General features: G+C 31.7%; 1 protein-coding gene across 1 annotated transcript; it reads right to left on the reverse strand.

Moving 5' to 3' along the window:
* Positions 1 to 18,748: 18,748 nt before the first annotated feature.
* On the reverse strand, positions 18,749 to 63,496 carry LOC145308561 (potassium voltage-gated channel protein Shaw-like). Its single transcript, XM_080150277.1, has 11 exons — positions 63,358 to 63,496; positions 55,549 to 55,956; positions 45,262 to 45,347; positions 38,280 to 38,326; positions 37,203 to 37,315; positions 36,662 to 36,747; positions 34,580 to 34,670; positions 32,369 to 32,503; positions 31,393 to 32,030; positions 30,208 to 30,648; positions 18,749 to 20,260 (listed from the first exon to the last, which is right to left on the reverse strand). The coding sequence occupies exons 2-10, from the start codon at positions 55,749 to 55,751 to the stop codon at positions 30,215 to 30,217; spliced, it is 1,833 nt and encodes a 610-aa protein (XP_080006403.1). The 5' UTR covers positions 55,752 to 55,956; positions 63,358 to 63,496; the 3' UTR covers positions 18,749 to 20,260; positions 30,208 to 30,214.
* Between the last annotated feature and the right edge of the window lie 80,683 nt (positions 63,497 to 144,179).

The following is a 144,179-nucleotide window of genomic DNA, read 5'->3' on the forward strand; positions in this document are numbered from 1 at the left end:
CCCTACTTGTTTTAACACAATAAACAAAGTAATATTCCATGCAGATTCATAGGGTGGTTTAAGGAATGGGTTCAATCCGGGAATGGGTTCGATCCGGGAATGGGTTCGATCCCCACTTGTTTTAACACAATAATGGTTAAGGGAATGGGTTCGATCCCCACTTGTTTTAACACAACAATGGTCTAAAAATGTTCAGGGGGGGGATGTTTGGTTAGGTCATCCCCCCCCAAAACATTTTTAAGAAAAATCAACAATATTTGGTTAGGTCACCCCCATACCCCTGAACATTTTTTTAAAAATCAAATTTTTTGAAACTTTAAACGAGTGTAGCGCGCGAACCCTTTTAGCTAGAGTCCAGCAATTAATTTCATTCAAAAGCTCTCAAAACGTACATGCAATTTGCCGTCTTTAAAAGCCAAATCGTTCCAGGAATCGCCCTGTACGATTAAAGATCTGATTTTGCTTAAAATCGCCCTAGTCTAACCTAAAATTTCAAATTTTGCACTTTTTTTTACATGCGCTGATAAATATTAACTGCCCCGTGCCTATGATGAAAACTAGAACCCTCTAGGTTGAGTGAATCACGCAACCTTTCCAAAAATAGAAAAAACCTAACCTAATTTTCAAATCGTTATTTCTCGGTAACCACTGAACCGATTTGGACAAGACCAACGTGGTTGAACGCGTCTTGACAAGACAATTATTTTGAGTACTTACACGTCATTGTAGCTCAAAAATTGACTGTTTGACAGATGTATTTTTAACATTTTTTAAAAAAAGTTCGATCCCCACTTGTTTTAACACAACAATGGTCTAAAAATGTTCAGGGGGGGGATGTTTGGTTAGGTCATCCCCCCCCAAAACATTTTTAAGAAAAATCAACAATATTTGGTTAGGTCACCCCCAACCCCCTGAACATTTTTTTAAAAATCAAATTTTTTGAAACTTTAAACGAGTGTAGCGCGCGAACCCCTTTAGCTAGAGTCCAGCAATTAATTTCATTCAAAAGCTCTTAAAACGTACATGCAATTTGCCGTCTTTAAAAGCCAAATCGTTCCAGGAATCGCCCTGTACGATTAAAAATCTGATTTTCCTTAAACTCGCACTAGTCTAACCTAAAGTTTCAAATTTTGCACCTTTTTTTACATGCGCTGATAAATATTAACTGCCCCGTGCCTATGATGAAAACTAGAACCCTCTAGGTTGAGTGAATCACGCAACCTTCACAAAAATAGAAAAAACCTAACCTAATTTTCAAATCGTTATTACTCGGTAACCACTGAACCGAATTGGACAAGACCAACGTGGTTGAACGCGTCTTGACAAGACAATTATTTTGAGTACTTACACGTCATTGTAGCTCAAAAATTGACTGTTTGACAGATGTATTTTTAACATTTTTTTTAAAAAATGTCAAATGATTTTTTGAAACTTTAAATGAATGTAGCGGACGAACCACTGGACCAATCGGTCTAAAATTAAAACCATTCAAAATTTCTCAAAATGTACATGCGATTTGCCGTCTTTAAAAGCCAAATCGTTCCAGGAATCGCCCTGTACGATTAAAAATCTGATTTTGCTTAAAATCGCCCTAGTCTAACCTAAATTTTCGAATTTTGCACTTTTTTTTACATGCGCTGATAAATATTAACTGCCCCGTGCCTATGATGAAAACTAGAACCCTCTAGGTTGAGTGAATCACGCAACCTTCACAAAAATAGGAAAAACCTAACCTAATTTTTAAACCGTTATTACTCGGTAACCACTGAACCGATTTGGACAAGACCAACGTGGTTAAACGTGTCTAGATCAGACAATTATTTTGAGTACTTACACGTTTCTGTACCTCAAACCTAACTGATTTGAGATTCAAAAAACTAAAAAGACGTTTTTTGATCTCATTTCGGTTAGGTTAGACCTAGGAAGCTCGTTAAGTACTCTAAAGACGCGTCTCAATGAGACAAACAACTTCTCTTTCCATGGTCTGGAGCTGAGACTAATTTTAAGACACGTTTTACAAGGTAAAGCGATGAGGCCAAAAAATACGTTTCATAGGTTAAGTTAGGTTACGGTGAACCACTGGACCGATTTGGACATGACCAACGTGGTTGAATTCGTCTTGAAAAGACGAATTTTTAGAGTACTTACACGTCAATATAGCTCAAAAATTGACTGATTGACGTCAATTTTAGAAAATTTTAGGATTTTGAAGAAAAAAATTACAAGTGTCTTTTTTAGTTTTTCGAGGCTGGAGGCCGCCAGAGGCCTCTGGCGAGGTCGATTACATCGGACACTTTTGAAGAGCTCGTCGCGCTGATATCCGTAGACACTTAAAATGTTAGATTCGGTCAACTAGAACCGAAGTTACGAATTTTCTTAATCTAGACAATAATAGGGATATATATGTAAGTTTCAAAATATGGTCTATTTTCTGGGGTATAGGTTAAAAATCGAACCTAACCAAAGAGGAGTCGATTTTTTCAAAATTTTTTTTTATAGGCATCAAGAACATGCCCATGAAAGCTTAAGTTATAAAAAGCTAGGATTTTTGTTGAAAAATAAGCGCGCTACAGGCCTCGCACACTTTTTTGGCTTTTCGCACAGTTTGCAAGTGTGCGGCACAGAGCTAGGTTTGAGGCCTAACCTAAGCTACTTTTAAGCTACTTTTTAGGTTAGCATTTTTTAGGGAAGCCCTTACTAGTCCCAAACTACCTATTAACAAATTTGCTAACCTAAAAATGTTAATATTTAATAGCTAGGTTTACTGCCTTAACCTAGTTTCTGCACAAAAGGGTGGCCAAGCATAACCTGCCAAAAAAATAACGATATCTCGACTTTAACAAATCCTTTGATAGATTACTACTGCTTATACAATTATTACAGGATTAGAGCAAAACACTAAAGGGGGATATGGTTAAATAACTGTATGTCTCCATACCAATGACTTTGTGCCGACTCTCAATTGGGTCTTTGAAAACAAACCAATAGTGTCGGAAATATTGACAGCCAAGTAGCAGAAAACAATTTGCAAGCAGGCAAAAAAAAAGTCCATGGAAAAGGGAAGCAGGTAGTAATCTACTATAGTGATATTATTACAGGGACTATAAAAAAAGTTTACCGTATCTTTACGTTGTATTATGCACAAAAAAAACTACCAGCACTTCATTTTATTCAATATGTAATATTCCAAAAAATAATTCTACAAACTGACATCGAAAATCGAATATCATTTTCCTTTGTGTATTATTTTCAATGTATTGACAAATGGAAAACACATAACTTTTATTTGTCGTGTAGATATAGAATATTCTAGTGGGATTACATATTTTATAAATTTCATGTCAAGAGAGATGTAGACATAAACATTATACAAAGATGATAACATCCATAGAAGCACATCTATACAATAAAACAACCGAAAATTAACAAAATAAATGAACAATTTAAAAAAAACTTGTTTTAAATTAAACAACCGATATTTAGGGAACTAATTAAGAGTTGCTATCATCATCTATAATACAAAGTAACTTGATGTCTGTCTGTCCGTTAAGATCTTGGTAACCACTGAACCGATCGGATTCTACTCTTCAGGGTATATACCTACTGGTCCTGTGGTGGTTTTAGACTATTTTCTTGGAGGGTGGGACACCCCCAACCACCCCAAAAAACAAAATATCTAACTCAAATTTTTGATCAGTTTGAAATTAGTGGTTGCATCTCAATTTTTGTTTACCTCTTTGGGCAAAGCCCCTAGAGGCTAGTGGCGAAGCTGCAACTATTGTACAAAGTAGTGAGATTTTTTTTGTCTGAAACATAGGCTTTTTCTATACCTACTAAACTGATTCAGTACACTTTTTTAGAGAAACTTCAAATAGGTTCTGGGATACCTTAAGGCATATTTTATCTTTAGATTTAGGGCCCTCCTAATGCAGCGCCTCTAGAAGTCAGGGCAAAAAGTGACAAATTCTAACTAATGATAGAATCTATCTGGCGGACGGACAATCCTAAATGAAGAAAAGATTCGCATTTAAACACAATACATTTATATGTATATTATATACGTCCTGTTTTTATTCATATTGAGTTCTAAATGTGAATACAGATAACAAATAAACTATTTTGAAATAATATTTCGAAAAAAAATCTTTTTTTTCAACAACATGTTTTGATTTCTAAAGAAAACATTAAGAATTGACTTCTAAATTGTGATTTTAAAAGTATTAAAATTAATAATTACTTTATTGATATTATTGACTGTGGAATTTGCAGAGATTAACCGATTTTTAAGGTGTGTGTTTTTTTAAGAAGGGGGTGGGGGTTTGGGGTTATTGATTTAGTTATGACTTTAAAGATACAGAAATAGTGGTCTTATTATTATAAAATTTATTGAAAAAATTTCGTTTTCACTCCCATACATACAAATTATAATTGTATCGTCACTTTGAGATATTTTTTTGTAGTTAAGCCATTCTATAACTTGGAAAATCTGACCAAACAATCATCTTAAACAATATTTCTTTATTGTTATTCATTAATTGCATAAACACAAACGGTAGATCCTAAAACGCAAACATTACTAGTAAAAAAGAAATAGGAAGAAGGCTGACCCCTTCTCCCCATTTTTATTTTAATTTTAAAAAAATTGGGGGTTGGCGGATTTTTTCTAGGGGTGTTTTATCTTGTGAGGTTGGTGGTACTCTCTCCTAAAATATTTAAAAACCTTCTCAGGACCCATGAAAAGTTACCCTGAAAAAAGAACCATATTGGTTCAGCGGTTAGCGATATCCTTCGGTACCCACAGACAGACAAACAGACAAACTTTACTATAAGGATATAATGTTGTACAAAAACACTAGACTTCTAAAAAATATAGATTTTTTCTGATGCTGCTCTATTTAAAACATATCTGTCATTGTTTAAATTGAAAGAAAAAATTGTAAACAAACTTCTAAGGTAAATATGCAAACATATCTTTCTCTAACAGAAAAAATATGTGGTTTTAAAAGTTGGATAAATGAAAAATATTTTGTTTTTTCAAATTTATTAAACTTGGGTTAAAATAGGATTTGAAAATTTGTTCCAGTGGCGCGCACAGTGATTTACAATTTCAAATTTTAGGGGGGCGTTGATACCCCCTTACACCCAACTACGACACTTTTCAGATGTGCAATCTATTGTCAATTTACTTTTTATTAGTAGGTACGCTCCTAGAGGCCACCTAGGACCTATGAGAAGCTATATTGTAGAGGAGAATTGGGGTTGGTCTGCCATAAGTCCAAAAAAGTAAATTAACTAACTTAAATTTTCTTACAATAAAAAAAACTTTAGAAAAAGGATGGGCTTTCTCGGCATTTCGATTATAGGTTTGGTATCATTCGTAAGAAAACACAAATTTTAGGAAACAGTTTTCTGCTAAATTTAGGGTCAATGAAGAATAAGGCAGTATTTGTTTGGAGTAAACATCTATACGTCAATTTACTAGTACAATGTAATCATGTTATATATTAAAAAGAAAATATTTTCGCCTCCCAACTGTTCAAGACGAATAAATTCACGAAGAAGAAAGTAAACAAACAAACAGAATAGAAATTCATTTTATTTGTATACATGATACATACATAATACAAATTTAACTTATTTTTATTTTTAAATAACGCAGATTTTTTTTCAAAAGTAAGGTTAATCTATATGGTATCAACAGGCGCAACTCATTGTCATTTCACAGCTAGGACTTCTCAGACTAAGGTCGTACAATCAAACAGTTGGTTGTCTGATGGGTGTTACTTAACCTAATACCCCGGGTGTTTAGACAGAAAGGGATACATTTGGCTCTCCTTAGTTATCATGGGTTGTTGTACCTTGCGTTTTAGTGTCATGGACAGCATTCCTGCCCGTATGAGGCAATTGAATGTTTTGCGTTATATATTACTATCGGCTTCGCCTCTAGCCCCTAGGAGCTTTGTTCCAAAAATGTAATTTAAAAAAAGTACCTTTGGTGCATTTTAAATTAACTGCCTAAAAACCCCCCAAGAAAATAGCTTGAAACCACCACAGGACCAGTACATATCTTCCCTGAAGAGTAGAATTCAATCGGTTCAGTGGTTACCGAGATCTTAAGGGACAGACGGACGGACAGAAAGACGGACAGACGGACAAACAGACGGACGGACAGACGGACCGACGGACGGACGGACAGACAGACATCAAGCTACTTTGTATTATGGATGTCTCCCGCGTTTTTTTGTGATAGACATAATACTTAATTTTAAAAATCTTATTTTTGTAAAAAAAAAACTTATGTATAGCCTAATGTATATGTTTACCAAGATAAATATTAACCACATTTGATATAGATCCTGTGTATTCTAATACTCACAAAACTTTTATACCAAGTTTTTTTTTCCTTTCTATTTGTTTGGCAACTATTTCCATATTTTCCAGGAGTCTCTACCTGTCATTTATAATGCGGTTTGACCACTGATTGTTAAGGACAGAGATCACAGCGATCTTTTTACAGATGTCATAGCGAGCTAATGTTGAAAGCTGCTTACCTAATAACGATCTTTATATCAAAATGGACGTGTTTAGCCGAGAAACGCTCCACCGGCTCAGTAGCAGTTGTCATTTTTATCTAAAAATCTATGTTTAATTGGCAGCACTGGCAGTGGGAGGGGGCAGCACTAATCGATTTAAAGATACAGCTCAGAACTTTTAGGTCAATTCTGCAGATTTTTGAAAATTGACATTGCTCCAAATGAAAACTGATAGCAGCAAAATGTACAGTAATTCAACGACTGCGGTTTTTAGGTGCAACTTTGCTGTAGTGTTTAAAATTTGTGGCTGCAACAAAACTTCTAAAGTCGGCTTTGATTGCAGCTGTGTTTTATATAAAATAAATAGTAGTTGCGCCCCTAGCATATAGGGAGCTCTGTATTTGAAGAAAAGGTCATAAAACAAAGCCAATCCTAAGAATAAATCTAAAAATAAAACAGCCTAAAACCAACTTGAGGCCTATATAAAGCTACCCTAAACAACAGAACTAGATCAATTCAGAAGTTATCAAAATCTTAATCTACAGACAAGAAAACATTAAATAAACAAGGATGACAACATCCATAAAAGCGAAGCACTGAAACGGTAGGTCAAACTGACATTAACACTTGTATAGTATCTGAACTGAATAATCAGAATTGAAAAGTATAAGAGTCGAAGCAAAATTGTAAGTAAATATGTTGAAAAACTGCTTGAAGCAGGATAATGTTTATGGACATACTTACATTTTTGGACTTGATTATAGAGTTGCTTCGCTAATAATATTGTTCTTTGTTGTCCCAGGAATCAATATACCAAAAATCAGATCAAACGGATAATTAGAACACTTGAAAATTTGATGTTAAAAAAGTAGAAAAATTAACATGTTTAAAATGGACGTACGGACATTCTGGTAATGATTATAGAGTTGCTACTAAATCGTACCCAACTACTACAGGAATCATCATACAAAGTTTGAAATCGATAGGGCAATTCTAACATGCCTAAATTAACGAATAAAAGCTATCTATCTCGGACGGACGGACGTACGGACGGACGGACCTAACCTAATTATAGAAAAGCTTCGCCTTTAAAAAATGACATTTGAATGCGTCATACCAATGCATGCAGCTGCCAATACTTGTAGATATATGTGGAGACTTATTCTTATTACTAAGTTATGGACTAGAAAGTTGTACAAGATAAATGTGCACAAACAATTTATTGTGTTTGCTTGTAATGTATGTGTAGGTAGAGATCTAGAGGGATAAAACAATTGCCGATAAATGATCATACACAAAATTACCCTTTTTGTGGATTAAAGTAGTGGTTGAAACGATGGAACACTCAACTTAATAAAATAACCAATTAAGATCTACTAAAGTCCCCAAAATTATTAAATGAAAACGAATACTAACAAATTTGACAATGGAGCGAAAAAAATTACTCTTTAGAGTAGTAGCTGAAAATATACTAACAGCTTCGCCCCTAGCCTTTAGCTTTACTGTACTTTAAAATGAATAACTAAATTGGTTCAGAAGTTATTGAAATCTTAAGCTTCAGACAAAAAACGTTATTACTTAATACAATAGGATTACTGAACAAACAACAAATTGTTTAAAAGTTTAAATAAAAATCCGCTCTTTTAAAATTGCCTAAATGCAAGAAACTTGATAACCTAACACGTACATAATTATCTATGACAACGTAGTTAAAGAAATGCCTTATTCAAAAATTTAACATTTAGATAATTATGTTGTATATGTTAAAATCTTGTAAAAAACAAAGGAACAAAACAATTTATTTCTTTTCTTTGTATATCATTTTATATCTATAATACAAAGTAGAATGATATTTGTCCGTCCGTCCGTCTGAAGCTTAAAATCTCGGTAACCACTGAACCAATTGGATTCTACTCTTCAGGGTATATACCTACTGGTCCTGTGGTGGTTTTAGGATATTTTTTGGGGGTTGGGACACCCCCAACCCCCCAAAAAACAAAAAAATCCCCCCACGATTTTTTGTTTTTTGGGGTTTTTTTGTATGAAATATCCTTGGTCCATTTTTTTTGTTAAAGATTTCCTTGGTCCTTCTTATTTTTTTTACGAATTTCATCTTAACTTTTTTTTACCATCTCTTGGGGCAAAGCCCCTAGAGGCTAGGGGCGAAGCCGCTAGTAATAAATATAAAGTGATGGTTGACAGAAATTGATAAGCAGCATAAATGCATAATTTATCAGATTAATACACATATGATGATTTATTATTGGAATACATTAAGTGATCAGAAATGGATTCATGACAGCTATGGTAAACCTGAAATCTCATCTGATTTTAATACATTTATTAGCCATCACATAATATACATATAAATGCAGGGAACTAAAGGCCGATAAATTGATGTACATCCCCAATTAAAGTTACTTCTGTAGATTAAAATTAGTGGTTGAAACGTATGTACACTCATCTTAATAAACCAATCAATTGAAATTCACTAAAGTCCCCAAAGATGTTAGGCCAACGAATAAGAAAAACTAATTATAAAACTTTGTGGACTAGTGTAATAAACAGCTTATTGACCCCTCTCTCTCTGATATAAATGAGTGTGATTACAAAATATAATTAATTAAATGCATCTGGACTGTGAGCCTTAGAATTTTTTGTTTTGGCTATTTTTAAAAGCAAAAATTTTCTATTAGTAAAGTCAATTCAACAGTTCGTCAGAGACAGCTTTTTGAATATTGGACAAAACTGTTTAGTGTTTATAAGGCAACACACAAAATCAGGGTCGGTCGGACGGGTCGGTCCGTCCGTACGTCCGTAACGGTTGGCTCTTTTCGTTAATTTAAACAGGTTCGAATATCCCAATCGATTTCAAACATTGCTTGCTGATTCCTATGACAGGTAGGTTTGACTTAGAAAGCGTTACTAATCGTTACCAGAAAGTCCGTACGTCCATTTTAAACAAGCAGATATTTTAACTTTTTTGACAACAGATTTTTGTATCCTATTCGTCTAATTTTTTATTACTGATTCCCATCACAACAAGGTACAATGTTATAGGCGAATTATCTCTATAATCAAGTCCTAAAAACGTCAGGATGTCTTTAAACAGTATTGTGTATTTAATTAGTTTGCAACAAATTTACTTACAATTTTGTATAGACTTAATTTTATGTTTATTGAGTTCTGACACTCTAAAAGTGTTAATGTTCGTTTGTCCTTCCATTTCAGAGCTTCGCTTTTATGGATTTTGTCATCCTTGTTAAATATAAATACTTATATAATATTTTTGCTATCATATTTTGCTAGCTTATAGATTAGTAAGCGTTTTGTTGCCTGTAGCGAAGGTTCTCGCTAACCGCTGAACCGAACAAAATCTTCATTTCTGGATAGCTTTACATTGATCCCTGTAAAGTTTTTTTTATTTTTAGATTCGAGTCCTAGGATGGTTTTAGGCTATTTTTCTTCTCTTCTCTGCCTCTTCCATACATTACAGAGCCCCTAAATGCTAGTAAGTGAATAATATACATCACATTTTCTTAAGGATCGAATAATTTTGGTATATTCTCTTATATTTTTATTGAAAACATTTTCATTGAATTTTTCAGACTGTGAAGACAATGTCTTTTTTATGGAATGAGGGCAATTTAAGCTATTGACCGAGAAATTAAAATAATCAAATTCAGAAAAATAGGGTAATCTGGCGCTCATCTTAAAAAACTTTCAGTACAAAAATAAAAAGTCATAAATTATTCTACGCTTTTTTGTATGTTCGATAGACAAATTAAGTAATATACTATTATCCTCTTCGAAAAGGGGTATTTTTTAAAAAAAAGCACAACTAAACTTAAATAGCAGCCAAAAAATCACATTCTCCCAGAGCATTAAGGAATATAAAAAAGTGAACTGTAGAGAAGCTTTGCTTTGTATTTATTTTTGTTAATTTCAGGGCTCGGCATCCTCGTGTAAGAAATCAATTTCAGAAGCAAAATAAACTGTACTTAATGTATCAGAAAGAAATTTTCTCAAATTTTCAAAATTGAAAAAAAATTCTAAGAGGATAATACCCAATAATAATTACAGTCTTCTGCCTCCTCAATTTCCCTCCAGCTTAAGGGTAACTTTTGTTGGCAATTATAATAATCAAATTCACAACAACAACAACAAAAACAACAGTTTTTGCGATTGCGGTTGCCGATCCCTGGACCCTACTTTGATGCTTGTTTGGCTGTGTATTGACATGGTTATTCTTGGCACCAGGCTCCAAATATTCACTTGGAGTTGGTCATTATACTCTCAGACAAACATTACAATTTCCCAGGGAGGGAGGGGACATTGGGCTGTTCATCACATCAGTCCTCAAAGTTTTTAATAACGTTTTCTTATTCTTTAGCTTAACAACGTTGGGGACTTTCATTGACTTTGATTGGTGTGTCCAAACTTTTAAACCAATAATTGTAATCTGCAGAAGGGGTAATGTTAATTTTGCGTATCATGATTGGCGATGTATTGTACATTAATGTATAGACCATTGTCTTATCTCTTTACCTTACCTTACCTCGTGAGGTTGGGATTCTCCTTCGATTCTTAAATGATTATCTAGCGAATACAGAGAAAGCTTGTCTTATCCCTTCAGATCCCTGACAATTTACCCACACCCTGCCAATGCAATGTATCCCATCTCTTTTTTTCTGGTATAATTAAACACATTTCCGTCCATTTCCGTCAGCACAATATTTTGGACGTAAATAAATGCTACACCTATAAACACTTTATATTTGTTGTTAAGTACTAGAAAATGTGCTTTTTTTTGTTTGTTTGAAAATGCATCTTCCAAAAAAATATTACAAAAAAAAGTAAGGACGATCAATTTTATAGGTATACGTTTTTATTAATATAAATTATGAAAATTCAATTTTTAACAGTATTTTTCCTCTCCCACTTTTTTGAAAAGATGCGATGCATCTCTACAATCGGAAAACAAAAAAAGATACATATAAAAGTGTTTTTTTTTTCTTTACAGGACGATTGAGAATGAAAACCTTAGTTTTTTTGGATATATATCTGGCCTGTACAAAGATGTTAGTTTGATAAAGTAGCCTTGGGTTGAGATAAATCAGTCTTTTGTTATATACAATACATATATTAATAATGAATGAACAAATTATTTTGTTCTGTTTTATACTAATTTGACGATTAAATATCAAATATCAAACTTTTAACAAACACAAAAAACGAAGAATAAAATTTTTGAATTGCAACCCTATTATACCTATGGCATTAAATGATAATAGATTTCTATTTTGATTTATGCGTTTTTAAAAGTATTTCATTGAATAAAAGAGAGAAAGAGAGAGAGGATAAAGAGAGATAGAGAAAGAAAGAGAGAGAGAGAGTGAGAGAGAGAGAGAGAGAGAGAGAGAGAGAGAGAGAGAAAGAGAGAGGGAGAGAAAGAGAGAGAGAGAGAGAGAGAGAGAGAGAGAGAGAGAGAGAGAGAGATAGATAGATAGATAGATAGATAGATAGATAGAGAGAAAGAGAGAGATAGAGAGTATTAGGATATTAGTATGATAGATGGAAATGAGAGAAAGATTAAAAAGTAATGCAGAATGCACTTGTTTCCCTCTTATTTCTCCCCTCTACACTAAATAGACCCAACATATACAGGAATCTAAAGGGATAAGACAATGGCCGTTAGATATAATTACATTGTACATCCCCAATGATACAAAAAATTACCCCGTCTGTAACGTAAAATTAGTGGTTGAAACGTTTGAATATTAACTTAATCAAAAAGTCCCCTAAGTTGTTAAGGCAACGAATAAGAAAACGTTATTATAAAACTTTGGGGACTAGGGTACAAAACAGCCAATTGTCATAATTAAGAATAGTTTGACTTAATAAGCGCATTTGACTAAACTGTAACACACAACTTTGCAGAAAATACGCGAAAATATGACCTCCTTTGTCATGAAGCAAAACTTATCCAAAGTGAATATGCAACAATATATATTTTTGCATATCCCTTTTGCCCTGACTGTTGTGTAAGTATGGAGAAAATATATGACATTTCTGCGAATTGATCTTTTAAGTCCACAAATAAAGGTAAAGAATAGAGGAACAAAGATTGCTTCCACTATCCGATTTAAGAATGAGAGAGGGGACAATAGGCTGTTTATTACACTAGTCCCCAAAGTTTTATTATAACATTTTTTATTTAGTAGCTTAACAACTTTGGAGACTTCATTTAATTTTGATTGGTTGTTTCATTAAGTTGAGTGTTCAAACGTTTCAACCACTAATTTTAATAACTAGAAGGGGTAATTTTTGTATCATTATTGGGGATGTTCAATTGTTCATCAATTTATCGGCCATTTATTTATTAAAAACAATAGGGTACATTGGGTTTTGCAAGAAAAGTGCGCGAAGCTTACATGATCATAATTTTGACACATCCCTTAAATCAAAATCGAAAGGGTTGTATAGGGTGTGAGATTTATCTGGGATTAAATTACAGACATCAAGATAGGTGTTTTAATGTCCACCCTTTCCTATAAAATCAACATAATCAAAATTCAAACAAGCGTCCCTTGACTGCTTAACTTTAAAGAGGGTGTGCCTTTTTAGAAGCGAATCTTTTCTATAATTAGGGTTGGTCCGTCCGTCCGTATGTCTGTCCTTCCAAGATAGATAGCTTTTTTTCGTTAATTTAGGCATTTTAGAATTGTCCTATCGATTTCAAACTTTGCATGGTAAATTCCTGTAGTAGTTAGGTACGATTTAGAAAGTGTAGCATCTCTATAATCCTTACCAGAATGTCCGTACGTCCATTTTAAACATGTTGATTTTTCTACTTTTTTAACAACTAATTTGTATGTTATCCGATTGTTCTGATTTTTGGTATACTGATTCCTAGAACAACAAAGTACATTATTATAAGCAAAGCAACTCTATAATCAAATCCTAAAAATATAAGAATGTCCATAAATATTATCCTGTACTAAGAAGTTTTTCAAAAAATTTACTAATAATTATGCTTTGACTCTTATTCATTTATATTCAGATTTTTCAGTTCTGACACTATACAAGTGTTAATGTCCGTTTGTCCTACCGTTTCAGAGCTTCGCTTTTATGGATGTTGTCATCCTTGTTTTAACTGACACTACCCTTGGCTTTTTAGGGGGATATAAACCATTGTCAATGATAATGTAAGAGGGTTGGATTAAAGCCATATTTCTGCTTCTGATATAGAAATATCTGCTAACACTATAAAACATTGTCCATGTCTTTGAAAAGTTATACAACAATCTAAATTAAACTATAATTGTAAATATTAGGCTAAGATAAAGTTGGTAGTTGTTTATGAACAATGGATATTAGGCTGGGATAAGACAATTGCCGAAAAATTGATAAATATTTCCAATGGCGATCCAAAAAATTACCCCTCCTGTACATTGTATTACATTAGTGGTTGAAACATTTTGACACTCAACCTAATAAACTATCCAATCTAAATTCTGTTTAAGTCCCCAAAGTTATTAAACCAACGAATAAGAAAACGTTATCATAAAACTTTGGAGACTATTGTAAAAACACAGCTCATTGTCTCCTTCATTCCTGCCTAATAATAGTTATGCTATCCGAAGGGTAATTGCACTTTTGGCAACTCTAGTTATCATAGTGTACATTTATTCTATATAGATCTATTATTCCCCAAAGTAAAGTTAAGGTTAAGTGGAAGGCCGTGGCAGAATGCATTTCACTTAGCAAAAGAAAGTAAAGAATTGTTTTTTAAATTATTAAATGTCATACTTAGATGATATATTAAAAGTTTTGATTGTTTGAAAACTATTGAATTGAATGAGAAGTGAAAAGTACAGAGGAACTTAATGTCAATTTCAATTGCAAGTGAACAAGGATGAAAACATACATGAAAGGAAAGAGAATGAGTGATAATAAGTAAGGGATCTAAAGGGATAAATTGATGTACATCCCCAATGATGATACACAAAATTACCCATTCTGTAAATTAAAATTAGTAGTTAAAACATGTAAACATTCAACTTTATGAAACAACCAATCAAAATTCAAAAGTCCTCAAAGTTGTTAGGCTAACCAAAAGAAAACATTATTATAAAACTTTGTGGACTAGAGCAATAAACAGCTCATTTTACCTCATTCTCTGAGGATAAGTACAGTAACAAACATAATTTATACAAAAAAGAATCAAGTAGAATTATGATGCTGGTGTAGATTCACAAAATTTGGCGGCAAAATCATCTTTTATTCATATTTTTTTTCAATTTTACAAATCACAGATATTATTTACAAAATTGGCACTTTAGCATGCATTATTTTTGGCGCGACTAATTATCAGGATGGGTCAAATTTTGGCACACTTTTTCGTTTTGCATGGTGATTCCTGTATTAGTACGATTTAGAAAGAGTAGCAACCAGATTTTTGGAATACTGATTCCTAGGACAACAAAGTACATTGTTACAAGCGAAGCATTTCTATAATCAAGTCCTTTAAATGTAAGTATTTCTATAAACATTTTCCTGTATTTGAGCAGTTTTAAAAAAAAATTACTTACAATCTTGTTTAGACTTTTATACATTTATTTTATGATTCAGATTATTCAGTTCTGACAGTCTACAAGTGTTAATGTTCTTGTGTCCTACCGTTTTGAAGCTTCACTTTTATGGATATTGTCATGCTTGTTTAAGTTAATTTTCCTTATAATCCACATTATAATAGTCACTCTAAATGTACTAATTTCCTCTAATTACAAAACTAAACTAAATTCTACAGTTGGGAGTAATTAGAATCGTATAAATTAAGCATTATCTACTACCTGGTATATTTGAATGGGATAGTTAACTTGTTTTATGTTAATTGCTTTGGATTTTAAGCAGATGTTCATAAAGAGGAAAATGGCTTATGTTTTGCTATTTGACAGAGCTTATTTCTTTTTTAATTGTATGATTTAGTTGGTTAAGGTTAAGGTTTAAGGTTTTTCATTTAAAGAAAGAGAAAAAATCAAAAAAGTCTAAAACTAGTTCAGGAACTTTTCTTAAATGAATAACTTAATTAAAACTTAACAGACAAAAGTTACTCCATTATATACTAGGTATTATAATTACGATTGTAAATCTTAACGGCCATCTGCTTGGTTAATTTACGTATAGAACACATCAAAGTGGGACACCTGCCATGAAAAGTGCTGAAAACAGCTACGGTTATATTTAACTATCCAATTAATATCATCTTGTATAAAATATTTCTTAATTCCAGTGGTTGGTTCTCACTAGAAAGAGTTAAAAAATATCTTAGCCACAAAAGTATGCTGCGCTTTTTTATATTATGTGAAATGTTCCTTGTTTGTATATAAAAGTGCATATATAGAGTTGCAAACTGAAATAGGTACAGATATTCAACAAATCTTATCAAATTAAATCTGAGTATATTTTGGAATGTTGATAAATTTCTGGTATACTATGGGTAGTGAACTGGATATTTGATCAATATTTAGAATACTGACTCTATACCTGAATATTCTGGGTGCTGGTATACCTTGAAGAGGTGTGGATAGTATATATTATCAATTTTTAGAATACCTGACTCTATACCTGGATACACTGGGTGCTGGTGTACCTTGGATAGGTGTGGATAGGATATACAATCAATATTTAGAATACCTGACTCTATACCTGGATACACTGGGTGCTGGTGTACCTTGGGTAGGTGTGGACAGGATATACAATCAATATTTAGAATACCTGACTCTATACCTGGATACACTGGGTGCTGGTGTACCTTGGATAGGTGTGGACAGGATATACAATCAATATTTAGAATACCTGACTCTATACCTGGATACACTGGGTGCTGGTGTACCTGGATAGGTGTGGACAGGATATACAATCAATATTTAGAATACCTGATTCTATACCTGGATATTCTGGGTGCTGGTATACCTTGAAGAGGTGTGGATAGGATATACAATCAATATATAGAATACCTGACTCTATACCTTGATACAATGGGTGCTGGTGTACCTTGGATAGGTGTGGATAGGATAAACAACCAACATTTAGATATACCAAAACAATCACAAATGTTAGGGATCAACCGTCTCATATCTGTTCTTTTTTTACTAATATTTAGTTTGACTTAAACCTCTATCCACCAGATTTCTATATTCTTGTATGTATGAAGATTAATTTCATCTTTATATCATGTAATCCAACTTTGTGTATCTGTGTAAAAAGCATAAATTGTTCCTTTCCTGAATATATTTATCTTTTAAAAAAAAAAATTTCAACTTTCTGATGTGTCTTTTTTAAATGTTTCATAATGTTTCTAAATGTTCTTATGATCCGTGATTTAATATAGTGCATCACAGCTTAGCCAACAGTAACAATATATATCAATATTTACACACACACACTCACACTCACACTCACACACACAGAGACACACACACACACATACACACATTCACTGATAAACAAGGACAATTATATCCATCATATTACAGCTTAGCTACTAATAATAGTTACACAGGGATCTAAAGGGATAAGCCAATGGCCAATACATTGATGATTTACATTCCCAGTGTTGATAAACTAAATTACAAAATTATGTAGATTAAAATTAGTGGTTGAAACGTTTGGACACTTAATTAAATGAACCAACCAATTAAACTTTATTAAAAGTCCCCAACAGTGTTAAGCAACGAATAAGAAAACGTTATTATAAGACTATGGGGACTAAAAAAAGACCAATGTTCCATTCCTCTCTGGCATTTACATCAAACACAATACTGTAGAAATCATTTTAAAACAAACCTTAAGGAACATTCAGTAAACGTATTATAGATTCAATGTCAGTCAAGCTAGAAACAAAAAGAACAATGATAAAAAAAAGGTAAAGGCATTTTGTGAGCTTACCTAGACGTTAGGACTAAAACTATAGAGTAATAACTATGAATAAAACACCAAAAATTATATATATAATAATATATTGTATATAATAATCATGAAGACAGATTAATCATATAATAATCATAATAATAATAACATTGTTTACTTTATAATTTTTAAATATAATACTTTTTGGTTTTGTGTTTGTGTTGACTGTAAAAATTGTTTGTTGCCGTGATCTCTGTTTGGGAAACAAGTTTGTTTGTTCAGTGAGGCCACACAATATTATACAGTGTGTCTCAAAATATATTTTGTTGAGGCCACACAATATTATACAGTGTGTCTTAAAATATATTTTGTTGAGGCTCCAGAATATTATACAGTGAATCTCAAAATATATTTTGTTCAGGCTCCACAATATTATACAGTGAATCTCAAAATATATTTTGTTCAGGCTCCACAACATTATACAGTGAATCTCAAAATATATTTTGTTGGGGCTACACAATATTATACAGTGTGTCTAAAAATATATTTTGTTGAGGCTCCACAATATTATACAGTGTGTCTTAAATATATTTTGTTGAGGCTTCACAATATTATACAGTGTGTCTCAAAATATATTTTGTTGAGGCTCCACAATATTATACAGTGTGTCTCAAAATATATTTTGTTGAGGCTCCACAATATTATACAGTGTGTCTCAAAATATATTTTGTTGAGGCTCCAGAGTATTATACAGTGTGTCTCAAAATATATTTTGTTGAGGCTTCACAATGTTATACAGTGTACTCAAAATATATTTTGTTGAGGCTTCACAATAATATACAGTGTGTCTCAAAATATATTTTATTGAGTCTCCAGAATATTATACAGTGTGTCTCAAAATATATTTTGTTGAGGCTCCACAATATTATACTGTGTGTCTCAAAATATATTTTGTTGAGGCTACACAAAATTATGCAGTGTGTCTCAAAATATATTTTGTTGAGGCATTACAATGTTATACAGTGTGTCTCAAAATATATTTTGTTGAGGCTCCACAATATTATACAGTGTGTCTCTAAATATATTTTGTTGAGGCTTCACAATATTATACAGTGTGTCTCAAAATATACTTGGTTGAGGCTACATAATATTATACAGTGTGTCTCAAAATATATTTTGTTGAGGCTTCACAATGTTATACAGTGTGTCTCAAAATATATTGTGTTAAGGCTCCACAATTTTATACAGTGTGTCTCAAAATATATTTTGTTAAGGCTCCACAATATTATACAGTGTGTCACAAATTATTTTTTTTGATTAATCACCATATTTTTTTTATCAAATTCTACTCCTGAAACAGTTCTAGAATTTCATCCTTGTTTTTATCCTATATTGACACAACCAATTATAAGATTTTCTGTCTTTGTTTTATTAGGCAATTTTTTTATAAGCAAACTTTACTGTAATAACACTCTGAAAACCACAAAGTAAAAAAATAGGTAATTGACATATTTTGTCACCTAATTTTGCTATGATAAAACTAATTAAACTTCAAATTTTGAGACATCAACCACTTGTAAGCTTCGCTTTAATGAATATTCTCATCCTTATAATTTTTTGCCAAACACAAAACAAACTTTGTTTCCCGTACAGTATCATTCTACATTTCATATTTACAACATTTGGTCATTAATTTTTCATCAAGCCAGATACAAAGAAAGACATTTTTCAATAATTATAAATGCGCGCGTTTTCTCTGGTCGCGCGCTTTCTATTCATATGTATTTTTGCAAATACGCTTGCACAAAATATTTTTCTTTTGTTTATCCGACTAGATCTGTTTATTTTTGTCACAACCGCAGACAGGATTTTTCCCGTATCACTTCGAAACCGATTAATATCCGGTGGATTAGAACCGGTCCTCAGCCCTACTGAAAAATTATGTCTAGCATCGTTTTATATCCAGTTTTCTACGGATATAAAATACACAATCATAAGATTTAAAACCAGATTTTTTTAGCCAGTGCCTACTGCATCTCGGGGCGAAAAAAGAACTGGTTATAATCTTATTGTTCATTTTATATCCGCGGAAAGCTGTTTATAATATGATGCGAGAAATAACTATTAATAATAATAATGCATAATTTTCATAATAATAATTAATCAATCATTAATTGCCATAGTTTATAAATCACATGAAAGGTCAGATTTTCTTTTTCATAATCAAATTAATTCTGAGGTACAATTTTCACTTGTTCTTCACTAACATTTATTTTTTAATCAAAAATAAAGTTTTTCTTCTGCTATTTACATTATACATCTAAATATCTCAGATCTTTGATTATTTAATGTTAGGTTAATATAACCTTTTATAGTTCACAAAACATATCGGTTGATTTTTATTGTTTTTTTTTATACTAAAATATAACTAAGTCCATCGCCCGAAATGTATTTTAACATAAGATTTGTAGAGAATAAAATTATTAAGTTAGCACCCACTTGTTTTATAGGTTTTTCTTTGAGGAGGTTAATAAAATTGATTTGAAGCATGCAATTTTTGTTACAGAGGTTTTCACCCCAACATATGCACGCCACTAATGTGAACATTTATACTTGTTCTATAACTTGATCCTCCTGGTAAAGTTGATCCACGCCCCCGCCGTCGAGATCACACACATCAAGATCCGGATCAATTTCAGGGTCTTGAAGGTCCAGATCCGGCTCCAGGTCGACCGGCAGGATCGGCGGGGGCGGCGGTTGGCCGGGCTTCTTTTTCTTTGTGTTAAGTTTGAACCGGGCGACTGCCCGGCTCCCTGAAAATAAGATGACTGTTAGTTTAGTTTATTTCAACTGGTTTTTTTTTATTTTCATGCATTGCCATCTTTTCTAGAAGATACGGAAAGTGTCATGTGTGGCGTCATAAAAATACTTCTAAAATAAAATAAGTGAGGATAATTGGTAACGGAAACCCCTAAAAAAGAAAAGGATTTAGAAGTATTTCTATGCCGTCACACATGGCACTTTCTGTATCTCCTATCCTAAACACAGTTATTTGGAAATGAAAGTAGCGTTACAAAATTTTAAGCTAGCACTTTTACAAAAGTATTTAATGTAAATCTCCATTTTTTATTCTAATAGTCATTTTAGAAAGTATACATCTTTGTATGTCTAACATATATCCTATTTCCATTTAAAAATAACCGTAATGAGCATTTAGATTTTAAGTATTTTCTTTTCTTTAGATTTAATTTAGTTTCGCTATATCAATCAAGCATTTTTGATCTAATATAAATTAATTTCAATAAGTTGCATGTTATGATAGTTAGTTATCGCATTGTATTTTAGACAGATTTCCGTGGATATCAAAATGAAAAATTATATGATTAAAACCAGTTTTGTTAGACCTTAGGAGCTGAAAGCTTAGACTAACAAAACTTTTTATCTTTATATTAATATTCGTAGAGTCTGGCTATTATACAATACGATACATGATTTTGCTTTGAACCAGTTTTAATCCAGCGGATATTGATCGGTTGCGAAGCTATACTGAAAAAAAAATTTCTTTTATATTAAAGCTAAAGATTATTTTCTATCTGATTTATCTACTTTCTTCATGCAATATTGTAGCAATAATTTATTACCCGCGGGTTTTGGTGGTACGAGTAAGGATATTAAATTTCATAAAAAAATATTTGTCGAAATCAAAAATTTACTACATGTTGGGTCTGTTCATTCGTATCCAAACTTATTTTTATGAATAAAATTAGCATATGATCCTTTTGCTTTGCACTATGAGATATATCTAAAAAGCGTATCAACTCTTTTGTTATTACCTGACTATCTGTTCCTATATTTTTGTTATTAAGACACTCAATAACATAATTGTATATTATATGTTATCGACTATTGTCAATATGTAGTTTTAAAATGTCCTTTTAGATTTAAAAAAAATACGCTTTTATTGAAGTTGAAATTCTAGTTTTATTACGTACATTTTTAGATTATATAAACATGCATTTTTAATTGCCAAGATGCCACTAAAAAATATATTATTTTTCTTTTTAATCTAAAAAAAATATTTAGCGCAAGCTGATTAAAATTACAGCTTTCTTGGGGGAGCATTGTCATTTAATTAGTTGTTGTTCTCTACCTGGATTTAAATAGTTCCTCTATGTTCCTCCAACATAGAAACCACTTGAGATAATACAAAATATAAGTTATTGAAATATTAGAGTAAATTAATATAGGACAAAAGGGATAAATAATTGTATGTCCCATAACCGAGAACCAAATGCCGACTTTCAATTGGGTCTTAAAAATTTTTTAAGATTAACCAATAGCGTCGGGAATATTAACATCACAAAGTCACAGAAAGTAACAAAAGATTTTTATAAGACAGAAAAACTGTAATATTATTGAATTTGAATAGGGTTTTCTAAAGGCTTTAATTATATTTCAAAGAGACTTTTTTTAGAGCTATCAGAGCGGTATATTAATGGGATGAGATAATGACTGATAAATTGATGTACATCCTCATTTGTGATACACAAAATAACTTCTGTAGATTTAAATTAGTGGTTGAAATGTTTAGAACACTCGACCTTTTTAACCAACCAATCTAAATTTACTCTAAAGTCCCCAAATTTGTCAGGCCAATGAATAAGAAAACGTAATACTAAGACTTTTGGGTTTAGTATAATGAACAGCCCATTGTCCCCTCTCTCTCTGAGATTACCAGTGAACATAATTTGTTTAATTATTGTCAGTTCGACTATAACGTAGCATTTAACAGAATATCGCAGAGCAGTTAATTTATTAATTGAGAGATGTAATTTGTACTTCCTTTCCCTAACAATTTTATTAATCTGACTACAGTGGTCCATGGTCGAACAAAATTTAGTTGTAGAGTAGAAGCGCTGGTATTACAATAATAAAGTATGATAGTTTATAACAATATAAGAAAGTATGATATCCACCCATCCAATTTGTTGTCTGGTCCCAGAGGATTTCAACAGGGCCCGACACACCAATTTTCTTATTTGCTCAACAAATTAGTGGGCTAGTAAACGGGACAAGCATTGAAGTTCGTATTTTCAAAGATGTATAGAGACATTCAGCGGTGAAATTAATCATATTTTCCAAAAGAATGTGTCCTAACTTTTGTGAGTTTTTTAAATAGCTAGTCGGTGCTTTTAGTAAGTAGTAGATGTAAAATGATCCAATGAATTTAGATTTGCAACCGGATTTTTTGTAGACCTCTTATTTTGAAGTAATTTAAGTTTTCTTTTAAATTAAGTTCGTTTTAAGGTACTAAAACGAAACAAAAAAAAAGAAAAAAATTGTCATTATGAACAAAAATAGTAATATCTTAAATTTGACACATTACTTTGAAAAAAACTTTTTTGTTGAACCCTGTTGAATCAAAACTTTGAACTATGGGAGCTCGTCACGAATGGGTTAAAATAAAATTTAAAAAGTTAGGACACGTTCTTTTAATAATAAGAAATATTGCTTTTGAGTGTATTTTGATACCTTTTTTAGCTTCCGAAACACAAGAGGAAAAAGAGAGGCGTTGAACGGAATTTGGATTTCAGGGGATGGTTAAAGAAGGTTCACTTACAAGCCTTGAAAAGCCTTTTTGATCCAACACGGCACTCTTAAAACAAACCTAAACTTACAGCACCAAAAGAATCTTAGAAGTAAAGAAACCCTCTTAAAACAGGCATAAATAAAGGTCGATGTGATCAATAAAATTGATTTGTCTATTTACTGGAAATCTAACAAAAACCTAGCTGGGATTTCAATATAAAAAAGGACTACCTAATATCAAAAATAAATCAACACAACTTTTAAAGAATCTGCATACCAATCCGTGGCTGCAATGGGCTACTTTAAATTTGTTGTTTGTTTGATCCTTACACAAGTTATTGCCAGCCAGCAACCTCAGCACATTTCATCACTGGGTTAATAACACAAATTAAAGGAAACTTGAGAAAATTTATTATTTGTCGCTCTTAGCGACTAATTTAAAGACAATAAAGGTGTATCGATATTAAAAACTTTAGAGTAAAAAACTTTCGAGTGGGGAAGGGTTTAATAAGTGTATGTCCCCACCCCGTAAACCTTGCGTCGACTTTCAATTGGGTCTTTGAATATCAGCTAATAGCGACGGAAATATTAACACAGCAAAGTCGCTACAAAAGAGCATAAAGCAATTAGCTAGCAGACGAAAAATGTCCCAACACTGTACCCAGGTAGTTAACTAGATTATATGTCTATAACTATTCTTTAATTACCAGTATACTTGTATAAATATTTTTTGGCTATAAGTTCCTTATATGATCCTGCATTTATGCAGTTTTAAGATAAACTTACTTACAATTTTGTTTCGACTCATCCATTTATATTCTACTTATTCAGTTTTGACACTTTACAAGTGTTAATGTTTGTTAGTCCCGCCGTTTCAGAGGTTCACTATTTTTATGTTGTCATCCTTGTTACGTTTATAAGTAATCTAAAAAATAGAATTCATATGAAATGAAAAGAGACTACATTAGTACATATGTATATTTGTATATGGCGACAGTATGAGTGCTTATTAGTGATCTAAGAGCACTTCAACCAGATATTTTTCCTCTTTTCTAGCCCTTTTGGTGTTCCATAACTTTCACTTATCATCAAATTGTCATGATATAATCGCCAAAAAAGATTGACAAATGTAGTTTCTGCCAATAAGACAATTTTTAACGAAATTTTGCAGTAGTTACTAATAACTCAAAGACTGCAGTAAAAATGGATATATAGAATATACGTGGATATTTTGACAGAGGACAAATTTTCGTCAATTTAGGTTGCTGACATTAATATCACGTATTGGTAAGTTAGTTCATCCAGTAAAGGGGGTGGATGGGGGGAATCGTTATTTTATCAAGCTGCAAGTATCAATTAATTATAGCTCATGATATCTGGTGTAAAATTACATCCATTACAGTAAAATACCAATATTATGTGAGTCTTTTAGTGGAATTTATTGCATCCTAACCCTATATATTAGACATACATATTACAATCTCACATGCTTCTCTTTCTGCCCACGCCATTTCTAAGGAAAATCAGGAAAGTTTTTCATTCAGACCAAACAAGAAAATAAATACTGATTTAATTTAAGTTTTTATGATTGTATTTGTTTCCAATAAAATCAAAAGTTTCTTATGAAGATAATATCAGAAAAATTTGAGTTAAAACTGGACTTCCTTCCAATTATCACATAATGCCCAAGATTTCACCAAAAAGAATCAATACAAGTTTCAAATGGACAAAATATTTTTGATTTGATTGTTGCTTATTTATTGTCTAAATAACTTAATCTCATTTTGTTATATTACCAAATGTCTTAATTTGAAGAAGATATGATGTGTATTATGAAAAGAAACACTTGTGGAACAGTTGAGATCTTATTTAAGTACCTTTCTGGGTTACAAAGATCGGGTATAGTCCCTTTCGTGACAACGCCTCTTAAGGGCCGTTTAGTCTTATTTTCACAGTAGCTGTAGATAGGTTATTTTAGGTTACGTTAGGTTAGGTGATCGCCCCTTAGTGTTAAGCAATTGGCACCGCAGGGTTAGTGCCCCCGCAGAGGCTAGAAATAGGAAAAATCCCTTTCGTAACATCGCACCTTATGGGGCGATTCTTCGTATTTTTCACTGTAGCTTTTCTCCTATTTCTAGCCCCTGCGCGGGGCTCTAACCCTGCGGGGCTAATTATCTAACCCTGTGGGGCAATCACCTAACCCAATATAACCTAACCTAACCTAAAATAATCTATAAAAAGCCATTTTAAAAAAATGACGAATCGCCCTTTATGGGGCGATGCTACGTAATGGACTATTCAAAATAATCTACTGTAAGACGAAACGCCCCTTAAGAGGCGTTGTCACGAAAGGGACTATACCCCAAAGTTCTTCTATATCAATTCTTTCTACTGAACAATTAAAAATAATATTGGTTGTATTTACTAGCGGCTACTTGAAGGGGGGGGGGGGAAGGGGGAGTCGACTTGGTGTCGAATTATCTTAGGAAGTTGGGGGTAACTTCCCCAAAATTAGGTCTAAACCTTCTCTGGTGCTATAAGATAAATACAAATCATGTTACTTTTATATAAGGACTAACATATGTGCCCATAGTTTCTAGAGGATGTGTAATTAAATGAAAAAAGGAGTGGGCTAAAAATAGCCTAAAACCCTACCAAGACTTGAATTTAAAAGTTACACTTACACCAAAAAGTTTTTAAAAGGTTAATATTTTCTTTAGATATAAAGTTTAAACAAAAAATGGTAGTTTGACCTTTAGAGAAATTTTTGCCGTGAAATTTACGATTCTTAATGGAATGTTGTAATTTTAAAGTTTCCCTATGTATAAATTCAAAAAAAAAACATCTCTATTTTAAACAACGCAAGAATATTAGGACATTTCCTAGATTTGACTCAGGAATTTGGCACAGAAAAATGAATCTAAAATAATACTTGGACGCAGATAAAGAAATCTTAAAATAAGCTGAAATTACTAAATAGTTTTTCGAATTAATATTCAGTTGTTGGATTTTTCATTACTCTTAAATGTCCCAGATTTATATAAACAATTAAAATATAATCTTTACAGTCTTCATACAGCTTTCTTTGTACCAAAAACGAGTTTAATATTATTATTGTGATTTTAATTTATTGAACCATATAATGTTTGATTGAAACTAAAACTTATAAAACGTGTTTTGGGAAATAGATTATCAAAAACCTTAATTAACAAGGATGACAACATCCATAAAAGCGAAGCTCTGAAACGGTAGGACAAACGGACATTAACACTTGAATAATGTCAGAACTGAATAATCAGAATGCGAATGTATAAGAGTCAAAGCAAAATTATAAGTAAATTTGTTGAAAAACTGCTTGTTACAGGATAATGATTATGGACATACTTAAATTTTTAGGACTTGATTATAGAGTTGCTTCGCTTATAATAGCTTATAATATTGTACTTTGTTGTCCCAGGAATCAGTATACCAAAAATCAGACCAATCGGATAATTAGGTCACATACAAATTTGTTGTTAAAAATGTAAAAAAAATCAACATGTTTAAAATGGACGTACAGACATTCTGGAAATGATTATAGAGTTGCTACGCTTTCTAACTCGTACCTAACTATTACAGGAATCACTATGCAAAATTTGAAATCGATAGGACAATTCTAACATGCCTAAATTAACGAAAAAGGCTATTTAAAAAAGTAAAAAAATCAACATGTTTGAAATGGACGTACGGACATTTTGGTAATGATTATAGAGTTGCTACGCGTTCTAAATCGTACATAACTACTAAAGGAATCACCATGCAAAATTTGAAATCGATAGGACAATTCTAACATGTCTAAAATAACGAAAAAAGCTATCCGTGACGGACGGACGGACGTACGGACGGACCGACCCTAATTATAGAAAAGCTTTGCTTTTAAAAAGACTAGCAAACAGATCTAAAGTATAGATGTTTATTCAGATAACTACCTCCCTCCCTTTTTCGTCTGCTACCAAATTGTTTTCTGCTACTTAGCTGTTTTGATATAACCGACATTATTGGTTGATTTTCAATGATCCAATTGAGAGTCGGCACAAGGACACTGCGATGGGGAGATACAGTTATTAAATTCCTTCCCCCTCTAGTGTTTTACTGTAATGACAATTGACTAGCCTTATTTCTGCTCAGTTTATTCCTGTATAAAATCAGAAATAGTTATATTGTAGACACAAAATATATAAATATAAATATTTCTGTCAAAATATTCCCGGATTTATTTGGAAAATGTTATATCAGAAACTATACTACTTTTATTCTGCCAATACACGCTTCAATTGTTTTCAAAGATTGGTTTTAATACAAACAAAAATATATTTTAGTCTAAAAAAGTAGTGCTTATAAAGAAAATGACGTCATACAATGCATATGACCAATGATATGCCACTCCAATCACTAAATCACTAATGGCAGGCCAGTATACATTTGACCAGTGGTAGGCTAGTGTGACGTCATTTTTTAGACACTATAAAAGTTTCAATATTTATCAACCAACCAATTGATGAAATATTGTTATTAATTTATTAGCTGCGCTATTTTGGTTACTTTAGATCTTTGTTTAATATGAAATTCCGTTGGCAAGCGTTGTATCAGAAGAGTAATCTATTGGATTATTTAGATTTCTAGTTGGGTATCTATTACATAAATAGGAGTGTGTGTGTGTGTGGGTGTGTGTGTGTGTGTGGGTGTGTGTGTGTGTGTGGGTGTGTATTGCACTAGAGGACCTTGGGATTAGGTCATGTTCAAGTATAGAAACTACTGCATAATCCTATCATATAAACTTTTTTTGTTGTCTGAAACTTAAGATCTCTTACTAAACCGATTAGGTTCCCTATTTTAGGTAAACTACACATAGGTCCTGTAATTGTTTTAGGCTATTTAAATTTTCAGATGATTTTTTATAGCCCCTTCTCTGTCCCTTCGAATACAGAGCCCCTAGATGATGGGGGCGTAACCGCTAGTATACAAATATCATAAGGAAAAAGGATAAGAGGATGAATACTCACCCCTTTTTCATGGTAAAATACTACTTCCCCATCCCTAAATTTAGACGCAGACGAAAATCAAAAACCGCCCAGGGCTTTTTGTAAGTCAATCATAAATAATAATGTGAATAAAAAGAAAAGCGATATTTAGCAAACAGCCGTGGGCGGTCAGAATCAGCTGAATGTTCATTATGAAAAAAATTTCCCCCTTTTTAGAAATAGAAGGATTCATCTTTCATGAACAAATTTTTTTAAATAAAAATAAAATTCTATGTAATTTTTAATTAAAACATTAAAACGAAAATATCTAATCTAATATTCTTGCCCTAAATATGGAAATAGTAAAAATTAAAAAAATATTTTTTAAAATAATTTTTAATCCTCCCATTTGAAAAGTAGTGGAATAGCAATAAATTTTAGCGCGGCAACAGCGCTAAGTAGGCCTCTAGGCCCACTGCCTATTTTCGTCTTCTAGTTGCTTCGATTCCTCTCTTTTATTTTTTTCTCTATGACAAATATAAAGATAATAATCAATAATCCTCCCAAAAAATTTTGTATTTTGCCGTACAGTTTATGAGATATTGTATTAAATACAAAAGTCTTCTTCGAATTATGCATTCTTTATGCACTTGGTTAAAAATCTGACCGAATATTAAGGTACATCATTGTATACTGTATATGTATTATAATACTTTTATGTAATTTAATATATGTTGTACTTTTATATCATATAATTTTTACAGTATACTATACTGTATTTTGTATGTATGTCTGTTCACAATTTTAAAGATAAAACAGCAACATATAACTTTTTCTTTCATGTAAATTTACATTATTAGGTTGTGTCCAAAGCAAATTATTTTGTTTTTACACTGATGCAAATATAAATTTTTTCATCCTATTTTAAATTTAGTTTCATTTCAAATTTGAATACATTTTTAGCAATATTAAAAAAAATACTTTTCATAAATTGTTTGTAAAAAAGAATTTGTTTTAAGATTATTGTGAGTTATGTTTTTATTCGTTGTTCAATGGAGGGGAAAAATATGATCAAATTTTCCAGCTTCAATACCAAGACTTTAACAGTTTACAAATAAAACAAGGATAATAACATCTATACCTGTACAAGAAAAATAAATGAGCAAAATATTTATGCTTTAAAATGTACTAGCGACTACGCCCCTAGAGGCCTCTAGGTTATAGGTAGTGGAAGTCCACCCTTCACTTTCAATTTTATTTTTCAAAGGAAAAAAGGTTTTTTTTTAAGAGGGGAGGGGGAGATATAATTATTTTCTATTGGCAATTTCTCTTAGGAGCATTAGGATACCCTCTCTCAAAATAGTGATAAACCATCCTTGAACCTATATGAAGCTGCATAGGAAAGGAGAACCCTAACAGTTCGGCGATTAGCGAGATCTTTCGTTACAGACAAAAAAAGGATAAAATTAACTGTCCCTGATTAACATTATTATGTACAGAGCTGGATCTTTAAATCATTTCAATGGTGCGCCAAATCAGGGTGCGTCGAATTTCAGCCAATCACAGTGCGGCATTTAACAGTTTAAAAACGAATAATCTTTGCATTCATATAAAGAAAAAAGAAAAATAATCTACACATCTTTTTATAACAATTTTAAAAATAGAAGAATCGGAAATCTATAAAAGATGAAATAACTTTTTCTGTAAAAGATAACAAAGCAAATTCATTTTCACCCACATTTATAATATATATAAAATAAACAGGTGGTTTAGTCCGTAGCCTCAAGAAGCTACCAGTTAGATATTGGAGTTACAAACAATAATATCGTTGTTTTCCCTTTATATGCCTACTGAGCACTTAAAATCACCCATCTCAGTTTTAAATAGATTCCTATGCATAATCTCAGGTAGAGGGGGGGGGGAAGCATAACCATGATGAGCCTCTATCTGTGGTGCTTTAACCCGGCAGCGCTACCCTGTGCCCTAATCTAAACTAACCTTGTATAAAGAAACAACCAAAATCCTTCTTATTTTCAATTATTTCAAACTAATGGTCCGGTCGAATGATTTCTGTACTCCACCTGTATCTGTGAGTGAAACCGCGTCTACTGTAAAATACTCAAGTTATTTAGAAGAATAGCCTAATAAAACAAAAATTTAGAAATACTCACTTAAAAATCAGGTGGACACCCCATGCGTGGACACATTTGGTGTGGTTTGAACAAATGTGGGCCGACTGTAGCCCTCCTCATTAACACTACTTGACCGCACTCCCCCAAATATGCTCGCCTTTGAGCCCCGCTTTCCGCCGCCGCCAGCAACAGTAACTCCAGCACACAATGTTGTGGCGGGAGCGCCGGCTCTGCTCGACAAACCTGGCACTCCCGGCCCGCAAGCAGACCCGTCCAGCAGCATCGTTTTAGAGTCCATTAAATGTTTTGGTGGATTTCCCATGGCGGCGGCTGCAGCGGCTGGACAGCTGCCAACCGTCTGTTGTTGTAATAGCTGTTGTTGGGCCATGCCGTTGTGGCTCTCCATAATCATCTGTTGTTTGTGGTTGTTGTTGTGATTGTTGTGGGTGAACTTTACTGCGTTCAGACGTCGTTGAAAGCCTAAAATATTATCAAATTATGCAATTATGTTTAGAAGAATACATACTTTATAGTTAGACCTATCTAGTAGGTTCAAATAACTGACATTTATTTTCTGTGGAGGTGGGACACCTGCTTCTTCATTCCCCCCTTCCTCTCTCTTGAAAACAAACTTAAAATCTAATGATATTTTTTAAACAAAAATAAATGTGGGAGATTTGCCAATTGCATCTTGCGGCGAAGCCTCTAGTAGTAAAAGCTTTTTTATGTTTGTTTTGTCCTTAAATTTCTGATTTAAATAAAATTTACCTTTAAGATTCATTTTATTGAATTTCAAAAGATTAAGTTAAGCATGATAAAAACAACGTGTAATTACATTCAAAACAAAAATTTATCTAACTTAACACAATCAAATGCAAACAAAAGTTTGAAATGAAAACAAAAAGTTTTAATTCTGTAAAAAGATTCCTTTGCAAAGTTTTTGTAAAAAGTTTCAGTAATGATTGTTTTAATGCATAGTTATGTAAAAAAAAGTGTTTTAAAGTAAAAGAATACAATGTAAATACTTGGTAAGACATTGTTTAACTCATTTTGCATTTCAGATTTCGTTTGATTATTAGTTAAATACAAAAATATGAGTTTGGAATTGTATTTAGAATTAAAATATGACGAAAATAGAAAATATTTTGATATTTAGTTACAGAAAAGGAGTCATGTTCAAACATGTGGGTTATACTATTACTGAGATATTATTAAACTGTATACCTGAGTGGTCCACAGGTTCCTGCCTCCGCTGGTTGTGCTGGAACCTCGGCTGTCTGCGGGGCTGCTGGACAGCCACCACACGACGTCTCTTCTTCGGCAGCTTCATCCTGGCTTGCGTGTGGCTGTAGAACATGGAGAAGTTGGACACAATGACGGGCACGGGCAGCGCAATCACTAAAACTCCAGCTAATGAACACAAACTGCCGACCAGCAGACCTGCCCAGGTTTTGGGCACCATGTCGCCGTACCCAACAGTTGTCATTGTGACTACAGCCCACCACAGCCCCTCCGGAATGCTTTTGAAATCGTTGCCAGGATTTATGTCCAGCCGTTCCGCGTAGTAGACCAAACTGGCAAATATTACCATGCCAAGTATCAGGAAAAACACGAGCAACGTCAACTCTTTTGAACTAGCTTTGAATGTATGAATCAGGATCTTGAGGCCGGGCGAGTGACGGGTCAGCTTAAACAGCCGCAGGATACGGATGATGGAGAAAAACTCGAGAATGTCGGCGTTCTCGATGTCGCTGAAGTGGTACTGCAACAGCATGTCTGAGTGGAAGCTGAGGGTGGCCACAAAGTCGATCCAGTTGAGTGGGGACTCCAGGAACTGACGCACTGTCGGCGTCACAATAAACCTAAAACAAAGACAATGTTTTTAGGCTATTTTTCTGCTCATTTCTATCCTGTTAAATAAAGAGCCCCTGGAGGCTAAGGGCCCATCTGCTGGTTATAAAATGAAATGTTAATATCTGATAATTATCGTATGAAGAATGACAGGTGTCATACATTAAATTAAAAGACAGTTTCAATAAAAATCAAACATTTGGAGTTAATTTGCCTAAAAAAACATAAAATTTAAAATTTGTACAATAATTTTTATCACACCTAAATTTTCAAGCTTATATTATTGTGATTATGAGCATATCCTAATAATAATAAGATAAAGGTTTAAACATAATAAGACTATTCTAACCTGATGATGAGCTCGAAGGTGAACCAGATATTGCAGACAAGCTCAACATAGAAGAAAGCTTCGTGTGGGTATGTCTGGGCCTTGTCTAGGGTCCAGTACGTGAAGTTGCTACGGAAATCTTTTACTGTTATGTTTCTGTACACATTTGCATTATTATCATTTAGCATTTTTTTGTTTTCAATGGAAATTACCACTCATTATAAGTTCAGTCACCCGGCTAAAATTGATCAACCTGCAGCTTAAAAACTAAACAGTTGCCGCCAGGTAATCTACAATTAACAGCTGAAAGCCGCTTTTATCTTTTGCAGCCAAAAAAATATCTATTAGTCACACTTTTAATAAAATCTGGCGCTAAAAATGGATGGCTTACGGTGCCACAATGTTTTAATATTTTCAGTACTTTTTTATAAATAAAATGTACAGTTTTAAGTATGGTATAGTGATTTTTTAATGAGCTTATCTTTGCCGTAATCCAACTATAATTTTGTGTTCTTTGCTTTACATTACATAGTTGTTAGGTTGCAAATATTAACCTTTTCTTAAAGATAACATGTTAAAGAGTGTGCAAAAATAATTGCACCCTATTTAAAAATTAATATTGTGCGGCTTGTGTAAACAGAAGAAAAAATACATATTTTGTTAGCACCTTTTATGTTTTGGAATAGTTATTTATCACATCGTATATAGACAGCTTTCCGCGGATATTAAAATGAAAACTTATAAGATTAAAACAAGTTTAGTAAGCCATGAGAGGCCGAAGGCTCGGGCTAACAAGATAGAAAATTATCTATAATACAATGCTATACATGATTTTTCAGTATGAGAAATACTTTTATCATCCCAACTGGCACAAGGTATCATATTAGCTTAAAAGTAAAGGTAAACAATGCATTATTAGAAGCGCAGCTGCTCTATAATAAGTTCATCATTTGTCCGTCTAAATGTTTCTTTGTTACGTACCAGTTGCTTATGTTCTATACTCAAGTGGCAATACTTAGAAGTTGTGCCTATTCCAGAGAGAGGGGACAATGGGGTTTGTCTTATCCCTTTAGATCAATGGTTTATTCTCTATTAAACAATATTACTAAACTATTATTGATGCGCTAGTTATGCAAAAAGTTGTTCTTGTTATCATATATTATCTACTAATGGGAAAGGTATTAGGTATCATAGCAGTTTACTAATCAATTACGTCATAACCTTTACAAGGATGACGTCATATACATATATTTACTAATTAGGTAGATATTATAATTAGGGTTGGGCCAGGTACATATTTGGTCGGATACTAGATACTGGATATCCGGCTGATACGTCCTTCAATCCGTTATTTTAATGAAGTGTTACTTACTTAATGCTATATAATACCAAGAAATTAAGAAAGAATACATGTGACTGTTTGATAACAGATATTTTTGTTTCATATAAAAAAAAATATGTTGCCAGATATCCGGCCAGATAGTTTCTATGTTGAAAATGACCGAATATCCGGCCAAACTTTAATTATAAACGTTTACCAACCAGTTGCATCATACATTTACAAGGACGACAAGCAAGCAGTAAAACATTTTTTAATTCTCAGGGAAACATTCATTATAAATTCAAAAGTAGCGAATATAATAAAATTTCCTAAATAAAAGTAAATTTTCTACCTTAGAATTATGGATAGTAATACTGACAAATAATATGAGTTATAGAGTAGACGTTTATTGGTCAGAGGAAACTTTCTAAGAGTGTAAACTTCATTATTTATCTATGTCAAAAACAACATTAATTAATAAACCAACCTTTCCGTAACACCATGGGAGAAATCTGAGGTGAGTTTTTTAAAAACTTTTTTGGCTCACTGCCCCACTAAAACAGTGAGACAAAATTATCCTCTATAAATATTTAGTGAGGCCCACTAATTTTAGTAAGGCAAAGAATTTTTAATGAGGCAAAAGTTTTTTAAGAATCCACCTCTAATTTTCACGACTGAATTCTTTATTTTTTGATAAGATTAATGAGCTTCCAGAGTTGAATTTAATTGGTCTGCCTGATAGTCATTTTTAAAAAATGTAAATATAACATTAGTAAAAGATTTTGTGATTTTTCATTCTTAATTTATGAGCATTGGATGTACTTCCATCTATAATTTATGTGCCTCTGTACTTATGGATATTGTCATCTTTGTATTACCTTTGGAGCGAGGCAATTCTAGAATTATAAAACTTTTCTGATAATAATTTCCTAATGACAGGTACTCTGTAGTTTGGATGCGTCTTCAAACAAAACGATAAGATCGATACAACGATGAAAAATACTGAAATAAAAAAAAAGATTAGTATAAAGAAGCTGAAAAAAGGCCAAGATACATGTAAATGAGTTGAATACTCGTACTCGTAAATAGGCATTCAATTACTGCATATACCGACTATAAATTATTTCTTTGGCTTTTAACCAAAAAGAAATAAAAAATATGGTAAAGGAGCAATTACTTTGTACGAGTGAGGCTTTAACGTCAAGTCCAACAACTCTAGATAACAAAGGGGAGTCAAATCATTGACAACCAACTCTTTGATTGTACGACCTTTAGCTGGAAGTCCTAGCTCTGTAAGATAATGAGTCTCGCCGGTTTTAGGCCAAGGCGTTCCCCCTACTCTATTAATTATTTAAATCTGCAGTAGGAACATTTTTTAACGTCTTCGGTAATGACGCGGTGTTAAGCCGAGTTTGAACCTATTACATCCCCTACGACGAGCGGATGCGTTATTTGTTGAGTTCGGTCGCTTGTGTGGAAAAGGAAAAATGGAGTATTTTTTTTCAAATAAAAAAAAACTATTATTTTATCTTCCATTAAACTATCACTATATCTCCTATATTACCTAACGCAGAAAAAGGATAAAGTTTATTAAGATGAATTACCTAACAACTACCCAATAAGAATCTAAATTAACTAAAACCAGTAATTTAATTAATTTAGCTTGTGCATTGACAGATAAATGAGTAAAGGGAAGGGTTAGTTTTTCAGAATTTCAATTAATCAGAATATGAAATTAAACTGAGCTTGGCAAGAGCAAAAACAGTTTATATCTAAGAAAAGTTTAAAGAAAATTGATTTTAAACTAGGATTCATAAAAGTCTTTGAGAATTATAATTCTAAAAGGTATCAGGCAATGGCCTATAAATTGATGTACATTCCCAACGATGATACACAAAAATACCCTTTCTATAGATAAAAATTAATGGTTAATACTTTTCGACACTCAACTAATAAACCAACCAATCAAAATTCAATTAAAGTTCCCAAAGTTGTTGATCCAAAGAATAAGAAAACATCATTATAAAACTTTGGGGACTATTTTATTAAAAAGTCTTATGTCCCCTCCCTCCCTGATGACAATGTATGTTTAAAATAACAAGGATGACAACATCCATAAAAGCGAAGCACTGAAACAGTAGGACAAACGGACATTAACACTTGTATAGTGTTAGAACTTAATTATCATAATATAAATGTATAAGAGTCAAAGCAAAATTGCAAGTAAATTTGTTGAAAAACTGCTTGATACAGGATAATTTTTATGGACATACTTACATTTTTAGGACTTGATTATAGAGTTGCTTCGCATATTACATTATATTTTGTTTTCCCAGGAATCAATATACCAAAAATCAGATCAATCCGATGATTAGATCACATAAAAATTTGTTGTTAAAAAAGTAAAAAAATCAACATGTTTAAAATGGACATACGGACATTCTTGTAATGATTATAGAGTTGCTACGCTTTCTAAATGGTACCTAACTACTAAAGGAATCGCCATGCAAAATTTGAAATCGATAGGACAATTCTAACGGAAAAAGTTATCCCTTACGGACGTACGGACGGACCGACCCTAATTATAGAAAAGCTTCGCTTTTAAAAAGAAAAGATTCATACAAAATTAAAGTTAAGAATGCAAAAACTAAAACTAATTGAACTTACTTAGAAAATAACACGTAGACATTTTATGTAAGTAAACAAAAAATCGTTTGGCAACACATTATTTTTATGCTAACATCAAGGAAAGGAGACTGTAAAATATATATAGTACCCAAAGTTTAGTAGCCACGTTCGTTCATTTGTTGGCTTAAAAATATTGGGGACTTTCTTTAATCTAGTACAAATTGAAGTTTACTAACTTTACTTCCAATATTTTTGATTTACAAAAGAGATAATTTTGTCTCTCATAATTGGGAGTGTACATCAATTATCCATTGTCTTATCCCTAGAGATCCCTGATCCATGGTTGAATATTGAGAAATATTAACCTGAAGTCAGAGATACAATTTTGGCCCAGTGGGAAGAGTGAGGTTCGTCGAAAAGGGACCAAATTTTCGGCTTTGTTTTCTGCCATCTAAAATATAAAAAAATTTCAGGCAACTTAGGAATGTAAATATCTGTACATAAAACAATATGTAATGTTAAAAAATAATATTTAAATACTTGTGAGTTGGTATTAAAATAGTGGTATAGATATTTGATAAAAAATTATGCTAATGGTGAGACACTTTTCTACATTTTAGAATGTTTATTTTTACGTCTGCCTCTCAAAAAACTATCAAATGATTTTAGTGGATAGTCTTATCCTCAGCTGAACTTTGCTCGTCTGTATGTGGAAAATTGTTTTCTCGGCTAATATGTCAGATAAGGGTGTGGACTTTCTTTGGAAGACTCCCATAACAAATGCTCATCTTATCTAACCCTCACATTTTCCCACCTTTGCTAAATGTGGTTCTTAGGGTTAATAAATTTACTCCATAGGCCTCTGGAATGCGAATCTACTTATCACTACATAAACCTTTTTCATACCTTGACATTTCACCATTGTGGTAACTCTCCTCAAAGCCAAACTTTTTAGCTATCTCCTCTTCTGTTGGTTTGTCTGTCTCGATGTCTAGTTTATCCAAGATAGCAAGAGTTGCCTAGATAGAAAATAATATTGACTATCTTCTTTTCTGTTGGTTTGTCTGTCTCGATGTCTAGTTTATCCAAGATAGCAAGTGTTGCCTAGATAGAAAATAATATTAGCTATGTCCTCTTCAGTTGGTTTGTCTGTCTCGATGTCTAGTTTATCCAAGATAGCAAGTGTTGCCTAGATAGAAAATAATATTGACTATCTTCTTTTCTGTTGGTTTGTCTGTCTCGATGTCTAGTTTATCCAAGATAGCAAGAGTTGCCTAGATAGAAAATAATATTAGTAATGTCATCTTCAGCTGGCTTGTCTGTCTCAATGTCTAGTTTATCCAGGATAACAAGTGTTGCCTGGATAGAAAATGATATTATCTATCTACTCTTCTAGGTAAGCTTTCTGCCTCGATGTATAGTTTCTCCAAGATAGATAATATTTCTGTTTTTATAAAACTGGTTACAACCTCCTTACTGTATGAGGGGTTAAATAGTAATAACACTTTCATAAAATAAATTCTACTGCTCCACAACTATAAACATTAGTTTCATTTAGGAGTACAGATATAGGTCAGTTACAGAGAATTTTTTTTATAAATAATAAAAGTACATTTCAATTGATATAATTTTAACATAAATAGTAAAAACCTAGGGAAGAATAGTTTGCCATCAATTATCTTTCCCTGTGTGTTCATGGTATAATAAAAGCAAGCTCCCATCCGCAAATTTATTTTATTGGTTGTAGACCATTCAGCTCAATCGGAGAAAAAAACTATCTTTTTCATTAATAGCATGAAATCTCAACCAGATAAATAATGTTTATTTATATATAAGATTGAAACACGTTTTTAACCCATACCTTCGGCTTCTTAGGTCTAAAAAAACTTGTTTTAATTTTATAATTATACTTTTTATACCCGCGAAAAGTTGTTTATAATATGATGCGCTAATAACTATAACTAATAAAATAGTTTTACTTACTTGAGTGTCTCGATGTGTAGTGTAAGTCATCCAACAGCAGGGCTCCACCTAACCCACGAAATTGTCAATATAAATAGGTCCGGTTCGTTTCGTTTCGATTTCAAATTTTGCATGATGATTATATTACAGTTAGGTACGATTTAGAATGTCCGTATTTCCATTCAAACCATATTGATTTTTAACATCAATTTTTCATATGAATAGTGTCATCTTAAGTTTAATTCTTAGGTTTGTTGTCAAGTATTTTTAATACAGAAACTCTTCCATAAGACATAAGAAGATTTAAAAACTTAGATTTTTCAGATATGTGTATAATATTGTTTTCTTCATACATATTTCCACCTTAATTAGATATTCTCTATCTCCACTGTATAATTGTATAATAACAGTCGTGTGTTTTTTCATTAAACTCGATTAAAAACCATTAAAAACACGATTATTTTACAATTTTACGTTTGTATTCCTTAAACAATTTTGTATTTTTGTATCACCATAAATTGTCACCTATTTCCGTCGCAATTATTGGATGCAAATATACTTGTCTTTGCAAAATTCAGGGATCTAAGGGGATAAGACAATGGACGATAAATGGAAGTACATTCCAATGATGATACACAAAATAATCCCTTCTGTAGATTAAAATTAGTTATTAAAATGCTTGGACACACAACTTAATGAACCGACCAATTGAAATTTAATAAAAGTCCCAAAAGGTTTTAAGCCAACGAATAAGAAAACGTTATTAATAACTTGGGGCACCAGTGTAATAAACAGCCAGGTATCCCCTCCTTCCCTGGGGATAATACTTATTTCTTAGAATTTTTGCATTCTTTTCTAAAATTAAATTAAACAAGTTGTTGATGTTAAAAAAAAGAAAATGAAAAAGTAAAAGTTTTGAAGATTTAATTAGTTTTAACAAAAACTATATCTTAGTTTCTTCATTGCATATTCTCAGGGGTCTACAATTTTTTTAATGAAATGAAGCTATACTATAGTTAGGATTTGTACTTGCGTCTTTTCAGAATATATAGTTTGGATGAAGAACTGGAAAGAGTCAAGTGTAACGTTATAAAAATAATTCTAAATCCGTCTCTTTTTAGGGGTTTCCTTTCCCACTTCTTCTCCCATACTTCCTTTTTAGATGTATTTTTATGACGTCACACATGACACTTTCCAGCGCTTCAGCTTGGATCTTCATTTTAGAATGTTAGAATAATCCTATTGAGTTTAAACCTTGCATCAGGAATCCGATATGATATGGGATAATCTCAAAATCCACAAGTAAATTAAACAAATTTCGATTTTAAACTAAATATTCATCAATTACATATAAACTTCTTTTTTTGAAATGTTGATTCCTTAGATAATAAGGCACAGTATATAATGAAACAATTTATAAAAGATTTTGATCAAACTTCTATTAATTACCGATAAATTGATGTACATTCCCAATGATGATACACAAAATGATCCTTTCGGTAGATTATAAGTAGTGGTTTAACCGTTTGGACACTCACCTTAATGAACCAACCAATCAAAATTCACTAAAGTCCCCAATGTTATTAAGCTAATAATTAAGATACGTTATTATAAAACTTTGGGGACTAGTGTAATAACAGCCCATTTTCTCCTATCTCTGCTTTTATCCAAACCTCTATTGCTGCAATAATTATGGATTCATTCAATATTTTTTAACTTCAAAACACAAAAATATTTCAAAAGTAAAAAGGAATGGATTAGAGCGGACACTTTATACTTTTGAAACTGAGTGTTTGACTTTGTTCAACTTCACTTTTGTTAGAAAAAGAATGAATTGTTAACCCCAGAGAATTAGCTATTGTGAAATAAAATAAGGTTTAGGATGTCTAAACATGCTTTAAACAAGGAGTTATGTTTACAGAAGTTCTGCTATTGCAAAATATATAACTATACATTTAGTAAAAATCAAGTACAACTTGACCTAAGAGGGCATTTGACCGGAAGCTTGCACCAAATTTTACGGAATAATGCGAAAACATCCTTAAATTCAATAGGATGTTTAAATAGTAAAAATATCCTTTTGGGGTGCAATTAATTCCGCATTGAAGCTCTTTTTAGTGCCTATGGAAAATGGCTTCATACAATGCAAATGACCAATGATGGCCATTACATAGTCTAAAACACATCAGTATAAACTTATATATACATCTTTATTGATTAATATTCAACTTTTAAACATTATTTGATGGTTTACCCTGATGATTAAAATTAAAGAGAGAGAGAGAGGGGGGGGGGGAAAAACAAAGGGCTGTTTATTAAACTAGTCCCCAAAATTTTATAATAATGTTTTTTTTACTCGTTGCCTTAACAACTTTGGGGACTTTTATTGAATTTTGATTGGCTGGTTTAAAAAGTTAAGTGTCCAAACATTTCAACTAATTATTGTATTTTACAGAAAGGGTAATTCAGTGCATAGTCATTGGGGATGTACATCAATTTATAGCCAATTATCTTATCCCTTTAGATTCATGGGTTATACAAAACACTAAGCGGATGTAATAATTAGTGGAAGTGTAAACACACCTTTTCTAGTTTCCAGGAAAACTAATCTCTAAATTGGTTCCATGTTATCATGTGTATCCGCAATTAAATGAGAAAATAGAAAAATACTACATACATAGTATATATTGGCATTTATGGGGATGGATATTCGGCGATTTTATTTAATGAAATTTCGAAGATTTTTTTATTTTTTGGGGGGGGGGGCAAAATCAACTCAAAATTGTAATTTGGAAGGACAACCTTTTCACTTTTTTAACCCCCTTTAGAAATACAACCCCTATAGCCAAAATCAGAGTAAAACACTAAAGGGAGAAAGGGTTAAATAACTGTATCTCCCAATCGCAACCGCCTTGTGCAACCTCTCTATTGAGTCATTGAAAAACAACCAATAGTGTCGCTTATATTAACACAGCTAAGTAGCAGAAAATAATTTGGAAGCATATGGAAAGGTCTTTATATAATGTAGGTAAAAAGATATTTTATTCATGTTTTACTTGTTATTTCGGGGGCTATACGTCCTTTTTAAATGGAGATTTGGATATTTATATGACTTAAATTACACTATTTGATCTAATAAAAATTTCATAATGTCGATCACTGTTTCTGCTTGTGTAATGGTTGATTTCATATAAACCTATTTTTAACTATTTTCTACTAAACAGTTGGGGTTTTATGCTCTCTAGTTTAATAGTAATTCTAATTATAAAATTCTATAAAAAGTTTTCTAAACGAGTAAAATATATTTGTGGTATTTTATCTGTCATATTGATTCTGTCTAAAGTAGATCGTCATTAAAAAACTACTCATAAAAAGATTTTTTGTGCAAATTGTTCATTCTTTTAGATTCTTTCAAATATCTAAATTTTTTGACCATTTTAAATATTTTATAAATATTGGTATGCTCTACTAAATATAATTTAAAGCCATACAGGGTAAAAAGAGAAAATATCATAAAAAAAAGTCTGCCATGTAAATGAGTAAACTACTAAACATAGTAGTAGTTAAGTTATGTAAGACTCTAAGTTTACCCTCAATTTTTGTGCCAAGTTTTAAAGTAATTAGAACAAGACTACACTGTACAATTAATATGGAAATTTTTAATAATAATATGCTGGTTGTTTTCAGCCAGTGAGCTAAAGAGATAAGACAATGGCCGATAAACTGATGTACTTCTCCAAAAATGATAGACAAAATAACCCATCAGTAGATTACAATTTGTGGTTGAAACGTTTTGGCACTTAACATAATGAACCAACCAATCTCAATTCAATGTAAGTCCCCAAATTATTAAGCAAACAGAAAAATAAGTATTTTTAAAACTTTGGGGACTTCTGATGTCCCCTTCTTCCCTGGTTTTCAGCAGAGCAGATACTGTTTTAAGTTTTCATATTTCATTGCTATCTACTTTAAAAGGATTGTTATAACAAATATTGCTGGATATTTCTTTTTTATTTCATTTGCTACAAAATTTGTCTGTATTAAACTTCTATTAAAATTACACTGTATTATCTCATTCTAACTCAAATACTTACTTGAAGACACACTTAAAGCACACATATACACAGCTAAAGCAGACGCATATACAAAACCATAAGACAAATATACCCATACTATAAATGTACAAGAGAGAACCACACGATTAGGTCTTGTTCGAGTACAAATTCCAGTGATAAAAAAGTGTTTTGTGAGGGGCATATCATTTTTAAAATTTAGCTCTTAGACCTTTGTGCTTTCCCTCAGAGTATTTAGAGGGCACAAAACTACTCCGCTTTAATTCAGATTTATTTCAAGGGGAGGTTAGGGTTTTCACTTTAGAGAGAAGCCCCCAAACTATTGGTAGATTATTCTTTAAATTTAATGCTTGCATATAAAGGTATCTAAAGGGTTAAGACAATGGCCGATAAATTGATATACATCCCCAATTATGATACACAAAATTATCCCTTATGTAGATTACCATAAGTGGTTGAAATGTGTGTACAATCAACTTAAAAAAGCAAGCAATCAAAATTCTGTAAAAGTCCCTAAAGTTGGAAAGCCTACGAATATAAAAACGTTATTATAAAACTTATAAAAAAAAGGACTAGGGTAATAAACAGCCCATTGTCCCCTCTATTGCATGACCCAACTCTGAGGTACTCTAATGTACAATTTGATTGTGATTACGTAAGCTACTACACATTAGAAAAGATTCTAGAGGAGGCGGAAATAGAATGGATATATATATTATGTCTTATCTAAATCTTTACATTTTCATTTCTACTTCTTTTTTAATTTTTTAGCTTCTTAGATGTGTAGCATCTCTGTATGGTTGTATACTAGGGTGGGTCGATTTTGGAATTTCATATTACTATCCATTGGAGGGCACATTTTATACCCCCCACAAGGTTTAATATTGGCACAGTAACCCTTGCCAATGTGTAGTAATGTGAAAATCCCAAAAAGCTTGCAAATCGACCCACCCTATTGTATACTCGGTCTTATATCCAAAAGGTAATTTTAAAAAACCGCTTCACTTTTCTCAATATAAACCCTACAGTTTTGGTAAAAAAAAATAATAAAAATTATGAGGTTAATCTAAAAGATTTCAAACTTTAGACAGTTAATTCATTTTCAAAAAAAAAACACTTTTCTTAATTTCTATGTAATAAGCACTCTCCCAGTAGAGAAAATTTCTCCGTCTCGAGCTGTAGTACTCTGGAGAGGTGAGTAGATTTAAAATTCAATTCTGTTTTTTTTTATTGTCATTGCTTGAGCATGAATTAGGTTTTTTTTGTTAGTTGTAAGCAAAACTGCAGGGTTTATGTTGAAAAAAGTGAATAGATTCGTTTTTTAAACACCCTTTTTATTTATACTAAAGAAGGCGTCTTAACTTTTTTGCCTTTTATTTCGAATAGCTAGCCGGTGCTTTTTATTGTCCTTGTTACATTATAAAGTACATCTATGTATCTAAGATTTATTGCTGAGGGGAAGGATTATAAAAGGCTTTGTAACAGTATAATTTATATAAGTTCTGTATATTTAGTTTGTTTCATTGCTTCATTTTTCACTAGCGGCTTCGCCCCTAGCCCTAATTAAAAACAATTAAGTACCTCTGGTGCTGCGACCAATACTTTTAAATTAACTGCCTAAAAAATAAAAAAAATGGGGGCGGATTTTTTTCATTTGTGGGTGTCCCCCCCCCCCCAAGAAAACAGCCTAAAATCACCACACGACCAGTAGGTATATTCCCTGAAGAGTAGAGCCCAATCGGTACAGTGGTCACTGAGATCTTAAGCTTCAGACAGTAGGCAGACATCATTCTACTTTGTATGATAGAAAAAGTTTTGTCCTTATTTTTGCACTATTTAAAAGATAATCTTATTCAACTTTAACAGTGGGGGGTTAAATCCATTTTTATAGAAGCAGAAATATAATCTATGATTACGGTTTTGACCCTCTAAAAAACGTAATCTACCATTCCACTTTTCCCTCTCTTGGTGATGATATCATCAACGCCGATATGATTTTTGTAATCTACCATTCCAATTTTGCCTCTCTTGGTGATGATATCATCAATGCCAATATGATTTTTGAAATGTACCATTCCACTTTCAAGAGAGGCGAAACTGGAATGGTGGTTTACACTGTTAACATCGACATAATTGAAATCATACATACTATTTTTAAATTATGTTAATCGTAGGAATGTATAAAATACTATTTATAATTAAAAAAAAATTTATGTAAAATAGAAATAACTAGAATATACCAATACTATTATGTTCATTTAAATCAGGAAATCAATGTTTATGAATATGCTGATATGTAAACACAAATGTACCATTCCAGTTGCGCCTTTATTGAAAGTGGATCGGAATTAGTTTGGTTACTATTAAAAAGTAGCCTTGCTACCAAAATTCTAATTGAAAAGAAATATGTTTTCAGCATGCATCATCATAGAGTGGGTTCTATTCAGAGATACGAGGATAAGGCAATGACAGAAAAAAACCTTCATATTAATATAATTTAATATTATAATAAGTCTCAAAAATTATGCTATAAGTTTAAGATTTTCCATTAATTGCAAATTTTTTTTTAAATTTTCAAATATAAAAGTTCCGTTTATCCTAGACTTTATAGAACAGTGAAAAATGGAAAGTTGGTTGAAAAAATGCATAAAAATTTAATTTAAAGGTTTGAAATAAAAGTTTTTGTGTGGATGCAAAACCAAAATTTTGTGATGATATCTTGGTTAATTTTCATATCTCATCATATTTTTGTCTAGAATTTTTGAAATTTATTTTAGGTTAGGTAAATATTAATGATTTTATTCCGCAAAGTTAGTAAATTGGCCCCGCGAGGTTAGAGCCCCCCGCAGGGGCTAGAAACAAGAGAGAAGCTACTGTTAAAATACTTTGTTTTATTTCCACGATTCAAAAATATGAATATTGACAATGTTCCTGATTTGAATCAAGACCCCAGAACTCGAGTTCCTCTTCATACAGGGGACCACAGACGTCCGTAGGATAGTGGAGTTTACCAGTCCTGAAAAAAAATGTATTTTTGTTCAGCTAATCTTAATGAGGTTCATCTATCTATATACTACTATCTATATACTAAAGTAACGGGATGTTTGTAGGTCTGTCTGTTTGTACCGCTAGACCGATTTGGTTCGCATTTACAATATAGCTTTCCATGTAGGTCCTGGAAAGGTTTAAGAATATTTTAGGGTAGGGTACTGCAACCCTCCCAAGAGATATCGCCCCGGGAAAACGATGTTCCCCCATTTTTTACCTTTTCTTTTTTAATTTAAAATTGAAAAAAATCTACCCTCAAGTGCCTATAGAGGCCTCTAGGGGGCATAACCGCTAGTATTTAATTTGGTTTAACCTGATCACCTTAATTAAAACAATATATCAAAAGCAATATACAAAAAGAATTATTTTATGTAGTTAAATAATTTCCCGTTAGACGTCTCAAATTAAAATCACAAAACCTGTAAAAAACATTAATTGCTACAGATAGGCAATTTTTAGAATAAAAATTTACAAAATTTACAAACAAAGTGGTTTTTTTTTGACATTTATTGTCTTTCAATGTTAAATTTTTTAACAGTTAAACTATTTAGTAATTTACTATCTAATTGTAAATAAAACAAGACGGACACTCATTACACAATATCAATTTATCGACCATTGTCGCCTGTGGAGTTAAATTAACCCCACAGGCATTAAATAATGATTTTGTCTAGGGACATACTTGTATGTCCGTTAATCATATTATAATAGTAGTGTCATGTCCGTCTGTCCATGTGTACTAATGGATCTCGTCAACCACTGAATCGTTATGGTTCTCTTTTACTGAGTAACTTCTCAGTAGGCACTGGGAAGGGACAAAAATGAAAGGAAACTAAAAATCATTGGATTGGGTCTTTGTTTTGTTAGCCTAGAGTGGCAGAAAGCTCTAGCCAAAAAAATAAGGACTACTTCGATGATTTATATTTCCTCTTTCATTTGTAATCGTGCTATATGATACACGTTTTATTTTATAAATATAACAAAAATAATATATAGAACATTTACGCATATGCAATAAATAAATACACATCACATCCCATAAAAACAAAAGAGAGAGGGGACAATAGGCTTTTTTTTACACTAGTCCCAAAAGTTTTATAATAACATTTTATTATTCGTTGGCTTATCAACTTGATTGGTTGGTTTATTAAGTTAAGTGTCCAAACGTTTAAACAACTAATTGTAACCTACAGATGGGTAATTTTGTGTATCATCATTTGGGATGTACATTATTTATCGGTCATTGTCTTACCCCTTTTAGATCCCAGATAAAAACGAGGACAAGCGTGAAAAAAGCATTTATTTGTGTATGTTATCTGAAGGTGATAATGTGTAATGGACCCTGGGTAATCAGAATAAACACAATCAAGCAAGTAGTGGTCGCGCGACTAAGCTCCACAAAACAATATCGAATAGAATTCAAATCAAGCAAGTAGTGGTTGTTGGGCGAAGCACCATAGAACAATATCGAATAGAATTCAAATCAAGCAAGTAGTGGTCGTTGGTCGAAGCTCCATAGAACAATTTTGTATAGAATTCTCCCTTAATCATTTATTGGATAAAAATCTATGTAATATTTATATAGCAATAAAAGACAATTGTAAAAAAAGAAAAGAATGTTTCAATAACCTCGAAGCTTTTTTTTTGAAGAGGGGGGAAGAATAAAAATTGAAGAAAATAATATATTTTTTTTTTTTGGGGGGGGTTAATCACCTCTTTACCCCCACAACTTGGACGTCCATGGAATCTATTGAAGCAAAAGGAATAAGAGGATTCCTGTGAAATATATTTAGAATGATATTCTATAATATTTTTCTATAACCATAGTTGTATTATGTTTATCTTTTATGCTTAAATCAATAAATAACAAGTAAGTCTTTATTCATTAGAGAAATATATTTAGAGTGGTATTCTATATTATTTTTCTATGATCAATGATCATAGTTGTATTATGTTTATCATTTATGCTTAGATTAATAAACATTAAGTAAGTCTTTATTCATTAGATAAATAAATTTAGAGTGGTGTTCTATATTATTTTTCTATGGCTATAGTTGTATTTTGTTTATCATTTATGTTTAGATCAATAAACAACAAGTAAGTCTTTATACATTAGAGATATATATTTAGAGTAATAGTCTATATTATTTTTCTATGACCATAGTTGTATTATGTTTATCATTTATGCTTAGATCAATAAACAACAAGTAAGTCTTTATACATTAGATAAATATATTTAGAGTGATATTCTATATTTTTTTTCTATGATCATAGTTGTATTATGTTTATCATTTATGCTTAGATCAATAAACAACAAGTAAGTCTTTATACATTAGATAAATATATTTAGAGTGATATTCTATATTTTTTTTCTATGATCATAGTTGTATTATGTTTATCATTTATTTTTAGATCAATAAACAACAAGTAAGTCTTTATTATTAGAGAAATATATTTAGAGTGATATTCTATATTTTTTTTCTATGATCATAGTTGTATTATGTTTATCATTTATTTTTAGATCAATAAACAACAAGTAAGTCTTTATTATTAGAGAAATATATTTAGAGTAATATTCTATATTATTTTTCTATGATCATAGTTGTATTATGTTTATCATTTATGCTTAGATCAATAAACAACAAGTAAGTCTTTATACATTAGAGATATATATATAGAGTGATATTCTATATTATTTTTCTATGATCATAGTTGTATTATGTTTATCATTTATTTTTAGATCAATAAACAACAAGTAAGTCTTTATTATTAGAGAAATATATTTAGAGTGATATTCTATATTATTTTTCTATGATCATAGTTGTATTATGTTTATCATTTATTTTTAGATCAATAAACAACAAGTAAGTCTTTATACATTAGAGAAATTCATTTAGAGTGATATTCTATATAATTTTTCTATGGCTATAGTTGTATTATGTTTATCATTTATGTTTAGATCAATAAACAACAAGTAAGTCTTTATACATTAGAGAAATATATTTAGGGTGATATTCTTTATTATTTTTCTATGACCATAGTTGTATTATGTTTATCATTTTTGCTTAGATTAATAAATGACAAGTAAATCTTTATACATTAGAGAAATATATTTAGAGTGATATTCTACATTATTTTTCTATGATCATAGTTGTATTATGTTTATCTTTTATTACTAGTTCAATAGACAAGTAAGTCTTTATTCATTCATTAGAGAAATATATTTAGAGTGATATTCTACATTATTTTTCTATGACCATAGTTGTATTATATTTATCTTTTATTACTAGTTCAATAGACAAGTAAGTCTTTATTCATTCATTAGAGAAATATATTTAGAGTGAAATTCTATATTATTTTTCTATGACCATAGTTGTATTATGTTTATCATTTATGCTTAAATCAATAAATAACAAGTAAGTCTTTATACATTGCATTGGAGCAATACTTTAATAATCATAAGCTTCTGCTATTTTTAATTTTGCCCGACTTTTCAGGGACTAAGATACATCAAATTACGGTGAATTTTATTTACGGAAATCATATCATGCCTGTAGTTTTTGATTATAATTGTCAAAAATATCCATCCAGAGGTTTTAAATCTATTGGTGAAATATAATTTTATTCCGGATGCCTAGAAAGGTGATATTTCTTACCAAATTTATTTCTTTCTCTGAAATTGTCATTCAATTTCGGAGTGACATCTCTTCTGCAGAAAAATCAATTTTTATAGAATCGCTAAATTTATAAGCGAACGGTTTTCTTTTTTCGTTGATTTAGGCATGTTAGATTAGTCCTAAGGATTTCAAACTTTGCATGAAGATTCCTAAAACAGTTTTGTACGATTTAGGAGTCGTAGCAACTATTTGATCGTTATCATAATGTCCGCAAGTTCATTTAAAACATGTTAATCTTTTTACTTTTTGACAACAAATTTCTATATTCTGATATTTGGAATACTGATTCTTATTACCACTCGGTACAATGTTATAAGCGAAGCATCTCTATAATCAAGTCCTAAAAATATAAGTATATCCTAACACATTATTCTACATTTAAGCAGTTTTTCAACTAATTTATTTACAATATTGATACTTTTTTAAATTTTTATTCTGATATTAAAGTTCTGACTTGTTTCAGATTGATCATTAAGATAGAATTCAAAAGTAGGTATAACCAACAAGCATAATAAATAGTAGTAAAAGTTTCTTAATTGCATCGGTTTTTTATTAAGTAGAAAGATCTTACTTATCAATGGACAATTTGAGTTCTCCATTTTCATGAAGCTTTGTGTAATTACCAGGTAGGGTTTTACATACTTTGTTAATAAATTAGAAATGTCCCTAGTTGCTAGAGACACAGCCGCTAGTTGATATGATATACTTGCACGTTTTGACCCCAACAAGTATTTTAATGATGCGTCATATAGTAATTATCACTTTTGAATTTAGCGGAAATTGAGGCCCACCTTGAATTTGACAATCTACACAGAATTGAATGCTGGGTGGGTTTAAGCAGAATAAAATATACTAGGGAGGTAAAGGACAATGGACTGTTTATTATACTAGTCCCCAAAGTTTTATAATAATGTTATCTTATTCTTTGGTTCAGCAACTTTTGGTACTATTGTTGAATTTTGATTGGTTGGTTCATTAAGTTAAGTGTCCAAATTTTTAAACCACTAATTTTAATCTGCAGCAGGGGTAATTTTTTATATTCTAGGGATTTACGCAAGTTTATCTGCCATTGTCTTATCCCTTTAGATCCCTGGAAATATACATATCCTGGAAAGACAGTTTTAAGAAGTTATGCACAGAACTAAAGATTGCATAATAATTTAGGATTTACACATTCTCGCATTCGTTGTCTTCAAAACTTGGTGAAATTCGCCAAATATTGATGGAATGGTTCAAACTACCAATGTCCAAATTTTACACGTAATTTTTAGTTTTAATCTAAGGGGGATTTGTGAAATCATCAGAGAGAGGGTTTATTACACTAGTCCCCAAACTTTAACAACTTTGGGGACTTAACAAGTGAATTTTTATTGTTTGGTTAAATAAGATGGTTGTCCAAACATTTCAATAACTAATTCAAATCTACAGAAGGAGTAACTTTGTGTATCATCATTGGGTATGTACTTCAATTTATCGGCCATTGTCTTATCCCTATCTGCACATAAAGTATAAGTGTATAAAATCATTGTTGATGTACCTTAATTTATCGGCCATTGTCTTATCTCTATCTACATATAAAGTATAACTGTATAAAATATTGGATAACAATTACAATAATCTATAAGGGATAATTTTACATGCAAGGTTATATATCTTTGCATCAGTGCTTTACAGGGAAGGAGGGGACAATGGGCTGTGCATTATCCTAGTCCTCAAAGTTTTAAAAAACGTTTTTAAATTCGTTGAGTCATCAACTTTTATTGATTTTGATTGGTTGGTTTAATAAGTTGTGTTCAAACGTTTCAATCCCTAATTGTAATCTACAGTAGGGGTAATTTTGGTTTACATCATTGGGGATATACATTAATTTATCAGCCATTGTCTAATTCCTTTACATTCCCTGATATAATCCTTTTTTCTGCAGTAAATAGTGTGTATTTGTGTATATATGTCCAGTAAGATCCCGTAAACGGTTTATAGAAAAGCTCCACTTACATGTTAAACCTTTCAACTCGTTTGTAATTACGTAAAAATGCGAGTTACAAAAATACATATAGCTTTTTAGAAGTACTGTGCATGTCTAAAAGAGGGGTCGGCAAGAAAAACTTTTTTATTAGAATATGATTTATTCATATAGTAATGAATTAAGTATATGTAATAATTTCTTTTAGTAAATATTTTCATATAAGAAGTTTTACTTCCATGAAGCTATCTTATATACTATACTTTTATTAAATATGTTACTTCTCTATAATTAGGTTTGTGACAAAATAACATATTTAAAATATATTGTATTATACCCATTTTCATTAGAACGTTTATAAATGTTTTTTTACAATTAATGTGGAACTATTCTGGTTTAACGTCTTTAGTATGACACTATTTCAATTCAAACTCTAACCTAACACCTTACAAAATTAGCAGATGCGGCTTACTTTGCGCTAGGACTGCAGATATTAAACAAGATTATTATATCTGCTATGATTTATATTAGTGCAAATGCAACGTTGCTATAACTCATTATATATTCATCTATCTATTAGAGTAAAACACTAGAGGGGAAAGGGGTTAAATAACTGTATTTTCCCTTCCCATAGACCCTATGCCGACTTTTAAGTCGGTCTTTGAAAATCAACGAATAGCATCGGAAATATTAACACAGCCAAGTCGCAAGAAGCAGAAAGCAATTTGCTAGAAGATGAAAAAGGTCCTTTACAAGGGGATCCAGGTAGTTGTCTGGATAAACATCTATACTATAGATTTGTTGTCTATCTCTAATAATATGTGGGGAATGTTTCCATTTATGACAATTATGGTGAAGATTTATTTGACCAATGAGCTTCTACCCTATAACTATTTAGTACCGTTGAACGTTTATAAGGAGGATTTCTACGACCAATTCATTACTAATTTAGGGAAAGGGTCTTTTCACTTGTTCGGAAGATAATAAATCAATCCCAGGGATAATCAATCCCATCTTCTTCGCTTCTTTTTGATGTTGTCATCCTTGTTGATATTATAAATGAATAAGTAGAAAGTATATATAATATGTTGGGATGAGAATACCATGGGATTGTCAGCACTAATCGGTTGTTTGTCTGCGTTAATCTGTAAAGGGTAGACTGGTGGAAATTATTCTTTTCTTGGGGGTTAATAAGTTTTTCGTTGTATCAAGATTATAAAAGTTGTTATTTAAATGATATATCATTACAGTTTTAAGTAGATATTAAAATAACAAAAAATTTATAAAGAAACAAATGACAAAACAAAACATATTTTTTTTTCTTCGTTATTTTAAGTTTTTTACTTTTTTTTTATTTTATTATTCTTTTTTTACATGATAACCCCAAACTATCCTGTATTGGATATACCGGCTCTTATATGGTAAAATAATTTATTTTCTACTGTAAATGACATACAGCATAAGATTATCCTACGTACATATAGACAGAGATATGTAGTAGGAAAAGTATAAAGATATTACAGACATAAATTAAGAAATTGCCATCATTATAGTACAAATCATGGAAGACTAACAGACAAGCAGATAAATGGAGAAGATATTTAGTGATCATAAAAAAGAGCGAGAATATGTGATTATTTAACAGTATATATTATTAGGAAACATTTTCAAACATAAAGAGACCTTTTTTAGCCTGATCAAGAGACTGACGAGAAAAGTAATTTATTTATTGCATGCTCTTTTGTAAGGGTTATCCTCACAAAATAATAAACATTCTATATTAAATAGCAGCTGAGAGAACTTAGAAGAAGTCCATAAAAAAATCCGAAAAATAATTTAGTACCTATTTATTTGATTTATTTTGCTCTGACTTAAATATATAAATGTCTATCAGACTATCTCGCTCTTTATGAAGCAATTATTCTATTTAGATAGTAGGGAAGAAAAATCCATAAGCACAGAAGTATAAACATGCATAGATGAGACAATGGCCGAAAAATTGATGTATCTCCAATTATAAAACACAAATTTACCCTTATTTAGATTAAAATTAGTGATTGCACCGTTTAGACACTTAATAAAATTTCTCAAAGTTGTTAAGCTAACGAATAAGAAAAACGTTGTTATAAAACTTTGGTGACTTGTGTAATAAATAGCCCATTGTCCCCTCCCTCACTCCATAATATAAGTATAATCATGGCTCAATAGATACAAATATTCCATCTTTATACAGTTGAGTAGATGGATATATTCATGCCTTCTTTAATGTTTTATATAAAATGATTAAAATTGTTTCATATTTTGTTGCATAGAATATTTTTATTAACCCTTAACGGTCGGGGGGGGGGAGGGCGTTAAACGCCCCCCCATCCCCCCCATCCGTTTTTTTCTATCTCATTTTCTGTGTGTGAAAGATAAAGAGCCCAAACTGCTTGACTTTTTAAGTATGGGTATGACACATAACTTAGAATTATAAAATATTGGAAATTCATTATCAAACAGGAGACTTGCACAAAAAAATTTAGCCCTCTAGCTCAAATAAGAACTGAGATAATAAGGGGGGGCGTTGAACGCCCCTTTCCCCCCCCCCCCCCCCCCCCGACCGATTATGGTGCGGCAAGGGGCCCGACTGTAAAGGGTTAAGGTTGTCGTATAATCCCATTATCCTTGACCAAATATGCACTTTCTAAAAATAATACTTTTGATAATACTTCAGCAGAAATTGAATTAGCGTAAAAATTTCCACATAATGGATGTGTTTATGTCAAAAATAATTTTCTTTTTCCATCAATATGTGTTCAAATTTAAGAAGTATTATTTTGATTCAATCCTTAAAGATTTGGTTTTTAAGAGAATAAATATATTACAAGCTGCCCTATTACCATATCTCTATAAAATTATTACTTTTCTTCCTAGATTGCTCTTTATTTATTTATTATAGTAGAATGAGCAATAGATGATAACGTTATCTATAAGTGTTAAGAGCCAGAGAGAGAGGGAACAATGAGCAGTTTATTATACTAGCTCATTATTCATTGGCCAAACAACTTTGGGAACTTGAGTGATTCTTAATTGGTTTCATTAAGTTGAGTGTTAAAACGTTGCAACAACTATTTTTAATGTACATACAGGGTAATTTTGTGTATCTTCATTTGAGATGTACATCAATATATCGGCCATTGTCTTATCCCTTTAAATCCCTGGTTAAGAGCAAATCTACACTATAATGTAGGTTTTTGCCGTTTACAATTCTTCTTTTAAATATCAATCCTTATCAATATAGCTTGATAATTTTATCTTTTTATAGTTCCTGTAAAAAATAGCGCAATAATTGCCTATCATTGGTCAGTTAAAATGTATACTGGACTGTCATTGGTATTTTAGTCTGTGTATAGGAATATCATGGGTCATTTGTATTTATTAAGCCAAAAGGAACTATAAAGAGCTTCTTACTGATATCTCAGTTACTGGGAATAACTTAAAATTAAAGTGAACATACCTTCTTTATTAATTTATTTTACATGATCTTAATGCAAGATTTTGTGCAAACTTAAATAATAAATGATAAAAAAATGAGCGATTATATTAATTTTTGAAAGATGAAAACCTAATTTAAGAAAAAAAATTCTTTTTTTTTACTAAGTTGAAAACGTTATCAAAAAACTTTAGAGAATATTGTAATAACTTGCCCACTGTCCCCTCTCTCTCTCTCTATGTCTAAATCTGGTATCATATGGTTTGATAAATATTGTAAAATTGGTCCAAACATTAAATTAATTGGTCTGTTTAAGTTTAATAGGGCATATATTTTATCCTGCCCTAATTAGATTAAAATAATAAGAAGCAAAGAATGAATAAATGCTTTTAAACTTTATCATAATTAGGTTAAATTATGCTAATAATGTACCGACTTCTAAAAATCCTAAATGAATAGGTTAGGTTTTACCCTAGATGGGTCATATCACACGCAATACTATATCTGTATAAACCCCTACTTGACCTAACCAAAACAAGCACGAAAAAAAAATAAAAAGTTTATTTTCTCGTATTCATTCGAATCCGGTGGATATATTTCTTCGGCACCTCGGGGCTAAAAAACTGGTTTTAATCTTATAATTGTACATTCTATATCCGCGGAAAGCTGTTTATAATACGATGCGAGAAATAACTATTATTACACTACAATTGTCCCACTACATACAAGTATGTTAAACCTTTTACCCGATTTATGATTATTACCTTTCGAAGTATGCATCTTTTAAGAAATAACATCTTTAGTATGAATAGACTTCCAACCAACCGCTTTATAAATGAACTTTGCGGTTGCGCCCCTAGCATCTATGAGCTCTAAATATGAAGGGATATGGAAGGACAGAAAAATAGCGTAAAACCATATTCAGACTTTTTTTTATAAAAATAGAATAGCCTAAAAACATCGCCGGACCTATAAGAAGCTTCACCGAACGGAGAATCACATCGGTTCAGAGACAAAAAAGCTTACTACTTTTTATAATTTAGTATAGTCTTACCTGTAATAATTTAAAATCTGAGCAAAGACGCCGGGATGACGGTCGAAAAAATATTCATTTAGAATTGGATCATAGTTGGCCAGCGCCTCTGTCAGCCGGGACAGCCGGGTTGCCGGAATCTTTTTCAGCGTCTGCTTGTAGGTCTCGAACCGGACACCGCCGACGTTCAGCGTTATCCGGTTCTCGCCGTCCATGAGCGCCATGGAGCCTGACGAGGTGTTGTGCTTTCCGCTTAACGACACCAGGGTTGATGGTTAGGTGATAACTAGTCGTAGACACAAATATGATTTTTGCTGTAACTATTTATCACTATTCTATTTATTTATTTGTCACAGTTTGTCACTAGTTTTGGATTGTTACGTCCCTGTAACTGTTTTCAAAGTATCAATTTTCATCATGGCAGAACACCTAAACAGAAAAAGAAATTTAGAAGTTTTAAAAAATAGCGTAAAACCATCACAGGACTAGTATTTCCTGAAGAGTGAAGCCCAATCGGATCCGTGGTTACTGATATCTTAGGTTTCAGACAGACAGACGAACAGACATTGTTCTACTTTGTATTATAATCACAATTACCAGTTATTTGCGTTTTTTCTTAATTGTATTTCTTAATAAGTAATTATCAATTTTTCATTTTTGCAAAAAGCCGCAAAAAGTGCAATTTTTTGAAGAAAAAAGATGCATGTTTGGGCCATATTGGTATGCTACACCTTTTTTCCCTCATTTTCCTAACAATTCTAAAGATTTTTTTTACATAACAACTTTTTTGTGGCGAAGCTTCGCTATAGTTCACTTTGTCTGTCCGTCAGTCCGTCCAAAATAGGATTTTCTTAGCTTCTTTTTTAGAGGGCTGAAATTATCGGTAAAGAGTTCCTATTCCAATGAGCATCAATTCTACAATTCACTTGATGCGTCGGTTTGGCATTCATGCTGTAAAAGACATAAATACTTATTTTTTATAATTCGTGATTTTTCCAATTTTATTCTTTTTTTTGTGTAAACTGAATTAAATCTGTTTTCATATTTATATTTATGTGTTTAGATTATTAAAGTGTTTGATGGTTTTGTGTGTGTTTGTGAGTGTGTGTGTGTGTGTGTGTGTGTGTGTGTGTTTTCATGTAAATAAAAAGTCCAATATTCCAATACTGGGGACCTGGTACACAAAAGAGCCAATAATTTCAATCTCGTTTTAAGTCTCATATTGTGTGTGCGAGAGTGGATAAAATACAAATATTGTGGTTAAAAAAACTCAAATAAGGGATAAAAAAAATTGATGTTTTTCGCCGACAATGATAAACAAAATTATCCTTTCTATGTATGAGAGAATATTATAAAACTTTTAGTTCTAGTATAATTTAAATTCCAATATTTCTATCCCCCCACTCTCTGAGTAATATCAAAATTTTGAATAATATAGGCAATGACGTCCAAGGGGGGGGGGGTAAAGGGGTGATTACCCCCTTCCAAAGTGAATTTGGGGGTTACGTAGGCACCCCCAAAATTTTGGAGTGTCAAATTTTTACCCCCCCCCCCCCAAATGAAAAAGCTTGGACGCCACTGAATATAGGTAAAGAAATAAACCATTCCAGTAAGGTTTACACGGTGAAATCCGTAAAAAGGCACTTAATGTTCACTAATTATGTAAATCAACAAAACTGTTTCATTTTAATTCATGGATTCTTTTGGACATTTATAAAAAAACACAAAGTACACTTTTTATACCGATTAAAATCGCTGAATGCTTTTCTCTTTCATTCTTAACCTAGCACTGATGATCGGAGAGAGATGGGACAATGAAATGTTTATCACACTAGTTACCAAAGTTTTATAATAGCGTTTTCTTATTCGTTGGCTTAACAACTCTGGGGACTTTAATACATTTTGATTGGTTAAAACGTTTCAACCACTAATTTTAATCTACAAAAGGGAAATTTTCTGTATTGTCATTGTGTCATTGGGGATGTACATAAATGTATTGGCCATAGTCTTATCCCTTCAGATCTCAAAGTGATGATAAACCTTCAGGATTTAGTTTGTAATACCCTGTCTATATAACTGTATATTCATCATATTGAGATCCTATAATTAACCTACATACGCGAGGGTGATTATAAATACATAAATGATTTTGTATGTTTAATCTTTTTTTTTTTAAATCTGTTACCCCTTAATAGCTAAAAACCACCAAAGGTTCATTAGTTGTATTCTCTAATCAGTTTAGCAGTTAGAAAGATCTTAATGTTCAGCAGACGGACAGACATCGTTCTACTTTGTGTTACAGCGCTTAAATCAAGAGTTTCAGAAAGACAGACAGGTGGTATATCAAGTCATACAGTTGTTAATCTGATTAAATAATAAAAAGAAGGAATAAGTTAACAGGCTACAAAATTTTTGGTAGCATCCATCAAAGCAAACAGTAAAGAAGATACCCCCCCCCCCCCCTCAACTCATCAAAAATAATTACATGTGAAATAGCTAAGTGTAAAGGAATTGTGGTATCCTTACAAAAAAGTAACATAAATTGAACCGATATGATTCTTAAGTGTCTACTTCCCTCCCTCTTCCCATCTTTCACTCAAGTGGTAGCGCTGGAAAGTATCATTTGTGATGTCATAAAAAACGTCTAAACCCATCTTTTTTAGAGGTTTTCTTTCACACTTTTCCTCTTCACTTCTTTTTAGACGTATTTGTATGACGTCACACAAGACACTTTCCAGCGCTTCACTCAAGTGCCCCTTGAGGTATCTAGGGGCGTAGCCGCTAGTTGATTATTTATTAACAGTAATTCTCAAACCTGGGATAAATGCGTATATGATCCAAATACATGTACAGAGAAAGGTCCAAATTTAGTTGTTACGCAAGAGTCTTAAACTTAATCTTTCCTCAGTTTATATAACAATTTGTTAATTTTACAAACTTTCATAAAATAATTGAGTTACCAAACTTACTTCAATGCTTCTATGTCTCTAAAATGTTTAATAAATGAATTCTCCAGTAAAAAACTTTAACATAGTCCCTTTCAAGATAGCGCCCCTTAAGAGGCGTTTCGATGAATTAGCTTTTCTCCTATTGGTAGCCCCTCTAGGGGGATCTAACCCTGTAGGGCCAATTGCATGATGATCATCTAGCATAACATAACCTTACCAACCTAAAATAACCTATCAAAAGCTACTATGAAAATACATGAAAGGGAATATACCCATCCAATAAATCTATTTAAGAAAAGCTTATAGTTTCCAACCCTCTGTCTGTCAAAAAAAATAGTTTCTTTGAATTAAGTTATTTTTGACAAATTCAGTATACAGTTCTGCACTTACTTCTCAAAGTCAAAATGTTTAGCCTCAATAAAATGGTAATTTTTCTTCAAAGAAATATTCCGTTAAGCCTTAATCTTAAAGCATTTTGATTTTGGATAAAATTTACCTAGCAAGTAGCAATTTGAAACAATATTAGTTTGTAACATACTAAATGATTATGAACATTTACTTTTATTGCTGTTATTTTTATTTGTGTTTATCTCCATTATATATTTAACCAAATAACCCTGCTAACCATTTAAGAAACAATAAAGAAAATTGATGGACAATTAAAGTTAAGTAAATTGTCTTAGATTGCCATTACTATCTCAAAGTAGTATGTCACATCATTTTAATTGAAAATTATCATTGCAGCACAAACTGCCATCCCCCAAATTCTTCATTCCTTTAAATTGTTTGCAACTGTTCAATTTTGCATATATTAAAGTATTTTGCATATATGACAATAATGAAGCTAATGAAAAAATGAGGCATTTAAGACAAATGACCAATGAGAGGCCAATACACAGACTAAATTACCAATGGCAGGCCAGTATGACGTCATTTTTATAGGCAATATACAAAGGTATGACAATAAGCGGATGTGATTGCACTCTTAATGTCTTCAATGTTTATGGATCTTTCAAGCAACACAAGTTTTATAATAAGATTATCTTCATTCGGTTTGTGTCATTGAATTTTTTTAGTGTTTTATGCTACTAGGTAACTACTCTAAAAATTAGATTCCTGTATAGCCTATAATATAAAGTACGAAAGCTTAAGATTTCAATAACTACTGAAATTATAGAGTTCTCCTTTTAAGGGTACTTCACATATGTCCTAGGATGGTTTTAGGCTATTTTCTGTCCCCTTTCTTACCCCTTTTAATGCAGCACCTAGATGCTTGTTGCAGAGCTACTAGGTTCATGAAAAACTAAAATACATAAGGTTATTATCAAACATATATCAAATTATAAAGCCATAACAAGTATTTTTTCTCCGAAAATTAATCAATTAATAGATAATAATAATTTGGTTAAACAATACATAACTATCTATATTGTGCATTACCTTATTCGCAAATTGAATTAAGACAACAAAAAAGATCTATATTTATCTTTAAATGTAAAACTAAGTATGATAAAAACAGAAAGAAGGGAAATTGTTTCTTACACTAGTCTCCAAACTTCAAAGTTTATAATACAGTTTTCTTATTGGTTGGCTTAACATCTTTGGGGACTTTAATGAACTTTGATTGGTTGTTTCATTAAATTAAGTGTTCAGATGTTTCAAAAACACTAATTTAAATCTACAGAAGGGAAATTTTGTATATCATCATTGGGAATCTTCAGCAATTTATGGGCCATTGTCTTATCCCTGATAAAAAAAAGTAAATATATAAGTGTGTGTTAATTAGAACCCTTGGGAATTGCTCTTGCTTATTCGTATTAGTAGTACCACATACAAACTAATACCTACCTTATTGAATGCCTTCACAAACATGATAAAAATTATAATATTTAGACATATGCAGGATAAGATCTTTAAAAAGCATGTATGAAATGTTTAAACGTTTGAAATTTTGTTGAGTTTGTGCAGCCACCCCCCTCCCTCCTCCATATTTTGACATAATACGGAGAGGTTCTCTTTGAATATCCCCTGCGTGGAGCTATGGTGTTCTAACCCTACAGGGCTACCTAATACCCATTATAACCTAACCTATCCTTATCTAAAGTAATAAACTGTGTTCAAAAAGACATTTTAAGGTAAAATACCTTTTTCCTATTATTTATATAATTTAGATTTGTTCTGCTATAACGATTTAGTTGTGAAACTGTATTCCCTGAAGCTACACAACTACATTCAATGGCAGATGCCTAATTGGAAAAGATGAGAAATAGTCGTAAGGATGGAATAATTTCTACTCTCTTAGAAATATATTATAAGGTTCTACTCTTGCTAGATATGCCATAATAAGACATTTCAGTAGCGAAATTACTTTATAATAATGGAGTTAATATTACTTGGATTTTTTACAAGATTATATGAAATCTAATAAAGTGAAACTTGAAGCTGGCTAAAATACCCCCCCCCCCAGTACACTCATTACTCAATCAAATATCCTCCTACTGGATGAACAAACGGACCAATAAGTGGTGTGCAGGTTATCACCTTAAATTGACGGCATTATCCCCCTTTCATAGTATTCAAGTTAATTCTATAACAATTTCTATAATTCACTTTGTTTGTCGGTCCGCCTGTCAGTCTGTAACGCTGTTTTGTCATCTTTATTGAGTTATTATTAAGCATGATAGTCAATACTAAATAGGAAAAACTATATTATAACTTTAAGAGAAGAGACATGTTATCTACTTTCCTCTTATATTTGGGAAAAGGAACATTTTCTAGTTAATTAGAAAAAAAAGAAATAGGAACACACAACAAATATTACATCAAGTGGTGTTACTAATATATTTAGTATTAGCGGCTTCGCCCCCTAGAGGCCTCCAGGGGCACTTGGGGGGGAGAGGGGTTAATTATGACTACCCATTTTTATTTTAGATTTTTTTGAGTAAAAAAATTTGGGTGGGAGAATTTTTTGGGGGGAGCGTAGTCGACCACACTCCATTTTTAATTTTAATCTATCCCCTAAAACAGTTATAAACCTTTCCTATGACCTATAGGGGACCTATTAGAAGCTACCCAGTAAAGGAGAATCATATCGATTCAGTGGTTAGCAAGATCCTTCGGTACAAACAGACAAACATCATGTTACTTTATTATAAGGATTTACCTCAAACATTTAAAGTAACATAGAATAGTTAAATTAAAATAAAATATTTCTATCCATGATCTTTTTGTGCCTCCAATAAAAGTAAGATTGAAAAGATACAAACCATTCCATATTGCAATATATTTATTTTTTTCAATTTATTCAACTTTGATCTTTTTGGAATACTGTTACTTGAATTCATATCATTTTTCCATTTTTTAAAGCGTAGCAATCTCTTAATTGTCACAATCTTTAAAAAGTCCTAAACAATTTGATTAAGTAATTGTCATTTTAGTGAATTTAGGGCAACTATCTTTAATCGAAGCCAAAAAAAATTAATTGACTTGACAAAGGGGACATATAGACTGGCGGACGAACAGACCTTAGTTATATTGAAGCTTTGCTACTGGCAGAGATTATATAGCGTATATGTAAGGTTGAGTGCAGATCAAAGGCATGGAGAAAAGGTTACTAAAATCAAATCAAATATTTCAATATTCAAGTCTATGGAGTTTGTGAAACACAGGGACAAAGATTCAGTAATATTAATTCTGTTATGTTATTTCTTTAATTTAATTCTTAAGATGAAAATAGTCCAAAGAATACAATAAAAAGGATTAATGAAACGCGCGTAAATGAATTTTAAAAGGCTTAAAAAGCTATAAATAATTAGCTGGCCATCATATGCATTAATTGGAAACCAAAAAGAGAAAAGGACTTAAAGTTGAAAAATATTTTTCTCGTATTCATTCGAATCCGGTGGATAGGAACCGGTTCTCATCCATACGAAAAAAACTATGTCTAGCATCGTATTATATCCAGCTTTCTACGAATATAAAAATGTACAATTATAATAATTGTACATTCTATATCCGCGGAAAGCCGTTTATAAAACGATCCGAGAAATAACTATTAGTTTTTAAAGCTCAAAAAATTGACAAAAATAATTTATTACTGCATATGTTATAAATGATTAAAACAACAACAAAAACAGAATTCTATCTTTTATAGCATTTAAGAAAATCTCAAATTTTTTAATGGACAGACGACAGGACAGTCACAGTAATAGATCAGTTGCTCTCAGATCAGGGATCTAAAGAGATAAGACAATGGCCGATAAATTGATTTACATCCCCATTGATGATACACAAAATTAGCCCTTCTGTAGATTATAATTAGTGGTTGAAACTTTTGGACACTCAACTTAATAAATCAAAAGTTTCCGAAATTGGTAAGCCAACGAATAAGAAAACGTTATATTACAAGTTTGAGGACTGGTGTAATAAACTAAAGTTGCTCTACTAAAAAGAAAAATTGCAGCTGGATAACTAGATAATTGAGTTTATACTGAAATATAAAACTTTTGTACAGTATGTTCTTAATGTTGTGCAATTTTTGATAACTAATTATATTAAGAAGTGATTATAGAATATATCCTTGATTTATATATTTATTTATATACTTAAGGTAGAATATAATTAAACATTTATCGTATACTTTATAAATTAAAGATAATTATTCGGGAAAAGAGAAAAAAAGTCATTCTTTTTCTTGATCACGAGAGGCCAAAGGACTAGGTCAACACTATTGAGAGTTATCATCTAGTAATCATTTCGTTTTTTTTTTTTCATTTATTTTTTTTTGCTGTCACAAACTATTTAAAATCAGCTTGAAGACTCACAGAATCAACTAAATATAAGCTAAATAGAAAACCACCTGCAAGAAACAAAAAATCTTTACCTTCAAAACACAGTTACTGTAGATGAGCGATGTAGTAAATAATGTAGATTAAATATTCATCTGTGCACCCAGGGGGAGGAAGGGGGGCAAATTCAGGACAGATATGTTTCCAAGATGTCGGGGTGCTGCTTCCAGCCTGATAGTTCCAGGTTCATATATAATCAAGATAGGAGGAGGGGGGGGGGGGGCACAGTCGGGTTGGATTAATGAGACAGCTAATAGAGATTTATTATGTCAGACTTTGTATGCTAGTTTCTTTTTTTACAGAGTATGGAGACAAGGATCTAAAGGAATAAGACAATGGAGGATAAATTAATATACATCCCTAATGTTAATAATCAAAATTACCCCCTCTGTAAATTACCCTTAGTGGTTGAAAGGTTTGGACACTCGACTTAATAAACCAACCAATCAAAATCTATTAAGAGTCCCCAAAGTTGTTAAGAAAATGTTATAATAAAACGTTGGGGACTAGTGTAATAAACAGATCATTTTTCCATATCTCTTTGCAAGGTATGAGAGGGGGAGATACTTTTATTAAGATGGATTAGGTGTACAGATAAACAATCTTCTATCAGTACAATTTTGTATTAGAAGTAGCGAAGCTACTATACAGAATTTGAAATATCTTATAAAACTGTACGGGGAAAACGTGAATTTTAAGATGAACCTTACATTTTTAAAAAGTAATAAGCTTCATATGCTACTTGCTTTTATTCCTAAGAAATTTTATAAAACATGTACATAAAGATATCAAATGTAAATATTATATAAATAACTGCATCAAATAAATGGGTCCCTATCCAGATAGAGGGGGGACAATAGACTGTTTATTACACTAGTCCCCAAAGTTTTATAATAACGTGTTCTTATTCGTTGGTTAAACAACTTTTATTTGTTGATCATTAAGTTCAGTGTTCAAACGTTTCTATCACGAATTGTAATCTACAGAAGGGGTAATTTTGTGTATCATCATTAGGGATGTACATCACTTTTATAGGCCATTGTTTATCCCTTTGGATTCCTGTTCCCTATTCCTGTACCTTTCGGTATAAACAGAGAGAAATGGTCCTAGGACAAACGCAGGAGTCCCAAACGTCGGAGTGGACAAACGCAGGGGTGGACACTTAACCTAACCTAACCTATTAAATACCTAACCCCTGCGGGGGGCTTATTTTTACATTCATATCCTAACCTAACCTAACCTGTATAGAAATACTTACTTAAATTAGTATTTTAACACTCCTGCGTTTGTCCACTCCAACGTTTGGGACTCTTGCGTTTGTTGTGGAACCAGATAAGTATATATTTTTCAATATATTGGCAAAAATTGTGAAAATACAGAGAGAGAAAAATGTGAAAAATGATGATATAATGAACTTTCCTGGGATATGCGATAATCAATCAATTCGCAACTCGTCTCTGGGATTCAAATATTTCTGAAAATAAATATATTTTATTGATACATTTTATTTGAGGGCTAATTTTTGAAGCAAAGCAACTTAAATTATTGATTAATAGATATAACTTTTCAGCTTAGAACAGTTTATTTAAGTTCAATTACAATTTTACCCTTTTGAACACAAATCTTATATTCAGATTATTTTTTCCCAATCTCAATTTTATAAGCTTAGATGATATTGGAAAAAATTATCCTTGTAAGTAAAGTAGGTTTATTAGATTTGGAAAGTAGTAGAAAATGAATCTTGGCATTTTAGATATGTCTTCATGTTGATAGTGCTAAAACTTATAATGAAAGTTATAGTAAAAAAATACTACATACACTTTGGTAGGTTTCAAAACAGCCTCTCGCTTTTAAGTCCTTGGATACTTGTATTATACTGTATTAAACTTACAATATTCATTTTTTACAAGGAATAGTTTATTGATAATTTTTTGTATTTTCTTAATGAAATTTAAATATAATTTATAAATGTTAAGAAACAGCGTATAGTGTCAAATAAAAAATAAAAATGACCAATGATAGACCAGTATACAATTTACTATGGGTCATTTACAATGTACACTGACCTATCATTGGCCATTAGTATTGTATGACGTCATTTTTTATTGGACACTTAGACTGTTTCTAATGTTGATATTAAATGTATATATTGTTTTGTCTCAATAAATATTTGAATTTGAATTTGAAACCTTTCACATAAAGAAACTAAGCTTACATGGTTAAATATATTCAAAGACAAGAGTTACGGCTTGCACACAGACATACATACAGTGCAGTGGAAGGAAAGTTATTACATACACTAATCTATTGTATACTGTTTGTTTATAACAATTAAGAAGAATCAATAAGGAAAAACAGATCATCTTGTTTTATTAATGATCATCATTGACTGGCACTGATATAGTCATTCTAATCATTTTCAGAAGCGAAGCTACTCTATAACAAGTTGTTGTCCTTACCTCATAAATATTTCACACAAATTTTACCTAAACAATGTGGATCATTGAAAAAAAATGAAGTAGCGGTTTTCGTCGTATTTTTCACAGTAGCTATTCTCCTATTTCTAGCCCCTGTGAAGAGCTCTAACCCTGCGGGGCAATAATTAACAATTACCTAACCTAACCTATAATAACCTATCAGTAGCTACTGTGAACATACAACGAAACCGCTTCTTCGTTTTCTCTCCATGACTCCCAAATGTTTCCTACATACAGATAGACGAAAAGACAGAACTGAGGTGAATTCTTAAAAAAAACTTTTGCCTCACTAAGATCATTTTCCCTTACTAAAATTTTAGTGAGGCAAAATTATCCCCTCTAAATTATAAGTGAGCCTCGCTTTTTTTAGTGGGGCAAATTGATTTTAGTGAGGCAAATTTTTTTTGAAGAATTCAACTCTGGTTTATAGAATAACCGTGCTTAAAAAAAGATGAATAAACATAATAAAGAAAAAACATGTCTATATAACTCTGTGATAATGTCTAGAACTAGAGAGATTATGTAACTTAGCAAAAGCAGGGAGGAAAGGGACATTGTGCTGTTTGTTACACTAGTCCCAAAAATTATACTTTTGAAATTCGTTTGCTTTACTTGGGGACTTTTAATGAATTTTAATTGGTTGGCATATTAAGCTGAGTGTTCAAAGTTTCAACTAATAATTATAATCTACAGAAGGAGTAGTTTTGTTTATCATCATTATGTACATCAATTTATCAGCCATTGTCTTATCCCTTTAGATCCCTGATGTAAAAGTCATTATAAGACAAGGAAACAAAAACCTTATTGTTTAATATGCTTAGTTGTAGAGAAGATACTCAATAAGTTATAAGTGTTGGTCTGTTTGTTTGTGATGACTTGATTATGCATGTTTTAGTCAAGCTTCTTTACAATTCCTCGGTCCATATTTTCTTAAGCTAAGGCAATGAGGAATTGTGAATTAAATACACAGGTTCATTTTTAACGCGTAATTCCGTAAAGTTGGGTGTTGGGTTGTAGGCAAATGCTCTTATTAAGTCAAACTGTTCTTAATACAGACCATTTCATATATATATATATACACCTGGAATAAAATGACCCCTATGTAAAGTTTAGCAACATTTTTTTATACAAATTGGTCTAGTCCAACTTTCCATCCAAAAAGCTGTAACGGCAATGATTTCTCGGCTAGAAACCGACATTTTTCTCTGCCCTTTCCGGACTGGCTAATAGTTCACTATTTTTTTTTCAAAAGCTACATTACCAATCAAAATGATTTGTCCTTGTTATAACTCTGAAGTAATAATCTGGGGCCAGAATGTATTTTTCTTGCTCTCTGTAAAATTGTTAGTAAATGTAAACTTTTTTTGTGAAGCCATCAGTTCCACATAAACAACAAAGTAATAAAACGCAATTTTATAAAACATATTTCTCGCATTTAATGGAAACCGATTATTTTCCATTGGATCGCATTCATATGGAAAAATATGTTATGCATCGTATTGTATCCAGCTATCCAGATTTTTAACCCGTGCCTTCAGCATCTCTATGCTAAAAAAACGTGTTTTAATATTATAATTGTAAATTTCATATCCGCGGAAACCTGTTTATAATACGATGCGAGAAATAAATATTATCTATCAATTTCAAAATATTACTAATGCTTTTACTTTTTATTCTAACTTTGGTAATTCTTTTTTTTTAAATTGTCCAGCTGAAGTGATGGAACGCAAAACTTTTTTTTGCTTTGCATTGACAAACAATAAACACTTTCTTTGTTACCATATAGCATAACATTGTTTTTCTAACCCTTTATGTAAAGTTGTTTTTCCTTACTTTCATACAGGGATGCAGGGGAAATTATCAGGGATCTAAAGGGATAAGACAATAGCAAATAAATGGATGTACATATCCAATGATGATACACAAAATTATCTTTTCTGCAGATTAAAATTAGTGGTTGATTAGCTTAATCAATTTGCCAATCAGAATTTACTAAACCCTCAAAGTTTTTAAGCCAACGAATATGAAAACGTAATTATAGGACTTTGGGGACTTGTGTATTGTGTAATAAACATCCCATTATCCCCTCTCTCTCTCTCTGTATTGGTAGTCAATGTTTTTTGAAACATGTTCTGTCATTCGTTCTCTTATCAAACCTTAAGATCCCAGCTTTTATTTTAGAAGACAAAAATACAAAATAGACCAGAAATGAAGGGGCTATTGTTCTGTTTATTACAGTAGTCCCCAAAGTTTTATAATAAAATTTTCTTATTCGTTGTCTCAACAGCTTTGGGGACTTTTATTAAATTTTAATTGGTTGTTTCAAACATTTCAACCACAAATTGAAATATACAGAAAGGGTATTTTTGGGTATCATCATTGGAGATGTAAGCAAATAGGCCATTGTCTTATCCCTTAAGATCCCAGAAATTAACGATTTTGCGAATAATGTAGTAAAGTTTTAAGTAACCAAGCAATAACTATTTTTTATTATTTTGTTACTGTAATTTGTACTTTTATATTTGCGTATCTTGACCCAGAAAATGTATGTTTGGTTTATAATAACACAAGATTATTTATGTTTATTTATCCTTTTCCTTTGTTAAGAAATTGGCGATATAATATGTAGAACAAGCTTTTCTTTTCTTTAAAAAAACATCTATCAATTGACCAATGGTGCATACAGTATATTGTATTTTAAAGATCCAAAACAATTGAAAATCTTGCATATTTTATTTTAATATGATAGCTTAATGGATTTATCATTACTTGGATCATACACCAGATGATCATGTACTCTGATAAAGTGATACTTGTAGCTTGCTAAAATAACAACCACTCCTACTTCTTTTATCCCATCCCCTCCTCTCTTACTGGATGAACTAACTGACCAATAATTGATGTCCATGTTGGCAACATGAATTGACGAGAATTTTTTCTCTATCATAATATCCACGTATATTCTATATCCTTGTATAGCTTTAACAAGAAAAATCTCAAAAGGCCCTATGCATTTTTCCTGACTAAATAGCAAGGTTTATGTGTTTTGTAATTTGAAAATAAAAATGAATTATTTCTAGCGTCCAAATGTTATTGTGAAACTTGTAAACATCATAACATTGAAATAAATATATATTGTGTAGTTGATTTGAGCTCAGTATTCTCAAGTACACACTCAAACACACATTTTTCCAGGGATCTAAAGAGATAGGACAATAGCTGGTAAATTGATGTACGTCCCCAATAATGATACACAAAAATACCCCTTCTGTAGATTATTATAAGTAGTAGAAAACTTTGGAAACTGAATATAATGAACCAACCAATCAAAATTCAATCAGAAAACCTAAAGTTGTTAAGGCAACGAATTAAAAAAAAACGTTATTTTAAAACTTTGGGGACTAGTGTAATAAACAGCACAATGTCCCCTCCCTCCCTGCATTTTTCTAACAGCAAACACATTATACACACATTTCGCCCAAACCTTCTCTCTTCTAGGAAACATTTAGTATATTTAAAGTGGTTCTAGCTGCATTTGCTCTACCTATTGATTTACTTTTTACGGTCTTTTCTGTAACCCTATTACAGGGCTGAGGGTCACACAGATTTTTTCCTGTTGATTTAGTTGTGTGTAAAGTGCAGTTTCAAAATTTTCTTGCTTTTCAATTTCTCAACTTTGCTTTTTTATCTTTTGTGATTTCCGAGATATCAAGAATAACCCCCTCCCCCCTGCACCGGAATAAAGACTAGAAATATCCCTAGTTAAGTAAAGGTAATTTTTTCTCTACAACCAAATCATCTTTTTTCCCATTACCCTTACAAATCCGACCTTTTATTTTTTTTATTTTAAGAGCTTACCACCCATTCAAAATATGCTAATTACATTTTGCAAGCTAAATGATTTTATAATGTATTTAATTTTCAGAAATCCACTCACTTCCTAGAACTGTATAGAATAGGAATTGATTTATTATTACTTGGATATTACACAAGATTATCATGTACTCTTATAGCGGGCTAAAATAACGATCCCCATCACTTCTCCACCTAATGAATGAACTAACTGACCAATAAATAAGAGGGAAAATAGCAACCTAATTAGACGACAATATTTTCCTTACATAATAGCATTAACCACGTTTATTTTTCATCCATTTTTATAGGTCAGTCTGTGAGATATAGGAAAATGTAACAATAATTTTAACATGTAATTTAAGGTGTACTATAAATTTCTTCTTTTAATGAAAAAAAAACCTGGGACAAAATAAAAGGTATAAGTATTAAAGGAATAGTCGTTAAATTGATGTACATCCCTAATCATGATCAAAAAAATTAGCCCTTCGGTAGATTAAAATTAGTGGTTGAAACGTTTAAACACTCAAGGTAATGAATCAACTTATCAAAATTCACTAAAGTCTCTAAAGTATTTCAGCCAACAAATAAGAAAACGATTTTATAAAACTTTGGGGACAAATGTAATAAACAGCCTAATATCCCCTCTCTCTCTGGGTATATACATTTAAAATAATGAATTGAAATTGAAATTATATAAATGTGAATATAAGTAAACCTTTTTTCAACTTCTTCATTTAAATAAAATGTTTTACAGAAAATTAGTCACCTTCCGTGTAGAAACCTACTTCCTAGACACTATATTTGATTCCAGAGTAATTTTGTAAATGTGGAGCAGTAAGAGTAATTCTCATATTTGAAAGAAAAAACATTTCAGTAAAAGAAATAGTAATCCTAAAGAGGGTTCTTAAATATGATAGAAATAGAGGATGTAAGGGAAAAAACAAGGATGACTTTTAAAAATTTAATTTGAGATTTTAACTTTTAATTCTAGTCTTATTTAAATAATTTTTTTTTGTGATTAAACACTCAACTTAATGAATCATCCCCATAGTTGTTAAGCCAACAAATAAAAATACGTTACTATAAAACTTTGGGGACTAGTGTGATGAATATCCCATTGTCCCCTTTCTTTCTCTGCGTTTTAAGTTATTTCACAATCCAATATCTAGACAGTAAGAATAATAGAAAAGGTTTGCTACAATAATTCTAGTATGTGGGTGAGACTAGATGTGTGTGTCTGTGTGCGTGTGTGTGTGTGTGTCTGTGTGCGTGTGTGTGTGTCTGTGTGTGTGTGTGTTTGCTGTCACTCTGAACTTCATCTATCAAATTGATGGTTCTTTCCTCCCACCCTGTCAACGTAACATATTCCTACACAACTATCAACCCTGTTGGAAAGCTAACCCTATTTGATATTTTTAGTATTGCAATGAATTTCTTGCTCGTTGGGTCAGGTTTTAGGCTAAACTAGAGCACTCTCAAGGGAATGAAAAATCGTACTAATTAGCCATAAGTGCTAGACCCCCAACTAATCAAGTTGGTTGAGCTCTCTGGTCGAAAATTCATTCCTTACTCGTCATGGGGTAATGGCGCAATGGGTAGGGCGTTGGCCTGGTAATCTAAGGGTTCCCGGTTCAAGCCCCGCCACGTGCAAAATTAACTCTGATGAATTGAGCTATACTTAAAAGCCCTAAAAGGGCGAAACGCTGTGTCTATGTATACATTTATATAATAGGATAAGATACCACTGCAAACTTGACCTATTTGGCTAAGATAAAACGAGATTAAGTTTTCTTACTTTACAGTAATTTTAAAGCGCAAAAAACACATTTTAAAAACAATGATTTTAAATTTTCGTTTTAAATTTGAACTGCAGCCTTGAAATCAATATTTACTACTTATTATCTTAACTTTAACATTAAACATATTCTATTTATATTGTATAGATTTTGCCTAATCTATTATATGTTGTTGTTATATTAATGTAAAACAAACAAATCTATATTCCATATTATCATTTATATGTATTATATCACTGTATAATAGTTTCTTATTTATAAATGTTACTTCTAAAACAGGACTTTTGCCCCTCAAGTTAGTCTTAAATAATTAGTTTTTACTATTATTTGATCTATAAAGAAAAGAAAGAGACTTTTTTTACGCAAGACATACCAAAAAATGACTGCTCTAATTTAAATTTTAGTTTTCAAAAGAAAAAGTAAAAACATAAAAAGACCACGAGAAGCTACACTCTAAATGAGAATTATATTGGTTCGGCGGTTAGCAAGGTCTATTGGTACAGACATAAAGAAAGACATCCTGTTACTCTTATTTAAATATTCTTTTATGATCTAATTTTTTGTCTAAATTAAATGCAACTCACTAACTAATTAAAAGGAGGTTCAAAATAAGTTTGATGGATGTTATGAAACAATCTCTGATATTTGCATAAACCAAGTGATAAGTCTAAAACAAATGTATGGATTTCCTCAACAATCTTACATACATAATGTATTAATAATACAAGAACGATAATGTTCAAATGCAATACATCTAGGTGAGTGAAAATAGATAAAAAGTAAAAGCATATATTGTTTAATAAAAAATTACGTCATACAATACAAATGACCAATTATAAGCCAGTATACATTGTAATAGACCAATGGTAAATTATATTCTGGACTATCTTTGGTCATTTTATTGTCAGCCATCATTTGTTTCAATAATAAGGATCCTAAGCAGTGGTGTAGACAAGAAAAATGAATTTTGCTTGACAATACTATGTTTTGGGTATTTAATGACAAAAATAAATAATAATTGCTTAATATTAGTGGACATCATTATATGAATTCTTAAGATTTAATGGGATAACAAGATGTATTAATAATCGATAATGATAGAAATTTATGAAGGTATAGTCTAAAGTCATGGTATATGAATTATAAGGGAAGCAGAACAAATGAATACATTCTAATAACAAAGATGCCAACATCCAAATGTGGACTAAAGCACATCAATATTTAATAATTTACAGCTAAGCAGATCAAACGGACAAAGAGAGCTATACAGTTTATTCTCGTGGTTTATAGAAATCATGAAACTACATTCCAAGAAGTTTTAGTAATTTATCTTTAATTTAATCAACGGACAAATGACAAATTTAGTTATATATTAGTGAGCAGGAAACTCATATTCCATTCTTCGATAGTATACGTTTCTATTTAATATTTTCCTGTTAATATAATTAGTTCTAGATAATTTTTATAATTAAATTACAACGCACTAATACATTTCCAATCATTTCCGAGAATGTAATCTTATATTTATCATATCTTGTACTTTTTGGCTGAGAAGATACTCTATAATTTCAAATTGTCCTTACTTCTTCCTTAAAAACATTATTACTATCGAGTGTTTATCTTTATCAGGGGGGGGGGGGAAGGACAGACATTGGACTGTTTATATTATAAATATAATCTTAATATAATGTTTTCTTATTCGATGGCCTTACAACCTTAAGGATTTTTATTGAATTTTAAATGAATGGTTCATTTAGTTTAGTGTCCAAACGTTTAAACCACTAATTGTAATCTACAGAAGTGGTAATTTTGTGTATCATCATTAGAGATAAACATAAATTTATCGGCCATGTCTTATCCATTTAGACCCCTGATCTTAAAGCTCAATTAATAGTTATTTCTCGCATCGTATTATGCACGGCTTAGCCCGTTTTTTTAGCCCGTGCCTTCGGCACCTCGGGGCTAAAAAGCTGGTTTTAATCTTATGATTGTACATTTTATATTCGTAGAAAGCTGGATATAATACGATGCTGGACATAAATTTTCGTATGGATGAGAACCGGTTCCTATCCACCGGATTCGAATGAATACGATAAATTGTCTTCCTGTTTTATAATTTTCACAATTATTTCTTTTGATTAATTATATGGATGTTATCACACTAGTTTCCAGAATATATATAACTCAAAATCTAGAATTTTGAAGTAAAAACTTTCGCAAAGAAATAGAATAAATAAACAAAATTTTAAATATACTTAACATTTAGAAATTTTGAAATCAGAGAATTATTTTATGCGATAAAATTGTAAATTTATTTGAAATATAAGGCAGCTATAGAGATGATTATGAAAAAGGTTTAAGCGTAGCATCTCTAAAACAACGTCTATAAGGTAAAAAAAATAACATCTATTATCATATTTATAGTTGTTTAAGAATATTTTAAGAATTGAATCTCTAGACCGATGGATGTAGAATATACGTGGAAATTTTGACACAGGAAAAATTGTCGTAAATTTAGCTTGCTCACATAGAACTCATTTATTTTTCATTTCGTAAAGGGAAAAAGGGGTTTGAAGAAGGGAATCATTATTTTAGTCCGCTGCATGTTTCACTTTATGAGAGAACATGAAAATCTGCTGTAAGATCCAAGTAATAATATATCCATTTCTAGATCAGATTTTTGTTTAATTATGACAGTTAGACTTTGACAAAGCGTTTGATTGTTGGTTAATTTTCAACTGTTAGAATAATGTAAAAGATAACTTTTGTAAAAAATATATAATTGGATAAGAACCGATTCTCAGCCACACTGAAAACTCATGTATATTATAGTATTACAAACACTATGCTACGAATATTAAAATTAAATTCATAACATTAAAAACAGTTTTGTTAGACCGTGTCTTCGGCATCTCGTGGCTAACAAAATTATTTTTGATTTCATAATTGTTAACTTTTATATCCGCGGAAAGCTGTTTATAATACGATGCGATAAATTACTAAAGTATGTCAAACCCATGCACACTCACGCGCAAACACAACAACTACAAACAAATATAGAATTTATTTGTAAGATGATAAGATGTAGTTAAAGTTTTAGCATCAATCAAGTTCTATATTATCCATATCTTCACGCATCACTCTGTCCTCGTGGATCAAATAAGTTAGTTGCTACACTAATAGAAATCGATTAACTAGAGTAAATATCCCTAGTATTTTTAAAAGCGAGGCTTTTCTATAATTAGGGTCGGTCCGTCCGTCCGTCCGTCAAAGAGAGTTAGCTCTTTTCGTTAATCTAAACAGGTTAGAATTGTCCTATCGATTCCAAACTTTGCATGATGATTCCTATAGTAGTTAGGTACAATTTAGAAAGCGTAGCAACTCTATAAACAATACCAGAATGAATTTAAACATGTCGATTTTTAATTTTTTTGACAACAATTTTTTGTGTGTTAAAATTATCCGATTCTTCTGATTTTTTGAAAACTGATTCCTATTACAACAAGGTACAATGTTAGAAGCGAAGAATCTCTATAAACAAGTCTCAAAAATGTAAGTATGTCCTTAAAAAGTATCATCTATTTATGCAGTTTTGCAGCAAATTTTCTTAAAATATTGTTTGTACTGATGCATTAATATTCTGCTAATTTAGTTCTGACAATCTACAAGTGTTAAAGTTCGTTTGTCCTACCATTTCAGAGCTTCGCTTTTATGGATGTTGTCATCCTTGTTTTTTTTTTAATTTGCTAAACTCCAGAAAAACACATAAGGTACAATATAAAATGTTAAATTAAAAGTCGCATTGGTCCCCAAAGTTTTGTACAATAGTTTCTTATTCGTTCTCTTAACCCTTACAGATCGGGGGGGGGGGGGCTCCAAGAGCCCCCCCCCTCTAGTTTTTTCAATCTCATTTTTTTTGTAGGTAAGATGGAGTGCTGTGACTTCATGACTTTTTAAGTTTAGTAATTATACGTCGGCAAGAGTTGATTTTATTAGGATATCTGGTCTGTGTCGGTCGTGGTGTCCGGTCAAAGTCGGTTGGGTAGCACCAAAATTAGAAAAAAAATCTTAATTTCTACATTATGACTTTTGTGTATAAGGAGAAACCTAATTTTTTTTGGTGAATACTTAGATATCAATGACCTTCTGAGAAAAAATGTGTTATGACCGTTTGACCGCTCCCTGACCGACTTTAAGACCGATTTTTGTCCGGCTTTTACTACAGACATATATCATGAATATTGTGGCTTCTATTACAGCTAGAGTCCTATAAATTTTTTTGGTAAATCCTTGAGCAACATCAAACAGATAAAAATATTAATCGGCGCCGCCAACCGTCGTTTTACCGCCGTAACCGCCGAAAATGGCGGTTTCCGTTATTTGCCGTTTTTTGGCGATGATCAGAAAAAGTAATTTTTTTGTTATGAAAAATAAAAGTTCGTCCTAAAATTTGGTCATCCTAGCTGCAAAATTGGCCGCTCTACAGCTGTTTTAATATTTAGCGGCTGGCCGCTAAAAAGCGGCTAAGGAGCGGCCTGGCTGCTATGACTAGAAAAAGTAATTTTCTCTAAAAATACACATGAACCACCAGAAAAAAATTTTACGTCTTTATCTGTAACAGGAGCCGAGATAGAGGGGGGGGCTCTTGGAGCCCCCCCCCCCCCCCCCCGATCTATTAAGGTGGGAATTGGGGCCCGAGCTGTAAGGGTTAAAAACGTAAGGGACTTTATTAGATTTTTATTGGTCTCTTTACAAAGTTGAGTGTTTAAACGTTTCAATCCCTTATTGTGATCTATACAAGGGGTAATTTTGTGTATTATCATTGGGAAATTACATGAATTTATCGGACATTGTCTTTTCCCTTTAGATCTCTGAAAAACATTATTTTTTTAAAGCTTTAAAGTGAAATTATGTTGCTGAAAAAAATAATCAAGTCTGCTTCTTCTTGCAAGAAACTATTCCACAAAACATAAACTGAATTGTTTTGATTTTCGTATTAAATTCCTATTCATTTTTTAAAAGATTTATAAAATTATATTCATTAAATCAATGAAATAATGGATAATATATATTCATTCTAAAGAGGAATTTAACAAAAAAAAAATTTGATTTTTTGATATGTAGATTACGAGAAAAAAAAGACAATGCCCAAATTGTGTTATGATCCATGTGACGCCATAAAAATGAGGGAAATGAGAGGAGAAGTGGAAAAGAAAACCCCAAAAAAATTAATTAATATTTATGTTATCAATAAAGAGAAGAAAGCATTCAACTTTGTTGATAAAGTAACACAGTGTGTGATGTCAGAACCACTACAAAACTTTACAATTTATACTTGGGACCATGCATTCAACAACATACCGAGGAAAGGTAAATAATCTTTAAAAAGTACAACCTAACGGTGCAGTATTATATAGTATAATGCTTTTTCATTTCTTATAATTCCTATAAATACACTTTACAATAAATACACAATACACATCCTATACTTTTTAAGATTAGGTTAGACAGGTTGGCATAGACGTCCAAGGGGGGGGGGTAATGGGGCGATTACCCCCCCCCCCCATTTAAAATTTACCCTTACCTTTGGGGTGCCGTAGGCACCCCCAACCTTTTAGGAGGGGGTATTTACCTCCCCCAAAACAATTTTTGGAGGGTAAATACCCCCCCCAAAATAAAAAATCTCTAATAAAAAATTTTTTTGCGCGCTTCGCTTATTTTTAATACTAAATATTTTATAAAATTTAAATTACCCCCCCCAAAAATTTTACCCCGGGGGTAAATTTTGGGAGGGGGTAAACTAAATTTACCCCCCCCCCCCCAACAGACTTCAGGGGAGGTAATTACCCCCCCCAATCAAATTTTACCCCTGGGGTAAAAATTTTGGGGGGGTACAAAAAATTTCAGAGCGCTTCGCGCGCCATTTTACCCTCCCCCAAATTTGAATTACCCCCCCCCCCTTAAAATTTTTTACCCCCCCCCCCCAGAAAAAAAAACCTTGGACGTCTATGCAGGTTGGGTACAGATCCTCGTTTGGTTCCCTGCAGTGGTTACTTGCTGGTATTCAAATGAGAGAAAAAAATGATAAAAAATGTTATTATATGAAAAATAAATTATTGGAAAGGTAATTATATAAAATATGATTATAAAACAAAATATAGATTAGCTGAAATTGTTTCTTATTTAGTTAAAAGTAGAAAATATTAGGAAAATGAAAATACTCGATTTCTGACTGTAAATATAAGTAAATAAGTCAAGCAGTTTATTTTGTGTAAGACCAAAATTTTACCATTTTACCACATAGAATAGGTTCAGCTTTGTTTTATATTTTTGTTCTTATTAATATAGTTTAATCTTTAAGACGTTTTATCTTTACCAAAAGCTTCATAAAATATTGTATACTATTCATGGAGCATTTGTGTATCACTTTACCCCCTGAAACTCACACATTCATTACAACTTGGGACCAATTTTAGGAATTTAATATGAATTGTTGAAACAGGATCTTACCGGTTTTATCTTTAACAAATATGATAAAACAAGAAGGGTTTTATCCATGTACATAGAAATAGGGACAAATTCAGGGAGAAAGGGAAGGGGACAATGGATCGAATATTCAATTTTTGGGAGTCTCAGACTTTGGGTACTGGCTTAAAGGGAATGTGCAAGAATTTAGCAGTTTCTGAGTGACTTTGGGTACTAGCGCACAGAACGCCGCTAAATCGTTTGTTAATTTTGAATATTGCAGACAAGTATCAGTAAACTTAATTTGTTATGATGTGGCTGGTTTTAACAATTTTTTTCTCTCCTTTAAAATTTCCTCCATATTTTTTGAATTAATCTGGATTTCAAGGTTTTTCAGCAAATACTCTTAAATTTAATTAATTGCCCATTGTCACCTCCCTTACTCCCTGGACAAATTTTTCTCATTTAATCTTTTTAAAACAGGTTATATGTGTTAAAACTTTTTTTTGTTGCTATATCTAATTTTTTTATTTCATTTTTTTTTATCAGGAAAGTCCATAAAATATTGCAGGAACCAATAGGACATTAAAATCTGTTGTCATTTGAAAGAGCAACTGTCTGTAGGTAAATCATAAAAAATGGTTAGTTAAAGGGTAGCTTATCTACTTAAAACATCATTTTATAAAAATCTACTTTATGTGTATTCAATATAGATTTTAACATCCTTGTACTTTTCCAATTCTACTAAATTAATCACGTTAAAAAATAAATCATGTATAAAAAGTAAGCAGCCTTATATGTGATAAAAACATTTACTCCTAAAATAGTTGTGCAGTTGGCATATCTTTCTTCTGTTACAAAGTAAAGTTACTTTGAATATACGCCAAGGATGACAACATCGACGATAAGTGAATAAATCAACATTTCAAACAAATAGAGCATTCAATATTGTTTAGAAATAAAATATATTTATTTATTGTAACAATATCTAAATTACAGTATTCTTTATATTAACCTTTTACAAGAACAAACCATAGCGTCAAAAATAACTTCATGACTTTCTTGTTAAAATTTTAGCTTATTGTTACAAGAATCATCGTAGAAAATTAAAAAATGATAATACTTTATTATAGTATGGCATCGAAACTGATAAATATTCACTGGATTAGAACCGGGTCTTAGCCTTACTAAAAATTATGTATAGCATCGCTTTAGAGAAAATTTTCCATGATATTATTATGATTATTAAAATATTCGGCCTATCGGTCTTATCAAAACTAGTTTTGGTTTTTATTCTTTTTATTTTATTATCCGCGGAAAGCTGTCTATAACACAATGCGACAAATTAACTATTCATCTGCCCAACTATAAAACTATCAGCTCTATTGAGTAAAAAGCATTTACGTCAAGAGCAAGCACTACACGTCCAGTAGTTTTCAGATCTAATAATTTATTAATATTAATCGTAGATTAATCATTGCAAATATTTTTTTTATTTTTTACATTTTAATCAATAATTAGATGAGACTTGCTTATTTTTTGATAAGTTTTACATATATTATGGGGGTAAAAAAGGGGTTCAAAGGTTTGATGGGTGGGATAAATCTAATATACTTTGAGTAAACACCCCTTTAACCCCTCCCCACTCATACGTACAAGTAGGGCAGTTTTTTTGTTTGCTTTAAAAGGGATCAGACAATGTACATTAGAGTGAAAACCTGATAACGATAAAAATTATTACTTTTCCATATTATAAAATAGTTGGTAAAAAAGCCTGAGCACTTCTTGTTTTTACAAACTAATCAGTGTCCATTAAAAGTCCGTAATGTCTTTATGCCAACTAAAAACAGAACGTTATGTATCAGTAAAATGATCAACCCATTGTACACTCCCTTCATGAGTATGTTTATATTTCTAAACTGCTCCTTATACAAATCTACAAACAGTGAAACTATTTGATTTGAAAAGCAGTCAGAGGGGTTAAGAGTGTAGAAGTAAAGTGCACACAAAATATAAACATATATTTATAAACTCTCAAATGAAGTACAATATCTATCTGAAATTCTGAAATTTATTTCTCGTCCCCTCTAAAATTGTCATCTTTGTTTTATGAGAAAAAAAAGAGATTTCATGGAAAAGAATAGAATGCAAGGGATTTGGGAAAATCAATGGAAATCAAAATATGGATATTCCTACAATGAAATGGATACCTAGGAATCAATGTTTTATGTACAACAACATAATGTTTAATATACTTTAAAATCATTCAGTTGAAGAAAAAAAACATACTGACTTTTTGATGCTAATAACAGATTTGGCATTTATATATGTTAAAAGAATCACCAAGTAAAGTTTTAAAACGATAGGTCAACTCTTACATGATTAAATGAATTATAAGAGCTCTCAATTTTGGACGCATTTACCCAAAATGTAGAAATGCTTCGGTTTTAAAAAGTGCTAGGTTGAATGAGTGTCTACTAAGAAAATAAAAATGCTGAATGAAAAAAGGTAAATCTAATATGCTCGGACATAGGATAGGTAAATGGGAATTAACATTAACAACTTAACATCTATGTAAAGCTTTATTATTACAGTAATATTAGAGATAGAATGCTAGGGTAATCAGGCTACCTTACAGCCGATTCAACGTTAAAATTTTTTTATCATGAAAAGAAAACAAAGTATTTTAACAGTAGCTTTTGATAGGTTATTTTAGGTTAGGTAAATATTAGTAATTGCCCGCAGGGTTAGTCACCCCTGCTAGGGCTAGCTATGGTGAAAATACGACAAAATCCGCTAGTTCGTTTTCTTTCCAAGACCCCACCTCTTGTTAAAGTTCAAGAAAGGTTGTATTTACTCAGAACGTCGCATAATTAGTTTCATCATTTCGTTTGAAACCACAATGATAAAAAAGATGCATAAATTTGAAAATAAAATTATTTTTCTTTGATTGAGGTATCCCTGACCCCAGGATATATTTCTAAGAATGCATGTTTGTTCTAACCTCTGTCTCGAACCAGGTATAAATACCAGGAAAGAAAGGGGACAATAGACTGTTTATTCCACTAGTCCCCAAAGTTTTTAAATACGTTTTTTTATTCGTGGGCTTAACAACTTTGTTTTTTTTTGTTGTTGTTGATTAATTAAGTTGAGTGTTCAAACGTTTAAACTATCAATTTTAATGTAAGAGGGAGTAATATTGTTTATCATCATTTGGGATAAATATCAATTTATCGGCCATTGTCTTATCCCTTTAGATCCCTGATAAACACAAAGATTAATACGTGATTTTAAACGTTTTTTCATTAAAATTTCAGTCAAAAATCTAAAATTCAATTGTATTTCTATAAAGAAAGAATTGATAAAGTATTTAAGCATTATGATTATTATTAAGTAACAAATCATTTATAAAAATGTGGATCACATTGGAAATACGAAAAACAATACCCGGACATGGAGGACTGCAAATTATACCAGTGACCAAAATTTTTTAATCACGATCTCTCAGCTAAAAAACTTAAGGCTTTTATTAAATGTTGCTTTTTAAAAAACTTGTCGACATACAAAATTCCTAAAATAGAATGTCCTGAAACAATAACCAGCATTTAAGCATTTTTACAACAAAAAAATCCAATAGTTATGTTTCGACTTATGGATTGATATTCTGTTTATTGAGTTCGGACACTTTATAAGAGGTTGTGTTGGTTGGTCCTACAGTATGTTTTTAGAGCTTTGCTTTTGTGGTTGTTTGTGTTAGTTTATATAATAACTAGCGGCTTCGCCCCTATATAGCCTCTAGAGGCTTTTTTCCTATAGGTTCATGGGGAAATTAAAAAAATTACTTTTTTTGTATGTTTTCTGTATTTTATAACATTTTATAACCTTTTATATTTATTTATATTTTTAAAACCTTCGATTTTTTTCTTTTTTTATGTTTTTTCTTTGCTATTAGCCAAGTATAAAAAAGTATAAGAAATATAAAAATGTATAGAAATATATAAAAACATAAAAAAGATTTAAAATTAGAAAAAAAAATGTAGAAAATTTTTTGAGGGGGGAATTTTCATTTTTTGGGGGGTTAGGGGTGTCCCACCCTCTAAGAAAATAGCTTAAAACCACCACAGGACCAATAGGTATATACCCTGTAGAGTATAATACAATCAGTTCAGTGGTTACCGAGATCTTAAGCTTCAGACGGACGGACAGACAGACATTATTCTACTTTGTATTATAGATGTTTACATCCTTACATCTGCGACCAGCTGTGTGAAATTGTAGTTAGAAAACATTCGTATTCTCGACTTGATCCCAAGGTATTAATATTTTGTGTATAAGTTTGATTGATTGCGTGCAAGAAAAGATGATAATTACTCTACCAAAAGTCTACTTATTTTTACACGGAATAAAGGATCAATCATATTTTGTAAATTATTCTATAAGTATTTTTTAGGTTTTTTAATAAGATTTTTTTATTAATTGTGTTCTTATGAAGTAATATATGTTATAATCATTCTACTAATTTCAATCCTAAGCCAATAAAAATAATAAGAAGAGAAGCAACTCAATAATAATAAGGTCAGAACGTCCATGATTATCTAAAAGCTAATTTGATGTAATACAAATAAACAATTGGGCTATCATATTAGAGTAAAACACTAGAGGAAGAAGGGGTTAAATAATTTCCATTTCCAAAGGACCATGTGCCGACTTTCAATTGGGTCTTTGAAAATCAACGAATAGCGTCGGGAATATGAACACAGCCAAGTCGCTACAAAAGAGCAGAAAGCAATTTGTTAGCAGAAGAAAAAGGTCCTTAATAGGGCGATCCAGGTAATTTTCTGGTTAAGCATCTATACTATAAATTTATTGCTGTCACGAATGTTACCACTTAAAAAATTATCTAAAAAACCTCTAATAACATATCCCTTATCCATGAAATTATGATATTATTCAAGGTTATAAATCCACAGGGGTGGATAAAGTTGTGAATAACTTTGTAATTATTAATTGCTTATTTACAAAACTTGCCTTTAATAACAAAGTTATTTGTACTGAAAACTATTTGAATACAAATGATGAAAAATTATTATCTACATATAATACAAAGTAGAATGATGTCTTTCTGTCTTTCCGTCCATCTGTCTGTCCGTCTGAGGCTTAAGATCTTGGTAACCACTGAACCGATTGGATTCCACTATTCAGGGAATATACCTGCTGGTCCTAAGGATATTAATTGCTTATTTACAAAACTTGCCTAACAAAGTTATTTGTACTGTTGAAAACTATTTGAATATAATATGACAAAAACATATTTTTTTATATCACACCTTAAATCCAGAGAGAGAGGGGACAATGGGTTGTTTATTACCCAGACCCCGAAGTTTATGAAAACGTATTTGCTGCATCAACAACTTTGGGACTTGAGTGAATTTTGATTGGTTGGTTTATTAAGTTAAGTGTTCAAACGTTTCAACCACTAATTTTAATCAACAGAAAGTGTAAATTGGTGTATCATAATGGGATGTACATAAATGTATCGACCAATGTCTTATCCATTTAGATCCTTGCCTTAAATCATAAAACTATTTCAAAGTCATCAAAATAATCTGCAATTACTATGAACCTTTCATCCATTTAAAAAGATGAATAATTTAATTTCCAGTATAGCTTAGAAACCTATTAATAACCGTTGGATTAGAACCGGTTCTCAGCCATACCGAAATTTAAGTTAATTTTTTAAAAAAAATTATATCAATAAGAATGATTCTGAATAATTTTTGAATGGTAAATTGTTACAGGCAAAATGATTCTTCCATCAGGATCATATTACCGACCTTAATTAATAAATAGAAAATGATAGTTTGATGTTTGAAAATAGATTCAAATCTCAGGGATGCAGAGATATAGGAAAAGTTTATCTTATTTTTTTAAAAGATAGTTTTAGCTCTAGTATTGAAAGTTTAAAACTAGATTTATATTGATAAATCTAAAATTTACTATAGCAAATATATCAAATCACACTACTTATAACTAAGAATATGAATAATAACAAATTATTTTTGATTTTATTAACTTTATCGCCTCCAATTTATTTAGAATTATATTTTAGTGAGATTTATTTGATAAAATATGATAAGTAGGTGATGACGACATAGAACATCCTAAAGTCAAAGTTAACCTTTTTATAACCATATCCCTATCCCTATATTCCTGCTTAGATACTATAATCATCAAATACATTCAAAATATTTCCTAAATATTTCCATCACTTCCAATATTTGGACAAAATTTAAGATTAAAGGATTTTTTTGTTGAAATTTACGTAGAAAATAGAATAGAAATTTATTTAAACCTCTGATTAAAACTATGTTAAAACTGAGTTATTAAGACAAAGATCATTGTTTTTCAACATTTTAGTGTTTTGCCCCAAGAGGTAATTTAAAAAAATGTAGTACAGGTGGTGCAGCACCAAATAATTGGTGTTTCATCTTCATCATATGTATCATCAGCATAATCAAAAAAAATGAGGGGGGTCTTCATCATCAGCATCATCAAAAAAAAATGATGGGATTTTTTTATTTTTGGGGGGGTTGGGTGTGTCCCACCCCCCAAGAAAATAGCCTAAAACCACCACAGGACCAGTAGGTATATTCCCTGAAGAATAGAATCCGATCGGTTTAGTGGTTACCGATTTCTTAAGGGACAGACAGACGGACGGACGGACAGACAGACAGACAGACATCATTCTACTTTGTATTATAGATTTTTCTTTTGAAACTGAAACAGAATTATTTTTTTCCTTAAATGATTGAAGTGTCCTTAGTAATTAGTTTTTTTATGACTTTGAAATAGTCTTATGCTTTAATTTATGAACAGCTTTCCGCGGATATAGAAATGTACAAATATAAGAATAAAATAAGTTTCTTAGCCCCAAAGGACCCACAGAGGCAGAAGTATAACTACGGCTAAGATGCGGCTGTTGTCCATAGTTTTAAAAATAGAAATCCAATTATAAATTTGTTGAATTTTGTCTTAGAAAGTAATAAGTCTGAAACCAATCATCAAAACAATCAGGATGTAGGGATGAGACAATGATTTATAAATTGATCTTTCCGAAAAAGAATATTTATTTTATATTAGGTCATAAAGGAAAGAAGTAGCTGAATTTTAAAGATATATTTATTTTTTAACAAACCATCTAAATACGAATATTAGAAGTTCTTTGATCATGGAAAGAAAACAAAGTAGCTGATTTCGACGTATTTTGACAGTAGCTTTTGATAGGTTATTTTAGGTTAGGTAAATATTTATGATTGCCAAACAGGGTTAGAGCCCCCACAAGGACTATATATAGGGAAAGGCTACTGTGAAAATTGACGAAACCAGCTACTTCTCTTTCTTTCCATGATTCAAGTTTAAATAAATTGGCCGATCTATTAAATGCTGTTTTAAAAAGCCAAATACATTGAAACAAGGATTTTAATATCCATAAAATGGAATCCCACCTAATCAGGCAATCAGTTAATGAAATAATGATAAACATATATACATACTAACACCTAATTATTAGATTCTAAAACAAAATAAAAAGGATCTTTGTCTGTCTGTCTATGTGTGTGTACCGAATGATCTCATCAACCACTTAACAGATATGGTTCTCCTTTAAAGGGAATCTTCTAATATGTCCTTTTTACTTTTCTTTTTAAAATTAAAATTGAAAGTGAGGGGTGGAGCATGACTTCCCCCTCCGGCCGACAAGGGCGCCTTAGAGGCCTCTAGGGTCGTATCCACTAAACAATGCTTATATCATATCGCTATTATTCTATTTTTGCATTGGTTCTGGAATCATTGTTGAAAATTTTAGCTGGTAGGGCGTTTCTAACATCAATCAGAACAAAAAGTACAGACAATTGAACACATCCAAAAAATGTACAAATGCTTTGCTTACAAAAACTACAAACATTCACACACACACATAAAACCACACATGCACACACACACATACACCCACACAATTATGAAATAAATTGGTGTCATTACACAAAATTATGTGGTCTTTAATATTAACATGAGATATGGCAGTTATTTCAAACTAGGCAATTTAAATATATCCACACAATTGGGTCATGTTGGATTTGAATTATTCAACTCAGTTTTTGTATAGTAACTGTTTTTTTATGTTCCAAAAGATCTCTTAACCTAGATGACATGATTAAAATTTGGAAAGAAATTATACTTTAATCAAAAACTTATTTATCAATTTTTGTATTACAAGAGGCATCGCCCTTAGCAAATAAACGAGTAAATACGTCGTAAAACTGCCGAAAACCATTCCGGGAACTATGTATAGCTACCTTAAAGAGGACAACTTAGTTATACTTTATACTTATACTAGCAGCTTCGCCCTAGCATCTAGGGACTTTACCCCTAGAGGTTTGATCAAACTAATTTTTCGTATTTTAAAAAGAAAAGAAAAAATGGTGGTGGTGTATTTTTCATTTTTGGGGGGGTTGGGGGTGCCATACCCCCCAAGAAAATAGTTATAAACCTTCCCAGGACCTATGATAAGCTACCCTGTAAAGGAGAACCCGATCGGTTCAGCGGTTAGCGAGCTTCTTTGCTACAAACAGACAGACAGACAAACAAACAGACAGTCATCAAGCTACTTTGTATTATAGATTATGATACAAAAAATATATAGTTTAATGATCATATCTAATTGAAACTTAGTTCGGCGGTTTATATAATAAGCTAAATCTTATTATTAGCAAAGCCGCTTTACGACTCTTTTAATAATTTGGTTGTTGCACTTTAACAAAGCAAATCAAATTAAATGTTTATTTTTAGGCATAAAATATCTTTTATAATCTTCTATGCGTGCTGTCTTACGTCTTAATCCTTATTTATTACAGAATGTATGTGTCACATTAAGAGTATGTACAGATTTTTTAGTATGGCTTCGAAACCGATTAATATCCGCTTGAAATTGTTTCTCAGTCATATTGAAAAATTATGTAAAGCATCGTTTAACAAACAATTTTCTTCCAATATCAAAATAAGAATCATAAAATTAAAATCAGTTTTGTTAGCCCCTAGTAGCTGAATTCATTTTTTATTTTAATATCCAGGAAAGCTGTCTATGATACGATGCGATAAATAGATATTAATAAATGTCTGTCCTACTCCCCCTATGTACATAATATATAGATAGTTGTGTGAATATAATCTATATATGTACATGTGTAGGAAAGGTGTTATCATGTAATATAAATGTCAGATTTTCTGACATTAACTAATCCACTCCCACTTGCTTCACACCTTGTATTACACATTCATTAATATTAACTAAAATAAAAGGGATAGCTCTTATGTTTTAAAACCTTAAATAAATCTTCAAAATAAAGAAGGTCACTTTTTAGCCCGCAATTCTATGAAGTTGGGAGTTGGGTTGTAGCCAAATTCTCTTAGTAAGTCAAATTGTTCTTAATTATGGATCATTTTGTAAACATAAAACCATCCATGAAATTATGTGAAACTTTGCTAAAAAAAACTCATTTTCACATAAACGACCCCTTAAATAGTGGATGTAAATATTCTTTTTTTCTCCCTGAGGTAGTCATTTATTTCCCTGAGGTATCATTTATTTCCCTGAGGTTTCATTTATTTCCCTGAGGTATCATTTATTTCCCTGAGGTAGTCATTTTTATCCCCGAGGTAGTCATTTTTTACCCCGAGCATGGCAACCGGTGAACAGAATCTCAGTTCTGCAACACAAGTCTTGATGGCAACCGGTGAACAGAATCTCAGTTCTGCACCACAAGCCACGCACGACTGAAGTTCCCATGTCTATACAGTCATATTTATATGAAAATATTTTTAGAAGATTTTTGAATTTTTCTTTGAAGATTTTCAATTTTTTTTGAAGATTTTAGCATTTTTATTAATTACTAAAAGAAAGCATAATTACCTCAGGGAAATAAATGACTACCTCAGGGAGAAAAATGAAAATTAAAAACCAAAATTAAACCACATTTTAGCATAAAAATGAGTTTTTGTTTCAATGAGAATGATATTCCTATCCATTTTTTGTTTAGGAATGAATATTTTTTGCCCTCGTGAATAAATGTTCTTTCCTAAACAAAAAAATGGATAGGAATACCCCATTTACTAGTTAGCAAATGGACAAACAAAAAAGCTTACTACTTCAAATTCAATAGGATAGTAATTAAATAGTTTGCCTTTTATTGAGCTGGCTATTATTTAATGAAATGTATACAAAGTATCGCAAGAATCTAAACTGCTATATCCATATTTTACTTAAACAAAAGCTATGTCCATATTTTAGCTATGTATATCACGAATACAGGGATAGTTTAATGAATGATAAATTGATCTTATTTAAATTTTGTGTCTTTTAATTTTCCCAAAAAATAATATAGGATCATGGAAAGTAAACAAAGAAGCGGGTTTAGTCGCATTTTCACAGTAGCTTTTCTCCTGTGGGGCCAATTTCCTAACCCTTTGGGGCAATCACTAATATTTACAAGGCCTAAAATAACCTATCAAATCTGTCATGTGGATGCAGAGAGAGGGGACAATGGGCTGATTATTGCAATAGTCCCTAACGTTTTCTTATTTGTTGGCTTACATCTTTTGGGATTTTAGTAAATTTTGATTGGTTGGTTAATTAGGTTCAGTGTTCACACGTCTCCACAATTAATTTTATTCTAAAGAAAAGATTTTTGTGTATCATCATTAAGAAAGTAAAGATGCTGTAAGTATTGGTGCAAAAAATGGGGACGAATTTCAAATTGATTTGACGGGGCTGGTTTTTTTACGTCACAAGTGAAGATAAACCCCCATCTCTTTTCTAGGGGGTTTCTTTCCCCCTTCCCTTTTCTTTCTCTTCACTTGTGACGTAAAAAAATCAGCCCCGTCAAATCAATTTGAAATTCGTCCCCATTTTTTGCACCAATACTTACAGCATCGAAAGTAAATAAATTTATCGGCCCTTGTCTTATCCCTGTATGCCTGAAGTATGTGGATGGTATAAAGAAATTTATTGGAACAGACAATGCACACACATTATTTTCTTCTAGGGATATAATATACAAACCAGGGATATAAAGGGATAAGACACTGGCCAATAAATTAATGAGGATACACAAAATAACCACTTATGTAGATTAAAGTTAGTGGTTGAAACGTTTGAACACTCAACTTAATAAATTTACCAATCTAAATTTACTAAAGTCACCAAAGTCATTAAGCTAACGCTATTATAAAACTTTGGGGACTAGTTTAATAAACAGCCCATTGTCCCCTATCTCTCTGAAATATTATATATAAACTCACATATATTCTTACTATCAATGCTACCTTTTAACATAGCGTTTTGTTTTTGTGCGGTTTAGGATAAATGGGGTTATTTTGATAACACATTGAACAGACTTTCATAAAGTTTGTAATATAAGCTTTTAATTTCTATAAGAGTTATTCATCGCATCGCATTCTGCGAATTTAAAAATGTATGTACAATTATAAGATTAAAACCACTTTTGTAACCTCGATATGCCAATTATAATACGATACGATACATGATTTTTTAGTATGGCTTAGAACCGGTTCTAATCCAGCGGATATTAGTCGGTTTCTAGGCCTTACTGGAAATTATTTTCTTGAACAGCTTTTGTCTAAATGTTTATCCTAAACTCATTGTTGATAATAATCATTTGTGTGTTCTTTTTTTAACTATGCTTTAGCACTTTTGGCTGATTGCATCCTAGTTTTGTATATTGAGTCCAACTTATATCTATATATATAGTGGAATTTTTCAATATCATAATCGAAGATATGGGTATATATTAAAATCCGTTAAAATCTTGTTATATTTCTACAAAAATAATTTTTAGAAAGTTGATTGTAATAAATGATAAAGGCTAAGTAAAGTATTCCTAATAAAAACCAAATTGTTCACAGTTTGATTTAATAAGAGCATTTGACTACAACCCAACACCCAACTTTACGGAATTATGCGAAAACAATTAGCCTCTTTATTTAAATCTATTAAAATCGTTTCTCGTATTCATTCGAATCCAGTGGATAGGAAACGGTTCTCATCCATACGAAAAAACTATGTCTAGCATCGTATTATATCCAGCTATCTTCGAATATAAAAATGTACCTTCGGCACCTAGGGGCTAAAAAAACTGGTTTTAATCTTATAATTGTACATTCTATATCTGCGGAAAGCCGTTTACAATACGATGCGAGAAATAACTATTATTTAATTAGGTACTTTTTAGTAGTTTATCCACAATACAATATTAATGTCAGTATGTTAGTTGGTTTGTGATAGGTAGTGATTTTCTCAGCTGCTATTGAAGATAGATTTTCTGCATTTTTAAGTATTCAGCTGACAAATACACCAGGGACATTGGGCTGTTTATTGCACTAGTCCCCAAAGTTTCATGATAACGTTTTCTTATTCGTTGACCTAACAACGTTGGAGACTATTATTGAAGTTTGATTGGTTGGTTCATTAAGTTCAGTTTCCAAACGTTTCAACAACTAATTGTAATCTACAGAAGGGGTAATTTTGTGTATCATCATTGGGAATGTATTTCAATTTATCGCCCATTGTCTAATCCCTTTAGATCCCTGGATTTTCCAAGCTGAAGAGAGATTTCCGGCATTTTTAATTACTCTCCTGACCAATACATTCTTCATAACTCACTCCGTCTGTCTGTCTGGCAATAACACTCTGAGCAAAATTTAATTGTAGATGTATTTATTCTATTTTCATAAATATTGGTTATTTTTAACAAAAATGTCAAATATGTCAGCTATGTTTCCTTTCTTTGTAAGAGATTAATTTGTATTGTTTATTAACAAGTTTTTTTTACTTATCAAGGTTATTTATGTTTCAAGTAGTGTAGCAATATTAAAAGGAGAATAAAAGATGTATTTACCTGTCCCACAACAACATTGCAATTTTTATAACTTTTATCCACAATCATTCTTATATATTCATTTTTTATCTGAAATATTAATCAATTAATTAATAAGATAAATTTAGTTAAATATTAAAGGTTACTTTCAAGCCTGTCTATCTACCCATTAAGATGTCTATGCAATTCCAAAAAGTTTAATTTTGTTTTTTGTGAATTTTATGTTTTTAAGTATTATAATTATTGATGAGGTTTAGAAACTATTTTTTTTCCAGCAAACTAACAAAATCCAAAGAATGAAGTAACAAGTTTTAAAAACTTGAGTAATAGTTTAATTTACAGTCCAAGCCCACTCCCCCCCTCCCCCCCACCCCCATCTTCCTGGATCTTTTATCAGCTGTTTATTCTAGAACAGCCCCCACTATTATATTTATGTCAGGGATCTAGAGGGATAAGACAATAGCCGATTAATAAATGTACTTATTCAATGTTAATACACAAAATTACCCCTTCTGTAGATTGCAATTAGTGGTTGGAACGTTTGGACGCTCAACTTAATAAACCAACTAATAAAGATTCATTAGAACTTCTCAAAGTTGTTAAGCCCACGAATAAGAAAACGTTATTATAAAACTTTGGGGACTAGTGTAATAAAAAGCTTATTGTACCCTCTCTCTTTCCCTTTGCATTTATATATTTTCAATTACTGCAGAGTTTAAATTGTACCACACAGCAGCCACCTGTGAAAAGGAAAATCTTTATTGAGAGAGGAAGATATAAATATATTGTATTGTCAATTGAATAGGGATAATAAATCATATATATTGGATGGTTCAAACTACCAGTGTCTCAATTTTTTAACCAATAATTATAATTTTTACGAGGGGCAATTTTGTTTATTATTTTTTAAATATGAATAAATTTATCACCAATTATCTTATCCCTATAGTTCTCTGAAATTTGCAGAAAGATTTTATGTATCCTAAAAAGTTCTAGCAATAAGGTTGTGTGTTTTACAGGGATCTAAGGGGTAAAACAATGGCTGATAAATTGATGTACATCCCCAATGAAGACACACAAAATTTCCCCTTATTGTAGATTTAAGTGAGTGGTTAAAAAGTTTGAACACTCAACTCGATAAGCCAACCAATCAAAATACAGTAGGAATTTCTGAAGTTGTTAAGTTAAGTTGTTATTGTAAAACTTTGGGGACTAGTGTAATAAACAGCCCATTATCCCATTTTTTGGGAAACATGTCAGTGTCTCTGATTACCAATTGTTCTCTACACAAAAATTGATAACTGCAGTTTGTCAGTTTACTAAAGAGATAATTGTAGCAAAATCTTTCAAATTTCAATGATAATGACAGCTAATTGTGCATTCTTGCACAGAGTTATAAAAATATTAGCCCCTAGTTAATATTTCGGTGACTTGGATGTTATTTCTGAAGCACCTTATATAGTGTCTAATAAAAAATAACATCATACACTAAAAATGCCCACTCATAGGCCAGTATACATTTTGCCATTGGTCAATGATTACTAGCCTGTCATTGGTTATTTGTATTGTATGGGGTCATTTTATTTGGCTTTATAAGCTGCTTCTTTTAAATCGCAAAAAATATATTCTGTATATAAATGTTAATCTTCAAGTCCTGTCGAAAAACATTGATAATATTATTATTAATTCTAATGGCAAACACAGTGTCAGTTTATTCTTTCTTTTAATTTTTTAAATATAGTGATAGATATAAAGTGTAGCATCTCAATAACTGCGTTTCTATAGGTAAAAACGTCCGTGGGTTTAATCAAAAATATTGCAATATTGTGATATTTTTAAAAGTATTACAGTTTTACCCTAAAAATTTTCATATTTTACAGTATATTAAAACATAAAATACTTATTCATGAGGAATAAATAGTTTTTTTTGTGAGTAATCTTTTTTCATAAATAATTATTCTGATGTTCAATTATGCGTTAAATGTAATACAAGCATATAATAGGAATGCCATTTACAGAAGGTGTGCTATTAATTACGTTAAATGTGTTAACATTTAATCGCGAATTTTTGCTACATTATTGGTAGTGAAGTAACTCTATAATTTGAAATGTTCGTCTGTCTTAATGTATGAAACGTTTTGGGGGAAATGTGATTTTCTCAGCTTCTTTTCAAGATAGACGCCTGAAATCTTTAGGGAGTAAATAAGTTTAAATTTTTCATATTTTCACCAAGTTTCATTAAGCTTTCTCATTTAATTGGTGTGCTATTCTAAATTTATATTTTGTCTTTTTGTGAATATACAAAGATTTGCTTTAATTATTGCTGTAAGCGGGATTGATAGTCCTCTTTTATAGAAAATCCATTAATATTTATGTATTATCATATAAATACAAAATTTTGTCTTTATTGGCAAAACAAAATAAGTTGTTTTTTTATTAGTAGTACAGTGTACTGTTTTACAGTAATAACAACAACAACAAAAACAGTGTTTCGGAGCCGGAGCCGTGAAGCTGCCATATTTTGCTGGAGCCGGAGCCGTAATTTTCGTTAAAAAACAGCTCCGGCTTCGGACTTGATAAATGAAGAGATTTTTTATAAATTATAATTTGGTAACTCTGTTTTGTCATATGCAAATGCCCTTTTTAAGTTTTTCAAGTCCATTTTTATAAAAAAAAGATTTAACTTTCAAAATCTTCAAAAGTTAAAAATAAAAAATATTTTTTATGGGGGGGGAAAAATAAGTCGAGTTTTTCTTGATTTTAGGTCGGAGCCGGAGCTGGAGCCGCCATCACCACAGACGGTTCCGCGGAGCCGGAGCCGCACCAAAATCAAACGGCTCCGAAACGCTGCAAAAAAAAACATATAATACAGAGAAGAAGTGCCATTTGCGTAAATATTTTATATAAATGACAAGAGTTATCCTATTAAACATGGAATCTTTCAATTGACTTATAATTTACTAGCGGCTTCGCCCCTATCCTCTTGGGGCTTTGCCCCAAAAGGTTTTATCAAACTAATTTTTCGTGTTTTAGATTTTTAAAATAAATATTAAATTCTTTTTTTTGGGGGGGGGAGGGGTATTTTTCATTTTTTGGGGGGGTTAGGGGTGTTCCAACCCCCAAGAAAATAGTTATAAAACTTGCCGGGACCTATGAAAAGCTACCCAGTAAAACAGTACCCGATCGGTTCAGTGGTTAGCGAGATCCTTCGCTACAAACAATCAGACAAACAAACAAACAGACAGACATCGTTCTACTTTGTATTATAGACTAGCGGCTTCGCCCCTAGCCTCTAGGGGCTGTGGCCAAAGAGGTTTGATCAAACCAATTTTTCGTATTTTAGATTTAAAATAAAAAAGAAAAAAAAAATTTTTTTTTTTGGGGGGGGATTTTTTTGGGGGGGGGGGGTAGTCGACCCCACCATTTTAATTTTAGTTTTAAAAAGAAAATTTTTTTTTTTTTTGGGGGGGGTTTTTTCATTTTTGTGGGGTTAGGGGTGTCCCACCTCCCAAGAAAATAATTATAAACCTTCCCGGGAACTATGAGAAGCTACCCTGTAAAGGAGAACCCGATCGGTTCAGCGGTTAGCGAGATCCTTCGCTACAAACAAACAGACAAACACACAAACAAACAGACAGACATCGTTATACTTTGTATTATAGACTAGCGACTTCGCCCCTAGCCTCTAGGGGCTTTGCCCCAAGAGGTTTGATCAACCTAATTTTTCGTATTTTAGATTTAAAAAGAAAAAGTAAAAAAAAAATTTATTTTTTTTTTGGGGGGGGGGTATTTTTTATTTTTTTTGGGGGGGGGGTTGGGGGTGTCCCACTCCTCCAAGAAAATAGATTAAAACCATCACAGGACCAGTAGGTATATTCCCTGAAGAGTAGAGCCCGATCGGTTCAGTGGTTACTGAGATCTTAAGCTTCAGACGGACAGACAGACAGACAGACGGACAGACATCGTTCTACTTTGTATTATAGATAATGGTTTATGTCGACCTTATTTTTTGGGGCTTAAAAAACTTTCTATTTATGTTAATTGATTGAAAAAAAAAACACTTTTATTTCTATTATATCAAATAAAAAGGTAATTAGCTGATTTTTACATAATACTTGTACTTTAATTATTCTTCTTTTACATAAAAAAAACAAGGATGACAACATTCATAAGTAATGAATCACCAAAAAAAATATAGAAAGATATAAAAAAAATAGGTCTTTGTAGCATGACGAACCTAACAATGATCAGAGTAACTTGTTTTATATACTTGTATGCTCTTTGGAAGGGAATATAATAACAAAAAAGAACAGCAATCTATCTGAAAGCATATTGAAAATCACGGCGATATAGATTGCCACATGCTCGAACGTACAGACAAATTGAATTAAAACGTAGCTTCGCTACTCGCTACAAAAAAAATAATGTACACATTCACATCAGCATATTTTAAATATGGACACAGTGTTTCATAACCGCAAAAGACAAAAAATCAAATAAACTGATTAATAATGCAATCAAGAAGAGAAAATTTAAGTGGTAATTTCGGAGATCTAAAGGGATAGGACAATGGCAGAAAATTTGATGTACATCCCCAATGATGACATACAAAATTACCCCTTCTGTAGATTAAAATTAGTGGTTGAAACGTTTAGACACTCAACTTAATAAACCAACCAATCAAAATGCAGTAAAAGTTAAGCCAATGAACAAGAACGTGATTGTAAAACTTTGGGGACTTGTGTAATAAACAACCCATTGTCCACTCTCTCTCTCTCTCTCTATGGGTAATATAAATTCGCAATTCTAATTATTAGATAATGTGAAACATTTACGGAAATGAAAGCAAATATATTTATTTCCTATTGTTCACTTATTTTACAATGGAATTATGTAATAACATTATTTTATATTGAATATGTAGATATAATTAAATTACCAGATACTATTATTGTGTCTGCTATAATCAAAAAATAATGGTATAAAAAGAGAACATAAACAAAACAAAAAGATTTATATTCAATTATTTGCAATATTTTTTTACAAATAAGAATAACAAAAAGAAGAAATAACTGACAATCAAGGGAACCTTAGAAATGGATATAAAATGTATGTGGATATTTTGATAGGGGAAAATTTTCGCCAATCTAGCTTGCTAATATTGACCTCAGTTATGGGCAGAGCGGAGATTGGGTACTGGGGTGGAGGGGGAGGTGTCATTATTTTATCCAGCTGCGAGTATCCCTTTAACAGAGCACATGTATATTTAGTGCAACATACAAATGATATTATATATATTATCGTATGTTATTCTTTATCTCAAAGCTAAGTTGTCGGTTAATTTCTCTATAAATCATAGATTAGTTTTTGCATGTTTTTAAAAGTTTACTTTGCTAAATTATGTAAATGAATTTATTATTCTAATGGATATATTATTACTTGGATGTTGTACCAGATTATCATGTACTCTTATAAAAGTGATGCTAGCAGCTGGCTTAAACAACGATGCACAATCCCAATCCTTTACTGGATGAACGAACTGACCAATAATTGAGGTCCATATTTGCAAGGTAAATTGGCTAGATATTATACCCTATCAATATATCCTATATCCATTATTATTCGTGACACATTTAAATTATATAGAATCTTCACTTTTATAATAAACAATTTTAACATATTAAATAATGGTAAAAGAACATAAATATATTTATATTAGAACGATTCTGTTCAACTCTCCCCCTCATTCCCTTCCCCTTAATCTCTATTTATATTTCTCCTTGTCAAAATCTGAAAAAGTTAGAATTTCAGATTTCTGATAGTTAAAGGATGTTTCAATAGATATGTTCAAAATAAAATTAGAAATTTTATCTTATTTTACATTTATTTTTACTTTTTAAATAAAAATAAAAAAGATAATGCTTCACAGATAGTTGAAACGATTGTTCCAGCCCTTATTGAGATCTTATTTAACACACAAGAATCCAACGTCATAAGTGTTTGCAAGGGAAGAAAATAAAATCGCTGTTTTTTAAGAATTTGGCCCAACAGTCTGATAAAAGTTATCAGAGTGGAAAGAAAAGTTTCTCCTATTGGTTTATTTTATTAACATCTTTATGGCATGTTTTCCTTAAAGCTGTGTGTTCGTGTTCAGTCAAATACGCTTATTAAGTCAAAATGTTCCTAATTTGACCAAATGTCTTTTTTGAAATGTTCATAATTAACAGCAGTTTGATTCAATAAGTGCATTTGACTAAACGCTAACTCACAACTTTACGGAAAATAAGCGAAAAAAATGATCCTCTTTATTTTCAAAAGAGTAAATGCTATATTATGTTTAGTATATTTACTGTATCATAATTGCTTTCATACCTTTACAGTGTAACTTCTAAAGTGCTTGGGATGGTTTATAGATATTTTTTGGGAGGATACTATTATTTTTCCAAGTGAAATCGCCCCGTAGAATATAAATACCAAAGAAAAGTCCTGCTGAATGGCGACACTGTAAGGTGTCAACACTTTTTATTTTTTATTTAAAGTGGGGTGGTCAACTACCTCTCCCCACATCCTCCACCACGGCACCTAGAGGCCTCTAGGGACGTAGTCGCTAGTTTCAATTATAGAGTGGCAGAGCTGTTTCCTAATTATAGAAACTATTTGCCTTGATTATTACAGACCAATAACATACAAGGAACTTAACCAGCAAAAATCTGTGTATCAAAATTGCATTGATATTATCCAGTACTCCCACTCAAAACTAAAGAAGCATCCATCATTGCATTTAAATTGCATTTAACTATATTATCCCTTATTATCTTTAATTAATATATCCCTGTTTCGTTTGTAGCATCATTATTATTTAATGGTGGTCATTAACTACACAACCAAACTTGAAACTACCCCTGCTAACAAAAGTAGTTTTAAATACAGCAATTATTTTCTGTTTTGGTGTTTTACAGATGCTTATTTTACATTTAATTTTTGATAGATCTGATAAGAACTACAGCATGACCCTCGAAAAAGTATTTTTAAGCATCTGCAGCCCTTATTTCTCAATGAATTATAAAAAAATGCTTATGTCCATGTTCTCCATAGTATTCCACATAAGTAGATATAAAAATATTTTTTTTACCTCCATTAACACCGGAGATTTTTAGAGCTAAAGTTTTGAAAAAGTGACTGAGAAAAAGAATTTTTTTTGTTTCTCTTATTTTTTGGATGGTTATATTATGTTTTTTCTGGCAACTGAATAATGATACACAAAGAAAAACAAGTTAACTAATTATTTCTTTTTTATTCCACCAAAAAATATAAATTTTTAATGGCAAAAAATACTACTGAATGAATTGATTATTTGCAAATTTTAGGTTATTTATTAACCCTTATTTGAGAAAAGGATTAATTATGACAGTTGCTCCGCCCCCTTTTTTGACATCTCAATCACTTAATAGGGGGTTAATTAAGCTTTTTAGACTAAAAAATCATTATATTTTAATTTTATTTTCTTTATAACTTTTTTGTTATTAAAGTTAGGATTGTGAAACAAAAACAATTTTCTTGCTATATTCATAAAGATTTATTTGGTTTTTTAATCTTAAACAATTTTGCCTAATAAGTAAGTTTTTCAAAATATCATTAAACTAAAAAGACTCAAAAAATATGTGTAAAAAAATGCTTTTTATTCAAAAACTAAATTTTTTATTTCATTTTTGTATAAAGTTTCTGCTAGTAACAAAAATAAAAGGATTTCTAACTTAATTTTGCTAAAAAAGTCGTTTCATGTTAAAAGTTACTTTTTCCTCAGTCACTTTTTCAAAACTTTAGCTCTAAAAATCTCCGGTGTTAATGGAGGTAAAAAAAAATATTTTTATATCTACTTATGTGGAATACTATGGAGAACAAGGACATATGCATTTTTTTATAATTCATTGAGAAATAAGGGCTGCAGATGCTTAAAAATACTTTTTCGAGGGTCATGCTGTATATTAAATTGAGAAATATAAAAAAGCATTATCAAATTGTGCACCTAATTCAATTTTTCAGGTTTTCTACTGTTATCCCAGTTTCAGTAAATAACAGTTCTACGGTTTTTAAAATTTTGATATATCTCATACTTTCCTTGATAGCAGGATGAGGAGGGTGCAAATACCTCCTCCCCCCTGCGGAAAAATAATGTAATATAAGAGTACCATAAGATTTGAATCTGAATTAATGTATTATTAATATTTGTATGTGTGTATGAGTGTGTGTACAGAATGTTTACATGTATAACCTTTTCAACAAATTGCATGTATGTTCAGTTGGGAGAATCATCTAGAAGTTAAACTCTTGTAAATTACTTTTAAAATAATTATCCTTTTCTTATATTATTGAAACAAAACATTAAAGGGGTCAAAAGGTTAACAAGGAATGGGACAATGGGCTGTTTATTATACTAGCCCCCAAAGTTTTTAATAACGTGTTTTCTTACTTGTTGACTTAATAACTTTGGGGACATGCTTTGAATTTTGAATAATTGATTCCTTAAGTTGAGTGCCCAAACGTTTCAACTAATAATTATAATCTACAGAAGAAGGATATCATCATTGGTGATGGATATCAATTAATCGGCCATCCCTTTAGATCTCTGGGTCAAAGTGTTACCCTCTCTAATTAGATTCAGACGTATAAAAAACATCACAGTGCGAGTACAGGCAGACCTTTCATCTTTATCATATCTATAATACAAAGTAGAACGATGTCTGTCTGTTTGTATGTCTGTTTGTAGCGAAGGATCTCGCTAACCGCTGAACCGGGTTCTCCTTTACAGGGTAGCTTCTCGTAATACTTTAAAGTATGATCTCGGCCAAAGTAAACTATATAAAACAGCTTTTCAACTCGAAGAAAGGAAAAACCTTAAAAATTATTTTATAAGCTTCGCAATATAACAACTTAAGTGAAGAGAATTATTTTTGTGTACATCTCTACATTATATATTACACAAACCCTTGAACAGATGAATAAACCTTGAAAGCAACTTTAGATCAGACAACATCAGGCATTGGGGAATAACAACAAGTATGACAACATCCATAGTTTATAACACATTATTCAAATATTGAGTACAGTTAATAGATGTTAAATTGATCTAAATTCAAAATAATGATAAACAAAATACCCCTACTGTATGTAGATTAGTGTGATAGGTAGAAAAGTTTGGACACAGCTAATTTAAAACATCTAATCAAGAATTACTAAAACTGGATTTATATTACTTGGAGTTTATGCAAGATTATCAAATACACTAATATAGTGAAATTTGAAGCAAGCTAAAATAACGTTACCACTTATCCAGCCCCTTACCCCATTTCCTTTTGGTTGTACAATACTGATCAATAAATGATGTCCATGCTAGCATTCTAAATTTTTCGTTTATAAAACTTCAGTTTAATTTTTAGATTAATTTTTCTTCTCTCCCCAGGTTTAAAAAAACTAAAATTTGAAGATTACATATCTTATACGGCAGCTGAGTAAATCACATTTGCTTTTATAAACTACATGTTTCTCATAGTCTAATATGAGTTTGATTAAAATCTTGTGCGAAATGCACACTTGTGACTTATAAAAGCATTCTTTGCGTCATCTTGTGGTAATTCAATATTAAATAAAGGTTACTATATCTGTTTTTTTTAATCAATTATTATATAAATGTACTTTTAAAATAAGAAATACAAATTCAATAAGTATTTCAAGTTCTCAACTCAAGAAATTCCAAACACTTAAATAGCATCAGAGAAAATCATAATTTCTTAGTTTATATTCAGGGAGGGAGGGGACATTGGACTGTTTATTACACTAGTCCCCAATGTTTTATAATAACATTTTCTTATCAATTGGCTTGACATCTTTGGGAACTTTTTTTGAATTTTGATTGGTTGGTTCATTAAGTTGAGTGTCTATATTTTTCAACAACTAATTGTAATCTAGAGAAGGGGTATTTTTGTGTATCATAATTGGGAATTTTTGTTGATTTATTGGTCATTTTCATATCCCTTTAGATTCCTGAACATATTAATTAATGAACAAGCAGACAAAGTGAGATAAAGTAGATACTTTTTGGTCAAGGTAAAATTGAAATCATGAAATTGCTAATATATATTAATACTTTTGCTCAGTCAAATTAGTGCAGAAATACGCATATGGTCACTATTTAAATAAAAATACATTCTCTTAAATAAAGTAATAAAGTTTATTTGTCTGAAGCTTAAACTGATCGTGTACTCCTTTATGGGGAAGCTAGACGGGATGGTTTTTGGCTATTTAATTATTTTATTTAATCCTTGGGATGGTTCAGGCTATTTTGTCCCCTATGTACCACTTGCAGATTCCCCAAAATGCTAGGGACGCATTCGCTAGTTTATTAAAAAATGATCAAATTGAATTTTAAAACTAAATTTTATAAGAATTTACAAATTTACCGTTTATAAAGTTTTGTTATATTTAATGAATTAGTGCATCAATACCTTGAGCGTAGAATTAATAATAAGAATTGATAATATTAGAAGGATAATTCCACAGTTATATATGATAATAAAATTGAATTTGAAACTGTTTGGATAAGAATAAACAAATATATCCTGCATAAACAAACAATCTGGTAAGAGGCATCAAGATTAGATTCTACGTTTTTAAAAGCGAAGCATCTCTATAATCAAGTACAAAAATGCAAGTATGTCCTTAAACAGTATCCTCCTTTTAAGGGTTTTCAAACAAATTTACTTACAATTTTGTTTAGATTTTATGCATTTATATTCTGCTTATTCAGTTTGGACACTCTACAAGTGTTAATATTCGTTTGTCCTACCGTCTCAGAGCTTCGCTTTTATTAATGTTGTCATCCGTTTTTATATCAAAACTACTCTAAAAGTCAACTTTTCGGTCTCTTAATTTGTTTAAAATGCTAAAAATTTTTACCATTTTCTAAACAAAATTGTACAAATACATTTACAAATAAAATTCAAATTAGACATTTTCTTATGAATACCAAACCCAAAATGTTTTTGCTATTATCAAAAATTATTTTCATTGATTTGACTTGAAGTCAGGTTTCGGATGCAGCTTCTAAAACAGCCAATATGCCTTATCTCGTCAGCTGCAGCCGGAAATTTTTTTTTTTTAGCATTCGGGTAACTTAATTTTCGGCATGTCGATCTCAATTGAAAGTTATAATAGAATAGATAATTAAAATTAGTGTTGCTTTAAGCTGATTTACCCAATGTTACTCTTTCTAAATTGATAATATTCTACTAATTTTTTGACAAAAATAAATTAAATTATATCCTTATATAATCAGAGCGGATATTACATATTGATCTTTTAAAAATACATTGTTAGGTAAAGAAAAATTAACAAATTTTGAAATTTCCTTACGAAAATGATTTGAGAAATATGCATTAGTGTCTTTTAGGAAAAATTTTAAAACTATGTATAACGAAAAAATATATTTTTCTTGTATAAATAAACTAAAGTTTAATTTAATGCAACTAAAACAAAAATAAACATTAAAGGGACAGGTCCTTGATTTATATGTCTGTTGTGTTGTTGAATATTCAAAGCAAAAATACAGTAAAAATAAAATAGTTTTTTATGCCATACGCCCCTAGAGGCATCAAAAACACTAACGAGAAGTGAGAAACTAAAACCTACACGTTCAATTTTAATTTTAAACAAAAAATTATTTTTTGGTTTTTGTCTTGGGGTGGAGTTAAAGGGGTGGGGGAGACCCTCAATCGAATAAATAAAACTTCTCTGGACCTTTAGGAAATTTCACTGGAAAGGAGAACCTTATCGGCTAGCAAGATTTTACAGTACAGACAGACAAAAATAATGTACCAACTGCTGTGATACATTTCATAGGTTTATAACTCTTGGAAATTAAATTGATCGAACGAGGCAAAGCTTTCTAATCATGAGAGTAAAACAATAGAGGGGCAAGGGGTTAGATAACTGTATGTCCCCTTTTCGAGGACCCAGTACCGAAAATCTGCCAATTGCGTCCAGAATATTAGCCCAGTCAAGTCGCTACAAAAGAGCAGAAAGAAATTTGCTAGCAGACGAAAAAGTTCCCCGAATCCAGGTAATTGTTTGGTTATACATCTTCTCTGTAGATTTATTTTCCAATCCTTTGTATTGGTTCTTGTACAATAAATGGTACATAGTTATCAAATTGATATAAATAATACTTGGCTTCTACATACACACATAAACTAGAATTATCCAGAAAATACACAGAAATAAAGGTAAAACTATATATCTACAGGGATTTATGGAAAGGATAATTTCTCTAATTTATAATTTTCGTTTTCTAGACTTTTGGGGATGACCTTTTGAGCGCTTTTCCTTAAAGTGCGAGTATGAAAAAAAAGATAAAAATGCATAATTTTTGATTGGTTAACTGTGGGGGATAAATAAATGCAATTATTTTTGTTTTAGTTTATCTTATATCAAACTTAGTATGTTTTTTTAACCTATCTTTTTTTAAATACACCATTTTAAGACATAAAGATGTATTTCGATTTTAGCAATCAATTTCAATTCATTTTTTTCTCTTAGTTAAGTGAATTAAGCATATGTAGCTTGGTCAGTTTATATATTAGTGATATAATTGCATTATATATCGTTAATTATCTCAAATACACAACTAAATCATAAAATGTAAAAGGTATCAAAGTATTTTTTCCATTATCTTATCCCTCTGCCCCTGTTTATTCCCTGTGCATTAACCACTCTGTCTTTTTATTTGAATGATATGAAAAACTGCTCTTTCCAACTCTGTTTGAAAGTTTTTATGTGTAGATATTTTATTTTCAAAACTTTTTGTCTGATTGTATGACTGTCTTTCCCCCCCTATTTTAAACTTTGCAATACCTTTCTACGAGTAAGAAAATGTAATTTTTAAAAGCGTAGCTTTTCTGTAATTAGGGTAGGTCCGTCCGTTCGTCCGTAACGGATAGTTTTTTCGTTAATTAAGGCATGTTAGAATTGTCCTATCGATTTCCAACTTTGCATGGTGATTCCTGTAGTAGTTAGGTACGATTTAGAAAGCGGAGCAAATCTATAATCATTACCAAAATGTCCGTACGTCCATTTTAAACATGTTGATTTTTTTACTTTTTTAACAACAAATTTTTATGTGATCTAATTATCCGATTGATCTGATTTTTTTATACTGATTCCATGGACAACAAAGTACAATAGAAGCAACTCCTAAAAATGTAAGTATGTCCATAAAAAGTATTCTGTTTTTCAACAAATTTACTTACAATTTTGCTTCGACTCTTATATATTTATATTCTACTTATTCAGTTCTGACACTATACAAGTGTTAATGTCCGTTTGTCCTACCGTTTCAGCGATTCGCTTTTATGGATGTTGTCATCCTTGTTTATGTTTGTTTAATTAGCCAGTTATTCGGTTAGAACGTAAAAAATAAATTGTAAAATAGCAAGAAGGAAAGTAAACCGCAAATAAAGTTTTGAAAATATCCTTTTTAGGTTCGGTTAAGTTGAGTAAGCATTATAAGAGCCCTACAGGGTTAAGGGGTTGAAATCCAATTGACGGTTAGAGAAAAATAAAACATAAAATATGAAAAACTAGCATCATCGAATTGTTGGAAACTCAAACTATAAATGAAAAGTTTTTCCAGATTTATTTTTTACTTTTTTGCGCCTTTCTCAAAGTGGACATGTATGTTTATGATGTATACATAAAAGTTAGGAAATAAGACAGATATTCAAAACTTTTTGTCAAAAAAGTGTTTCTTAGCTCCATTTCCTTAGCTTTCTTAATACTTTTTTTGTTGTTATCAAAAAATATTTCTCACGAACTAGTACATGATTCTAATATTATAAAATCTGCTAATATATCTCCCTGTCAAAGCTTAGTGTAATCTATTGAAAGGGAAACATAAATAATCACGACCAGATTTTGTCAGGGATCTAAAGGGATAAGACAATGGCCGATAACTTGATTTACACCCCTAATGATGAAACATAAAATGATAAAATTAGTGGTTGAAACGTTTGAACATCCAACTTCATCAACCAACCAGTCAAAATCCAAAAAAAGTCACCAAAGTTGTTAGACCAACGAAATAGAAAATGTTATTATAAAACTTTGAGGATTATTGGAATAAATAGCCCATTTCCCCTCCCTCCCTGAGTGTTTTTGCCCTCTGGCAAAGTTAAAGTTTACATACTTTTTTTCAGAAGTGCGAAAAAGGTTATATGCACACATGTAAAAATCTTTACGAAAGTATGAAATGTTAAGCACAAAAAACCATGTATTTGTTTATCATTAATTCAAAAATTCATTATAAACTTTTTTTTTTTTTTAAAAAAACCTAGCAAAATTATATAGCTTAAAAATTTGTCTAGCCTAAACAGTATAATACGAATTATTCTCTAAGCAAAAAAAGCACATAAGGGGATCTACAATTTTGGAAACCACCTTAAAAAAATATTAAGTAATTAAATATTTTTTATAATGCTTAGAGGGGTTGCTTTGGGAAAAAATCTAAATTTATAAGATGTCAAAACCAACTACCAATATTAGTTAATTAATGGACGCTTAGACGGCCATATAGTTATAAGGCAGCTACGCTACATGAGTACAATAAATATGTCTACCTTTCTTAGAATTTTACCAATCAAATATTATTCTAAGAACATAAATGTTGGTTTTGTATAAACACGGAAAAATGACCCTTTGAAGATGATTAAAGTCCCTCCACAGATTATGACGTCATACGATAGAATAACCAATGATAGGCCAGTATAAATTATACAATTGGTCAATTACAATTTATACTGGCCTCTCATTAGCTATTCTTTCGTATGACGTCATAATATGTAGAGGGACTCATCTTCTAACCCTTTACATCAAACAGGAAAACCAGGTAAAAATGCGTACTTGTGACGTCTAACTGTATTTCAAACAATTAATTGGAAAAAAAGTTTAATGCAACTTTGAAAGTCCTGTGTTGGTTAGGGGGAGGGGGCTTAAAAAGACAAATATTGATTACAGATACATACAGCAGAGCCATGGACATGTATTACAACAAAATTACTAAACAAAAAATTCTGGTCAAGTGCATGAACTTTTAAGGCTGCAACGGCCAAACGGTGGAAAGTATAGATTTTGCTCGCACAGACAAAAGAAGGCCAACAAATAATCTGGAATAGCCATTAATCAAAACAACAAAGTTATCCCGCAGTGCACATGAATGTGCAAAAAAAGACTTATTTTGCGCGTTTTTTCTTCAGTAAATCTTTCCCTGACAACATAATTATCCCGCTTAACACGGTATGCGGGCATGACATATTAGTTTAGACGTTTGGGAGCTTGCAGCTTTTAAAATTCATATTTTTTTGGTGATAATCTTTACCGTGAACTGCAGAATATTTAAAAATTCTGAAACATTTAAATGGGATTTTAAAAATTTTTGATAAGTAAAGTTTAACTTTAAAATATTATTACGCAATATTACCTGTCTTTAGCCAAAGAAAAGTAAAGAATTAACAGACAGATACCTAGACAATTATTTTTGTTCAACTCGACGCCAACAAAAATTTAGTTGGAAAACATTACTACCAAAATATTCTCAACTATTTTGATAACGTGTCAAATGAAAATGTGATTTTTTCCCTTTCAATATGATCTTATTTATAAAAAAAGTTCAAGGCATTAAAATATTTAAAGCAATATTCGCCAAAGAAATATTTTGAGTTCGTTTTATCATTCTATAAAATGAAAACTCTTAGCTTTTTTAATCTATTCTTTTTTGGCCTAATTGACAATTTAGGTAAAAATGTAAAAAAAAAAATGAGGTTTGTCCAAAGTTAGTACAACCATCGACTTTCCTCTGCTTAAATGACATAGTGATTGTATCAGGTAATATACAGCTTATACCAACAACGAATTTAATTCGAAAAAAAGCACGAGGGCAACACTTTGAATTGACGACCTTTATATCTGCCCCCCAAAGATTATTTTAGATTTATTTCGCTTTTTGATTATACCTAGGTAATTAAACTAGTTTGATTTAATATTTATTGCATAGAAGTTTGTTATTTCCTTATATGTATACTTTGACGTATAACCATGAATGCCAAATGAAATGAAATCTTTTTTTGCTGGTAAATGCCAACCAGAAAATTGTAAATATTAATGTCTAAAAAATCAAGGACTGAGAAAATAAAAATATAGAAAAATAAAAATCAGGGGTGGAAGGAATGAAAATTGTTTGATGTTTATTTTTAGAATTCAAACACTAGAGTAAAACAATAGAGGTGGAAGGGGTTTCATATATGTATCTCCTCTTACCATGAACCCTCAGCCAACTTTCTATTGGGTCTTTGGAAATGAACCATTAGCGTCGGGAATATCAACAAAGCAAAGTTGCTACAAGAGAGCAAAAAGCAATTTACAAGCAGACGAAAAGGTCCCCACCAGGGGATCCAGGTAAATTTCTGGTTATACATCTATTCTATAGATTTATTATTCAAACAATATTGTGAATTATTTAAATACTAATTGGTTCTTGTTACAAAAATATATATGAAAAGTTTTATGATTTTTACACTTTTGTTAATTTAAAACAAATGATATTTTTAACGATAAAATGTTTTAACATTCTATTTTATTATTTTTTGAAAGTATAAATAAATGTTTACTTTTTGAACTATATACCAATATGCAACATTTAAGCATCTAGCATCTAAAAAGAATGATTCCCCCCCCCCCCCCAAATAAAAAAGACAGAATAAAAATTGGGGCCATTTCTCGAAGAAGCTTATAGTGCCTAATAAAAAATTATGTCATTCAAAACAAATGACCAATGATAGACCCATTGGTTAATATAAATGTAAACTGGCCTATTATTGTTCATTTTTTTATTAAGCTCTATAAGCTGCTTCCATTTCTCATTTCTCCAACATTTCTCCAACAGCAAAAAATAAAAAGGTCCAACAATTAATGAGACCTAGTAATAGCCTATCTCTTTTATTTTCAATTCTTTATCTTCAAGTCTCTTTTTTTACACTTTTTTACAAACAGAAATGTTGTTTGTTCTTTGCAACAAGTTAATTTAGAATTCACTTTGGGAGTCATTTCAAGTTTCTTGAGTTTCTGCAGGGATAAAGATATAGGTCATGGATTCGAATGAAGTTCGATCCTTAATTTAGCAGACAAGAACCCTAACCATGTCATAACTTAAGACTTTAAAAACTACGCCAACTAATACTTTATATGTCTGACATTAATTGTAGAAATCTTGGCCAAACCTAATACTAATGCACAGCAAGGTCTTGCAAACAAATGTTGTAAAATCAAAGAATCTTATTCCGGCAAAGTTAAATTAATGGGGACTAATAGCTAAGAATCTCAGAGAAAGAGGGGACAATGGGCTGTTTATTACACTAGTACCCAAAGTTTTATAGTTACGTTTTCTTATTAACAACTTTGGGGACTTTTACTGAATTTTGATTAGTTGATTAATTAGGATGAGTGTTTAAAAGTTTCAACCACTAACAATAAAACCTAATACGAATGCACAGTAAGGTCTTGCAAACAAATGTCGTAAAATCAAAGATTCGTATTCTGGATAAAGTTGAATGAATATTCCTTACGTATACTTTAATCAGTTTAACACCAAAGACGAAAAAAGTACCTCAATGACGTGATAAAAAAAGAGGGATGAGGAGAGGAGGAGTGGGAAAGAAAACCCCTTAAAAAGAGATGGATAATCCCTCGTTTTTATGACGTAACAAGCTGATTCTTTGAGGGACTTTCTTTGTTTTCCAAATTTGGGATAAAGAGGGTCATTTTATTCGCGTATTTTCCGTAAAGTTGTGTGTGTTAGTGTTTTGTCAAAAGCGCTTATTAAGTCAGACTGTTCTTAATGTTCACCAAATGTTATATACATGAATGAACTTTACGGAAAATACGCGAAAAAAATGAACTTATTTACATTAAATTGTTATATCCCCGTATCCTAGGGTTTTGTTAACACAAAGTGACAAACAACTACAACAACTAACAAAAAAAAGGAAAAGTTTTTTCCTATGCCATGTTCGTGTTTTTATGTTATATAACAACAAAATTTCAGGGAGGGAGCGGACATTGGGCTGTTTATTACACTAGTACCCAAAGTTTTCGAGAATTTTTTTTTTATTTGTTGGCTTGACAACGTCGGGGACTTATTTTGAAGAGGTTATTATGTGTATCATTGTTGGGAATGTACATCAATTCATCGACCATTGTCTTATACCTTTAGATCCCTGGCAAAATTTACTAACTCACTCACAAAAAAAACAAGTACACAGTATTATATTCATTCGTAGCAATGATGATACACAAAGTCAACCCTTTTGTAGATTACATTTAAAACGTTTGGCACTTAACTTTTTGAATTAATCAATCAAAATTCAATAGAAGTCCCCAAAGCTGTTAAGGTAACGAATAAGAAAACATTCACATACGAATTTGGATACTAGTGTAATAAACAGGCTAATGTTCCATCCCTCCCTGATAAATAACATTTATTTTACAATGGGTTGACCTATGAATAACACAGTTCTAATAATGAATGTAAATAAATTAGTCATAGAAACGGAAAATTGCATTGAAAGATAATTAGGAGTTTACATAAAATATTTTTGGGAATTGATGGAAAAGAGTAAGCATCACATTAACAAGGATGACAAAACATCCATAAAAGCAAAGCTCTGAAACGGTAGAACAAACAAACATTAACTCTTGAAGAGTGTCAGAACTGAATAAGCAAAATATAAATGTATAGGTTTTGAAAACTGTTAAATACTGATACTGCTCAAAGAGCATAATTACATTTTAAGGACTTAGTTATCGAAATGCTTTGCTTAAAATATTGTAACTTGTTGTCCTAGGAATCAGTATTCCAAAAATTTAAATATATTGGATAATTCATACCTAACTGTTATAGGAATCATCATGCAAAGTTTGTTATCGATAGGACAATTCTAACATGTAAATTATCGAAAAGAGCTAACCGTTTCGGACGGACCAAATCTAATTATAGTAAAACTTCGCTTTTAAAAACAAATTTAAGTGACACAAACATAATGTTCTATATTATTTTGTAATAACTTTTACTTTTAACAAAAAAAACATTTTGTGTAACAATTAACATCGATTTTTTTAATGTCGTAATTGAACAAACCAATAGAAGCTTGTGTGGATAATTATTGAACATTACAAAATTAAGTATTTGCTAAGTATAAAAAAGTACTTAAGTTTTAATGATAAGCCTTTTCTACACTTGAAGTATGTCCTTAAATTTACATAGTCCTGTTGTTACTACGCTTTTTTTGATATATGTGTCCTTGTTGCTTTAAATTTTGACCATTTTGCTTAAATGATTTGTTATGTTATTGTGTATATAAACATTTCTTATACTTTTTTGTAAAAAAATTTAATATTTTTTTAGACCCTGATGATGTTTATGCTAATAAACAAAAATATTCGGTATCTGATGTGTTGATTTTTTCTTGTTGGGGAATAGAATATTTGGTGCGCGTCCTTTTTATGAATATAAACTTGTTACAAACTGCTTAAATACAGAATTACAGGACATACTTGCAATACAGATAAAATATCAACTTTCTGGTAAAGAGTATAAATAGTACCTCACTGTTACAAGAATCATCATGCAAAGATTTGAATGGATAGGACAATTATAACATGCATAAATTAACGATAAGAGCTCTCAGTTGCGGACGGACGTACCAACCAGTGGCGTGCGAACCGAAGGGGGCGTTTGGGGCAATCGCCCCCCCCTAGCGACCAAAACGCAATTAAAGATAGAAGGCTAAAACTTAATGTTAACATTCCCATCATTATGGAGTATAATTAACTATTAAAAATTCATGGAGGTCGGACTGCTTTTCTGGATGTTTTAGGCTATTTTTGTATCTTTTAAGTTTCGGGTATAGTCCCTTTTGTGACATTGCCTCTTAAGGTGCATTTCATCGTTTTTTCACAGTAGCTTTTTACCTATTTATAGCTCCTGCGAGGCCAATTGCCTAACCCTGCGGGGAAATCACCTGACCTAACTTAACCTAGAATAATCTATTAAAAGCTACTATGAAAATACGACGAAATGCCCCTTATGAGGCGTTGCCACAAAAGAGACTATACCCTAAAGTTTTCCATATTTCTAAGAGATTTTTATATCTGTAGATGAAAGGATAAGTAATTTTTTTTTATTTTTTACATAGTTCTTTATATCTTTGGTTTTTATGGTACGATAAATTTGTTTGTGGATTATAAGATTTAAAAAAAAAAAATTTCTCACTGTTTCGAGCATCCAGGATGTAATTTACTTTGAAAGTCATCACACAACATACAGCAAAAAGGATTTGTGACTTTTTCTATCTAAAATATATATTTATTTCAACAGATGCTCTTTAAATCTACTTGTCTGTATTCTTATTAATGATTTTTTGTGCTTTGCTACTTAAAGATGTTGTCATCCTTGTTATCCTATTATATAAAGTAGTAAGCAATTTTTTGTCTGTCCTGAAGGATCTTGCTAACCGCTGAACCGATATTGTTCTCCTTTACAGTGAAGCTTCTTATAGGTCCTGGGAAGGTTTTAAACTATTTTTTTGGGAGGGTGTCTTCACCCCCCTCCCTCAACAGAAATATTTATTTACTTTTTTGAAACTCAAATTTAAAATGGGATGAGGTCGACTTTTCCCCCTCCTACCTTAAGTGCCCCTAGAGGCTTCTAGGGGGCGTAGCTACTAGTCATACAATAAAGAAATATTTAAAATCAGTTTTACATATTAGGTTAATTTTCGGTAAATTATTTCCAAAATGAGTGTTTTTATCTCCCCCCCACCAAAATTTTTTTAATAGGGTTATTCATCCTTCCTGCTAAAATTTTATAACATCCCCTTCCAACCATAAAAAATATTTTGTGGTGGGGGGGGGGGGGAGGTTAAATTATCTTCTGTACTTTTTTTTCGAAGATGCTTTCTAGCTCCCTTCCCTTTGGTCATTGCAGGGTGGGAGAAGGGATGGGGGAGAAGAGATGGGGGGGAAGAGATGTGGGGGGGAGAGATGGGGGGGAGGAAGAGATGGGGGATATAAATGGGAAATAGGGATGGGGGAAAGGATGGGGAAGAAGGGATAAGGACTAGAAGGCCCATAATCAAATAATCCCACCACTTAAAACGCCCTTATTTAGAATTAGTTTAAATTATCAAAATGCCCCCCCCCCCCTAAAGCAAAGTGCCCCCCCGGGGCACTTTGATTTAGGGGGGGGCAAAATTTTACAAAATCTTCAAAATGCCCCCCCCTAGACAAAGTGCTTCGCACGCCACTGGTACCAACCCTAATTAATGGAAAGCTTTGCTATAAAAAAAAAGTATTTTTAGGAGTTTGATCTCAAGGGTTTACTTTTCTATGTTATACAAAATATCATGTATTATATAATCCAATAATCGTAACTTATATTCTCTATACAAATGTACACCCTAATTTATTTTTATTTTATAGGACTTACATAAGTGTAACTCTCTTAAAATCTAAAACACATAAAAATATCCATTGAATCTACGGATGCACGAATATTTTATTGTTTCATTGTAACAAAATTATAATTTGATTACAGTATCATACTTTAATAAACAGTTTAATAAAAATGTTTTTCCCTATGAAAAGAAAGCATATAAAAATTATGTCATACTTTACAAACGACCAATGATAGACCAGTATATATTTTACCATTGGTCAATTAAAAATGTATAATGGCCTATCATTGGTCATTTGTTTTATATGACGTCATTTTGTGTAAGCACTATAAGCTGCTTCTAAAAAAATAAACTTTGCATTTTTATTTTGGGTAATTAATAATAAGAAATAAGAAATTTATGTTAAATTTACTTATCCTTGCTTTTTTGCAAAAAGTTAAATGGGCTGTTTATTACACTAGTCTCCTAAAGTTTTACTATAACGTTTTCTTATTCATTGGCCCAATATTTTTGGAGACTTACGTAAATTGTAATTGGTTGCTTTATTAGGTTGAGTGTACAAATGTTTTAACCACAAATTTTAATCTACAGAAGGGGGAACTTTGTGTATCATTATCGGGGATGTACACCAATTTATCAGCCATTGTTTTATCCATATGCGTCTCTGCAAAAAGTATGTTGAAAGTGTTAAGTGTTGAGATGGACAAATAGATTTAAGAGAAAAAGATTCTCTAGTATGTATATATGTAAGAAACCTATTGTACAACTAACAAGGATGAAAACATAGATAAAAGCGAAGATCTTAAACCGTAGAACAAACGAACATTAACTCTTGTAGATTGTCAGAACTGAATAAGCAAAATATAAAAGTTTCTGGTAACGATTATAGAGTTGCAACGTTTTCTAAATCAAAACTAACTGTTATAGGAATCATCATGCAAATAAGAAAATCGATTTCTAATACGAAAAAAGCTAACCGTTATATAACCGTTACGGGTTGACGGACTGAACCTAGTAATAGAAAAGCTTCACTTTTAAGAATACCTTATTTCGCAATTTAAACAGTTGCTTTAACTATTTTTTATTTTGTTGATAACATTTATGGTATGCAATTGTAAAATTTCCACGAAATGGAGAAAATCATTGATAGAAACACTAAATACTGCATTAATATTAAAACCGAAAGTTATTTTTATAAAAATAGTGTATAAAAATGCACTTGGTTAATACTAATAGAGAATAAAAAGGGTAACATTAAAAGTTATTATCTAACCTCCCCTTTCCTCCCTCTTTCTTTCTATTATGGTGCGGGTACCATTATATGTTTCCTGTGTAGAGAATATCTGAATATGATACATAGAAAATATAGAATAGAATACCATCTTGGTATTTCTGGTACTATTATATGTTTCCTGTGTAGAGAATATCTGAATATGATACATAGAAAATATAGAATAGAATACCATCTTGGTATTTCTGGTACTATTATATGTTTCCTGTGTAGAGAATATCTGAATATGATACATAGAAAATTTAGAATAGAATACCATCTGGGTATTTCTGGTACTATTATATGTTTCCTTTGTAGAATATCTGAATATGATACATAGAAAATATAGAATAGAATACCATCTTGGTATATCTGCTACTATTATATGTTTCCTGTGTAGAATATCTGAATATGATACATAGAAAATATAGAATAGAATAACATGATTCAAAACTTTTCATCAAATACAAGAGCAAATAAATCCAGAGATAAAATATTCCTTGTCTCAATGAAATGTTAACACAGTTTTTTTTCTAATCGTTATTCTATATTTATAATCTTTCTATGATATGGCCATATATAATATAAAGGACTAAGTGCTATTTCATGTATAAATTTTTATGCAAGATCTAAATTTTTTTTTTTTTAAAGTTTTAGTAACATATACTTGTTTAAAAATATCAATTTTGGATTTTATTTGCCTCGATTTGTTGGCAGTATAAAGATTTTGGTGTACGATGATAATATTATTCTATTATACAAAGTAGAAAGCTTTTTTGTCTGTATCAAAGGATCTCTCTAACCGCTGAACCAATATTGTTCTCCTTCACATTGAAGCTTCTTATAAGTCAAGGGAAGGTTTTTAATTATTTTGAGGAAGGGTATCTTTATCCTAATAATATAGGATGACCCCTCACCCCAAAAAAAAGGTAGACAGACAGACGAACAGACTGACGAACATACAGACGGACAGGCAGACATCGTTCTGCTTAGTATTATAGATAATAATTTCTTTATTACAAAAGAAACATTTAATATTTCTTTCCCATTTGTAAAATTAATCCTTGAAATTACTAGATTTTAAATAAAATTGCCTATATTTATAAAAGCGAAGCTTTTCTATAATTAAGGTCGGTCCGTACGTCCGACACAAACAGATAGCTTTTTCCCGTTAATTTAGGCATGTTAATATTGTCCTATCGATTTCAAACTTTGCATGGTGATTCCTTTAGTAGTTAGGTACAATTTGGAAAGCGTAGCAACTCTATAATCATTACAAGAATGTCCGTATGTCCATTTTAAACATGTTATTTTTTTTTATTTTTTAACAACAATTTTTTATGTAATCTAATCATCCGATTGATCTGATTTTTGGTATGTTGATTCATGGGACAACAAAGTATAATGTTATAAGCGAAGCAACTCTAAATTCAAGTCCTAAAAATCTAAGTATGTCCATATACATTATCCTGTATTAAGCAGTTTTTCAACAAATTTACTTACAATTTTGCTTCGACTCTTATACATTTATATTCTGATAATTCAGTTCTGACATTAATAAGTGTTAATGTCCGTTTGTCCTACCGTTTCAGTGCTTCGCTTTTATGGATGTTGTCATCCTTGTTAAACAATATCCACATTTTCTTTTCTTTGTATTGAATATTCTGGATATAATAATAGGGCTGTAACACCTACTTTCATTCCCTATACAACAATGTTCATACAATAAATTCAAAGAAAAATAATGAATGTAGAAAATACGTGGATATTATCACAGAGAAAAAAATTATTATGTTGCCAGTTGTTTTATTCATTAGGCGGGGATAGGTTAAAGGGGATAGAGGGTGGGGGGTCGTTATCTTAGCAATCTACAAGTTTCACATTATAATCTAATCCAATTGATAATAATACATTAATAAAGCTGAAATGGCACTTCAAAGGTTGTTTTTTCAAGCTATAAACCCAACATTTAACATCGAAAGCATCTAATAAAACATATTTTGATATGAATTTTAATGAATTGGAATTAGATATATAATGTATATACTTAGGCACAAAAACAATGAAATGTCCTTTTATAGCTATTTGAAATATTCATATGCAAGTTTATATGGACACCTCCTGTAGAACTTTACAACTTATTTAAACTTTGATGAGACATTAGTCCAACTTTAACGGATGACAAAGTAGGTTTTGTTGTTCTTACTACTATTCTGTCTATATTAACATGAAATATTTTAAACAAGGATGCCAACATCCATAAGAAATTGCTGAAGTTGTGGGACAAAATTTCTGAAGATTTTCTTTAGTATGGCTTCAATACCGATTATTATCAACTGGATTAAACCAGTTCTCAGCCATCCTGAAAAATTATGCAACGCATCGTATTTTCCTAGACAATTTTCCACTAATAATAAAATCAATAACAGTTTTTTTTGCTCCGAGGGGCCAAAAACCCGGGTAATAATCTTATAATTTGATATAATAATAGGAAAGCTGTCTATAATACGATGCAATAAATAACTATTCCTATAGGAGCCGGGAAAATAACTGTCAAGATCTAATGTCTACCTCAGCGTTTTAGAAAAAAAAGAGCGGACAAAGTGAGTTATAGAGCAGATGCTTAATATGAAGTATCACAAGAAATTAAAGCAAAGTAAAACACATTTCCTTTAGTGCAGACGGAAAGACGGACAACTACAGATGTAGAGTAGAGTATGATTGCTTATACAAAAACTAGTCTAGTGTAATAGCTTACTTTGAAAAGTTTTAAAAGCAAAGAAATGAAATATATATTCCCTACCTACTTAAAATTTAATGAATCCTTTGGGGATTATTCAAATTCAAATTTTATTAACAAAACAGCTTCATTTATTTCATAATGAATATAAACAAATTTTCTAGGGCTCGCCAGCCGCAAGCAAGTCGGCAGTTAGCCGCCATAAAACTCAGGTTTAAACGGCCGTAGGTTCGCTGTTTGTATTCTAAATTGCTAAATTTACGGTTTTTGTCACACGCTTGGCAAAGCATCAGTAGGTTCAGGAATTTATATGGATAAGATAATGGCCTATAAATTAAAGTACATTCCCAATGATGATACACAAAATTACCCCTTCTGTAGAGTAAACTATTTGTTGAAGCGGTTGAAAACTGAACTTAATAAACCACCCAATCAAAATTCACTAAAGTCCCTAAAGTTGTTAAGCCTCCGAATAAGAAAACGTTGTTGTAAAACTTTGGGGACTAGTGTAATAAACAGCCCATTGTCCCCTCTCTACTTGAGTAGGTTCAAATTTAAATTCTTCACATGTCATTAAAAAGACGAGATTATTTTTTTTAAAACGGCGGCGGAAAAGTACTAAAATATTTGGCTTGAAAAAATATAAAAATAGAATATGGATAACTTTGAAAAGGAAATTTTATTTCCATTCTAAACTGTAAAATAAGCGTGCTATGGGAAATGATTGAACAAAGAGAGGGAGAGGAAATGGGGAATGGATGTTTCATAGTTTTGTGGAAGATTTAACATGGGGGAGGGGTAGATAGGGCAGAACTAAAACTTTTATAATCTTTCCATCTTTAATCCAAATGGAAGTCAGATTTAGATTTTTCAGATCCGAAGGCAAACCAATATTCAAATTTATCATTTTTAACATTTTTATTTTAAAATTGATTAGACATAGCTTAAATACAAGATTTGGTCACTAGAAGCGAAGCTTTTACGTTTAGGGTTAGTCAGTCCGTACGTCGTAAGAATAGATATGATACAAGTTTTATATATGTAATAGATTTCACATATTTATCTTACATGTCCTATCTTTTTAGTATGAAGCTTAAAAAGCTTTTTAACTAAGAAACTATACGAGTTCTCCCTTTTAGTGAAGCTTAACATAGGTAACTGGATGGTTTTAGGCTATCCTTCTGCCCCTATGTTACACCATTATTAGAAAGAGTCCCTATTTACTAGGCATGCAGCTGCTAGTTATTAATATTCTATTAAGAATTATTAAATCAGTTGATGATTTGTACAATAATGATAACAATTCTATATTCTTATCTTAAAGTGTAAGTACATTCATAATGATCACCCTTTGTTTATGGGCGTATTAGTATCAAATTGTTTTTCAAATCTCTATCTTTATTTGTTTGTGTTTTACAAGTAATCTATTTGGTAGAGATTCGCTATTATGGATAAAATTCTTGTTCTAAAACGGCCATATATATAACAAGAATTTAAATCACCAACATATTCAAGAGAAGTGTTACGTAATCAATGTAAAAAAAAACATAATTTAATTCTTTTGAAATACCGAAATTATTTTTATCTCTTTGTCTGTTGAATTCAATAACTAATTCTAAAGCATAGTCTGTCAATTTTTATATTCGGATTAAATCTAAATTGGAAGTTTTTTTTACAATCACGAAGCATCTCTATAACTAATAAAGTCCGTTCAGACGGACGGTATAAATATTTCCTTTTTGATTTATTCATAATAGGTACAAATTATTTTCTTAGCTGCTGTAAGAGAAAGATTTAGGATTTACAAAACCTGCTTTGTAAGTCCGTCATTATATACTAAGGTATTCTGTTATCCTTGTTTAGGTACAGTTTCAATTAAATTGGTCAGGATTCAAAACATGAAAATACAGCCCAAGCTGTATTTACCCGTTACATATCCCATGTTATGACCATAGAAAATAACAGTGTACACCAACAAATTTAAATTCAGCCCTCTTAGCCAAAACCAACCTAAGCCGAGCTTAGACTGAGCCACTCTCAGCCGCAGCCAACCGAATTCATCCCTGTTACATTTTAGAACCTTCTCCCGCAGCCGTGTGACAAAGCTGTCGCTGTGGCCGCTACAAGGAAGTATTGGCTACTATTCGTTGCAGCTACTATTAGCCCCACTCAGCAAAAGCAACAAACACAAAATATAGTTTTCTTTTCTTGAATGAAAAAAGGTTACATAATTTGATCTATTAAAGGAAAAGAAAGTTCAGTTTAGTTCAGCATTCCATCGGTGATGGTCACATATATTTTAGTGTCCACGTAAATCTACTTTCTTCCCCATCACCCCCCCAGTATAGCTGAACGAGAATCACCCCTTTTTTTATCCTACCGCAAATCGTACCAAATTGTACTCACCGTACATTTACCTAGCCTGCCTGGCAGCACCACACACCACAAACCAATAAGATAACAGATATAACCACGTGATACATAGAGTCAAAATACTATTGGCTATAGGTTCAGCCAACCACAGTGAGCATTTAATCACGTGACAACTCCAGCCTGGTGATTGGTCAAGTAAAACAATAAAGAACGAAATATTTGTGAACACGTGCACCAAGTAGAAGTGCATTAGCTTAAACACTACAGATAAACATACAAGTGAATTTCACAAGTTACAAGTTAATCTTTTGTCTATTTTAATTATAAAAAAAGTGAAAATAAGTTAAATTGACTTTTTCTACATAATCTCACTTATTTTCAGAACCAATCACCGAAATGGCGGAAACGGAGGCAAGTGACAAAATCAAGGACATAGTTTTACAATATGCCAACCGCTCCAATGGCAATATTGGAGCCACAGTGCTTGTCAACATCCTATCCAAGATTATGAAAGGTGAAAACAACTTTAACACCTCAGACCAGCTTGACAGGATCAAGAAGATTGAAGATGATCTAGAATCATTTAAAGTGTTCACGAAGCTGGGAAAAAGTTGATATATGTCACTGATTAATGTTTTTTAAGAGTACTATTTTGAGAATTAAGTCTTAATTACTTCCCATTTTAAAATAAATCAAACTTTAAAAAAACGAATTTATTCCCTTAAAAACATTGATGTATTTTGTGTTTTATTATACATATCTTAAAACCTATCAAAATCGACAAATAACAATCTTTTTGTTAAGGTTTACTTGCAAATTTAGAGTAGAATAAATTCTTTTGTTACATACATACCAAACTAACCAAAAAGGTTTATAATTTCTTTTTACGGGGAGATTAAACGATTTTTACGGATAATCAAAAAGATATTACCAAATATGGATATAAGGTCAGCTGATTTATAGTTGTCGATTGTAACATAGCATCCTCATCCTATCTCAATAATTACTACTTGCTAAAAAAGCTTCAAACTTCCATAAAAAATTTAAATTTTAAAAATTAAAATTTTTAATGTATAATGTATAAATCGTTTTGGAGGGTGGTGGTATTCTCCTCCAAAATAGTTATAAACATTTCAAGAACTTATGACGAGCTACCCTGTAAAGGAGAACCATACAGGTTCAGCTGTTAGCAAGATCCTTTAGAACAGACAAACATACAGACATCCTGTTACATTATTTTAACAATTTATATTTAGGATGTGTGTATTACTTAAATATAATTTATTAACTTAAACAGAAAGAGGGCTACTTATAGTAGATATTCAAAATAAGCTTTAAAACACAAAATAATTTATAAGTTTTAGGTCATGGAAAGGAAACAAGTTTGCAGGTTTTGTTGTATTTGTATCCTTTCCATGAACCAAAGTTTTTATTATAAGCGTTTTCTAAGATAGGCATTTGTTGAGTATAACACCTCTCTCTCTCTCTCTCTCTCTCTCTCTCTCTCTCTCTCTCTCTCTCTCTCTCTCTCTCTCTCTCTCTCTCTATCTCTCTCTATCTCTCTCTCTCTCTCTCTCCCTCTCTCTCTGTTTTTCTTTCTCACACATTCAGATTTTTACCTGGGGTTTAGTTGTTAAATAAATATTATTTAATGTATAAAAAGAAACCAAATATAAATTTATATTTTTCTATAAAAGGGCAGAAAAATAGCTTAAAACCAACAAACGACTTTTTTAATAAAAATAAAATAGCCTAAAACCTTTCCCAAAAACTATAAGAAGCTTCACTGTAAAAGTGAACCATATCGTTTCAGCGGTCCCTTCTCTACAGATAAAAAAGCTTACAACTTTATAAATTAGGATATTGTTAAATCTTTTCATTTAAAACTACCCTTCTGTACAACCCTTCTGTACGTAATTGTATGCAGGGAGGAAATGGATATTTGGCTTTTTATTACATTAGTTCCCAAAGTTAATGACATTTTGTTAGTTGGCTAATTAACTTTGGGGACTTTCATAGAATTTTAATTGGTTGGTTTATTACTTTGAGTGTCCAAATGTTTAAACCACCAAATATTGTTTACAAAATGGGTAATTTTGTGTATATTTTCATTGAAAATATCCATTAATTTATCGGCCATTGTCTTATGCCTCTGATTCCCTGGTTATTTATGTAGCAAGTGGGTTCGTGGGTGGTGCGTTAAGTGTGTGTGTGTGTGTTATACTACGATAGTGTGTGTGTGCGTGTGTGTGGCAAGATAGGTAAGGTATGTGTGTGTGTGCGTGTGTGTGTGTGTGTGTGTGACAAATTACAATAACTTTTCATTGGAACAAAAAAAATAATGTTTGTTTTTATGGAAAAACTTTAATAAAATGATTGAATTTTTTGCTGAAGTATATAGCAAATATAATACATTTTTACTTTTTAAACAATTTAATTCTTAAATATTATTCTTTCTATAGATTTAAACACTTTTTCTATTGTCTTTATACCAGCTCAAGCATACCGAAATTCGGTCAATAATTTTATAAAATAAACCAAACTTTTTCATTACATTTTAAAGAAAGTTCGAAGACAAATATTATTAGAGATGTATTATAAAAATATTTCCTAAGTATTGTTTTTTTTGTTTTTATCTGTGAGCGAAGAAATAGCATATTATTTCATAATTTAATTCTTGCACAGATTTTAACATTATTTTCATGTGGAAATACTCTTTGCATTTTAAACTGATTTTTTTCTAACTTAGTTGAACTTTTAAGGCATTATACTTTGAAAATTACTTTAAAAATAAGAAAAGGTAAAAGAAAATGCATTTTGAAAAATTAAATTCGCGATCACTTTAAGCAAGGAGGCGAAGATAATCAGGAGAAGATCCAGGCAATCCAGGACAGTATTAACAACCTGAAAAGCTCAATCCAAAAGTCTGATTCAGCACTGAAGACCAAGGTAGATGAAATGATTATCCACTATGACAACAGAGTAGAGAAATTAGAGCAACTCTCCACCCTGCAGATTCTACAGATCAACGAACGTGAGAGGAGAGACAGATCATTTTCGATAAAGGTCCACAACTATGCAGACTACGCAACATCAGGTCAACCGCTAGTGCAACATATTTTCGATAAACTGCTGAAACCTTGCCTCGTGGATGCCAACAAGCATGGAGAACTAGATGAAGTCCCTGACTCCTGGATGCAATGCATAGAATACGGCCACCCATTAGGCAACAACAGGGACACAACAGCTCCACGCAATTTTATAATCCGGTTACGCTCAAGATACTACCTGGATGCAATTTTGAAGCACAAGAGAGCACATGTGGACGGCCTCAACGAACAGAATCTCTCCACCAGCAAGTCATACGCAGAATCAGTCCGATCTGGCAAGCTCTATCCATGCAGGATAGGCATAGATACTACTGCCCTTGACAGGGATGTACTGTCTTGGCTTTGCCGACACAATGAGGTACACCGAGCATACCTGAGAGGTCAGCGTATCGTATTTAGCCTCAGAAACAAACAGCAACAATTCTTCACCGTACAGAATCCATACGGTCGTACGCTCAAGGAGCTTATTTCCCCGGTGATCGATGAGAAGAAATGGATAAGATCCAAGAATAAACAGAGCCCTTTCGCACAGCCAGCATACATTAACGGTCGAACTAATGAAAGGCACCTGCTTGATATGCTAAATCCAACAAAACAGAATCCCCTGCTAATGGATGAGGATGACGACCTAACCGAGGAAGTCATCATAGAAGGAGTGTCAAACATCGAGGATACAGATAACAGCAGGAAAGCACCGGCGGTAAACAAGAAGAGGAAGCATGCTTTTACACCGCTCAAACTGTTTGATGAAAACAACAGAAGCCCAGCCGTGAAGCACCTGAAATTCAACACCCCCGTACAGAATAGATTTGGAATACTACCCCCAGAAATAACGCTGGATGCAGAGGACTAAATTTTACGTCAGCTTCCACCGGGCGGACCATTGCACCAAAGAATCAATGAAACGAAGGAGAAGATCAACACGGAAACGGCTAGCTTGACGGACAAGATGGTAGACAACGCTATGGTGAGTGAGATAGCTCTCACCCTCATCGAGAGTGAAATGTCCGACCTAAAGAAGAAAAAGGATTCGAGAACTTCCTCCGCAGAGAATACTAGGAGCACCTCCAGGAATGTATCCCCGTCCATCGATACAACGATTCAGGATACCTCGACAGAAGCCATCGGTGAGGAGGAGCCGAAGAAGCAGAGGAAGCCGCGAACATGCCGCAGCTCACAGCAAACCACTGGTAACTGATTAACCACTCGCGGTTCACTAACAGTTGGAACTGCGACACAATACCTGATTAACCACCCGCGGTTTACTAACAGGTTATCTATACACCTGACTAACCACCCGCGGTTTATTAACAGGTTACCTACACACCTGACTAACCACCCGCGGTTTATTAACAGGTTACCTACACACCTGACTAACCACCCGCGGTTCAATATCAGGCTGACAAGCGGGCTTATCTTAACCAACCACCCGCGGTTATTATCATTATTATTATGCATTAAGTGCTAAGTTAAAATATCTACTTCTGCGGGTAAATCTTTATAAACTTTAGGCCACCCGCGGCAAGTTATATCCACTCGCGGATCAGTAATGCGGGTATTATAAACTAAGAACTCCAGGCCACCCGCGGCAAGCTTTAAACATGACAGCATTTTGTCATACGAACACTAGGCCACCTGCGGCGAGTTAGGTCCACCTGCGGCCCATATAATCAAGCAGGTCCAACCGGCAAGTTGTTTCTTTAAATATAGTTTCTTAGTAATCATAGTATTTGATAATGTATTTCATTTAAATGTAATATAGTAAAACTCGTTTTTTGCATTTTTTTTTTATATTTTTTATTATCTGTCAATACTGGTAAATAGTAATTAATATCGCACACTTTGTAAAAGTCTAACTAACGCAAAAGAGCTTTTAATTACATAGAGGGTGTTAATACTTACGTCTATAATATTTAGTTTTATTGGCACTTCTTTTGCCTCTAGCGAATTAAGAGCTAATGAATTACATTGTTTAAAATTACATTTTAGTATCAGATAGCAATCGTGGCTTAAAAAGTTATACATAGTGTATTTAATCCATTAAACATACACCCCAGCAAATAAGTAATATTTTTCACGCTTTTTTTTTTCTTTTTACAAACTTAAATAGTTTTTGATCGACATAATTATTCTATTAAAATCGTATTTTATTAAAATCGTATAGTTGTTTAAGGTTTTGATTGATATATAAATATTTATCTAACATTTTTTTGCTTTTAATCACGTATATTTCGAAACTCAGCAATACATTAGTGCCCGTGCAGGGCTTATATAACTAAAAATTAATACGTGAACATTAACATCTTATAAATTATATAAATTATAGACTGTAAACTTTTTAAGATTTTCCTAATTTAAACTGACATATTTTTTCTTTGCTACTATTTGATTTAAATTGTTTATGATTCTATTTCTTTTTCATCTGATAGTATTAATTATGATTGTATCCAATATATTAGGTACCTAAGCGGTAAATTTAAAATTTAAACAAAAATCTTTAATATAACAAAGAGGGGAACTCACTCAGTCAGCTTGGGGGGGGGGGGAGGGTAGAGTCCGAGGAGACTGAGATGCAATTTGATCATTTTACCAGACCCAGAGTGGTTCCCTTGGGGGGGGGACCGGGGGCGGGAGGGAGGGGGAGGGGGTGGACCAACAGGGAAATATGTTTGGTTAACCACGGTGTCAATAACATTGAGAGGTGTAGTAAATTTGACTTCGAAATAAGTTTTAAGACATTACAACCTAATGGAGGATGAAATAGCAGCTAACAATAACGACAATGATGATGATATTAATGTATTAAGAGAAATGGTTCGTGCCGAGGTTAGGGCCATTAATGTTGATGATAATAACGTTGAAAATCTACATCAATTAATTAACAGGAGCATTCTTGAACTTAACGGGGACTTAAGATTAGATTTGAAATGCCAAGTTCTTTACGGTAATAATTACTTAGAGTTTGTCGAGGATTTCAATTTACCTTCATGCGATTACTATAGTGAAGAATCAATAAAAGACTTTATGAATTCTACTAACACAAAGTATTTGTCTACCTTCTCTATTAATATTCAGTCCATCCTGAGTAAGTATAACGACATTTCGTTATTCATAGATAACTTAAACTCGGGGAAGTCCAAAGTAAATATCTTAGCAATGCAAGAAATATGGCACTCGGTTGATTTAACATTCAACGGATATCAGTATTTTAAGAAAAATAGGGCGATAGGAAGTGGAGGAGGAGTAGGTTTTTTAATAAGTAAGGGCATAGCTGTTACAGTAATGGACGATGAAGAATTCTTTAGGGACAGAATATATGAATGCATTACCTTAAATATTACCATAAGTAATCAAAAATTCATATTACTCAATATCTACCGTCCCCCAAATACCCCAGGCATAACTAGGAATGCAGCCATTAACGATTTCTTGGAGATATTTGAAGCACATCTAGATTTTTTGAGTAATCTTAGAATACCAATAATTATATTTTCGGACTTTAATATAAACCTTTTTAAATTAAACCAACCCAACTCCGAAGCCAGTTCATTATTTAATAGTTTAATATCAAATGCATTTATTCCAACAATAAGTAAGGCCACTAGGGTAACAAATAATACTTTTTCATTGATTGACAATATAGCCTGTAAAGACATCATAGGAAAAGTAGATTTATGCGGAATAATACCAACTAATATCTCAGATCATTACATGTTAGTAAACCTAATCCAACTAAAAAATCCTTCAAAGAACTCGCATAAATCTTCTTCTCATTCTAAAAGATCCTTCAATACTGAAAATTTAGAAAAATTCAGAACAGAGCTAGCGATTACTGACTGGAGAGAAGTGATGAACGAAAAGACAGACGTAGACAGAGCTTACACGATATTTATCGAAAAATTTCTGAACATTATGAATAAAAACATTCCTTTAAAACCAGTTAACAACAGAGAGCGCAACACACCGATAAACCAACATATGGACAAAGAGTTAAGAAAATGTAGATTGAAAAAAAGACAGCTATTTCTAGCAAGTAAAAATTCATTAGAGGACGCAGAAATATACAGAAATTATAGGAACAATTTCAATAGGGCTAATAGAAAGGCAAAAAAATTACATTATAGAGAAAGAATACTTGATGCAGGTGGAAATTCTAAAAAGCTTTGGGACGTACTGAAAGATACAATGGGGACCAGTAAGAAGGATACACGGATAGAGTATATTGAAGTTGACGGAACTAAGATTTATAAGGACATTGAAATAGCAAACAAGTTTAATGAATACCTAGCGAATATTGGTCGTAATCTCACCCCATTGCTACCCAAAATTTATAGTAGCACTTTCCACAACTACCTACCCCCTCCGGCTGAAAATAGTTTCTTTATAAGGCCAATAACCGAAAGGTTTTTATTAGAACTAATAGGAAACATGAAGCATAAAAAGAGCTCTGACGACAACGACGTCAGTATATACCTAGTTAACTTTGTGAGAATAACCATAATTAGACCACTTTTGCATATAATAAATCTTAGCTTTGAAACAGGTAAAATGCCTGATAAGCAAAAGATCACAAGGACTATATTAATCCATAAAAGCGGACCATTTTTCTTACTTGATAATTATCGAGGTGTCTCATTAATTAATAGTTTTTCAAAAATTCAAGAAAAATGTGTATATATACAATTAATGGACTTTTTACAACAGCAAAGATTTTTTAATAAATTACAGTATGGGTTTCGACCAGGCAGGTCAACTTATCATGCCATTTTACATTTAGTCAACAAAATTACAGCATGTCTTGCATCTGGGAGAATCGCCATGGTGGTTCTTCTAGATGTAAGAAAATGTTTTGATATGCTAGATCGTAGCATTCTTTTAAAAAAATTAGAAAATCTGGGGGTTAGAGGACATGCACTAAAATGGTTCGAGAGCTACTTTAAAGACAGACGCCAAAAAGTTTTTTACAAAGGAATAAATTCAAATAATACTGTAACGATAGACTGGGGAGTTTTACAGGGGTCAATACTGGGCGTTTTACTTTTCTTAATTTATATAAACGATATAAATGCATGCTCGGAAACATTATTAAGTTATTTATTTGCAGATGATAATTGCGCATTTTTAGAAAGCGACAATTTAACGAATCTTATAAATTTAGCAAACACAGAATTGCCTAAATTGTTAGCTTGGTACAGTAGTAATAAACTCCTCCTCCACCCGAAAAAGACTAAGATATTAATCTTTGGACTTCCCAGAAATGACCGTTTTTTAAATAACATAGACTTAGGACTTTTAAATGAATTCCCGGTATATTTTGATATGAATGATGAAGGACAAAATTCCCCTGAGAAAATTACCAAATTAACATTAACCCCGAATGAAAAGGAAAAATTTTGTAGACATCTTGGAATTTTAATTGATAATAAGCTAACTTATAAATATCATCTTGACAACTTACGAATAAGGATAAGTAAAATTATTTTCTCAATGAAAATGATGAAAAATTTATTACACAAACGCCATTTGATTTTAATATATAACGCATACTTGAAATCTTTATTGGACTACTGTTCTCCATTATTTGTAGGGATTCCAGAAAGTTATATTAAACCTATTATGAATCTACAAAAAAAGGCAGTAAGAATAATATGCAGGAAAGAGAATAGGGCTCATACTAAGGATCTGTTTATAGACTTACATATACTCCCCTTTAAGAAATTAATAATATACAACACTGCCAGATTCATGTACCTTTACAAAAGTAAAAAGGTACCAACAACTTTTGACGATACTTGGAGACTAAATAGAGACGTTAGAAATAGAGAGCTAAGGAATGATAACGATTATCATGTTCAATTCACAAATCGTTCCTATTTAAAAGCATTACCGCTTTTTCGATTTCCAGTAATCTGGAATAATCTACCAGCTGACATTAAAACCTTAGATAACAAGAACGAATTTAACAGGAAAGTGTTTTTGCACTTATTATTAAGATAGGAAAATATGCGCAATTTCATTTTTATATTATGTCTCATGTTAACAGTAAACTAAAATGCCAAACAAATCATTGTTCATAGAAAATTAACAGACACACACCTAATCTTTTAGAGTAGCTGCACACTGTATACACAATATGTGCGTACTTTCTTCTTAAAATTACCAAATTTATACAGTGAAATTCGACGCAATCGCAATTATCTTATATTTTCATATATTAACAAGTTATAAACAAAAATTTATTTAAATCTTAGAGCAATAGCACATAAATTTTTTCCGGCAACCATATTCTTATCAATTTAACAATTTACATAGTCGTAAACGCAACTACTCTATATTTTAACTATTATATTATGAAACGTTAAATTCTCCTAGCCGATTAAAATACTTATTAATAGTAGACTAAATTTCTACAACACAAGGCCTTTAACAAAGATTTATCTTCCAGTTCAAACGGACTAAGTTTAATTATAGAGTAGCTTTGGATCTATCTAACCAAAAAGATTTAACAATTTATATAGTCGTAAACGCAACTACTCTATATTTTATTTATTTTATTTATTATATTATGCAACGTTAAATTCTTCTAGCGGATTAAAACACTTATTAACCGTAGACTAAATTTCTACAACATAAGGCCTATAACAAAGATATTTTTTTTTCCAGTTCTAACGGACTAAGTTTAATTATAGAGTAGCTTTGGATCTATCTAACCAAAAAAGATAAATATTGTTGAGTGACTAGTTTTAGCCGATTGAGTTTTTATTATTATCATTGTTTTTATTAAACATATAGGAGTATTCAAATTAGTTATAATCATTCGTGCACATAATAGGATGGTGAATATACATATATAGGAGTAATATTTGTTCTTATTATAAATGCATAGTTAAATTAAGTTTGATGGCAAACGAATTAAATTAAAATAAACTAATCCAGAATCTCGACGCTAGGTTCGCGCCGCTCCTCGTGTTCGGATTCGGAGTCTTCTTCGAAGGTAGGGCCGTCGGAGATCTCTGATTCAGCACGGGGGGCGGCATCGTCTCCAGCTACGCCAACGTCGGACCTAGCCCCGGCGGATCCAGCCTCTGACTTGGAATCCATAGACCAATCATCATAGACCTGGCCATCGAGGTCGGGCTCGCTGTCACTGATCTCGATGGTCGACTCGAGGTCCAGCACAATATCATACGCAGAGGTGGCCATTAAGACCGCCTCCTTGTATTCATTGCACTGAGCCTCGAGGACCGACAGCTCATGTATGTTGTCCTCACGCGAGCGGTCGACAGTAGGCATTGCATCGCCAAGAAGGCGGTGCAGCCGAATGCCTTCGTCGACGAGTTTGAGTGACTCGCGGTTAGGTATCTCCTGCAGGCCCGCGCGGAAAGCTAAGCCACATGCGTCGCGGAAGCTAGCGCGCAGGCCTTTCCCAAAGTAATACCAATCTGGCATTTCACTTGAGAAAACTATCGGCGGAGCTGGCAGAGGATCTGGAGCCGCAAAAGGAATGGGGCCGTCAACATCGGGTTCGGGAGAGGGAGCCAGGACCTCCTCTGCGGCGTCGATCAATAGTCGCAGGTTGCTATGATCAACCATGGCAGAATAAACAATTTAGTATTAACTTAACGGCAAACTTTAAAAATAAACGTAAATTTGATGGTAATCGTATGAGCACCGGAAGAACAATGATTAGCTAACAATAAAGACGCAATTAAATAGAATTAATCATGTCACGTGACATGTCCCGGCAAGCCTTTACAAATAGGTTTAATTTACCCCTATTTTCATATTAAATAATAATAAACAAAGACAAAAACCGGCCGGGTCAAAGAGCATAACTTGCGCAAAGGCAGCTTCCTCCCCAAAAGTACTCTTTTTTCTCCGCCCCCTTTTATTACCACCCGGGTCAACCATTTTTCAAGACGACACTTTCGGCTTCTTTGACCTCACTGACACCTCTAGTGAATTCTTAAGTATTGCTGTCAAGTGGAATAAAAAGGGGAAGGGATGCCAAGGATGGATTTCCCGGGAACCTAGTAACAACAACAATGCACGCCTATAACATATGGGTTGTATGTCCGTCACATACTTTGATGTATGAAAAGTTAATGCGTGTGTTTGTATTTGTGTTTGTGTGTATGCAAAAACCTCACTGGCCACCCAAAACTCCTTAACCTCCCCAATTTGTACGATACCTACCTACTCTACCCCAATATTATTATCATCATTTTTATACTACTCAAAAATTTTCTAAATTCCTGGAAATGTTAAAGGTTAAATTGAAATTCAACGAATTTTTTCTACCCATATCTTTTCAAATTTTTAAAATACTTTAACAATAACCAAGTCCAAGGTCAATTTTTTTTACTTTCTGCTTTTGTCTCCACAAAAATTTCAATAATTTAATAATTCTTAAAAATGTCTTAACGATGCCTTGAATTTGGAGATCGACCTTACTACTACACAATTAATTTGGTTGACACTGTGGGTCATGACTCGATAATTGCTACAGATTTCTGATTAGCAAAGATCGAGTCAAATCTAACCAACTATTTCACCTGGGAACCCCACCTCTAAACCCCCCCCCCCCCGTAAACCCACCATTGGGAAACCAACGGTCACATGGTCACACCGTGCTCTTTGACGCTTGGATCTGGTGCATGACGCCTTTTTCAGGATAAGGACAGCACGGTGTGTGAACTAACCAAATGGCATGTCGGTCCTATGGACCATAATCACAGCAGTGATTGGTGTGATATTATCATATTATCACAACCACGACATCCCCTATAGGCAACCAGTCGATACATGATATATGGATGCAATTATACGTTAAGTATAAATTATAAATTATATTGTAAATTGTAATAGTATTTTTTGTAAACGGATGGAATAACAGCACGCACAGTGTTTTTACTCGATCCGTATAGCCATGTGGCTATTTTCCATTGCAATCATTGTATTCTTCTGTTTTTCCGAAATAAATTATTATTATTATTATTAAGAATTAAAAAGTAAAATTAATGCCAATCATTAAGTACTTTAAACTCAGAATTGGTTTATATGTGTATGTAAGAAAATCCTGTAGACTTTGTAAATGTTTTTACAAATGCAATTTTCTTCTTTTTAAAACTCAGAATACATACAACATAGGGCTTTACTGCCGCAATCAGCGGCCCTTTTTTCAAGCCGCCACCATGTGTGTGCAATCCACTATCAAGGCTAAACCGAATTTTTAAATCTAAACAATAAGCAGTTGCTAGTATGTAAAAAAAATTCAAAGAAACACTATTTTCGTGTAAAAACTGCAGCTGAAACAAAATTAACAGGAAAAAAAGAAAATCCAAACGCAGCCGTTTTAATAATCAGCCGCCGAACCATTTTTTAAACATTCCAATGACAAAAAAAACATTAAAAAACTATCCAAAAAGTTTTATAATATATTTTTCTAATTCATTAGAAATTTATGAATATTTAAATTATAATATTTCTTATCCTATTTTACATAGAATCATCATGTTTAAATTCCAATAATTTCTTAATTTATTTTTAAAATATTAAATTTAAGAGGGCAAATGGAAAATTTTTAGTCTTAATTTCAATTTAACGTTTTAAAATTCATAGAATGCTTATAATTAATATATCAAGAGCTTTGTTAAAGTCTAAGTGCTCTTAATTAATCATAACAAACAGTTTCATTTTATTAAATACCCGTGGCTGCACTCCTAGCATCTAGGGGCTCTTTATCTAAAGGGATATGAAACTGTAGAACAATTACCTAAATCCATACCTATTTTTAAAAAAAAATAAATAGCCTAATTCCATCCTTGGACTGTAAAGGTGAACCATATCATTTCAGACAAGAAAAATCTTACTACTTAATATAATAGCATAAAAATTCAACATACTTATTAATTAGTTTGATATTTGTGGGCTCTTTATCTTTAGACTTAAAATATTGAAAATGAAAAAAGAAAAAAATAATGTAAATCGTAAAAAAACGATAAAAAAGCTGAGCATTTTTAAAAAATATTTTCTTGTGAGATTCTTCTGTTGTAAGTTGACCCAGATCTATTTCCGGAAACGGATCATTGGGCACTTCAACCCAGGTATCTGAAAGGATAAGTCAATGGCCGATAAATTAATGTACATCCCCAACGATGACACACAAAATTACCCCATCTGTAGATTAAGATTAGTGGTTAAAACCTTAAAAAACTCAACTTGAACAACCACCTAATCAAAATTCAGTAAAAGCCCACGAATTGTTAAGCCAACGAAGAAGAAAACGTTATTGTAAAACTTTGGGGACTAGTGTAATAAACAGCCCACTGTCCCCTCTCACTCTGAGTTCAATCAGATACAGGTAGCGCATCTACTTAATAACTTACTAAGTATGTACATTGAATTGTACATATCTATAATACAAAGTAGCTCGATGTCTGTCCGTCTGAAGCTTAAGATCTCAGTAACTGCTGAACCGATTGGGCTCTACTCTTCAGGGATTATACCTACTATTCCTGTGATGGCTTTAAGCTATTTTCCTGGGGGGGGGGGGCGAAGCCGCTAGTTTCATATAATTTATTATACAAATACTTGTTAATGTACTAAACATGTATTCAAAAATTGTTTGAAATTAGTGTATCTTTAATCACAAAAATATTAAAAAATAACAAATCTTAATGATTCTAATTTCCAATAGTGAGGGATGGAACTTTGGGCTGCTTTAAAATAAAGTTTTCTTACTCGTTAGCTTAACAACTTTGGGGACTTTTATTAATTTTTAATTGGTTGGTTCATTGAGTTTTAACTACTAAGAAGAGTAGTTTTGTGTATCTTAATTGTACAAAAATGTATCGGCCATTGTCTTAAATCTTTAATAACAAATGTTAAGAAAATTTTAAATTATAAAATTATATTCTGATTTTCCAGCTTAATATTAAATTAAATATCAAACGCTTTGCCAAGTTCCAGGTGTCATTAATTACCAAATTTATAAATGATTAAAAACTTTTTCTGAGAGAGGGGATAAAATTGATAATGATTCTACCCTCAAAATTTCATAAACTCGTTAAGCTATATTCTTTCAACAAACAGAGAGAGAGAGGGGACAATGGGTTGTTTTTTACACTAGTCCCCAAAGTTTTATAATAACGGTTTCCTATTTTTTTAGAATTTTGATTGGTTGTTTCATTAAGTTCAATGTTCAAACGTTTCAAACCACTAATTTTAATCATTGGTAAGGATAATATTTTGTATAACCAATGCAGGGGATGTACATCATTGTCTTATCCCTTTAGATCCCTGTTCAACATCCATGTAGTTAGAAATATTTTATCAAGAAACTTTTCAAGTATTGATAAAACTGCTAAAACTAGTAAGACTAGACCTTTTTATTAACATGATAAATCTAACTAAACTGTTTTGTCGATATATACCTTAAACTTTCTAAAGATAACGTACATACATATATTGCTTTCATAAAAAAAAACATAAAAACATTTCATTTCAAGAAAAATTTTTAAGCTAACCTAAAGTAATAAATTAAAGAAAATATACCCCCCCCCCCCCACTTATCTTTAAAGGTAATATATTTTATTACAGAAAAAGTTTTACACATATAAATTTGTTTATTGCATAAATAACGCAATAAAATGCTTTTTTCCATTAATCAATTATTTTTTTCTCAAAACAAACTTTAATGTCGTCAAGAAAAGCTTTAACGAAAATTGCAATTAAAAATAGTTTAAAATTAATGACAAGAACATCATTTATTTTGAACTATCAAAAGTATAAAACATGCTTTTAAACATGTGTTTTTCAAGAATAGTACATCAAAATAGGACAAACATACGTTAACAATGCAATCATAGAGTTTCTTTTTTTAAGCAACATAATATATTTCAAATTTTTGATTCTTAATATGAACATCTGAAATCAAAACGCCCTGGTGTCAATTTGATCAGCTTATTATTATTTGAAAAGCTTAAAATGGATGTCCATAGCATTACTAAATTTTTAAGATGCTTCCTCATTGTTAAAAGTTTACAAATCCTAGAAAATGTTTAAACTCAAGATGAGAGCTAACCGTTAAGGAAGTACAGACGAATATAATATAAAATGTTAATAAATAACCAATAAATACTTCACCAAGTAATATAGAAAACAACAAAAAAGTGCTCTATACAAATAAATTAAACATATAAATCAATCACTTTGGTTTTTTCTTTTTTTTGGCTATACTTAAAATTTCACCTTTTTTGTAGTCACATTTTTAAATAAACTGCGAAATATATAGTTAAATTTTGATAGATTTAATTGATTTAAAGTCACATATATTTTCAAATGAATTATTTATGGTTATCAAGTGCACAAATTTCTGCACACCGCTACGAGAGCGAACGTAGACATTAAACTGAAGAGAGGAGAGAAGGAGATATGAGTAAAAAGAGAGAAGCTCTGAGGGGAAAAATAGAGAGAGAGAGATAGAGAGAGAGAGAGAGAGAGAAAGAGAGAGAGAATGAAGATAAGTTGCACGAGAAAGAGTATATGGATGGATGGATGGATGTATATTTAACAAAATAAATATGGGAGGCTAACGACAGAGAGAGGGAGACAGAGAGACAGAGAAGGAGAGAGAGAGAGAGAGAGACAGAGAGAGGGAGAGAGAGAGAGACAGAGAGAGACAGAGACAGAGAAGGAGAGAGAGAGAGAGAGAGAGAGAGAGAGAGAGGGAGAGAGAGAGAGAGAGGGAGAGAGAGAGAGAGGGAGAGACAGAGACAGATAGAGAGAGCAACATATAGAAAGAGAGAAAGAGAGAGACACAAGTAAATAAAAGAGAAAAGGGCTCGTTGATTCTTTCGGAAGAGCCCTTGTTACCCTCTCCCCTTTTTATCCACTTTTCATCCCTCCAAAGTCATTATCTCACTTTCCCAATTTGGACCTATCACTTTGGTAGCCTCCCCCCCCCCCCCCTTCCGAAACCTCTTTATCTCATATCAGTTCCAAACATACTTACCCCCACCCCCCAATTTTAGTTCCTCTATGATGATGAGATCTACAGGGTGAAACTTTGAAATGTGTCACTACAAAATTTAAAAATACTGTATACAACCCATATGAGGATCATTCTTACCGCGTGTTCATAATGTTATCTGTACAGCATGACCCTCGAAAAAGTATTTTTAAGCATCTGCAGCCCTTATTTCTCAATGAATTATTAAAAAATGCATATGTCCTTGTTCTCTATAGTATTCCACGTAAGTAGATATAAAAATATTTTTTTTTACCTCCATTAACACCGGAGATTTTTAGTGCTAAAGTTTTGAAAAAGTGACTGAGGAAAAAGTAACTTTTAACATGATACGACTTTTTTTAGCAAAATTAAGCTAGAAATCCTTTTATTTTTGTTACTAGCAGAAACTTTATACAAAAATGAAATAAAAAATTTAGTTTTTGAGTAAAAAGCATTTTTTTACACATTTTTTTTGAGTCTTTTTAGTTTAATGATATTTTGAAAAACTTACTTATTAGGCAAAATTGTTTAAGATTAAAACACCAAATAAATCTCTATGAATATAGCAGGAAAATTGTTTTTGTTTCACAATCCTAACTTTAATAACAAACAAGTTATAAAGAAAATAAAAATAAAACATAATGATTTTTTAGTCTAAAAAGCTTAATTTACCCCTTATTAAATAATTGAGATGTCAGAAAAGTAGGCGGAGCAACTGTCATAATTAATCCTTTTCTATAAATAAGGGTTAATAAATAACCTAAAATTTGCAAATAATCAATTCATTCAGTAGTATTTTTTGCCATTAAAAATTTATATTTTTGGTGGAATAAAAAAGAAATATTTAGTTAACTTGTTTTTCTTTGTGTCTCATTATTCAATTGCCAGAAAAACATAATATAACCATCCAAAAAATAAGAGAAACAAAAAAAAATTCTTTTTCTCAGTCACTTTTTCAAAACTTTAGCTCTAAAAATCTCCGGTGTTAATGGAGGTAAAAAAAAATTTTTTATATCTACTTACGTGGAATACTATGGAGAACAAGGACATATGCATTTTTTAATAATTCATTGAGAAATAAGGGCTGCAGATGCTTAAAAATACTTTTTCGAGGGTCATGCTGTATATACAAAGTAGCTTGATGTCTGTCCGTCTGTCCGTTCCTTAAGATCTCGGTAACCACTGAACCGATTAGATTCTACTCTTCAGGGAATATACCTACTGTTCCTGTGGTGGTTTTAGGCTATTTTCTTTGGGGGTGGGATACCTCAAACCCCCAAAAAATAAAAATAATCCCCATCAATTTTTTTTCTTTTTTCTTGATGATGCAGATGATACCAACTATTTGGTGCTGCACCACATATACTAAATTTTTTTTTAATTACCTCTTGGGGCAAGTTAAGAACAGTTAAGAAATCTTACAAAATTTTTAATCTAACAAAAAAGTCTGTCCTGCCATTTAAAACATGCTGATTTCCAAACAAATTTACACATTTTGTTACGACTATTTTTTATCTGATTTTTAGAATAATAATTTCTAGGACAACAAGGTACAATATGATAGCGAAGCATCTCTATAAAAAGTCCTATAAATTGAGGCATATCTTAGACAAAATTCCTGCAACAAATTTTTTTATATAAAGTTTGTTTAAGCCTAAAATATAACAGTTTTCTTATTGGATGTTGACTCCTTGTTCAAAAGTTATATATTAGTAAATAAACTTACTAAGCCGTTATCCTCAATTGCAGGTAAATTTACACCCTGTATGCCATCTCTCTCTCTTTCATACTACATATTTCTATAACTATATCATTTCATTGTTTTACAATTACTAAATGGACTCAAAACCATATCTAGCTGTTGCAATTGATAAGTTTCATTTCAACAAAAATCTATTTCATTCAAATTCTATCAAAATTAAATTTTTAAAAATTAGTAAATGTTTTACAGGGATTAATTGATACTGGATGAAAAATACTTTTTTTCGGTTGTATTTTATCCTGAAAATACAATTGAAAAGTAAATGTGACGTCATGACTAATATTTCTATATTGCTCCCAGAAAATATAAATTTGCCTCTCTCATTTCTGGCTTTAAAATGCACGGAAATGGGCTTCTGTGGGTGTGTATGGGTGTGAGTGTGTGTGTGTGTAGGTGTGTGTGGGTGTGGGTGTAATATTGCACACCTCTCTATCTGGTGCGTAGGTGTTCAGGTGTGTTTATGAGTAGATTGTTCTGGGTATATACAAATATAGATATATGGATAGTGAGGGAGAGAGAGAGAGAGCATTGCATTTGCTATTAGTGGGATATTTAGAACATCACCACTGGGGGCTTTAAGTAAATAAACAAATTAGCAGCTCTTTTTCTCATCAAAATTCTTAAAAATAGATAAAGCAAGGAATAAGAAAAAAAGGGCTCGGCAGCCGCGCGTTGGTGCCAAATTGTTCTGACGGACAGCTTCTAAGACCTAGCTATGAAAACAATCTTTTAACCTTAGATAATTATTTCGTCTATCCTTTGATGACGGGATACATCACAAGATCTAATATTTGTGTATCTCTGAACCAAAATTTACTTAACCCTTAACAGTCGGGCCCCTTGCCGCACCTTGATCAGTTCCTATTAGAGATAGAGGGCTAAATTTGTCCCCTGTTTGATATGAATTTCCGACTAAAGTAAGTCAAAGTCAATATTTGCTTCCTTCGCTCTTTTATTTAACAACCTTTGTTTTTAAATAGGTCCGTATACTTAAAAATTTCAAACGGCTGTAATTTTCTTTTTTTTGAAGCTAGAAGAAATTTATTTTGCAGAAAATCAATTGTGCCTGTTTTGGGGTCAAGGCATTCCCCCTACTTAAACCATTTTTGTCGCGTACCTGACATAGCAGCATTAGGAATCATTGTTAACGTCTTTAGTTATGACGAGGTTTCGGTCCAAGATTCGAGCTTAACATCTCCCAGACAACAAGCGGATGCGCTACGTGTTATGCAAGAGTCGCGGGTTGTCACCAAAGTTTTTTTTGAATGTGTTACTAGAATTTAACCCTGAAATGAAAAAAAAACAATTAGAAAAGTAAAATTTACAATTCTATAGGCTATAAAATATATATTCACTTGCGGCTGCGTCCCTAGCATCAAGCAGACTCTGTCTTCATAGGGGTAAGGAGGAGGAAGAAAAACAGACTAAATAACCCAAGGCTTGAATAAAAAAGAATAAAATAGCCTAAAACCATCCCGGAACCTATGTGAACCTTCACTGTAATGGAGGACCATATCGGTTAATGAGATTCTTAAAGGGACTCAGATTATCAGATCATCAAACCTTAACATCATCTCATTCATATAATCTCAAAGATAGGGCCAAACGAGCTCTTGTTTCCTTAAAACGGCTTTACCTCACTCATTCCTTACCTCCACTGTAGGAAAATAATAGTTTTTAATAAACAGTATAAAATTTATGCTCATTAAAGCATCATGCCTTTTTATTTATAACCAACTGAAGATTGTTTTTTTTTAACATGAAACACCGTGTATTGGACTTATCAAATAAAAATAATGTGTTTAATTAAACTGTGTTGATCACTCTATGTAAATACAAGATTGGAAGAAATTTTTCTGGACTATATAAATGTGCAATTAATTTTTTTTATCCGTCTTTAAATAAAACTTAACTTTTTGACATAGTTCTCTATTTTTCCTAACAATAAAAAGAATATTATCATTTTAAATAACCTCTGAGATTCAACCCTTTGTAGGCAGTGAGATACTTTTTTTTGTCAATAACACGAATTTAAAAATAGATCTTTATTTCCTAATTACTATGTTATTAAAACATGAATTGGCAATTTTATGTCATACTGTATGACAAGTTAAATATCCCTAGAAACATCATAATAAACAAAAACGTTCAGATTTTTCTTGTTTTTCCATTTTTCCCTTCCAAAATGCCGCAAAATCAAGGCATAAATCTTCGATATTTTTGTTAATAGGACGTTTTTGGTTCATAAGTATAGTAAAAGGTGCTTAGAAAATGTTAAGATTTGATAATCAGATGAGAAATTTTTACATTCACACTCCCTTTAACTACAGAAAAAAAATTATTACTTTATATGATAGAATATCTAATTCCTTATTCATTTATCAAAAGTGTAAAAATAAACTTTGTTTTTAAACATTCTTTTTGTACAGTTAATCAGTTGCTATTGTGTTATGGAAAATAATAATGGTTGATTCAAAATATTTTCGTAATTCTAAAATAAAATTATTATAATGTTTGGAAATAATTAAAAGTGAGGTAAAATAATAATTCATTTTTATATTTTTGAAAGTATAGATTTTCTATAATTACGGTTGGTCTGTTCGTAACGCAAAGTTCTTATCGTTAATTTAGACATGATAAAATTGTCTTATCGATTTCAAACTTTGCATGATGCTTCCTATAACGGCTGTGTACGATTTTAAAAGCATTGCTTAACTTATTAATTTACCAGAAAGTCCGTACGTCTATATAAAACATGCTGATTTTTTTACTTTTATATGATTTTAGGTGTAATAATTCCTAAGACAACTAGGTACAATATTAAAAGCGAGTCATCTCTACAATCAAATACTAAAAATTAAATTATGTCCTGTTACTGTATCCTGTATTTACGCAATTTTGCATCAAAATGTACAATTTTGTTTAGGCTAATAATTATGTTCTGCTTATTAAGTTCTTAGATTTAGATTAGATTAGATTTATTATTCTTGGGTGTACATACATAGAAAAAAAAAACAACAAAATGATAAATGAATTAAATGAATATTATATACATTTATATATACAGTCAAATTTTATTGATATGATTAATTTATAAAAAAATTTTCTTCCCAAATGGCAGTTTCCTAAAAACTAGGAAGTATGCAGTAATGTGTATTCACACATTGTTTTCATACAGGCCATATAAATAAGACAAAAAAATAGAAAAAAAGATAATAAGCAATAAATAAAATCATATTGGAGAGGAAAGAATGATAATAGGAAGGATTGATTAGGACATACAAGTCTCACACCATTATTGCAATAATAGAAATTTTAAAAAAAATTTAACAAATAGATTTTGATTGATTTATCAGATTTCAAACAATATTGAAAAGAAATATAATTCTATCTACATTCTTGACATAATGGGTTGTTACACACTAAAGTTAAGCTTGATAACAAAGATTCTTTTAGATTTTTTATAAATTTTTTTCTTGATTTATTGTGGGTTAATAAATCATTATTACAATGGTTATTCCATAATTCTTGGAAATGATACTTAGGAAATCTTTCAATAGATTTAAACTTCGGTTTTTTAACATCAAACATATTAGAGTTTCTAAGATTTCTGGTATGTAATTGATTACGGCGAAGCCATGTACCTTGAAAGGAACTTGGTATCTTACTGTTTATAAAATCATACATAAATAATAATTTCAAATAATTAGCTGATTCATGTAAAGGAAGGACATTCATTTTTTTAAATAAAGGCATTGTGTGTGAGATGTGTTTCTTACTAAAAACAATTCTTATTGCCTTTTTTTGCAATTGAATTAATGGGTCCATAGTAGATTTTAGACCACAACTCCAGGCAGGTAAACAGTAAAGTAAATGACTATTTATAAGTGAGTGAAAAAGCATTTTTTTGCTATCTAAATTCAGTATATGTTTAGCTCTATTTATAAGAAATAAGGAACTAGAAATCTTTTTACGTAAATGTTCTACATGATATTTAAAATTTAAAGAAGGATCTATAAATACACCTAGGAATTTAATTGCAGGAATATTGCTACTTGAATTGACATAATTTAAGATTTTTATTTTCTCAGGATCAAACTCATTTTCATTGTTAAAGTTTAGCTTAATATTAAGAGCATTCCAATCAATAGTATTTTCATTTTATTACACTGTACATGAGTTATTGTTCTATCATCCCAATGAGAGGCCAGTATACACTGTAATTGACCAATGCAATGGTAAAATTAATAGTGGCCTCTTATTGGCTAATTTTTTTTACATCATAATCAGAGTCAGACACTTTTACTAGGTTCTTCACAGAGATCTTGGTTTTAATGTATTATATTTCAAGATTTAGGACCTAAGATGGTTTTTAGGCTATTTTTCTACCCTTTCCTATCCATTCGAAGACAAAGCCCCTAGATACAAGGGGTGTCCCTTCTTGTATTTCTTCAGGGAAAAGGGAATGATATTCTGACAAACAATTCTAAAGGAAAATTTCCCCATAATCTCCTTCCCCTTTTCATCCCCTTCTTTCCCACCCCTCTTCAGTAACATAAAAGAAATATACCTCCACATACTTTAAAAGGTTTCGTGATTTTTTGTAGAATTGATTTTTAGAATAGCTACCCCTGGTATTTCTTAAGTAGTAAGATTTTTTATTTTCCATTAAGATCTCGCCAAGCACAAGTCTTCCAATACAGGAAATCTTCACATAGGTTCCATGATGGTTTAAGGCTATTATATTGTCTCTTTCCTTCCAGTAGTTTAGGGGCGCAGCTTTTATTAACATTTTTGTTAAATTGCATTTATTTCTATTTTTACACATTCTTATGAAGAATATGTATATATAAAATGTGACAAAACAATATAAAACATTTAATTACATTTTTTGCAATTTATTAGTTTTTTTCTCACAATCAAAACTAATTATTATTATTATGTATGTACTTTATGTATGTACTAGACCTTTATTGGACCTATGAGTAACTACATTGTAAGGGAGAACCATATCGGTTCAGTGGTTAGCAAGATCTTTCGATTCAGATACACAGACACAGATACTGTGACTTTATTATTAGAATTTTTGTATATTTGTATATTTTAGAATGATGTCTCTCTGTCCGTCCGTCCGTCTGTCCCTTAAGATCTCGGTAACCACTGAACCGATGGGATTCTACTCTTCAGGGAATATACCTACTAGTCCTGTGGTGGTTTAGGCTATTTTCTTGGGGAATTGGACACCCCTACCCCCAACCCCCCCCCAAAAAACCTCCCTCAATATTTTTAATTAGTTTGAAATCAGTGGATGCAGCTCCAATTTTTTTAATTACATCTTGGGGCAAATCCCCTAGAGGCTAGGGCATAGACGTCCAAGGGGGGGGGGGTAATGGGGCCGTAGGCACCCCCAAAAAAATGTTCATTTTACCCCCCCCCCCCCCCCCATTTAAAATTTACTCCTACCCTGGGGGTGCCGTAGGCACCCCCAACCATTTAGGAGGGGGTATTTACCCCCCCAAACAATTTTGGGGGGGTAAATACCCCCCCAAAATAGAAAATCTCTAACAAAAAAAATTTTTGCGCGCTTCGCGCGCATTTTTAATACTAAATTTTTAATAAAATTTAAATTACCCCCCCCAAATATTTTATCCCGGGGGTAAATTTTGGGGGGAGTAAACAAATTTTACCCCTGCCAACAGATTTCAGGGGGGGTAATTACCCCCCCCTCAAGCAAATTTTACCCCCGGGGTACAAATTTTTTTTTTGGGGGGGGGGGTAAAAAAAATTTGCGGCGCGCCATTTTACCCCCCCCCAAAACCGAATTACCCCCCCCAAAATAAAAAGCTTCGACGCCCCGGGCTAGGGGCGTCGAAGCTAGTATATTATATTGAAGTAAATCAAACCAATTATTATGACCACAAGAGGGACATTAAAAGGTATCTTATTTTAAAAGAAATCCATAATGCAAAGTGCAACCATGTCTGAATATATGTCCGCCTGTCTGAAGCTTAGCCGCTGAACTTATTGGGCTTTTCGGGTGTTACTTATTTAATGTTGTATTAACGGTATTTTGTTGGGAGGTTGAGAATTCATTTTCCTTAGGAAATCCTTTTGTCCCAGGTAAAATTTATAAAATCTCCAGGGAGTTTGTTGAGTGTCCAAACATTTCAACCACTAATTGTTATTTTGTGTATCATCATTGGGGATGTACATCAATTATTAGATCCATGAAAATCTCTTTCTGACAAACAATTCTAAAGGAAAATTTCCCCACAATCATCTTACCCTTTTCCTCCTCTTCTTTTCCACCCCTCTTCAGTAACATGAAAAAAAAAAATATACTTCCACAAAATTTAAAAGGTTTTGTGATTTTTTTTTATAGAATTAATTGTTAGAATAGCTACCCCTGTATCAAGGGACCTTGACTTATCATCAGAGAGAGAGGGGACATTGGACTAATTGATACCTAAATTTTGATAACCAGGATCATATTCGTTGTCTTAAAAACGTTGGGTACTTTTATTGAATTTTGATCTGTTGGTTTTTAATCAGGTACTTTCTAAACTTTTTAACCAATAATTTTAATCTTCAGAAGGATAAGCTTGTTTATCATCATTGGGGATATATGTAAATTATCGTCCATTGTCTTATCCCTTAAGATCCCAGACAATTTATACTTTTAGTGACAAAGATAACATTGTTTTCCTTCCTTTTATTCCATTAAGGTTTGTCATCATAATTTTAGTTATTAATAGAAAATAATATTACTACATTAATTAAGCTTGGCTTGTCATTGTCTATTAATAGTAGGAGCGAAGATACTCAATAATTCACGTCAGTTAGTAACTCTTTTAGGAGCATTTGATTTTCTGGCTGCTAGTAAAGATGTACTGCTATTTTTTTATGAATATATATCTTTCTCAAGAGCATACATTTTACTTGATTCGACTACCTTTCAGCAGGGAGTAAGGGAGGGGACAATGGATCGAATATTCAATTTTTAGGAGTCTCAGACTTTGGGGACTGGCTTAAAGGGAATGTGCAAGAATTTAGCAGTTTCTGACTGAGTTTGGGTACTTGCGCATGATATGCCGCTACTCGTTATGTATGTTTTGAATGTTAAAGACGGGAAGGGGGGATAATGGAAGTGAAGGCAAGGAAAATAACTACTCATTGTGTTAGTTTGGAATGTAGCAGACGGGGAGAAGGGAGAAGAGAGGTGGGGGCAAGGCGCAAGGGAAATAAACAGAATAAAAAGGGGCAGTCATATTCTTGCTAGCAGCTGGCCGGGTCCAATAATCTTTTAATATAAAAATCACACCATAAAACCTCAATATATTTAATCAAAAACAAGTTGTGATTTCACTTTACATGACGCTATGGAAATCTATTATTCAATTAACAATCCCTTTATAATTTCCTACAAATTTATTGGATTAAACTGGATTTCATGCCCTTTCTTTGATAACTCTTATATTGAATTAATTGCCCAT

Source organism: Acartia tonsa, chromosome 2 (assembly GCF_053477335.1).
Source record: "Acartia tonsa isolate MP-2025a chromosome 2, ASM5347733v1, whole genome shotgun sequence".
Lineage (NCBI taxonomy): Eukaryota > Metazoa > Arthropoda > Copepoda > Calanoida > Acartiidae > Acartia > Acartia tonsa.

Coding starts and splice junctions, on each gene's coding strand:
- LOC145308561 (XM_080150277.1), bottom strand. CDS start 55,751: ATGGCGCTCATGGACGGCGAGAACCGGATAACGCTGAACGTCGGCGGT. Junction 37,316..38,279: donor CTACACATCGAGACACTCAA/GTAAGTAAAACT, acceptor TTTTCTATCTAG/GCAACTCTTGCTATCTTGGA. Junction 32,504..34,579: donor AGGAAATTATTATCAGAAAA/GTTTTATAATTC, acceptor AAATGTGTACAG/AAACATAACAGTAAAAGATT.